Source organism: Archocentrus centrarchus, unplaced genomic scaffold, assembly GCF_007364275.1.
Source record: "Archocentrus centrarchus isolate MPI-CPG fArcCen1 unplaced genomic scaffold, fArcCen1 scaffold_50_ctg1, whole genome shotgun sequence".
Taxonomy (NCBI): domain Eukaryota; kingdom Metazoa; phylum Chordata; class Actinopteri; order Cichliformes; family Cichlidae; genus Archocentrus; species Archocentrus centrarchus.
The window spans coordinates 1,566,411-1,704,004 of NW_022060273.1; the positions used below are offsets into that span (position 1 = coordinate 1,566,411).

General features: G+C 41.2%; 2 protein-coding genes across 2 annotated transcripts; both read right to left on the reverse strand.

Annotated features, from left to right (window-relative positions):
* Window positions 1-9,735: 9,735 nt before the first annotated feature.
* On the reverse strand, window positions 9,736-64,229 carry LOC115777361 (inactive pancreatic lipase-related protein 1-like). The gene is made up of 13 exons (XM_030725254.1): window positions 64,157-64,229; window positions 64,021-64,075; window positions 62,492-62,643; window positions 57,933-58,052; window positions 40,852-40,986; window positions 38,402-38,510; window positions 33,581-33,700; window positions 33,366-33,482; window positions 31,992-32,110; window positions 30,076-30,205; window positions 19,401-19,515; window positions 11,535-11,702; window positions 9,736-9,858 (listed from the first exon to the last, which is right to left on the reverse strand). The coding sequence occupies exons 1-13, from the start codon at window positions 64,169-64,171 to the stop codon at window positions 9,789-9,791; spliced, it is 1,425 nt and encodes a 474-aa protein (XP_030581114.1). The 5' UTR covers window positions 64,172-64,229; the 3' UTR covers window positions 9,736-9,788.
* Window positions 64,230-99,025: 34,796 nt separating this feature from the next.
* On the reverse strand, window positions 99,026-120,434 carry pitx3 (paired-like homeodomain 3). The gene is made up of 4 exons (XM_030725237.1): window positions 120,252-120,434; window positions 112,473-112,590; window positions 108,262-108,467; window positions 99,026-100,417 (listed from the first exon to the last, which is right to left on the reverse strand). Exons 2-4 carry the CDS (start codon window positions 112,579-112,581, stop codon window positions 99,845-99,847), a joined length of 888 nt encoding a protein of 295 aa, XP_030581097.1. The 5' UTR covers window positions 112,582-112,590; window positions 120,252-120,434; the 3' UTR covers window positions 99,026-99,844.
* Between the last annotated feature and the right edge of the window lie 17,160 nt (window positions 120,435-137,594).

The following is a 137,594-nucleotide window of genomic DNA, read 5'->3' on the forward strand; positions in this document are numbered from 1 at the left end:
GGAGTAAAAGTAAAAAGTTGTCAGAAAAATACTCTAGTAAAATACAGATACCTGAAAATTCTACTTAAGTACAGTAATGATTTGTACTTTTTAACTTCCCACCTCTGGATTTAGAAATATGTATCTATAATTCCTCTTTTGATTATTCCTTAAATTATCAAATAATTAACTACTTTAAGTTCTTTTATTTATTAAGACTTTAATGAAGATAATTTGTAAATTAATTTACTAATGCTATTTTATTGCACAATTCATTATTAAATCACAAAATGCTTTATTTTGGTGGTTGTGATTCTCCTGGTCCTCCTTTACTGTTATTTTCTTCAAGATTATTTGAGGGAAGATGAGGTTGAACTGACATTAATTTTTCTAAAATGTAGCTAAATGTAGTTTCAAGTGACTTTTTAAAAACAGCCTGCAGATAGTCTGACTACATTTAACTGAAATACAGTCATTAAATGCCACATTTCAAAAGGTACGGTGTCTGAAAATTCAGATGGTACGTGGATGGCTCTTATATAGTGCTTTTCTACTCTACTCAAGTAAAGTACAGTAAAGCACTCTTTTTTTTTTACACCTACAAGTGCTTTCTTTCTAACATTCTCACTCCGATGAACACATCGGAGAGCAACTTTGGGTTCAGTATCCAGGTTAATTTTGACCCAAAGGCATACAGTGATACAAACTCTGCTGCTGTACCTTAAATTTGTTAAGAACTCCACCAGGAACTCTTAGGCATAAAGAAGCCTTTCCGGCTAATTGTTTTATTACAGACTGGCTGTAGCTCAGTAGGGAGAGCAGGTCACCTACTGATCAGAAGGTCAGCGGTTCGATTCCTGGCTACTCCGGGCTACATGCCAATGTGTTCTTGGGCAAGATACTTAACCCCATGTTGCTCTCCGACCGTCCCGTCGGAGTATGAATGTGTGTGAATGATAGTTAATTAAAAAAAGCACTTAGCTTAGCAAACATGGAAGTGCTTGTATGAATGGGAGTGCATGGGTGAATGTAAACATGTTGTAATAGCGCTTTGAGTGCTCATACTGAGTAGAAAAGCGCTATATAAGAGCTAGTCCAATTACCATTTACAACCTGGACTAATTCAGACACCATTCCATTTTCCCAAGACTCCCATCCTCCACACATCAGCCCTCTGTTTGGCAAACCAGGGATTTTTAATGCCATTTTATACTCAGGCCATCACACTGAGAAGTTCCCATCCACAGTGTGATGGACAGGTGTTCTAGTCCAAGGCAAAACATTCCCCATAAAAAGGCACATTTCCTTATCAGGACACAGTGGAGGGCAGTTACTGGTATCTCTGAAAACTAGTCCAGTTGTATTGTATTGATTTTTCCCACTGTCTTTAGTTTGAAAAATTGAGTCTTGAACTGCAGGCCTTTGGAGTCAACATATAAATTTGAATAGAACCTGTGGTCTAACAAGTCTAACTATTCAACATGATTTTATTAATTAATTTTACCCACTAAATATAACACCCTGATTCAAAGACTATCAACTTAAAATCTACACACTACAATTTGGCAAGAGACATATTTCATTCACACTTTTAGTTGCAACTTTTACTAACAATTTCATGCCAATTTCTTAGTCTCTATTTTATTCACACAACGCTTTTGTTACAATTTTTACTTCCTGCCAATGTATACATGAAAGATCACCTGAAATATTAGTTAATTCTATAAAATACAGCCATGAGTCTATCAAACAAGCAAGTCATTGTTCCAAAGTCTTTAATCCGGAATCATGCTCTTGGTCAAGCCCAACATATAGATTAGCTTTATTATGTGTTTTGAATGGTTTCAGCACGCCACCACTTACGGCGCAACTATAGCTGCTAGTCTTTAATCCGGCATCATGCTCCCAGTCAAGCTCGACATAAAGATTTAGCTCTATTATGTCTGCAATGGTTTCAGCACGCCACCGCTTACGGGGCGACTCTAGAATAGACAAAACTCTTTAGACTTTGCTGCACAAACGTCACTACTCGTCATCTTTCATGGTATAAAAGCCAATTCTCACACACCATTCCTCATGCTGTGGATATTAGGAGTTATCTCTATTCAATAGAACATTTTCCAACCACACACACTTCTTGGTTTCAATAAATAAATAAATTTAATCGATAGCCTAATGCTATAGGGCAGTTTAACGTTCCCAGTATCTCTCACAATCCTTTTTCACTCACATCAACTCTTATCTCTTTACTTGTTTTGTTTCTTTTACCCATTGTTTTTAATTCTTAATGTCAATCCCCCCTCCCGTGTTTTTTTTTGTTTTTTTTGATGCTTCAATATGTGGAAACTTCAAACAGTTTGTTTAACAGATTCTCTATAAATTTGTTCTCTCGAGACCTTACCTCTTCCTCACTCACAAAAAATTTCAACATCCAATTCTGCAGAATTCGGTTATTTAAAAACAACAGGTTTCTGCTTACCTTAATTATGAGGCGCCCCCTGTGAGTGTTTTGAGGAGTTAAAGTCCCAAGGTGAGTCCTGGAGAAAATATTCCCCTTCGTCCTCTTTTGCCAATCATCCTCTTTCACAAATCACCTGTTATCACCTCTTATCAGTCCTTATCATGTCGGGGTCACCATCTGTCAGGTAAACAGGTTTTTTGTGAAGGAAGACACCTGAAACACTTTAATTAAAAAAGTAAAACATTTAATATATTAAAGAATCAGAAAGAATACACACATGCATGCGGGGAACTCAGAGGAAGAGATAGGCCTGTGTGTGCTCTCTCTCTTTCTGAGCCCGTGTTTATACAGTCTGTTATCTAAGCATAAACAATCTCTGGGCGCTACGAGTTGACCTTCGTCATTCAGTCTTTGTCAAGCTGGTTTTTTCATGACCCAGATTCCTCTCAGTCATAGGCACGTCTTCTTCCTAATGTTCTAATTTAATCAATACAGAGAAATCTTGTCCAGATTAATGACAGAACATGGTGACGTTGGAGATGTTCTACTTGTACATCGCCAACGGTCCTCAAGATAAGATGCACTGAAACAGAAAAGTTAGTCTACTACTTTCTGATCAGTTTATCTCTGTCTAATGTATTATTTAATTGTTTATTATTTGGTTGATTCACTTAAGTAATTCACTTAATTTACTTGAGTTTACCGTCCTTTATTCACTGAGTAAAAAATAATCCCTAACATTACCCAAGGATACGTTGGCATGCAGACTGGAGCAGGGATCAAACCACCAACCTTCCAATTTGTAGGTGACCTGTTCTACCTCCTGAGCTACAACCACCCACAAAAAGGCTGGATGTTGAAATCACCTAATCAGTTGCAATGGGTATAAATAATATCATTTGATCCATGGTTTTGTCTTTATTTTTGTCATTTGCTTTTTATCTCTGTGAAGTTTCTGCTGAATAACTAGATTTAAAAAGTTAAATGTAACTTTTAATTCCAGCTTTATCCCTTTCAAGTTGGATAAATGATGACTTAAATAAATGATGCTAAATACTCATGTCTCCTTCATTGCTTTTTAAGATAAATGTCACGGTCCATATAGAAATATTTGTATTCCTCCATCAACTGAATTAAAATGTTCATTATTGACCCATTGTCATGGAGAATCCTGTTATTGGATTTCCGCTGATGAGGGCTTTCCTTCATTAACATGCTTAACTCGGGGTGAACATACTCAGAATTGATTGAAGTAACTCTGATAAGCTGTTCTGGTACTGAAAACTCAGCTGTCCATCTCAGAGGACCTGCTTTCAGGACCAGGACCCTGATTACTTTCTCCACCACTGTAATGTGTTTTCATAGTCATTTGTCAGTGGAACTTCTTAAAATATGTTTTGTATGGAAGAAAATGAAATTAGAGTTGTTTTATAATGACTTTTAAGTACTTACAAATACCTGTGTCTTCAAATGTTACACATCTCTTCTTTTACTGGCACTGAATAATTCTATTAACTAACTACTAACAAAAATATTGACTTAACTAGTACTAATTTAAAAAAATAATTTCCCTAACACTGTTTCTTCTAGCCACACCATAATAATCACATGCATTTAACAAGTATTGCCAACCACTAGCTATCACAAATAGGCATGTTAATACTACACTGTAAACCCAGATTTTGATTCCACTTAAAAATATTGATTTCATATTACTTAAAATTGCCTAGAATGTGAACATTACTTGTTAATGCTGAGTAGACTGTACGTTTTGATGGTCTATCTTATTGTAATCATGTGTTTGAGTTCAAACAACTTAATATCATCAAGTTTTGCACCTGCTAAAAATCTAGTTGATACCAGTTTTAACAGACTGGATTAAAGCACACCTACATGGTGGCATGATGGTTAGCAGTGCTACCTCACAGCTAGAATGCCATCTAGAAGGTCTGGGTTCAATTCCGGCTTGGCCCAGGCCTCTCACAGTTTGGAATAGAAGACATGTTTGGTTTTTGTTCACAACGCTCTCTCGTATAGTTTTTTATTGTTCCATGGACAAATGTTATTGGTAAATGTTAATGTACCAGTGTTCAGCAGGGCTGAGTTTTGTCATGTTTATTTACCAAATTTAAACAGACACAGTTCAACACTGTAAAAAATATCTGTGTTACTGGGCAGTATGGTGGTGTGGGGGTTAGCACTGCTGCCTCACAGCTAGAATAGCTATCTGATAGTCTGGGTTCAATTCCACCTTAGCCTGGGACTCTTCCTGTGTGGACTCATGTATGTTCTCCCTGTGTCTGTGTGGGTTTCCTCCCACAATCTGAAGACATACAGTTGCTGGGGTTAAGTTAATCTAAATTGCCCACAGGTGTGAATGGTTGTCTGTGTCAGCCCTGCAACAGGCTGGTGACCTGCACGGGGTGTACCCTGCATCTTACTGCCTTGTCAGCTGGGATAGGCTCCAGCCCCCACCACCACCACACAACCATGAAAAGGATAGGGGGAATTGATTGATCAAAAGACATTTTATTTTTTCATGAACTATAAAATTTAAGTTTGGTCAATTAGAACATACAATTTAGTTCAATTGGATATGGAGTAGTGCTTACTTAACAGGCTGAGTTAAATGAACTGTTTCATTACTTAAAAAAATTTAAGGCAACGAGTTACTTTGGTTTTTTAAGTAGATTCAACTTATCCGGGTTTACAGTTTGCTTGAAAATGTGTTTTCTGTTTCAGGTTGTGAGTGCACACAAGGCTGTAGCAAGGAAACACCCTCAATATGGAAGACTGCAGATATTTTGAATGGCTGTAGCTCAGTAGGTAGAGCAGGTCACCTACTGATCAGAAGGTCAGCGGTTCGATTCCTGGCTACTCCAGGCTACATGCCAATGTATCCTTGGGCAAGATACTTAACCCCGAGTTGCTCTCCGACCGTCCCGTCGGAGTATGAATGTGTGTGAATGACAGTTAATTAAAAAAGCACTTAGCTTAGCAAACATGGAAGTGCTTGTATGAATGGGAGTGCATGGGTGAATGTAAACATGTTGTAATAGCGCTTTGAGTGCTCATACTGAGTAGAAAAGCGCTATATAAGAGCTAGTCCATTTACCATGTCCCTGCATGCCTGCTGAGCAGTGAGGAGACAAATGATGAAGACAGGCAACCCTGGAGGGCTAGCCTGCTGATAGGGCTCCGGTGGCCCTAGTGGAGGTCCCTAAAGAAACATGAATAGGGGAAACAAAGGCAGGCAACACATTACAACCACTCACACTGCTCTTGACCTCTCCCAGAACTCACATCTGGACAGAAAGTGTAGATTACCACAGAGAGAATGGCCAGTTCAGTTGTTAGATCGGTCAACACGCCAAAATCATATGCTGTAGGGACTGACAGGCCTTCAAGAAGAAATACAAGTCACTTTCAGCCCACAGGGACTGTCACTGGCAGTGGCCGAGTTCCTAATCCACCAGACAGATCGGACTGTGAACACGGAGTAAATGTAACAAAGGTTCATGAAGTGTGTTTGAAAAAATGTGACTAGCTAAAAGGAGGAGGTGTAGTATGACGACTATTCCCAGAGTGCTTTGCTACACTCACAAAGATTGCAAGTACTGTGCTACATAATGTCAGTTAAGTGTTCCTTACCTACAACCTACAGCCTAAATCTTCTTCTCACACATACTGTATGATTTGTATCAATCAACAACACTAAAAAATGATCCAATTAGAATTTCAGTGAAATAAAGGTCAGCAATTTTTTTTTTTGGTCAATTTTTCACTACAAAATCATATACATTAGTTTAACTCCATATTTTGTCCCCTAGTTATCCTTGTGCTATTGGCCACCACTGGGCGATCCACACAATTTGAGGGGGGAAAATACTCAAGAACACTTTCAGCTTATAAACCTTATTTTAAAAAAGAGAAAACCTTAAGAATTTGTAGAATTACACACTATCATGCAAATGCATTGCAAAAACACAGCAGGAGTTGTTCTCTCAAGCTGTCAAGTATCAGCGCAAAATAAGTTGAGCATAATGTCAGCAACTGCTTTAAAAAGCCTGCACTGACCCCTGTGCGAAACAGCCATTTTTATTTAGCCTCCGTCCTGCTCACTAGAGTACATTTCTTTGTGTACTCTAATATTACTACTGAAACCATTTATTATGAAGGTCAAAACACATTGTGGCATTCAAAATAGTTTTACTGTAAGGGTCATGTAGACCTAACCTTTCTTCATGTGAATTCTTTGAGGAGACGCTCAACAGCTGAAATACTTAAAACCTTTTGCAGTTTAGTGTGTTCTCCTTTCAGCTTTGGATGTGAACATAATGTAACATCTTGAGTTATGCTTTTGTTCTACATTTTTTATTGCTTTTGCCTCAACTTTGCAGGAGCATTCTTGTGATTTCTTTACCTCTCTGTCAATGCTGAATTATTGTTGATGCAATAGAAACTAACGGCCAGGGCTTAAGTTTGTTGTGCAAGCATTCCACAGGGGAGCAATTTTTCATTTTGCCACCTACATCTATACCTCACTAATTCATGACCTGTCTATAAAAGCTTTGTTAGTAACAATGCCACCCCTGTAGCGACTGGCTTAAAGATCAGAAAAAGAAGCACTGTCATTCCAAAATTTCCTCTGACAAACACACATAATTACAGGAATTAGCCTGCTATTTTGTCATTAGCCTTCACTTTCAATGAGCCAATAATGAAAAGAGAAACAAGAGTCAGAGACAAAGACAGATGTCTTTAGAGGATTTCAAGACATTTTCTCCCCCCACCTCTGAGCCCACACATTCAATTTGCTGTTTTATTAATATTATTAATGTAGTCAAGCTTCAAGCTTTGAAGCTCAGAGTTTTTTCTTCTGATTGGCATTGTGTGAGCACTGATGGCTCAGTTCTGGGGAAGTCAGAGTGATTTCAAATGCACTTTGTTAGTGGCATGATGAAAATGGCAGCTCGCCTTTTTAAAGCTGTATATTTGCAAGCGTGATTATGGGGTGTGTGTTCAAATAAATGAAGCCAAAACAATGACACACAATCAGCACTTCATAAGCTGGGAAAAGGCCACGGACAGATTAATAAGTGCTTTGCAGACACACGCACATACGCACATGTACATGCAAAGGACTTTTCGGAATTACAGATATATGTGACACATTAGACAAGATTTTGTCTGGGTCCATTCTGTATCCAAATGAGCAGGAGAAAGCAGAGATCCCACCATATAATTTACTGTTGATTTGTGTTTGCACAAATGGTGCCTGATGTCTCAACATTAATAAGGGTAATATTTGCCCTCTCTTTGTCCCGACAGGCATCAACTGTGAGGAATGGTTAGCTTTGTAAAGCAAGAGAAAGACAAGATGTTGGACATGTGAAGTACGTCTTGTGCATTGCTCTTGTTGAGCTGGTTAAAGTGACAGTAATAACACTGCAGTAATGGCACTATAAATAGAAATGAAGTTGTCAGAGAATTCGTGAATTCTCAGTTTACAACCAAGACTGATAAATAATGACTAATCTAAGCTCGCACTTAAAGGCCATCCTCTTTTACCAACAGGATTTTTTTCCCCACACATTGATGAGCAATGTTTTCAGATTTTGAGGCTTATACATCCACAATTTTTCTTCATATAGCAACAAGAAATATCTGGGTCATATGACATCTACGGCTGTGATCATATTTATGAAAGGCTTCCCATCTCTCCCACATAGGAGGGAGACCACAAAATTGCAGGTGGCACAAAACAACAATTGCAGTTCTTGTGTTGTGCCTCTGTATATTCATGTGAATATTTTGTATCACTTTGCAGTTGTTTTGTATTTCCTTGTCTTGGTTTTCTGTGTGTCATTGTTTTTTTCTTTGCATTTTTGTAGTTGTTTTTGGTATTTTTATGTTTGTTTTGTATCCTTTTGTGTTGTGATTTTCCAGTTATTTTTGTCATTTTGTAGTTGTAGTGTAAGTCTGTCATTTTATGTCTTGTGGTAGATACTTTGTGTCCCTGTTGTTTTTCTCTTTTTGCACTTTGTGTTACTTTGTTCAGTCATTTTTCTGTTTGTCTTTACATTCTTTGCACTTGCTTTTGTCTCTTTGTATTTGACATGTACTGCTTTGAAGTTGTTTTGTGTTACTCTGTAGTTGTTTTGTTTTTCTTCTTTTGTAGCAGTTTTTTTATTTCTCTGTGTTTTCTTGGGGCGGGGGGGGGTCCCTTTTTTCCCCTTTGTCTGCATGGTGTTGCTTTGTAACATCAGTACTTAGTGGAGCTTTCCGAGAGTTGGTCTAATTAAAGAGAGTAGACTCGTTGTGTATTTCTGTGTAGCTGCAAAAGTATACAATAATCCCTCACTTATCGCGGGTGTTACGTTCCAGGACCACCTGCGATAAGTGAAATCCGCGAAGTACGGACGCTATATTTATTTTAATACTTATACATTATTTTAGTAGTTATACACTATTTTAAGTTTTTATAAATCCTCCCCACACACTTATACACCAAATATATACATTACTGTACAACATGTACTACGCATGTGAAGAACGAGTACCGCAAAAACCCGCGAAACAGCGAAAATACCACAATAAATATTTTACACTAATACTGATTGAAAACCCACGAAACAGCGAGTCCGCGAAAAGCGAAGTAGCGAGGGATTACTGTATTCCACTGTTGTTAAGAACAGTGACCAAAAATTCAGTGAAGTGCAACATGTGTCCAACTCTGGTTGTAATATATTGTCACTAAAAATTTGAAACAATAGTTTTATATGTTAGACCAAGTCTGGGTTTAGGTTTGGATTGTTGATTGGCTACATAGACCTTAAAAAGCCACAGAATAGGAAGTGAAATAGGAAGTTATGAGCTAGATTCAGTCATGATAATTATTGAAAAATTTGATCTTCTTATAAAGGCAGGGGACTGCTAAAGAGCAAATTTAACAGCTTTTTGGTGATTGCCAGTTAACGTTTGTCCTTTTAGTACTGCTTATCAAGATTTTGATTATTTTTTATTGCACATAAACACCGAAGACAAAAGCAGCTGCTTTAAATTTTCCTTATTTCATGATGCCCAACCTATGGGCTGACCATGCTTTAAGGGAGCTAGTTGAAGTTTGGTTTTGCATCAGTTCATCATCGTTCCTTTTTTCTCTCTTCCCTTCCTTTCTAAGTTGTTTCTTTGTTGACTGATTTTGCATTTGATTATTGTGCTTTCACTGCACCCTATTGTCATTGTCTAATAACTGTATAAAAAACAGCACAGAGGATAAAACTCAAGGGAGCCGAACATGTTTAAATGCAAAATCTTTACTGACTAAATTGGTGGTTGTGGTTGGTTAAGCACGGCAGGGAAGCACAGACTGGATTGCATTCTCCACCACAGTTCCTGTTCCACAGAAGCTGACACTGTGGAGAAAGAAAAGGAGGTAAAAACAGAGACTGAATAAGACTTTGTACATAGAATGTGAATAAAGGTTTTAATTCACCTATCACTGTTAATTTACAACTGTATAATAGTAACGGAATCTAATTTTATGAGGAATAAATCCCATGATGCAGTATGTTTAAATATGTGTTGATAATCTGAGTTGTATTAACTCTGATAAGTCCAAAAATAAATACATATTTAGTTGAAATGGGTCAGTTTAAGCAACATCCTTTCCCAGCATTTTTTCTTTAATTGATAGCACACTATGAGCCTAACACTATGAAGGAAAGAGCATGACCTGTCACATTAAACCATGAAGAGAAATCTACCATCCCATCACTATTCTCATTCCCCGGCTCCACTCACCACTAGAGGGCATTAGAGACAGTCCCATGCTTCCCTCTAGTGGCCAAAGATCATGTGTTTGATACTTTAACAGAAGATCTGCTGCAGTTTAACAACAGAATTAGTCAAGCTGTGGTCATCAGCCCCAGTACATGTCAGAACTTCTCCTTCAACATAATGTGGCATTTGCAGATGACACTTTCTCTTTACCCATCCCGAAAATACACCTTGGTTTTTCACCAGCTTGATAATGCATGACTTCTCTTGATTTTGTGTATGTTCATTACTTCCTTCAGGAGTATTGGTGTTGGATGTTTTATGGAACAGCACCCTTAGCAAATTCCAAATAAGTTAATAAGTATTGTTATCTGATAAAGCTAACAGGGTGCTAAGCTTCTTTATAGTCCAGGTGACCAACATTAGGATACTGTGTATTGTCTGACTTTTTTGGGCCAAAAGCTTTCATATATCTGTTCATGCAGGGCACATGAAACAAACAAAATCATAACATATAAAACAAATAATCTGTTAGAAATTTTATATGTTCCTTTTGTCTTTGTTGTCTTCTTGCAGCTTTGTTGATTTTTTACTTATTTATTCATTTGCTTGTTTATATCTGACTATTGCTGTGCTTGCTTATGTGTCTATAAAGTAAAAAGTGCTATTGGAACTTTAATTTCCCTGATGGAATCCTTCCAAAGGGATTAATAAAGTCCAATCGAATCTCTAATCTAAACAAGTCATTATTTGATGGGATAACCACTTAAATCCCTTTTAAATCAAACCCAGGTTCAAGTATATCCTCATTCTGAAATTACTCCTGACACCACTAGGAGGCGCATTTTCAACATTATCTGGATGATCAGGACACGGCTGACAGGTATACAGATGAATATATGGAGAAGGCCAAGAAAATAAAGCAGAGACAAAATTATTGTTGAGTCACTAATTTTAAATTTTTGAGCAGTTGCAGTATTCTTTTGCCAAAACTTGTATAACAGTAGTTTGTTATTGATTTATTACTATCCATTTTAATATTTTCTAAATATTTGGAAACATTTGCTCTTTTGTTTTTAGGCTGTTATGTAGAGGTTTTTTTCTGGGGATCAGTGGGCCATGAACAGGATATCGGTTTAGTTAATGAAAATTTTTACTCAAAGTGGACCACTGGTTAATTCTATATACAGCCTACACCTGTAAAATGTATTCTAACATCCACAAATATTCATGGAGGGAATGGCTTAAATCTTACTCCGTGGGCTTGTTTGATTTTTATTCTTTGTGACATTAAGAGAAAAGACAAACTCACATCTTGCTGTCTTTTCCTCTCTGCAGCTCCACCTTGGAAGCACCGTACTTGGGTTTCAAGGGATTAATTATGTGGTTGTTCCACCGAAACTTCACCTCTGTCACTTCACCCACGTCCACCTCAGCATCAATCAGCATATCATAGTTCCTTCCAGGCGTCATTGTGCCCCTGGTGAAAATGTCACAGCACCATTGTAATGTTTTGGTTATTTGTTACATGCACCTTTTCAACATGTTGTACTAGGTATCTCTCATATCTTATACACACACACGCGTGCACACACACACACACACACACAAAATAATATAAATATATTTTATATATTTATATATAAATATATAAAAACCACCTTTCTACTGAAATGGTTCAAAATCAGAGTTGGAATTTGATCTATATTTACATACATAGCAATATCTGTTGCTAAAGGGCACATGTTTAGTAACGAAACATTCACTTCAAATAACCTTCCTCTCCCAAAATTTCCAAAAACCTACCAGAACATGGAATTCATTTAAGAAAAATAAATTTTGATTAATTAAAAAAATTAATTTACTGTTGCAACTGTACTGCAGCACGGTGGCGCAGTGGTTAGCACTGCTGCCTCACAGTTAGAATAACGTCTGGGTTTGATTCCACCTTGGCCCAGGCCGCGCCCTCTCTCTGTGTGGAGTTTGCATGTTCTCCCCGTGCTTGCGTGGGTTTCCTCCGGGTACTCTGGTTTCCTCCCACATTCCAAAGACATGCAGTTACTGGGGTTAGGTTAATTGGCTACACTAAATTGCCCATAGGTGTGAACGTGAGTTTATAAGGTTGTTTGTCTCTCTGTGTTGGCCCTGCGACAGGCTGGTGACCTGTACAGGGTGTACCCTGCCTCTCACCCTGTAACAGCTGGGATAGGCTCCAGCCCCCTCGCGACCATGAACAGGATGTGTTAGAATAGATAAACGCTTAACTGTTTTTCTATGTATCACAATGTGTTTATCATAAACATGCACATGGAAAGCAGGTAACGCCTGTTTCCTGAGGACACACACACACACACCCACAACCACATACATGATTACGTCATGTGACGTGAGTGATGTTGTTACCTGAGCTTTGTGTAAACTCACATGATGCTAAAATAAAAGAGCCAAGCAGGAAGTAGGTTCAGACTCTCCCTCAGACATACACACACGCGTGTTGGCTGACTGAGACTCTCCCTGCAGGTTAAAAGATCAACTACGGGTTTCTGTGTCTTTCTTTATTTAACGGTGGTCCGAACCTAACAGGATGAGCGGAAGCGAATGGATGGATGTTGAATTTTTAAGATTCATTGAAATCTCATATCTTTCTTTGTAAAATGTATAAATTTGATAACATTGTCATCAGAATTTTTGAGAGTTGAGATTAGACATACACCTAAACAATTATTATCAGAAAATGTTGGTTGACAACAAGATATTTTTGTATTTTTGACAAAATAACCCATGTTTCAGTTATGACTACATTACTTTGGTAGTGGCTGTCATGATCCTGGGTCTGTTGACCCAGTGTTTAGGTTTTGAGCCTTGGCTTCTATCCATGTTAAGTTGTTGTTGTTGTGGTTTTGCAAGTTTGGGTTTTGTTTTCCATTAAGAGATTCCTTTATTATGTTTTCTGGGTTGCAGAAAACATAATAAAGGAACTCTTCTAGACATAAACCTCTTATCTTGTCCCTGGAATCTGCTCTAGCCACTCTCCCAGTTTCAAGGTTACGGCTCCTAATGCTCCTATTACCACTGGGATCACCTTCCACATCTGCTCCAGCTGTTCCTTCAGCCCCTGGTGTTTCTTTATTTTCTTATGCTCCTTCTACAGTTGCTATCCACTGGGATTGCCAAATCTATCACAACTGCAGTCTTCAGCTCCTTGTCAACCACCACTATGTCTAGTTGGTTGGCCAAAAACTGGTTGTCTGTCTGGTACTTAGCTCTGCTGTTTTCAACCAGCTTTGGTGGGATCTCCCATTGGGACTTGGGGATTTCTAGTCCACAGGCACAGATGTTTCTGCATACCATCACTTGGTTGTTTCTCTAGGTGTACACTGTCACAGCTTGCATCTTACGTGCACAGTCTGCAATCTGGGTCCTGTCAGCTGTAGTAGGATCTGGTGATTTTGGGCTTGTTTTTGTGCTGCCATAATCAGAGCCTCTGTGATTGTGCTTGACAGGTAGGATGTCTGCCACTTCCTTTATCTGTCGATGGTACCTCCCATCTAGAGGTTTGGTCATCCATGATGGCTGCCCTTCCTGTTCTTCATCACCGTCTGTCTTCAGGCTGCCTGAGGCACTCTTGGAGCAGCTCATCTCGTATTTGTGGATGCTCCGTGTTCCATCCTGGTTCTGACTCTCACTAATCCTTGCCCTTCCTCTTTCTGTTGTTCATAGAGCCTCACAGGTGGAGACCTCTGTGCATTGTGAGCAGGTTTTGTGTCTTGACATCGGTGGCATCTATCTCCTCCTGTGGCCAGCTTATTGTTCTACCTGAGTATCTGATGACTAGCAGGGTGCATGTACAGTATACAGTACTGTATTAATGGGTTATTCCTGGAGTGGCTGTACCTCAGGAGGTAGAACAGGTCATCTACCAATCGAAAGGTTGGTAGTTTGATCCCTGGCTGCTCCATTCTGCATGCCAAAGTATCCTTGGGCAAGATACTGAACTCTGTGTTGCTCCTGATGTGTTTATCAGAGTGTGAATGTGAGTGTGACTGTTAAATAGAAAACACTTAGACATAGAAAAAAGTGCTGGTGGATGGGTGAATGAGACATGCCGTATAAATTCTCAAGTAGAGTAGAAAAATGCTATATAAGAAACAGTCCATTTACCATTTTACTGTTGAGCTTCCTTCTCAAGACGCTCTTTGACACTGTCTACCCTGACCTTTTTGCATCTTTATCATAGTTCCCATTGGCCTGTGGGATAGTTAGGTACTTGTAGCTCAGGAGCGTCAAACTCAATCATATGAAGGGCCAATATTGAAGACACAGTCTGAGTTGCGGGCCGAACAGAATTAAAAATCATTTTAATCAGCAACATGATTTGAATGGTCAAAATACAGCTACTTTTTCCTCAACACATTAAATAAAATATTTTTCTTCAAAAATGACATCAGGAAAAATGAGAATATTTCAAGCTGATGAAAATTTGCTAATTTTTCAGGTAAAAATTGCGATATGAATTTTTGAGCTTCATTTGCAGAAAAATGCTGCATAAAGCGCAGCTGCAAACACAGCGGTGGAGACCTGCTCTGATTTCCATCCCTGCAGGGACAAAGGTGCCAATCGAAACTTTGGCACCTTTGTAAACCATTTGCAGACTTTTACTGTAATAAACACTATATTGGATGTGAAGCACAATTTCTCACCTTTCAGAAACTGTTTGAATTTTTCCGATAGGACAAACGGTCGCAGAATTACGGTAATTCAAATTTCCTTTAATCAGCGGTGATACACTCATTGTTAAACAGCTATTCACGCATGGTAAGGGCACATAACGGGTGCCTCAGTGACGATCACCGGCACTGTGTTACGGTGCTTATAACGCGTTGTGTCTTCGGGACTTTGCTGCGCAGCTTTTCCTGCTGTGTCAGCTCACCTGTGCGGTCTCCCTCTGCATCTTCTCCCTTAACTGTCTCACCAATCCGCTCTTTTCCCCGCACATTGCAGGCGGGGAAAACAGAGACACGGTTTTCCTCCAATGTCAGTGATTAGGTCCTCTGCCTCCCACCTGTTTTCCACTTTTCATTTGGCCATTTTTGGGGGTCAGGCTAGCTTACACATCACTGTAAAAAGTGCTGTCTGCTGCTGATCAATGGGTCATTGGCAACACAAATGGGTTAGTGCACAGGTTTCGGCATTGTGGGATTTGTTGTATAAGTGGTGGGAGCACTGTTTACCGTTTGCCATTAATAATAGCTTTATGAAATCCTCTCACGGGCCATATAAAATTACATCAGACTCGAGTCTGACACATGTGTTGTAGCTGTTCTGTATATCTGATCTGCATATCACTGATGAGTATCACCTTCCCACTTGTTGCAATCATGCAACCTCACTTATCCAGTTTAAATGACATCCCAATCTCTGCTCTGAGTTGATATCTCACTCACTCTTGGCTTACAGTTTGATATCATCTGTGTACAGGAGGTGGATGATGGTCACTCCACTCCTGACGTGCGTCCTGACGTATCTCATCTGGGTGCATACACATTAACAAATGACACTTCTATACCATCAATTGTTCCATTAACTAATATGTATCTCCCCTCTGTATCTCTATGAAGCAACGTTTGTGTGAAGTTTATCTGCTTGTGCATGAGTATGGCGACTCCCTTCTTTTTCCCTGACTGGTGGGATGAGTAAAAAACTTTATCTGCCCAAGATTTTTTTAATTTTTCATGTTCTGTGTCAGATAAATGGGTTTCTTGCAGAAATGCTATGTGACAATTAATTTGCCTTAATTGATTCAATATTTTCTTCTTTTTGACTGGATTGTGGAGCCCTTTTACATTATAAGTTACATTTTTCAGTGGATCACCCATTATCTCTATATGAGTTAACGTTTTGACATCTCAGAATATATCATGGATGATAGTAGGCCCCTTGCACATGACGCTGGGTTATCTGTGTGGTGTTGAGGAAGTATGACTATATAATATAAACAGAACCAACCAGAGAGGAGTAAAACAAGATTTCGCTGACTGTAACAAACATTTTTAGTCTCAACAGGATCAATATAAACAAGTAATGGTACAAAATAATAATAACAGAAAGACAAGAACCTTGTAAACATGGTTCTCGTAGGATCTCCGGGGGACAGTGGGATCAAAACCAAGAGAACACAGAACATGTGAATACTAAGCTTAAGTAGTTGGGACATGGTCCCTAGCTGCTAAAGTAAGCAGTTAAAGTGCACAGCCAAGATGGAGTGGGACTGCGCAGAAGGTGCGCTTAGATATGTGTAGAAGAACAAAGGAAAAAGAAACAATAAGTAAGATGTAATGTAAGCAATGTAAGTAGACTTCAAAATGTACTGTTCGGACTCCTGCAAACTCCCCATAAAAGGGAAGAGAAAATCTAAAATAAAACAGCATATTTGCACATATTGTTCCAGGCTATAGGTTTATCTTAACAGAAAACTTGCAAGGAGAGCTGTGGGGTACTTAGCTAAAACAGTGGAATAATTCCTAATATTATTATCTTAATATTAGCAGTCAGTACCTTTATTCGGCCGTTTCTCTTGGTACAATAATGTTCTGGACATATTCCATGGCCTTTTTGGGGTCGAGGAACTCTTTTTCTTCATCCTGGTATGTAATTCGCAGTCTGGCCGGGTATAGGAGGCCGTAGCGGATCCCTTTATGGCCCCGTAGCATCTTACGTGCCTCCGTGAAAGTGGCTCTTGCTTTGGCCACGCTAGCCGTGTAGTCGGGAAAGAAGGCGACACGGTGCCCGTTGTAAGTCAGCGGAGCTCTCTCTCGGGCCCTGCTCAGGATTTCCACCACGTCCCCGTCATAGTGTAATTTAGCGACTATAACTCGTGGTGTCTCCCGGTCCCTCGGCCTTCTCATGATGAGTGTACAGTGTGAATGATCCACTTTTATGTCTCGGTCCATCTGTAGGACTTCTCTGATGACTTTTGCAACAGCTTGTGGTGAACTTGAACCCGGGCGCTCTTCAATGCCCACGATGCGGATATTGGACCTTCTCATTCTCCCCTCCATGTCTTCACATTTGTCTTTGAGCGCTGACATTTCTTTTTGCAGGCTTATTACAGTAGACTGTAGTGAGGTGACCTCGTCTGACCACAATGATAGACCACCCTTTATGTCTAGGATGTCCGCTTTTATAGTATCCACCTCAGCCCGCATAGCCTTTGTACTATTAGTAATTTCGGAGCGTACCGCCTGTAGCTCAGATCTGAGAGCTTGAAAGTCTTCCGCTAGTGCACCTTTGAGTTCGTCTCTTATCACTTTGGCAATTTCTCCTCTCAGTGAAGATAAAATGTCTGCTTTAATTTCTTCAATACTCATGTTTGGCGCTTCAGTCCCAGCAGACATCGGTGGATCCGTGTCGCCTGTTGCACGCTGTCTCGTACTCCTAGCCGGCCGCGCAGCATTAGCATCGCTTCCGTACTTATACTTTTGTAGTTTTTCTGCCATTCGAGTTGGTTTTGTACAATTTGTCCGGTTGTTTGTATCCTTATGGTGTTTTCTTCAGTTTATCGCCTGATTTTGATTTGGTTAATGCTGTTTTTTATATAAATATTGCGGGTTTTGCAGGAGCCCTAGAAAAAACATCTTGAACCATATCTTGCTCACCAGCCCCCCCCAGTATGACTTTTTGAACCAACAACAAATATTCCCATCTTGTCTTTGTTCAGTTCTAAAAAGTTTCTCAACATCCACCAGTTAATGTCATCAATGCAGCTTATTAGTTTGTGAACAAGGGTTAGATTCATGAGAGGAAAATAAGCACAACTGTGTATCATTTGCATAAGAATGATATATTGTGAATCTTTATGGAAGTACCAAGTGGAACCATATAAAGGTTAAATAAATAACCATATAAAATAAAGTGAATTGAATTGAAGTAACAGTCTGAATCACTGTTGATCTTCAGTTCATTGATGATTTATTAAAAGCTGATTCTCTACCATGATTGGTTTGAAACTTAACTGGGACTTAAAGACTGTGAGATGAAAGGTATTCAATTCAGCTTATTTATATAGCACCAAATCACAATAAACAGTTGCCTTAAAACACTTATATACTTAAAGACCATATAGTAATTACAGAGAAAATACAACAATCAAAACGACCCCCCTGAGCAAGCACTTGGCGACAGTGGGAAGGAAAAGCTCCCTTTTAACAGGAAGAACCAGCAGAACCAGGCTGGCTGGTTGGGGGTGAGGGGAAGTGACAGGACAAAAGACACACTGTGGAAGAAAGTCAATGATAAATATAGAGAGGGTGTCTACAAGCTGGGAGCTGGTTCCACAGAAGAGGGGCCTGAAAGCTGAAGGCTCTGCCTCCCATTCTTCTCATAAGTATCCTAGGAGCCACAAGTAAGCCAGCAGTCTAAGAGTCAAGCGCTCTGTTGAGGTGATATGGTACTATGAGGTCTTAAGGTAAGGTGGGGCCTGATTATTCAAGGACTTGTATGTAAGAAAAGGGATTTTAAATTCTGTTCTGGATTTAACAGAGAGCCAATAAAAAGAAGCAAATATGGGAGTATGCTCTCTCCTTTTAGTCCCTACTCTACCTGCAGCATTCTGAAGGTGGGCAGAGGTCTAAGCTTGCACACTGCTGTTTTTCTCCAATTGGCAGCTGTTCACCACTTCCTGCTTGCTCTCACCAACACTCTTCATGTCTGTCCTGACTGCTCCCACTGCAGAATGTCCCATATGTCTGCTATGACCCATGTCTCCCGTGGCGTAGGACTCTCCGTACTCTCACTGCAGTGTTCATTCAGTTGTTTGTAAACAATTTTTTTCAAATATTTTGCTGAGGAAAGAAAAATTAGCAACAGGTCTATGATTATTAATTACCAGTGGATCCAAGTAATTTTTCTTTAGTAGTGGTTTACTTACAGCACATACGTAGGGCTATAATTAGGTGTTAGTTCATGTCAGTTGAAATAAGTGCTGTCAAAAAGTATCTAAAACTGACCAGATCTGCGATTAAGTTGAGGAAGTCACTGAACCTGACAAGCTTTCAGGCCTGATCAAAGACAAGCACAACATCCAAAGTAACAATGGAAGGTCTTTCAACAATTTTACCAGAGTCATTGATGTTAAATGGACTTTAGTTTTTAGATGTGTTCCACAAAACAATGTTCTTACACATGAAGCTGGAATTCTTTGGTGCTGTCACTGGTTCCATCAAGTGCCACATACATGGAACCTAGGTTCGGCCACATGGGACCATCTAGGGTCACGGTCACTTTCCATCTGTAACCTAGAAATTGAAAGAAATTTAGTAATTTAGCAAGGCAATATTACAAAGTCTTTCGACTACCTGAATGACAGAAAAAAAAAGAAAAAACAAATAAAGAAAAAAAATGAACAAACAAATATTTCCTATGATGACTCACTCACAGTCATTCATAGAGAGATTCTATAAGATCAGTAACTTTTCCTTGTTATAAATGCTCATCTTAGGAAGTATTATTAGGAAACCCTACATAAATTTCCATTGCTATTACATTCTATTCTTTTACTTTGGCCTTTATTAATTAAAAAAACAAACAAACTTGGAAACATTTTGTAATCACACATTAAACAAATCTTTTTTTTTCTTTTTTGTCAGGATGTGGCTGTGTGGCAAGCAGGGTTGGACCCATAGTGAGAACAGAGCTGAACTTAAAGGAGCTTTAATGCTGAGTCTTAAACAAAGTCCAAAAACACAAAATACAAAATCCCAAGGCAGGTATGAAGCTCGAAACACAAAACCTTGGATCTCAAAAAGGAAACACAACACAAGAATGGACACAGCTTACAGGCACCATGGACAACGACGGCAACAAAGAACTGAACAAAACACAGACAATATATACACAGGAGGTAACGAGAGGAGAGTGGAAACATCTAGGGAGAACGGGTGGACAGAATTACACTAATGACAAAAAGGAAGCAAAACTAAACTCTTTTGTCCCGTCTCTCTCCCCTCAGCCCCAACCAATCGCAGCAGATGACTGCCCCTCCCTGAGCCTGGCTCTGTGGAAAGTTTTTCCTTCCCACTGTCGCCAAGTGCTTGCTCACAAGGAGTCGTTTTGATTGTTGGGTTTTCTCTGTAATTATTGTAGGGTCTTTACCTTACAATATAAAGCAAGGCGCTTTAGGGTAAGGCTTTAGGGTAATGTAAATACCTTGAGGCAACTGTTTGTTGTGATTTGACGCTATATAAATAAAACTAAATTGAATTGAACTGGATTAAACACAATACACCGTGGACAGCACGGTGGCGCAATGGTTAGCACTGCTGCCTCATCTGAAAGGTCTGGGTTCGATTTTACCTTGGCCCAGGCCTCTCCCTCTCTCTGTGTGGAGTGCGTGGGTTTCCTCCGGGTACTCCGGTTTCCTCCCACATTCCAAAGACATGCACTTACTGGGGTTAGGTTAATTGGCTACTCTAAATTGCCCATAGGTGTGAATGAGAGCGTGAATGTGAGTGTGAAAGGTTGTTTGCCTCTTTGTGTTGGCCCTGCAACAGGCCTGTTCAGGGTGTACCCTGCCTCTCGCACTATGACAACTGGGATAGGCTCCAGCCCCCCCGGGACCCTGAACAGGATGAGCAGAAGCGAATGGATGGATGGATAAACACAACACACAGAGAACAGGAGAAAATAAAACAATGTGTAAAAATGAGGAAACAGAAGCAGATTTAGCACCACACACAGGGAAGTATGAGGAACACAGACTGAAAACAGACACTCAGACAGAAACAAGGGAACATGAGGCCGGAAAGGAAAACTAAATGCAGAAGAACATAGAAAGATAATACATAAAGAAATACAAAGGTGAAGAATGAAACCATAAACAGCCTAAGAAATAAACTGAAGAAGTCTAATACCAAAACTCAAAAGTACAAAACACAAAATGCGGGGTAAAACCCTAGGATCATGACATTTTTCCATTTTCTGATTTGTTTGTTTTACTTACTTTTTCTTACTACACTTGCAGGAAATAAATACTACTTAGTTAGGTCTATGAAACATTGTGATTTGGGCTAAAATATTCACCTTTATAACTGTAGCCCTACTCCCTAATAAATGATGAGTTGGGAGTGATAGATCCCTCTCACTAATGCAACAACCAAGTACTTCAGATGCTAAAAGACACCTTATGTGTGGATGGATCAAGATTAAGATTAAGATAGTGTTTATTTGTCACATGCACAGTTATACACAGTACAATGCACAGTGAAATGTATTTTGTACCTGCAACCATATATACACACACATATAAATAAGAAGAATAAAAATAAAAAAAGTAATTCACACTATACACTATACTCTATATACTATACACTATACACACTTTTATAAATTATAATATTTACATTGTGCAATAATGGTCCAGTTAGGGCTCATCAAAAATGGATCAAATCAAGTTTGTTAGACAGCCCACAGTTAGACCTAGAACAAGTACTTTGTGGAAAAAAATATCTCCAATATGCTCCAGTATTAAGCATCAATTGCTTCAAAAGCCTTGACATAAACACCTCTCTGAGAGCTTGGAGGCAATTTTTGAAAATCTTCACTTATCCCCTGTAAACTAACATCCATTTGGAACAATCCACATATATGTCAGGGAAAAAAGGACTGGATTTTCTCTCGTGACATTATAAGAGTATGAAAAATCCAGAGTATGGAGATGGAAAGATGGAAGCTTTATTTCATTCTAAGAACTTATATCAAAATATGGAATCAGCAACAGTAAATTTCTGAAAAATCAGTAATTGAAGTCCATCATACAAGAAAGATTTAATCTCTAAAATCTAAATTTAATCTCAACTAAATTTACATGGACATGGACAGCAGAATTTTTTAAATCTCCTAAATTGTTATCAAAACTGTAAAAGTTATTATTAAATACTGATGGTTTAGTTTCTCTCCCAAATGCAAAATGGGAGTGTGATCTCTCCACCAATCCAGATCAAAACTTCAAGACACAAATTTGTTTAAACACTTTTAAAAAGACAAAAAGTCCAAATTTACAACTTACAATATACAATATAAAATATAAAACTCTACATAGACCACACTATACATGACAAAGGATGTTGGGCCTTACACACTCAAACATACAGGGGTTGGACAATGAAACTGAAACACCTGGTTTTAGACCACAGTAATTTATTAGTATGGTGTAGGGCCTCCTTTTGCGGCCGATACAGCGTCAATTTGTCTTGGGAATGACATATACAAGTCCTGCACAGTGGTCAGTGGGATTTTAAGCCATTCTTCTTGCAGGATAGTGGCCAGGTCACGACGTGATGCTGGTGGAGGAAAACGTTTCCTGACTCGCTCCTCCAAAACACCCCAAAGTGGCTCAATAATATTTAGATCTGGTGACTGTGCAGGCCATGGGAGATGTTCAACTTCACTTTCATGTTCATCAAACCAATCTTTCACCAGTCTTGCTTTGTGTATTGGTGCATTGTCATCCTGATACATGGCACCGCCTTCAGGATACAATGTTTGAACCACTGGATGCATATGGTCCTCCAGAATTGTTCGGTAGTCCTTGGCAGTGACGCGCCCATCTAGCACAAGTATTGGGCCAAGGGAATGCCATGATATGGCAGCCCAAACCATTACTGATCCACCCCCATGCTTCACTCTGGGCATGCAACAGTCTGGGTGGTACGCTTCTTTGGGGCTTCTCCACACCGTAACTCTCTCGGATGTGGGGAAAACAGTAAAGGTGGACTCATCAGAGAATAATACATGTTTCACATTGTCCACAGCCCAAGATTTGCGCTCCTTGCACCATTGAAACCAACGTTTGGCATTGGCACGAGTGACCAAAGTTTTGGCTATAGCAGCCCGGCCGTGTATATTGATCCTGTGGAGCTCCCGATGGACAGTTTTGGTGGAAACAGGAGAGCTGAGGTGCACATTTAATTCTGCCGTGATTTGAGCAGCCGTGGTTTTATGTTTTTTGGACTAAAAATGTGCAACTAAAAAAAAAAAATGTGCAACTAATGAAGATTGGCCACCAGGCTGGTCCAATTTAGCCATGAAACCTCCCACACTAAAATGACAGGTGTTTCAGTTTCATTGTCCAACCCCTGTATGTACCCACTGTGCAGGCAACTCTGCAGAGTTCTACATGCATGCTATATGGTCTTGTATGCCTGTTCAGAGGTTCTGGCAGAGGATATATGAAGACCTATCCACATGCTTTAATTGCTGTATCCCAACCTCACCCACACTGTGCATTTTAGGTGATATAAGTGAATTAGATATAGAATCAAATATATCACACATATTTCTTATCCATCGCTAAGAAAACTATCCTCATGAAATCAAAAAATGATTTATGTGTTACACAATATAGAAATTTACTTCGAGATCACATTAGTCTGAAAAGAGTGTCTGCCTCCTCAAAAAAACAATTAGACGAATTTGATTCTCTCTGGTTCCCACTGATCAGTTCCATTACATAGTGGGGGTGGTCAGCTGTGGTCTCGTCTTTCTGTACGCCTTAGAGGTGGCTGTTGGTGGACTTTGGGCTCTGAGTGCCCGTGGCCTTCATGGTGCTGGAGGGCTCTGGCTGCTGTTTTGTAGCATCTGTGGGTCTGCCCTGGTTGGTGGTGATGGGGAGCTTGGATGGGTGTTGTCTTGCAATCTTGGGGTGTGGGACCTGGGTTGCTTGTGGTGGCGGGTGCTGGCTCTGAGCCAGGTGGCTGGCCTCTTCTGCACTTGCCCCATTGAGGGGTCTTGGGCCTTGGTGCCCGGGGTCACCAGTCTTCAGCCATGCCCCCTCAGCCATGCCCCCAAATGGTGTGGATTTGTCCAATTCAGGACATCCAGTATGTGCTTCAGAGATTTCGGAGGGCTCACTGGTCCCTTGGGGGGGCAGGGCGGTCAGGTGAGGGAGCAGCTTTCCCCAGTTATGGGGTGGCATAGGAGGGTTGGGAGCACCTTATCTCGAACTCAGGCCAGTTTGTCTTGTCACCTTTTTCATGTGAGTATGTGTGTATCTATGGTTGACTGGTGTTGGGGCTTGGTGTTCAGATGGGGATATCTGCACACACTACACTGCCTTCCGCGCTGAGGGCGGTGGGTACTGGCCCCGGATCTGGCATTGTTCTGGGGTATCACCGTAGGACCTAGGGCTGCTCTCCCCTACCCTGCGGTGGGTTGTGGGGAATCGGGGTACTTACTGAGCCAGTTAGTTAGCTGGCTCTCTCTCTCTCCTTCTGGGGGTAGTCTTCTACCTCCTGGTCTTATGTCTCCTGCCCCCAACACACACACACACACTAGTGTTGTAGTCAAGACCACCTAACCCGAGACCGAGACAAGACCAAGACCAGAGGGTATCGAGACCGAGACAAGACCAAGACTTTTAGGGTCCGAGACCAGTCGAGACCAAGACCGAGGGGGGGCGAGACCGAGACAAGACCAAGACCAGTGCCTGACACTATATGACACAATAAAATGTGAAAAATGATCAAAATCACTTCTCAAATTCATCTGAAAGATCCGCATTCCCATAAAATTACCCTGATATTAAAAACTCACAGCTCAAATAAATATAACCATCTTTATTTAATACTCCTGGGTATTAAATAAAGATCATTTATCACAGAATGTAAAACAATTATTCATAGTTCATCACAATAGTCTTAACTATTCTCTGCCTTTCATAAACTATGCATAAAGTTGTGTTGTTTTTAAACCAACAACCTTTGTAAAAATGGGTGCTTTTTCAAAACCACATAGCTAAATGTGTAAAACTGAAAAAAATGGCAAACACTCATCGACAGTAAGAACTAAAGCCTTTAATCTTATACAGATTAAAGCTACAGGATGTAACTTTTATAAAAAATCTGGTTTTTACATATTTGTTAAAACTGTCACCATGTCAGACAGTATGAGACCGATAATCTGCGAAAAAAATGGAGCTCCTCCACCTCCTCCCTGAACCGCTCCCAGTCAAAAACAACCAGTCAGAGCCAGGAGGAGGGTCTTAGCACTGTCAATCACTCCTGGTGTATGCTGCTCAATGTAGTTGTGTGCAACACTTCATAATTTGGTATCGATCCTATGCCACAGGGCCATTATCACCGATACTGATACCAATACTTTTTAATAATTATGAAGAATTTCCATGAAGTTTAACTGGTTTGAGATTTTTTTCCTTTGGATCATTAATTAGTTAAAACCCAGGATAGAATTGGGCAAAGTTTATATGTAAGTAGAAAATACTTTATCAAAATAAAAGTTATTGTTCTGAAACAATAGAATAAAACAATTTTCCCCATACATTGATGTCTGGAATTTTTTTTCATAAATTAAGTGTACAAAATCATCACTCAAGAACAAATGCAAACTTTTTTCCAGGTAGATTTTTCAGAAAGTATAATAAAAAAATTTTATAAAAAATGTTCCTTCATTCACTAATTTTCTACAAATTTACATTTAAATTTGATTTAAATGTTTCATAGCAAAATCCTTTTTTTTCCCAAATAAAATATGTTATGCATCACATGACAGTATAACAAAACACTGTGGGGAGGGGAGGAGCAAAGTGCTCTGTGCTGTGACAGGAGCGACACTTAGACAGTCAGCTCGCATCTTTGATGAAACCTCAGCACTGCATACAGGAGAGAAACTGAAGCCAAAGTATCGATCTCATCACACTGATATTGATCAATACCAATACAACGTTGGCATCCATATTATCGATATCAGGATCAATCTGCCCACCACTTGCTCAATGTACTGATGGCGGAGAAACAACTTACTTACTTCTCTGCTGTTACCATTGGTGGTGGCCATGGTAACTTCCGGGTTCTAGCAAGAAATATTTCTCACCCCAGCACTAATGCTAATGCTAATTAGTAAGCTAATACTAACCACTAAATGCCGCTCCCACTTGTTAATTGAGTGATGGGGCCTAAGACATAACCAGAAAGCAGTAATCAGTTTTTTTGGACGTGTAGTTACATTTCTCGAGGTGCATGTCAGGTTTGCTTCAGAGAGGATTTTCAGTTATACACAAAGGATCAATGCAGAACTCTAAATCAGGCCTTATTAGATTGATAGAATGATCATTTTTACATATAATCCAGAAAAGTTACATTTATACATCACGCATTTAATGTGTCCCAGAGTGCCGTTTCCTTCCACTGTGTTTGCAGAAATCACATAAAAAAATACACAACAAAAACATAATCCAGATTCCTCGGCTGCTAATAGCATTTCCTACATTTGAATATCAGCCACCATATTGTGAGCATAAACTATCAATTATTTTAGTAATTAAGTATTTAATTGATTACTCCGTCAATTAATCAAGTAATTGGATAAGAAATAATTTTTCATTTTAACAACTCATCAGCATATTTTAACTTCCGTACTGCAGATGTTTCTCTGTGTGAAACAAACAGGGTGGATGGAGCAGCTACAAAGTTCTCTGTTCTTCATGTTGCTGATCAGGTGGTTGATAAAAACATTTTGAAGGGGCCCCTCTGTACTGAAGGGGGTGGAGGGGGCACCGAACGATTGCTAGTGCTAATGGCAGCCCCCCTTTCCCCAGTACACTGTGGTTATAGATCTGTTCTGGTGGCTACAGCTGACGTAAAGAAAAAGTAACACCTGACATCCTCTGCACAACACATGCGGGCACATTCAAACATGCGCACTCACAGCACAGAGAAGTAGGGGCGTGAAAAAACATCTCAGCGATCCACTCGCGTTAAAGGGTCGTTTTTGTTTTTTTTGGAAATGCTCCGCTTACACGGAGACACCTGAGCTGCAGAGCTGAAACCAAACATCAAAGCAACAAATTTGTGTCGAGGATTTTTAATAATCGAATTGCGTTATTCCAAGAATCGTTGCAGCCCTAAAACTTGCATTAAATTTTTAGTTTGTGTATCAAAATACATGAAGGTTGGTATTTACCTTTCATGCTGGGATTTTTTTGTTGAATCGGAAGCCTGAAATTTTCCTTTGATCTTCATTTTCCCTCTTACTTCTCTTCGTGTTCATGCGGTTATTTCGATTTATGCAGCACACGCGTGACCATAGTGAGATCAAACATACACATTGTGAATGAAACTGTCCGTGCTCTGTGGTAGATTGCAAACTGCGGTGAAATGATACAGGCGTAAGCAGCGATAATAGCAGCAACCTAGCCGGGGCGGAGTCTGTGAGGTGCGCTCCTTTGAGAGGCAGAGGAGCGCAATATTTGTGGGATTTGAATCAGTACGTTTTGCATCCAATAAAAGCAAAGATGTTAACAAATAAATTGGACAGTATTCTGGCAATTTAGTGATATTTCCACAGCTGTGGTCTTGACTGGTCTTGAAATAAAATCCCGAGTCCGCAAGGTCCGAGTCCATGACAAGACCGAGACCAAATGCGGTCGAGTCCATGACAAGACCGAGACCATCAAAAAGCGGTCTCGAGACCGGTCTCGAGACCAAGACCGATCTCGAGTACTACAACACTAACACACACACACACGCACACACACACTCCCCATACAACACACTCCCTCACACATGTAGAGCCTCAAGGGGGGCATGTGATACTGGTTGCACGACTTCAGATTTTTCAAGGTTGAAGTCAACATGATAAAAGTCGAGTCGACAGCGACTAGTCGCTATGACGTCATACGAACTCGAGACATGATGCTTTGCAGTAACTTACAAGCCTTATTACCCATATTCACAGATAAAATATTTGTTGTGCGAAATTCTGTTCCTCCGTGAGAATCTGTTCCACCTGTGTCGGCTGTGCCCACACGAGGCTGGGTGTCTTGGCGTGGTCATTGGCCCGGTCCCTTGGGGGTTGTAGTTCCGGTTGGCTCGGGCCAGTTCTGCTCAGTGTCAGGCAGTTCTCAGGTGCCTGGGGCCCTCCCTTGGCTCCTGCAGGGATGACCGGCCTCTGGTGGGGTCTGCTGCCCATCGTCACTGGTTCTCTGGGGCTCTTGCCCTTTGGTTGTGGGAACCCCAGCTAGGACCTCCCTCCTCTTTCTCCAAGGTTGGACTCACGGTCGTCATCAGAATGTGTGGTTTCGGGACTTCAGTGCTCTTGGGGGACTGTGGGCAGCCTGGGATTCCTGAGTCTTACTCTGCCTGTCTCTGGCTCCAGGGGCCGTTGTTGTGGCTTCCCACCCTCATTATCAAGGATGTTTCATGACAAACACACATGCACACACAGAGGCATGCACCCACACAAACAACAGAACAAGAGTATGGGTTTGTTATTTGTTGTATTATCTTTCAGGTGCTGTTTGTTGTGTTTTTGGTTTTTGTTTGTTTTTCTTTTTGTTTTGTGTTTTGCATTTTGCGCCATTGTGATATATTGGAACGGAAATGAATTTGGCTGTAGATCAACCATCATTGAGGTGATACTTTTTTCTTTTTCTTTTTCAAATTTGTAAAAAAAAAAAATAATAATAATAATAATAAAAAAGTAATAAATTGAAAATCAGTCTACAACATTCTCTAGATCTTTGCCCAATGAATATTCATATCTGTAAAACCTCAATGTACAGTATTTCTTGAAAATTTTGTTAAAAAAAAAGTAAAAAATTTTAAATCTGTTTGGTACATTCTGTAGACCTTTGCCTAATAAATACTCATACTAAAATTTCAGAAGAATTAACCAACAAAATAGGGGAAGAGTAGGAATTTCAGTTAAACATCAATCTACAGTATTTCTTTTAAAATTTGAAAAGTTGTACAAAATATTTTAAAAAAGTCAAAAATCTGAAATTCATCTGCAGCATTTTGTATAGATTTGCCAAATGAATACTTGTAGCAAGTTAAACCAAATGTACTGCTGATCTTCAAAATTTGTAAAAAATTGAAGATAAAAAATGTTATGCATTTTGTATAGCTTTGCACACTGGAATAAGATCGGCCTAAGAATAAGGGAGGAGTAGGGATTCAAGGTAAATATCAATGTAAAGTATTTCTTGAAAATTTCAACAATTCTTAAAAAAATAAAAATCAAAAATCCATCTCCCCTATTTTGTAGAGCCTTATCCAGTGTATTTGTGCAAAGTTTGAGAAGATTTCAAATATAAATGGCGAGAAGGAGTAGCAAATTTAGAAAAATGTTTACAGATAACAGATGGATGACAGATGGGTGCCGGATGGCTCAGTATCAGCTCTGTATCAGATCAGCTCCGCTGACTGTCATCGACAGCGAAGCTAAAAAAATTAAAGGAACAGAATATAGCATCAAGTCAATTAAACTTTTGGGATATTGATCCAGTCAGTTAAGCAGAAGAGGAGGTTGTTATCAGTTTCAGCTGCTTTGGTGCTACTGAAATTAACAACAGGCGCACTAGAGAGGCAACAATGAGACAACCCCCAGAACAGGAATTGTTTAACAGGTAGAGGTTACTGATATTTTTTTTTTACCCTCCTCATCTTTTCTGATTGTTTTCCACTAGTTTTGCATTTGGCTAGCGTCTGTGTCACTACTGATGATACATGAGGTGATACTTGGACCTTACAGAGATTACACAGTTACTTCATTCCTTTGCTGGTCTACGTTGCAATCTCCAGCGGTTGTTTTCCCTGCCATTGCTGGAGTCCCTATTTTGGTTGCTGCTAGTCTTTTCCTGTCTGTACACTGTTTAGGGTCTTGGCCTTACTATGCAAAGTCCCATAGGGTGACTAAATTGACTTAAATGGAATTAAAGTTTATCACTCAATTAAGGTTAAAGAATAGAAAACAATGCAAGCACGTCTTCATTTTTTTTCATTGTGAAATCTAAACAGTGAGTTCTTAGATTTTTATTGGGACAGGAAGGACAGTGTACTTACGGCCAAATGGCTTTGAACTGCCTGTGTTGAGGAAGTACGTCATCCTTGAAATGCCATCAGTCACATTAAAGCTGTCAGCATAATGGCCCATCAGAAGGCAATTGCTGTCTGTGCATGGGAAACACTTTCCCTTTGAAGACAAGGACATAGTGAGGTGTCAAGAGTGAGCTCACCTTGTGAATAAGTGTAGAAATCTTCTCCTGTCAATGAACAGTCAGGAAAAAAGTGACAAACCTAAAACACTTTTCCCCTTTTACTTCTTTAAAATGTTGCAGATTGCCACCTCATAAATATGAAGGTGGGGAACTGTAATGGTTTTGCATTAAGTTATTCTGTAGGAAAAGATTGACTGTGCGGCTGTCATCTTGGCCTGCTGGAATAACACCAGAGAGCATTTACGAGATAAACAAGGAGATGCTGGCATCTTTCAACAGAGACATAGTCATATGAGGTAATTCTTGGCTCTCTCTGAGCCTTCTTTGATCAGGACATGTGTTCAAAGCAGGGATAAACTGTCATTAACATGAGCAGCTGCAGATACAAGCCCTCCGTGGGGGATGCCCAGTTACATCGATCCATACACCACACACAAAAATTTTATCTTTCCAAATCAATTTCTAAAACCAAAGAAATGCATTACAACCATGCGAGGGTCATACAGCATCAACAGGTGCTAGCCCCATGCACACGCTCGGACAGAGAAAATGTGGACCCCTTCATTTTCCTTGTTTCACTTGGCCTATCTGATAGCTGTAAGTCACTTGTTACATTACAAATATAGGATCTCTCCCAGACCTCTATTAGGAGACATTTTACTGGGATCTTAAAGCTTTTCAGACACTGTATAAATACAGTTTCACTGGCTGTCGGGATCAGTTTAAACTTTATTTAAATTTATCCTGACAAATCCAAATAACAAAGGACTCCAGGCAGAGAAGACAGAAGGAGCAAAAATAGATGCTGTGACAAGGACTGAGGGGAATTAGGGGAAGTGAGCACAGTTGGTGGAAAAGAGGCGCAGGTGGATAGAATCTAGGTTGTGACACAAACAGGAAATAAAACTAAATACAAAGCACAAAAGACAGAGTACCAAAATAAAACAGGAAGTAAATGTAAATGGGGAAGTAAGTGGGGAAGTAAATGGGGAAGAGAGATAAAAACTTAAGAAACAAAAAGATACTGACACTGAGCAATTTTCTCTTGATTAGAGGTCCAAAATGTCTAAATGGTACAACAATGTACCATTTAGACACTTTGGAAGCTAAAATTTTGTTTAATTTGGCTCAAAAGTGAAAGTTACGTGGACACCTACATCACACCTAGCTGTTGTTTCAAAAATCCAGACACTTTAATTTTAATTGGTTGTGAAATGGTTGTGATCAGACAACCACATAACATTTACTCTAGGAACTAGAGTAAATGTTGCTTACAGATAATTTCCAGATAATAATATAAAAAATGTTATGCCATTTATATATGTCTTCATGTATTCATGCAGTGGTTATCAGTGCTTCCTTGCAGCATGAATTTTCTGAGGTGAAAAATACAGATTTTTGAGGTGTTTGCAGATGTGCAAATGCCTCAGAAAACTTATTATTATTACTCAACCCAATATCAACATTGTTTAGAGAGCTAGTAAAGTCGTCTTCTATCTCTTTTCAGCAAGTTTTTACTGGGTGGGTTCTCATTTATTTCTACTATCAAAGAAATATTTTGTATCTAAAGAGGGTAGAAAGGGATCGAATCTCTGTTCCTTGGCATTTAGTATTATTTAAACTCAAGGTGTTTGAATGCAACCCAAAAATAACTTTTAATGAGCAATTTAAGATGCATCTTTATGTGAGTTCTGTAAAAACTCCCACTTTGGCAGTATCACCTAGTAATGGCTAATTCTCTCAGCTGAAGCAAAAACTTACAAAAGCAAAGCTGTCCTTGTCAGAGCAGGGGTATCCTACAAAACCTTTGGATTGAATAATGCTCTCGCTGTAGTACTCATAGGCTCGAGCATGGTTACAGGCATCAAACTTTTTGGTACCTGGAAAAAGATTGAATCAGATGTCATGGAGATGATGGCAAGGATGAGAAGAGATGGATATGGTATTAGATATGGAAGAATAATTGAAAAGATATCAATACATATTAATAAAACATATTAGAGTATTGAAATTAGCCAAGTATAAGCTCACGAGTTACACACCAGAATTGAATTAGGAAGTAGTGAGCACTGAGAAGCACTCATTTTTGATGACTCAAATCCGCCTGCTATGAGTTTGATTTGCACAGAAAATATTATCAGCAAGAATTACATAAAAAAATAATAATGAGAATCTTAGACTAAGAATGTGAGACAGTAGAGTGGAGAGACAGACATAGAAAGAGGTCAGCTTCTATTTTCTGTTCCAGTACAGGGCAAGCACCAGGCACTCTAAGACCTCTAAATATGCAGTCCTGGCTCCCACTCACCCTCTCTTATCCATAGGATCAAAAGTGGCAGATTCAGCTGTGACAACACCCATCTCCTCCAATCCATACCTAGGAATGGCAACAATGTTGCCACTTGAGCCTCTCTGCTCAGCAGCATATTTCAAAAGAAGGCCGTCGCCATCCCTTATCAAAAATATCCGCTCAGAATGGTCCAGCTGGAATAACTTGGCCTGGGATTTCTTTACAATTTTTCCATTGAGTCATTGTGTTATGTATGGTAGGAAATAGCATCATATATGGTCATATGATTTTTGTTGTTTTGAATTCTTTGAAGATATTTGAGCTTGGGCTTTAATTAAAAGTTTGAAGTTTTGATTCTTTGATTCTCTTATATACATGCGCTTTAAGCCTACTTCCTTAAGGAGGAGGACATATAAGGCAAATAACTTGTACTTATGTACAATTGTTTGAACTGATGTTCTTGGAATCTGCAGTTGTTTAAAAATGGCTTCGATTTGTATAAATCTACAGTTTTTCTTTGTAGATCCTCACTGAGTTCCTTACTGAGTCACTGAGACTTGTACAACAAATTCTTGTTTTTTAAAGTCATTAAATGTGGAGGCTGTTCAATTATTCAAAGAAATCATTAAAGGCCTCAAATTACCGAGATGAGTACATGTCAATTTTTGACCACAACTGTATTTAACCAGCATTAAAAACTAGACAGAAAGAAAGCCAAATACAACAGGTGACCCAACTGGGCTTGGGGGACTGTAGACTCAGAAAAAGTGAAATTATATCAAAATTAGGACTGTGATCAAAGTATATGACTAAAATGTCATTGAGAGTATTGTGATTTATCTCACCCTCCCAAATGGCATCAAGATCAGTGGCACTGCCTTTGTTGGCAGAGCAGCCAGGCATGAGTTCTCCTCCATTGGGGTAAAAGTCAACGTGACCCACAGACTCTGACATACCCAGACCTGACAGGAGGGAAATGAAACTCATATTGGTGCAAAGATAAGATTTTAGAAAGTACAGTCAAGACTTTAAGCAAACATTTGTTTTCAGTGATATTGACCAAGTTTTGAGTTGAATGGAAGTCCATCAGTGTGAATGACATCCACAAAAGTGGCATCACTGGTCTCTAGATGGACAGATGGATCAGTGCCTTGGAAGTAAGGTTCAGTTGGGTCCAGTCCTGGACAGAAAAAACAATATTATATCAGAGGGATCAATGGTAGACCCTGGAGTCTGATTACTACCTGCTATCTGTAGCTTAGAATTTTCATTGATTATTTTGCATTTATTAGACAGTGTCAATACAGGGAAGAGAAATCGAGAATTGTGGGGAAAGATGGGAACAAACCAGAGACTCATTGCATTCATGTAGTTTACATGCTAACCCTTCAGCTAATGGGTCACTTCTGCAAACTGTTTGCTAAAATTGTAATGCATTTGTGATATGATTTATACTTCATAAAAAAAGGGGCAATGGCATAAGGACAAACCCACCCAGAACTAACCCATCAAATACTGGAAGAACATGTAGAAAAGTGTGTCACAACACCAATGACAAGTAGCTTTTGAGCCTAAAAGCAGGTCATAGCAACCTGCCAGAACAAGAGCCAGTAAACATCACAAAGGTAAACATCCAACAAAGAGTCTCAGGCATGAAAAGCTGGATGGCAGGACCTCACATGATCCACATCTAATGCTTAATTTATGTTACCATGGATGCATCTATTTGCAGAGACATTTGCCTACAGAGAGCCTATAGTGAGGGGTTTTCAAATGTGCTCCCATGCAGTCCTCTAAAATTCCAGTTTAATGTTGCTCAACATGGATGATGGTGTGCGTTGGTTGAATGCTGACTGGTTGACAAGTGGGCCAGAACGGGGAAGGAATCAGCAGCAGAGTTCACCAGGAATGGGAGAAGCATGAAAAAAAAAAAAAAACAAAGATTAAAAAAATATAATATAAAAGGTACAGGCATTGGCTACAGTAGACAGTGTTCTTAACACTCATTTTCATTTCAGCTCATTGTTATAACTCTGCTCTTCTTTACAGCTGGCTGATGGCCCAACAGTATAAGCAAGAGTAGCCCACATTCTAGTTGTACCACATACTTTTGACTGCCCCAATCTGACAACAGATGCTTTCTGTAAGTAAATGGGCAGTCTAAAGCTGCACACTGACTGCCAAAGGACGGCCAATGTGCGAGCATCACTGAACTATAATTTCCCCAGCATGGCTGAAGAAATAAGAGGGCTGTTAACAACAGATACCCATCCAGATTGGTTAACAGAGGGCAAGACATAAAGGACCTCCACAAGAGTACAATACACTCGAACAACTGAAACTATTACCATTTCTTTCAACATGGAGGCTCCTAGTGGATATTTTAAACAGCCAAGTTCTATATGCACAAGAATCAACACATGAGCACCAAACACTGGTTACAGAACACTAAACCAAGTCCGTAAGACCAACCTGAGCAAAGCCACTACTGAGTACAAGAAAGCCTATGACTCACTGCCCTACATAGAGCTACAGGAGTACTTGGCACTGTACAAGGCTTGGTGTACTGATAACCTTCATCAGGAACTCAGACTGTGAAAGACAACACTGAAGGCCAACTCCAAGGCATTTGCCCAAGTTACCATCAAGTACGGGACATACCAAAGTGATGTGCTGTCCCTGCTACAATTGTGATAGGCCACAAAAACTTCAGCCAGCTCATCGCAAAGAGAGATTCAGGAGTGGAGTGACCATCTGCCAGGTCCCGTAAATGGACGTGAAACTGCAAGCCAGGAATGGCACACTGATTCACCTCACCAAGATCTACAGCAAAGACACTGGGATGTTTGTACTGAATAGATGTATCTGAATGATGACAAAAAAGAGGCAAAGGGATCCAGACTGAAGAGGTGGAGTTGCTAGATGGCAGTACTGGGTACTTGGTAACCATAATGAAAATGCAAGAATGTTAGCCACAACTCCTCACAATGCACAGAGGGCTTCACCCAAAATATGAGACTTTATAGGTAATGAAAATGATGATGGTGAGGATTCATGAGCATCAGATCCAAGAGGAAATAAGCCACATACACAAATACATAAGGAAGATGGCCTTATGTATTGACCGGGTGTCGGTGCCAGTGTTTGAATCGTTCAGCGTTTTTTCCACTGCGAACGTACTTGGTGCTTGGCCAAAAAACGGGTTCAACTCCAGCACCGCAAGCTAGCTAGTCTGGAACCAAGAACATGTGATGCAAGCAGCAGAAGGGCATGACTCTGCCACCTCAATGTAAAGGTTTCCGCCGCTACTTCACTGCATGGTGTGTATTACATGAGAAAAGCGATGCGATTCTCATGGCTATGACTTAGGTTGGGCCCTAAGGCTGAACTTGCTGCTTTGTATCAGTTCATGTCACAGATAAAAGGACGCAAAGTGCGTACTTGTCATCTTGCTAATAATCACTGTCTGTGTTTACCTCTGTGCTGCACACAGATTCTGCAGTAGTTTAGTTTGGACTGTAAAATATGTTCACAGCACAAGAAAGGGGAGCGTGTTCTCCTACGTCTGTGCCCTTCGGCTTCCGTTTCCAGACGAGGACCCGCCCACACTCACACGTAAAGGATCAGCTTGCAAAGCACAGTGGAAATGCAGGCCTGTTCTTAAGTGGTTTGTCAGTTCATTGAAACCAGCACCAGCACTGGCACGAGCACCAGCACCTCGGCGGTGGAAACGTAGTATGAGTTAACTGAAAATAGATGGTGATGATATCTATAGAGATGGGAGTTTACCACTGATGATAGTGTTGCAGATTACACTATGCTCCTGATATTCTCATTATAATTTGCTTTGTATTCTATGGAACTTTGTTTATAGATGATTAATATTCTGATACTTGTTTGTTTGTCTTTTGTTATTAGGTTTGTTTGTGTGTGGGAATGTGCATATATGTGGGTATGTGAGTATGTGAGTCTGTTTGTGTTTTGCTGATCAGTTTAATCTGTGTTTTATTGTTTTCTACATTCCCAGGCACAACAGATCGAAATTAGCTGATTGCTAAATCTGGTACAGTGCATCTTTTCCTTTTATGTGATTAATGTATTTTGTGTAGGGTCCCTGAAAGAAATAAACATCAAATGTCACTTGGATAAGTGATGAAATGTTTCTCCCATTAAAAATCACTGTGTTCAAGGGAATTTAATCACTTTTTTATGCTAAAGCTGAAGAAAGATTCTTGCAATATGTGAAACTGACCACTTTCATAAGTTTTAGTTGTATAACTTTTACAGATTATCCTCCTAAGTCCTAAACTCTTATTTTGTTTTTTGCATTTTTATTTCTCTTAGCCATTTGGGATTAATTGAACTTGATAAGTAAAAAAAAGCTAAATACCACTTTTGACCAGAAAGTAATTTTTAAAAAGTGTTCTTAAAAGTGATCCCCTCCTTGTTGAAGCGATGTCTGGGCGATGCCAGGCTTTATATACACAAAACAGGGCGTTGGTGGAAGATTTCAGCTTTGTGGGGGTCTGAAAAGTCACTAAATCTAGTGACAAAGTTGCTAAGTTGACAACACTGTCAGAGAGCTCCTACATTATACAGAATGGCTATTTTGTATTGCTTTTTCTCCAAGGAACAAACTGCATCTTCAAATGCTCTGTGGAAAAGATAATCCAGTAACTAATCCAATAATTTAATCAATAGTTAATCCAGCACCTAACATGAAAAAAAAGAAATGGAACTAAAAATGTGTGGAATTACCATTTTAAAATTTCAAGGAGAAAAAAAATCAGTTTTACTAATTTGATTTTTGAATCCATTTACTTATTTCTCTTTTTAAATTACATTTTAAAAAGATTTTTAAAATCTTTTTTTATTCTGAACTTGAAATGTTTTTATTGATGTTTTATTGAGTTTACTTTTTTCTGTAAATCCCTTTTCTATTTCAAATATTATTGTATACAATATTTCATTTAGAAGAAGAAGAAGAAGAAGAAACAGCCTTTATTGTCCCACAGAGGGGAAATTTGGGTGTAACAGCAGCCGCAGATATTATAAATATAAATAAAGATAATTCACACTATTAAGAAAAGAATATATATAAAATCAACAAACAAGATTAACCTTAATACTACTAATAATAACACTATATACAATGTACATGATGTGCCTGTGTGTTGAACCTTAACAGGCCGGACTATTTACAGTATATTATATATTATCCTACATTGTGTAGGCTATTGTGGTTTTTGTTGGGAGCAGTGATGGTTATAAAGTCTTACAGCTGCTGGGAGGAAGGATCTGCGGTAACGCTCCTTTGTGCATTTAGGATGCAGCAGTCTGTCACTGAAGGAGCTCTCCAGCTCAGCAACAGTTTCATGCATTTAGAAATATTTTATAATTGTTTTAGTTTATAATTATCAAATAATGAGTTACTTTGTTAATGTCTAAAAACAAATAAAGAAGTAATTTGCAAATACACTTACTAATGTATATTTTATTGCACAATCACTATCAAACTCTGAAATCCTTTATTTCGATGTCCGTGGATCTCTTCGTCCTCTATAGCTAAAATCTAAAGTTGTGCTTGTGATGGATAATGATGGAATTTAGAAAGAAATAGATTTATGCATACAATATGTATCTCCATGTATCAACACACAACTATATGTTTACAGGGTTTAATGTATGGTTTTACAGTTTAATTTCACAATATAAAATATAAAAAATAAAATCGTTTTTCATGTTTATAGAGCTCCCAAAACTAAAATTGATCTATTTTTAATTTTTAAAAATCCTTTATGTAGTGAACATACAAAACATTTTAGAAATCTGCAGTTATGTCTTTAGTTACCAGTTGATAATAAAGTGTGAGCAGATTTACCTGTGATTCGTGCCAGGCCAGGAATTTTACTACCGGCCTCTCCTGCAGCATGAGCTCCCAGGCTGTGTCCGATAATGCGGAATTTATCAGCTCTCTGTTTGTAGTGCTCCTGTATCAATTAGCATGTATGTTAAAGAGAAATACACTGTATCTAGACGTAACAGTAAATCCACTATATTGCCAAAAGTATTCCCTCGCTGCCTTCACATGCATATGAACTTGAGTGACATTCCTAATGAATAGGGTTTAATATGTCAGCCCACCCTTGCAGCTTCAGCTGTTCTGAGAATGCTTTCCACAAAGTTTAGGAGTGTGCTTATGTGAATTTTTGACTATTCTTTCAGAAGTGCATGTGTGAGGTCAGACACTGATGCTGGACAAGAAGGCCTTGCTTGCAGTCTCTGCTGTAATTCATCCCAAAGGTGTTCTATTGAGTTGAGATCAGGACTCAGTTTTGTCCAGTTTATGGACCTTACTTTGTGCACTGGTGTTGGATTCATGTTGGAAACGGAAGGGGTCAACCCCAAACTGTTCCCACAAAGTTGGCATGAAATAGTCCAAAATGTCTTGGTATACTAAAATGTCAGTTCAATTCAATTCAATTCAATTCAATTCAATTCACATAGCCCCAACCCACAACAAACAGTCACCTCAAGGTGCTTTATATTGTAAGGTAAAGACCCTACACTAATCACAGAGAAAACCCAAAAGTTAACACACACACACACACACACACACACACACACACACACACACACACACACACACACACACCCCCACACACACACACACTTGGCGACAGTGGGAAGGAAAAACTCCCCTTTAACAGGAAGAAACCTCCAGCAGAACCAGGCTCAGGGAGGGACAGTCATCTGCTGTGACTGGTTGGGGCTGAGGGGAGAGAGACAGGACAAATGACACAATGTGGAAGAGAGCCAGAGATTAATAATAAATAGTGATTAAATGCTGAGTGTGGTACAAACAGAGTAAAAAGAGGTGAATGAAAAGAAACACTCATGGGAACCCCTTACACATAGGGCATAACTAAGGGATGACACACATCAATTAGTTAAACTGCAGGAATGTCTTAAAGACATAAAGACCTGGATGACCTCTAATTTCCTACTTCTAAATTCAGATATTTCAGATCATTCAGATAAGCATTTTGGAAGCTGAAGGCTCTTCAGAGAGCTTTTTGGACAGCCTGATAATAATGAATTACAATAGTCCAGCCTAGAAGTAATAAATGCATGAATTAGCTTTTCAGCATCACTCTGAGAAAGGATGTTTCTAATTTTAGAAATATTGTGCAAATGCAAAAAAGCAGTCCTACATATTTGTTTAATGTGTGTTGAAAGACATATCCTGGTCAAAAATGACTTCACACAGTGTTACTGGACTCCAAGATAATGCCATCCAGAGTAAGTATCTGGTTAGACACCATGTTTCTAAGGTTTGTGGGGCCAAGTACAAGAACTTCAGTTTTATATGAATTTAGAAGCAGGAAATTAGAGGTCATTCAGGCCTTTATGTCTGTAAGACATTCTTGCAGTTTAACTAATTGATGTGTGACATCTGGCTTCATGGATAGATAAAGTTGGGTATCATCTGCGTAACAATATGCAATGTTTTCTAATAATACTGCCTGAGGGAAGCGTGTATACTTTAAATAAAATTGGCCCTAGTACAGAACCCTGTGGAACTCCGTAATTAACTTTAGTGTGTGATGAAGACTCCCCATTTATATGAATAAATGGGAGGCTCTTAGATAAATTCAAACCACTGCAGCGCAGTACCATTAATGCCTATGGCATGCTCTAATCTCTGTAATAAAATGTTACATTAAGAGTTCCTTTTACTGGAACTAAGAGTCCCCCCAGACTTCTTACTTGGCACAGTGCAGTCAGACAAATACATTCTCCTGGCACTGCCAAACCCAGACTTGTCCATTGGATTGCGAGATGGAGAACGTGATTTGTCACTGCGCCTCAGCCTTTCTGAATCATGCTCTGTGATTTTACGTGGCCTACCACTTCATGGTTGAGTTGCTGTCATTCCCAATTGCTTCCACTTTGTTATAATACCACTAACAGCTGACTGTGGAATATTTAGTAGCAAAGAAATTTCACAACTGGAATTGCACATGTGGCATCCTATCGTGGTACCACGCTGGAATTCACTCAGTTCCTGAGAGTGACTCATTCTTTCACAACTGTAAAAGCAGTCTGCATGCCTAGGTGCTTGCTTCTATATACTTGTGGCCATGGAAGTGTTTCAGAACACTTGAATTCAATGATTTGGACAGGTGAGTGGATAGTTTTGGCAATATAGTGTACAACATGCACTATGTGCTGGAGTCAAAGAAAATGCCCTTATAGTATTACTATAGCGTGCAGTTATAGTTTACACAATATCCCACTGTCTGACAGATAATGAAGTGCCATATTCACCATGAGGAATGTGATCATGGACGCCACCTGGGCAGCCACCACTCTGGCATTGTTGGCAGCCTGAACATACCGAGTCTTAACGCCTTTCTTCCATTCCACCACAATGCAGTTCACATTCCCCCGTTTCAGCATAACCTACAGCAAAACCATTAACAAGTTAGCCAACACACATTTTACATAGTGTTTAGTTGAAGGATCAGTTCACACAAATTTTCAAAAACATACAAGTGAAAATAAAGTTTTCATGGGACTTCAGTAGCTTGTAGAAGCACCTTTAGTAGCATTAACTTGAAGTAATCTATTGGAGTGTGAGTGGACCCAAAATGTAGACTCAGAGGATAAAGTTGAATAAACAAAGAAATACTCTTTATTTTGGTGCAGCAGAAAGTCCAGACTGCAGGGGAAACAAAACCTGAAAATTCAAACAGGAAGACCATGGAGCAAACCATCCAAACTGCCTGATATGATGGACGATGATATGATGATATGATGGACTGAGAGGAGACAAAGGCTATAAATACACATAAGATCATAGGGAAAAACACCAGGGGAACACTGCTGAAACTAATCACAGAAGACAAGACAAGAGAAGCAAAACTAAACACAGCATGCATAAGACAAGACTAGCAAAACTGGAAGTAACTGAACACAGGAACATCTAACAGAAACATGGACTTAACACGGGAGGGCAGAAAAACTGAGGGAATTAACTATAAATGATAACTACAATTACAAATTGTGAAAGAAAACACAACCTAACTGAGAATGACAATGTGGGGGGAAAAAAACGGCCAAGGCCAAACTAAGTAGAAAACATTATAAACAAAACTGCAATATGGAACTTAAAACTCAGGGTCAAACTGTCATGGCCGGGGAGGAAACGGGTGAGGAAGGGCAAAAACGAAGGACTCCAGAGGTAAACATAACTTAAAGGAGGTTTATTAAGGCTCGGAGGAGAATGAACACCAAAATCCAACGGAGGGGTGACGAAGGGAAAACACAAGGAACACTGGAACATGCGGGCACAAAACATCAACAACGCGACAGAGAACAAATGAAAACTGAGGGCTAAAATACACAAAGGGTAATCAGGGCAAGAGGAAACAGCAGGGAACAACAGGTGAGGCAAATGAAACTAATTACACAGGGAAAGCAAAGCTAGACACAAAGCACAGGGAAAACACACTGGCAAAATAATACAGGAAGTGATAAACCAAGGAACACGCAGACGAGTCACAACACTGGGAACAAGACAACACACTGGGAGGACAAGCACAGGAAATAAACTATAAACACAAAACGCTGGGCAAACGGCCCAGGACATGACACAAACACTCAGGATTATAACATTATGAGTCTGTCACATTATTGTGGTGGAATTTTGGCCCACTTGCCTTTATTGTTTTAGTTCACTGATGTTTGCTGGCATTTGTTTATACATAAATTTCTTAAAGTCCCTCCACAGCATTTCAGTCAGGTTGAGGTCCGGACTTTGACTGTTGTGCTGAAACGCGGCTTAAGTGTGGGTTAGCTGGTACCAGCACAGAGCCAGCAGCATCCTGGGGAACAGCCAACCCAGCCCTGAACCACGAGCCAGTCCCTACCCCAGGCAGGGTGCATGAAACCGGGGTGTGGTAAGACCCGCCCACCCCCTCCTCCCACCCATTGTGATTGGGGTGATGTAAGTGTATGTAGTTGGAAGAATGTGTATGGCTGTGTGAAAGCTACAGTGCTATTAAAATTGGAGGGACAGATGTAGTATGAGCACTGAGTAACAGATCCATCTTGAAATATAATGTAATCTACTGGCTGAGAAATAGTGATAAAAAATTTGGGAATTCTAGACCACTATTGTATTTTAGCTTTTGTAAAGTCTTCAAACATATTCTTCATGTTTTATTTTTCCATAAAAATTTTGAAATGTTTGAGTCTAATGACTTAAACCAGGCAACAGAAGGTTTGTTTGGGATCAGTGAAAACAGATAATTGATTTAAGGCAGAATCATCATTTTTACTGTGGCAGCATAGGTGTAGGAACTGGGGCGGGGGGGACGTGCGGCAGGAGTCAGAAACTCTTTGAATGAGGTAAAAAGGTCTGTGGGGAATGTTACCATGAATATGGCTTGTTTGTCAGTTTACTTTCATACATAGGATAAAGTTTACTTACTGGACAATTTACTTGCAATTAATTTCAAATCAGAGGCGAAAAAATCATTTTGGCTCTTCTGCTTAGGCCAGTGTTTTTAACCTTTTGTGTACCTGTTTGGCTAAATGCAGGGTTGTCAAGAGGCACACAGCTTGTCTATTAAATGTGAGAGGTATCACTTTTATTTATTTCTTTTGGTTATTATTATTTTTATTGATATTTATTTTTATTTATTAGATTAGAGTTTCAAAATGAATTGGCATATTTTAATAGCTGTTTTTTTAACTTAAGGTTGATATTAAAAAGTGAATAATTTGTTCGTTACATTATCTGTGAGGATTCTTTCATGTTAGAACGTTGTTTAATTAAACAACCAGTTCTGTTGCCAGTCAGCCTACATAAATGCATTTTTGACCATTATTAAATGTTTTTGACCAATAAAACATATCAAACTTTGCACTTCTGTGCGTTACTAAATTATTTTAGTGCTACTGAAATATTTAGCTTGCTAGTATATGAAGGAGTGTGAGGGCCACATTGAGAGAAAAATAAATCATTTTGAGCATTTTGAGAATAAAGTCAAAATTGTCAAAGTTGTCATTTCAAGTCAAATAATGGCCACAGCTGCTATAGCTGCTACAAAATACCTTGGGTAGAAACAACTTGATTAGCTGTGTTATTGTGTGTTGTGGTTCTACATGTCCCCTCTGTACTGTATGAATGTGCAGCCATCCTTGCATCTAACCACTGCCAGTTTGTGTGGGTTTTCCTTCTGAGCAGATGCAGCTTTCTGCACTCTCTCTTTAACGTCCTCATACTTATCACTACATCGTGATTATGTACTAAAAGAGAAATAATTTCCTTGTTACTAAAACCAGTTCCAACGTGTGAGATCATCCTCTATTGTTTTTAGTATAGGAATATGATTCAATCATACCAGGTCTGACAGCATCGCAGAAAAATTTATACCTAAATATCTAATGTTGCCTGACTGTAGTGAGGTGGTCGTGGTGTTCTGAAAATTACAATTTAGAGGCAAAAATGTTGATTTACTCCAGTTGATGGAGTAATCTGATTTAGATGAGAACTTATCAATAAGAGTTATTGTCTTCAGAAGAGAGGTTTGTGAGTTCCCAAGGAAAAGTAATACATCATCAGCATAAAGGCTTATCTTATGGTCTGTATTTTTTGTTTGAATTCCTTCAATATCTACATTTTGTCTAATTGCTGCTGCCAGTTGCTCAATGAAAACGACAAAAAGTGGGGGGAGAGAGTGGGCAGGCCTCCCTGGTGCCCCTCTGCAGACTGAAGCTTTGGGAAATTAGATCATTTGTTCTAACATGTGCATTTGGAGAGCTGTGTAGTGTTCTGATCTAGTTTATGAAGAACCAAATGCAAATTTGTGCAGAACTGCTAACAGAAATTTCCAATTTACCCAGTTGAACGCTTTCTCTGCATCTAAAGAATAACTGTGGTTTCTAATTTGTTAGTGGAACAGTAATCTATTACATTTATTATTCTGCGTGTATTATTGGCTGAGTGCTGACCCTTGATAAAACCTGTTTGGTCTGGATGTATAATAGATGGAGTGATTTTTTTTCTAATCTTCTGGCAAGGATTTTGCAAATTATTTTAAGGTCTACATTAATGAGTGAGATTGGGCGGTAGCTGGATGGGAGTGTGGGGTCTTTGCCTGGTTTAAGAAGTAGACTAATGTTAGCAGAGTTCATGTTTGGGGAGATCGTATGATTGTTCTGAATTTGAGCCACCATTCTGAGAAAAAAGGATTTTAGCACAGACCAAAATTATTTATAAAACTCTGCTGGAAAACCATCTGGACCTGGGGATTTATTATTTGGGAGATGCTGTACTGCTTCATAAAATTCCAATGATGAAAGAGACAAATCAAGAGCCACAGCCTGTTCATCATTTAGCTTTGGTAGACATATGTTATTAAGAAATTCTTCAATTTCAGTATCAGATGGATTAATCTGTGGTGAGTATAAGGCTTCATAAAAGTCTTTAAAAGAGTTATTTATTTGTTGTGGGTCATGAGTAATATTACCAGTTGAGACTTTAATAGAATAAAAGCTGTTTTTTCTTCATTTAGTTTTACTTGGTTAGCAAGGAATTTTCCAAATTTACTTCCATGTTCAAAGTTTTCCAAACACAACCGCTGTAACAGAAATTGTGTCTTCTTATCAATTTTCATTTAATTCCAGTTTTAGTTTCCTCAGGTTGTTAATTATATGTTCTTGTGGTGAGACAGCATAGGCAGTTTCCATCCATCCATCCATTCTCTTCCGCTTATCCAGGGCCGGGTCGCGGGGGCAGAAGCCTAAGCAAAGAAGCCCAGGCTTCCCTCTCCCCAGCCACCTCCTCCAGCTCATCTGGAGGGACCCCAAGGCGTTCCCAGGCCAGCCGAGAGTTATAATCCCTCCAGCGTGTCCTGGGTCTACCACGGGGCCTCTTCCCGGTGGGACATGCCCGGAACACCTCACCTAAGAGGCGGCCAGGAGGCATCCTAATCAGATGCCCGAGCCACCTCAACTGGCTCCTTTCGATGTGGAGGAGCAGCGGCTCTACTCTGAGCCCCTCCCGGATGGCCGCATTCCTCACCTTATCTCTAAGGGAGAGGCCAGCCACCCTTCGAAGGAAACTCATTTCTGCCGCTTGTATTCGCGATCTTATTCTTATTCACTACCCAAAGCTCGTGGCCATAGGTGAGGGTAGGAACGTAGATCGACCAGTAAATCGAGAGCTTCGCTTTTACACTAAGCTCTCTCTTCACCACGACAGACCGGTGCAGCGTCCGCATCACTGCAGAGGCAGCCCCGATCCGTCTGTCGATCTCCCGCTCCCTTCTCCCATCACTCGTGAACAAGTATTTATAATACTTGAACTCCTCCACATGGGGTAAGAACTCGTTCCTGAGCCGGAGAGAGCACTCCACCTTTTTCCGGCTGAGGACCATGGCCTCAGACTTAGAGGTGCTGATTCTCATACCGGCCGCTTCACACTCGGCTGCGAACCGTTCCACTGCGAGCTGGAGGCCACCCCCTGATGAAGCCAACAGAACCGCATCATCCGCAAAAAGCAGAGATGAGACTCTGAGGCCACCAAGGAAGAAGCCTTCCGCCACCTGGCTACGCCTAGAAATTCTGTCCATAAAAATTATGAACAGAATCGGTGACAAATGGCAGCCCTGACGGAGTCCAACACCCACAGGAAACGAATCCGACTTATTACCGGCTATACAGACCAAGCTCTCACTGTGGTTGTACAAAGACTGAATGGCCCACAACAACGGGCCAGACACCCCATACTCCCGCAGGACCTCCCAAAGGACACCCCGAGGGACACGGTCGAATGCCTTCTCCAAGTCCACAAAGCACATGTAGACTGGTTGGGCAAACTCCCACGCACACTCGAATATCCTTGAGAGGATAAAGAGCTGGTCCAGCGTTCCGCGACCAGGTCGAGAACCGCATTGTTCCTCCTGGATCCGAGGTTGGACTAACGGACGGACCCTCCTTTCCAGCATCCTGGCATAGACCTTACCGGGGAGGCTGAGGAGTGTGATCCCCCAAAAGTTGGAGCACACCCTCCGGTCTCCCTTCTTAAAGATGGGGACCACCACCCCGGTCTGCCAATCCAATGGCACTGCCCCAGATCTCCACGCGATGTTGCAGAGGCGTGTCAACCAAGACAGCCCTACAACATCCAGAGCCTTCAGGAACTCAGGGCGAATCTCGTCCACCCCAGGGGCCCTGCCACCAAGGAGTTGTTTAACTACCTCAGTGACCTCACCCCCAGTGATGGTCAAGTCATCCCCCTCATCCCCAGACTCTGCTTCCACTACAGAAGGCGTGTCAGTGGGATTCAGGAGGTCCTCGAAGTATTCCTTCCACCGTCCGACTATAGCCTCAGTTGAAGTCAGCAGCACCCCACCCGCACTATAAACCGTGTGAGTGGAGCACTGCTTTCCCCTCCTGAGTCGCCTGACGGTTTGCCAGAATTGCTTCGATGCCGTCTGAAAGTCTTTTTCCATAGCCTCACCGAACTCCTCCCACACCCGAATTTTTGCTTCAGCCACTGCCCGAGCTGCATTCCGCTTGGCCTGCCGATACCTGTCAGCTGCCTCCGGAGTCCCACAGGCTAACCAAGCCCGATAGGACTCTTTCTTCAGCTTGATGGCTCCCTTCACCTCCGGTGACCACCATCTGGTTCGGGGGTTACCACCACGACAGGCACCAACCACCTTGCAGCCACAGCTCTGAGCAGCAGCCTCAACAATGGAGGTGCGGAACATGGTCCATTCGGACTCAATGTCCTCAGCCTCCCTCGGAATGCTGTCGAAGTTCTGCCGGAGGTGGGAGTTGAAGATCTCTCGGACTGGGGCTTCTGCCAGGCGTTCCCAGCGCACCCTCACAATACCTTTAGGTGTGCCAGGTCTGTCCAGCATCTTCCCCCGCCACCTGATCCAACTCACCACCAGGTGATGATCAGTTGACAGCTCAGCTCCTCTCTTCACCCGAGTGTCCAGAACATACGCCGCAGATCTGATGATACGATTACAAAATCGATCATCGACCTGCGACCTAGGGTGTCCTGGTGCCATGTGCACTTATGGACATCCTTATGTTCGAACATGGTGTTCGTTATGGACAAACTGTGGTTTGCGCAGAAGTCCAATAACAAAACACCATTCGGGTTCAGATCAGGCAGGCCGTTCCTCCCAATCACGCCCCTCCAGGTCTCACTGTCATTGCCCACGTGAGCGTTGAAATCTCCCAGCAAGACTATGGACTCCCCAGATGGAGCACCCTCCAGCACCCCACCCAGCGACTCCAAAAAGGGTGGGTACTCTGAACTGTCATTCGGCGCATAAGCGCAAACAACAGTCAGGACCCGTTCCCCAGCTCGAAGGCGCAGGGAAACTACCCTCTTGTCCACCGGTGTAAACTCCGACGTACAGGCAGCAAGCCGGGGGGATACAAGAATACCCACCCCAGCTCACCGCCTCTCACCGAGGGCAACTCCAGACTTGAACAGAGTCCAGCCCTTCTCCAGGAGACTGGTTCCAGAGCCCAGGCCATGCGTTGAGGTGAGCCCAACTATATCTAGCTGGTATCTCTCAACCTCACGCACTAGCTCAGGCTCCTTCCCCACCAGAGAGGTGACATTCCATGTCCCAATAGCCAGTTTCGATAGCCGGGGATCGGTCCGCCAGGGCCTCCGCCCTCGGCCACCGCCCGACACACACTGCACCTGACCCCTACGTCACCTCCTGCAGGTGGTGGGCCTACAGGAGGGCGGGCCCATGTAACCTCTTCGGGCTGCGCCTGGCCGAGCACCACGGGCTAATGCCGGGCCACCAGACACTCTCCCTCGAGCTCCCTCCCCAGGCCTGGCTCCAGGGTGGGGCCCCGGTAACCCTATCCCGGGCAGGGTAAACTGTTCCCTCGTTGTTGCAAACATAGGGGTCTTCTGAACCGCTCTTTGTCTGGACCCTCACCCAGGACCAGTTTGCCATGGGAGACCCTACCAGGGGGACAAGCCCCCGGACAACATAGCTCCTGGGATCACTGGGGCACACAAGCCCCTCCACCACGATAAGGTGGCGATTCACGGAGGAATCACCATAGGCAGTTTCTAAAGATTTAATTTTCTGTTCTAATTCTGACACGTGTTTTTTCTTTATTTTTCTTTATACGAGCAGTAAGATATTATTCTGCCCCGCATTACTGCCTTTCCTGCTTCCCAAAGAACACATGGTGATACTCCTGGTAGATCATTATGTTCCAAATATGTTGCCCACTCCTTTTTGAAAAAATTAATAAAGTCTTGTTCTTTAAGTAATGACAATGAATCTCCAGTTCCTGATTGGTGGTGTGACTCTTTTCTGTGTCAGAGTGATAGACACCAGTGTGTAACAGTCGTAATTGTGATGTCTCTTTACGACAGTCTGGTCTTTTTGTGTTGATGATGTCACCAGTGTGCGCCCACCGCTCCTCAGTAGAGAGCGCGGGAGATGTGTTTTGCAGACGGACATTTTTGGCTTGAGGCGGACCTTTTCCTTTTCCTTATTTTTTGTACCGTCCTAGGTTGTATGAACACTGCTCGTTTTCATGTGTGTTTATGTAGCAGCCATTCAACCGGGCTTCATAAGGTTGTGAAGATTACATTTATTAAAAGGGCAATACTGAAATTCTCAGTGCCAGTGTGCTTGTGCGTTTTTTTTTGCTGCCCGCCGCCTCCTCTTCACCACCGAACACAACCCAGACGTTACAAGTGCATGATCACTGATAATGATAGGATGAATCTGAGTGGCTGTGATGTCCATCATTATGGAGTTGCTAACTAAAAAGTAATCTAAGCGGGAGTGAGAGTGGTGTACTGGTGAGAAAAAAGAATAATCGTGCAGACTGGGGTGATGTGAACGCCAAGCATCACAAAGACCAAAATCCTTCATATATTGTTTAGGAATGTCTGCAGACTGCCAGTTCCTCTGACTCACTGCTGTACTGGGCCTGTCAATATCTGAATTAAACACCAGGTTGAAGTCTCCTCCTATTACAAGTGTGGTGTCAGAGTGATCAGACAGTAAAGTGAAGAAGGTATGAAATTGATAAATTAAGTATTATAAATCTGCCTTTTGGATCTATTGTAGTGTTTGTAATTTTAAAGTTTATCTTCCTGTTAATCAATATCGCTACACCTCTTTGTTTGGACTTGTAGCAGGCTGAGTATGTGTGAGGGAACTGTGAAGAGGAGAGAGTGTGTGATGTTTTGGACACATGTGTCTCCTGTAGAAGCACAACATCTGCTTTTAAGTCTTTAAACCGATTAAAATTTTTTAGCCTCTTTTCCCTCGAACCAGCTCTGTGTACATTCCATGAAACAAACCTCAGTGTGCTCATGTTTCAACTAACTGGTGAAGTGTTGTGTGCTCATTAGAGGTGTGTGTATGTGTGTGTGTATCAGTGTGTGTGTGTGTGTGTGCGCGCGTGTGCATATATGCGCTGAATGTTGGTCTGTGTGTATATGTGTTGAGTGTTGGTCTGTGTGCGTCTGTGGTGTATGTTAGCATGGTAAGTGAAATAAACATAGTGCTGAGTGCGGAAAGAGAAAAGACGTGAAAAAAGGCATCCAAGTGAAATAAAATGGTGCAAACACCAAAACAACATTTTTAAAACTACAACAGGAAGAGGGGAAAGAAAGAAAAAAAAACAGCAACAACAGAAGATCACGGCACTATGCTGATCATACTGGCATTAACGATCATATTTAGACAAACTGTATACATTTCGAGCGTGGACACAGATCACCTGTTAGATTAGTAGAGCCATGGCGTGGTATTCTAGTCTTGACAAAGCTGTCCGTTAACATGACAGCGATGACAGCGCGAGAGCCTTCTTGCATGAATTTTTTCCATATTAGTAACAGGACCTTGCGTCGCTCCAAGATCTCCTTTGGAAACTGATGACCAAATATTTCTAGTCTGGAAAACGTTTCAGTAGTCTTCTGTTTTGATCATCTTCTTTTTTTTCAGATGCAATTTTGGAGACCTAAGCCATGCTGCCATGTTCTTTTTATAGAGAAAAGGCTTTCTCCTGGCAACCTTTCCAGGCACTTTTTAATTGTACTGTCAATTGAACTTTTAACATGCTAAATGAGGGCTGTAGAGTCTGAAATTTAGCTCTTGTGATTTTTTATTTTTTTGGTAATTTCTATGACCATTGCATGGTCTAATCGTTGGGGTGAATGTGCTGGAAAGTCTATTCCTGCAAATCTTGTGCTCTTGTGTTAATATGCATGTGACTGCTCGAGAAATCTAAATTTAAAAAAATCCCTGGAGAACTGATGATGAAAACAAGGAGTCTTTACATTAAACCCAATTTATACTGAGTAAAACAAAGTAAAACTTATGCTTCTGAGTGAACAAAAATTACCTTCTTGGTAGAACTGCTGCAGGGATGAGTGTTAAGATGGGCTCAAGTGGTGTTAAAAACTAACCCAAATCTCTTTTTTGTGGACTTTATCACCAAATTCAAGAATGTCTTTGTCACAATTTAGACAACACTTCAACATGACAAACTTCTCTGTCTATAGTCCCGTATGTGATAACCATGTTTTCCTGCCATCCATGTTAGACTCTGTCTTTGCCCAATGGCAGAGAGCAGGCTTAAGTAAATTTAGTGACCTTTATATAGATGGTACTTTTGCTACCTTTGATGCTATTTCCTCTAAATTTAGTTTACAACGCTCCTCCCTATTTTGATATCTCCAGATTCGGGACTTTGTTCACAACATCAGTCCTTGCTTTCCCAACTTACCCCCAAAGGGAGGAATGGACATAATTTTGCAAATCCCTACACATTGTAAAGGTCTCATCTCCAAAATCTATAATAGCATCTCATCACTCAATGCAGTAAAGCTCAATGTGATCAGAGCAGAATGGTCAGAAGAACTTGGGATACACATCTCTGATGAGACCTGGAACCACGCATTACGTAGAGTAAGTGGGTCAACATCATGCGCTCGACTTGGACTAATTCAGTTCAAGGTCCTCCATAGGATTCATTACAGCAGGGCCAAACTCTCGAGGATTTATCCTACAGTCAGTGAAACCTGTGTTCGTTGCCATATAGCTCACGCAAATCTAACTCACATGTTCTGGTCCTGTAACAAACTGCGCAGCTTCTGGTCTACAATGTTTCAGATCCTATCTGAGGCTTTCGAAATAGGTATCCAACCCAGCGCTGAATTGGCAATATTTGGAGTTCCAGGGAAGGGCACATCATTAACACATGACTTTAAAAATGTACTGGCTTTTTCAACTCTCCTCGCCCGAAGAAGAATACTATTAGTGTGGAGATCAGAACACCCACCCAGGGCTTCTCTTTGGTTGAAAGATCTGACCCTGTTCCTTAAGTTAGAGAAGTTTTGTGTTAGAGGTTTGATCCAAAAATTTTATAAAACTTGGGCCCCTCTATTATTTTATTTTGAGAGACTGGATGTCCTCCCTCAAGCCTGAAGTTCGCGCAGGAGCTGGTTCTGCTGCGTGTGTTTGGTTCCCTGTGGTTCCGGCTTTTGACAGTGACTGACAACCTGTGCAGTTTTAAACATCCATGCCCTGACTTGGTTTCTGTACCAATGCTTGTGTGGATGCCTGTTCGTAAGTTGTCCACGTTTTTTGTGTTGTTTCCTGGGTTTTCATGCTCGTGGTCTTTTAGCTGTATTTTTTTTTTCTTTTTTTTCCTCTCTCCATTATATCATTTTATTTTGTTGTTTCATTGTTGCAGCAGGGTGGGGATAGATGGGGAGGGGTAGGGGGAACAAGGGGAAGGGAAGGGAAAGGAAAGGGAAGGAAAAAAAAAAAAACATACGCCATGTTTGCTCTGTCCCTCTGGTCAACGACCTGTTGTTGATGGATGTTTAAATAAAATTTTTAAAAAAAGAAAAAAAAAAGAATGTCTTTGATAAAGTGCCTTGAGGTGACTGTTGTGATTTGGCACTATATAAATAAAACTGAATTGAATTGAACTGGGATGGATGACCACATGTGGGAGCACTAGAGAACAATAATCTGCAACTGCCATGGGACATCCTTCTGTGCAGTTTGCCATAGTGTGTGGCAGCCTTTCCAGTAGCACCTTATTGCAGTTTCTTTATTTCTTTATTTATTCTTTGTTTCTTTTTTCTGACAGTATGAGGATCATCACAGGATGTAAGTAGAGGAGCAGCAGTGCAATTGACGCAAATTCAAGCTCTGCTATAACCAGTTTGATTGCCCTGTCTCTGCTACAACTGCTGCAACCCCCGCCCCCGCACTGTAACAGCCACAATGAACACATCTACCCTCCTCCCACCACTGCTGCTCTGCCCACCCCCCCCTTCCTCAGCACAGATAACACTGGTCAACAAAAACAAACCTTTTTGTCTGCTACCTGAGGAAAAACAACTGATTTTTACTAATTTGGGTACACTGATTGCAAATATCTGGAAGACCCTTATGAGTGAAAAAAACAAGGGAACAGTTTACCCTGCCCGGGATAGAGTTACCGGGGCCCCACCCTGGAGCCAGGCCTGGGGAGGGAGCTCGAGGGAGAGCATCTGGTGGCCAGGCATTAGCCCGTGGTGCTTGGCCGGGCGCAGCCCGAAGAGGTTACATGGGCCCGCCCTCCTGCAGGCCCACCACCCGCAGGAGGTGTCGTAGGGGTCGGGTGCAGACTGGTGACTCCATAGTCTTGCTGGGAGACTTCAAGGTTCACGTGGGCAATGACAGTGAGACCTGGAGGGGCGTGATTGGGAGGAACGGCCTGCCCGATCTGAACCCGAATGGTGTTTTGTTATTGGACTTCTGTGCAAACCACAGTTTGTCCATAACAAACACCGTGTTCGAACACAAGGATGTCCATAAGTGCACATGGCACCAGGACACCCTAGGTCGCAGGTCGATGATCGATTTTGTAATCGTATCATCAGATCTGCGGCCGTATGTTCTGGACACTCGGGTGAAGAGAGGAGCTGAGCTGTCAACTGATCACCACCTGGTGGTGAGTTGGATCAGGTGGCGGGGGAAGATGCTGGACAGACCTGGCACACCTAAAGGTATTGTGAGGGTGCGCTGGGAACGCCTGGCAGAAGCCCCAGTCCGGGAGATCTTCAACTCCCACCTCCGGCAGAACTTCGACAGCATTCCGAGGGAGGCTGAGGACATTGAGTCCGAATGGACCATGTTCCGCACCTCCATTGTTGAGGCTTCTGCTCAGAGCTGTGGCTGCAAGGTGGTTGGTGCCTGTCGTGGTGGTAACCCCCGAACCAGATGGTGGTCACCGGAGGTGAAGGGAGCCATCAAGCTGAAGAAAGAGTCCTATCGGGCTTGGTTAGCCTGTGGGACTCCGGAGGCAGCTGACAGGTATCGACAGGCCAAGCGGAATGCAGCTCGGGCAGTGGCCGAAGCAAAAACTCGGGTGTGGGAGGAGTTCGGTGAGGCTATGGAAAAAGACTTTCGGACGGCATCGAAGCGATTCTGGCAAACCGTCAGGCGACTCAGGAGGGGAAAGCAGTGCTTCACTCACACTGTTTATAGTGCGGGGGGGGTGCTGCTGACTTCAACTGAGGCTATAGTCGGACGGTGGAAGGAATACTTCGAGGACCTTCTGAATCCCACTGACACGCCTTCTGTAGTGGAAGCAGAGTCTGGGGATGAGGGGGATGACTTGACCATCACTGGGGGTGAGGTCACTGAGGTAGTTAAACAACTCCTTGGTGGCAGAGCCCCTGGGGTGGACGAGATTCGCCCTAAGTTCCTGAAGGCTCTGGATGTTGTAGGGCTGTCTTGGTTGACACGCCTCTGCAACATCGCGTGGAGATCTGGGGCAGTGCCATTGGATTGGCAGACCGGGGTGGTGGTCCCCATCTTTAAGAAGGGAGACCGGAGGGTGTGCTCCAACTTTCGGGGGATCACACTCCTCAGCCTCCCCGGTAAGGTCTATGCCAGGGTGCTGGAAAGGAGGGTGCGTCCGTTAGTCGAACCTCGGATTCAGGAGGAACAATGCGGTTTTCGTCCTGGTCGCGGAATGCTGGACCAGCTCTTTATCCTCTCAAGGATATTCGAGTGTGCGTGGGAGTTTGCCCAACCAGTCTACATGTGCTTTGTGGACTTGGAGAAGGCATTTGACCGTGTCCCTCGGGGTGTCCTTTGGGAGGTTCTGCGGGAGTATGGGGTGTCTGGCCCATTGTTGTGGGCCTTTCAGTCCTTGTACAACCACAGTGAGAGCTTGGTCCGTATAGCCGGTAATAAGTCGGATTCGTTTCCTGTGGGTGTTGGACTCCGTCAGGGCTGCCCTTTGTCACCGATTCTGTTCATAATTTTTATGGACAGAATTTCTAGGCGTAGCCAGGTGGCGGAAGGCTTCTTCCTTGGTGGCCTCAGAGTCTCATCTCTGCTTTTTGCAGATGATGCGGTTCTGTTGGCTTCATCAGGGGGGGGCCTCCAGCTCGCAGTGGAAGGGTTCGCAACCGAGTGTGAAGCGGCTGGCATGAGAATCAGCACCTCTAAGTCTGAGGCCATGGTCCTCAGCCGGAAAAGGGTGGAGTGCCCTCTTTGGCTCAGGAACGAGTTCTTGCCTCAAGTGGAGGAGTTCAAGTATCTTGGGGTCTTGTTCACAAGTGATGGGAGAAGGGAACGGGAGATCAACAGGCGGATCGGGGCTGCTTCTGCAGTGATGCGGACGCTGCACCGGTCCGTCGTGGTGAAGAGGGAGCTTAGCGTAAAAGCGAAGCTCTTGATTTACCGGTCGATCTACGTTCCTACCCTCACCTATGGCCACGAGCTTTGGGTAGTGACCGAAAGAATAAGATCGTGAATACAAGCGGCAGAAATGAGTTTCCTTCGAAGGGTGGCTGGCCTCTCCCTTAGAGATAAGGTGAGGAGTGCGGCCATCCAGGAGGGGCTCAGAGTAGAGCCGCTGCTCCTCCACATCGAAAGGAGCCAGTTGAGGTGGCTCGGGCATCTGATTAGGATGCCTCCTGGCCGCCTCCTGGGTGAGGTGTTCCGGGCATGTCCCACCGGGAAGAGGCCCCGTGGTAGACCCAGGACACGCTGGAGAGATTATGTATCTCGGCTGGCCTGGGAACGCCTTGGGGTCCCTCCAGATGAGCTGGAGGAGGTGGCTGGGGAGAGGGAAGCCTGGGCTTCTCTGCTTCGGCTTCTGCCCCCGCGACCCGGCCCCGGATAAGCGGAAGAAAATGGATGGATGGATGGATGGATGATTGCAAATATGCAAACAGAATTTCTCTAGCACATCAGGATCTTGAGTTACATAACTATGTGAATAAATGCCAATCGCCAAACTCGATGTAAATTATTTTATTAGAAAAGTACACCATAAACATACAACTGCAGAAAAAAGACACAGATGGGGCACCAGGATAGCTCAGGGCCAAGCTTATTTATTGGGAACAATCTTAAAAGCAGTTGTTCTAAGGAATCTTGAGATCTCCTCCCAGGTGCCTCAACCCTGACTCACACCTTACTTCAGTTGACCTGAAACAATCACATGATAGGGTGGGGCAAGGTCTCAGAAGGTATGATGGTAATGACCCACTCCTTTTTTCACACCTTCGCTCATGTGATGACCCACATGATCAACAGTGGGTCAATGACCACCTCCAAATGGGACAGCCACCACTAGGGTTTTAATACCTGGGATTCTCAACCTTTTGGTTTTAGAACTGAACAAGGTAAAATGTCTTCAAAGAAACTGAATGAAGTCTTTTCTTTTCTTTCTTTTTTAATAATATAATCAGTCTTTGGTATAATTTGGTTTGTGACAACAGCTGCTTTAGGCTCTTTATAGATTATCCTTACACAAGTAACAAATGAATCACCAAAACCTAATACAGATAAGGACATTCAGATTGATCTAAAGTCTTCTTGGCGTTGAGGGAGACCACAACTGAATCCTCCCTGCTGCATTGGGGAAATAGATTAGATTAAGGAGTTGATATATATGTTTATTGGATGTGAATTCTGTCTGATCCGGATGTATGATTTTAGCAATATTAGATGGTCATTTTTCCCTTGTTCCTGGTCACGTCGCTGTCATTAGTTTTCCTCTGTGTGCGCTGAATCTTCAAGTGTGAAGTTTCTAGTTCATGTCGAGGATTAAGTTTCTAAGTTTATCTCAAGTGTCAAGTTTCAGTCCGCCGTTGGGGTCCAATGCTGCCTGCCACACAGCAGTGACAAATATGCGTTTTAAGACAGCTACACAGCTAGACAACATCTTGGTTAGTAATTTGGCTTCCACTGGAAGAATTCATACCGTTCTATATGATGAGAAAAGTGACAAAAGGAAGGTCATAGTCCTTTTTCAAAATCAGAGCTCTTGCCAAGATAAAGTGAACCTGATACCCACATCCCATGTAGAGTGATTTAATATTTGAATGATCGGGGGGTGCCAATAATGTGCTCTGTGCTTTATAAAATTCTGCACCAGCTTTATTGTTTGGAAACTGCCTTTACAACAGTATGGCCAATGTAAAATATGCTTCCAAATCTACCTCTGCCACATCATCCAGTTTAGTAAATTTACTCTTCTCTAAAAAAAATTGTCTAAGGTAACCTGACAGAGGTGTTTGTGCTGTAAAAGTCTTCAATACACTTATTTATTGCTTGGGGGTCAATGACCAATTGACCAGTACTGTTCCTGATCACAAGTATGAGGCCTGTGACTTTATTAATATTCTCGTAAGCTGTTTGTGTGTGGTATATTTTCTTTTTGCAGCTGATGAACCAAGAACACACTTGCTTTGCACACAATGGTAAATGGACTAGTTCTTATATAACGCTTTTCTACACAGATATGAGCACTCAAAGTGCTTACACAACACGTTTTACATTTACCCATGCACACCCATTCATACAAGCACTTCCATGATTAATTAATTAAGCTAAGTGCTTTAATTATGTAACATTCACTCACATTCATACTCCGACGGAACGGTCAGAGAGCAACTTGGGGTTAAGTATCTTGCCCAAGGATACATTGGCATGCAGCCAGCAGTAGCCAGGAATTGAACCACTGACCTTCCGATCAGTAGGTGACCTGCTCTACCTACTGAGCTACAGCCACCCATCAAGAAGTACAATGAATCATAATTGTACTTCAATTTTAATTCAAAATTCATTTCTCATTCCTCAGGCATATCATGTTTTGTTCTTCTAAAAAAATCAAATATGTCACTGTAATTGACCGGTTCCATGTAAATAAACTGACTGCCAAAAACTGCAAAGAACAGAAAACTCCCAATTGTAAACAATGGGTGAACAGAGTGTAATGCATGTTTAACTCAGGTGTTTCTCAGTATGGGTTCCTTGCATTTAACATTTTCATTAATGACTTTTAAATGTGTGCTCTCTTACCTTACACATTTCCTGTGGCCAGTCCTCATCTCCTTTCACCAGATAACCAGGAATGATGAATTGAGTAGCTCTCTTACTGCCGTAGTTGGATGCCTCAATGGTTTGGTCAGCTTTGATCTCCTGATGGTTTGTTGGGAAAACACTAAATACAAAGATCTTAAAAGACATTCACAAGCCTAACTGAAGGCAATGCAGTGCTTACTCACTTAGTATTATTATGGTTTTAAGTAAATGAGTAAATAAAATCTCAAAAATATATATATTAGAAAATGATTTTGATACAGAAGAAATCATGGCTAGAAGTTGAGCCTGAGACAAAAATGTAAGTAGAAAAGCCCTTTCATATGATTTAATGTTAATGACCAGTGCCATTATATGGCTAGTTTCTGTACTTATGTTTTGAAGGCTCAGAAGTGCTAAAATTAATAAGATGACTTCAAAACTGCCAAATTTAAAATAAATGTATTAATGATTTTGTACCAAAACCAATCACCCATTTCCCAGGCGGTCAGATGGGAGCTTTTCTCAGATTTGACTGATTTCATATGGAATGACTCTACAGAATATACAGCTCTAAAGCTCTAAAAGGAACCTGCCTGATTTATCTAACTCAGTTCTTTTGAGTCAGCGGTATTGAGAAAGGTGATACTGTAGCAAAACAGCTTGTCATTCTAAAAAAATATAATTTTGAGGGTGTGAAAAGTAGTAGCTTAAAACCATAAATAAACTTCACAAAAAATGGTAAATTAGAAATAAATAATAATAATTAGAAATAATTTATTTTAAATTCAAAATAGCTAAACAGTTCAAATTTGCAGGGTGTGACTTTTGGCTCAGCTGCAGGGGAGGAGAAGAGCAGTGGGCTCAATGAGCCGGCTATCATATAATTGTGTCTTTCCTGTTTCAGTGCTGTGCTGGGACTGAAGAGGCAAATGAGTGCAACTGGCATCAGGGAAGCTGCTACAACAAGCTGAAGTTTGCTAGGCAGTATTGTGGGAAGCAGTACAGTGTAAACTCTGTATTTGAGCAATAAAGAATTGTGTAGTGCTCTGACAATGCTTTGTCAACTGTGTTTATGTTGGGGTTCCTGTAGTGGGTGGCATGCTACACTGGCACCCAACTGTCTCCAAAACTAGGATGTCAGAACCCCAGCCCATGCAACCAGTGCAAGCACTGATGCAGATGGTGATGGAGCTGGCCCAAATGCAACTGGAGAAGGCCGTGGTGCAGCGTCAGCAGATCCAGGCTGAGCAGCAAACACAGGTATTGGAAAACTTGGGCATTTAGTCTGGGTCAGTGCCTCAACTACCACCACTCCCCCAGATACCAGTCATCACACTGCATAAGATGAGGGAGGCGGATGACCCAGAGTACTTCCTGGATATGTTTTTCAGGCCACAGTAGGGGCATGTAGCTGGCTGGAGACTGACTGGGCAGGGTAACTGCCCCTGTTGTCTGGAGAGGCTCAGACGGTGGCACTGAGCTCACCACCAGCAATGCAGGGCAGCTTTGGGCACATCCACCATGTGGTGTTAAATCACCTAGGCTTCTCCCCAGTGGACCATCACTATGCTTCCACAACTCCTATATGGGGACAGGAGATCAGCCATTTGCCTATGCCTAGAGGCTCAAGGACACCACGGACAGATGGTTGCAGCTGGGGCCAGAACTGGTGGTCCTAGAGCAGTTTGTGGCTCCTGGTATGGAGGTTTTTGGAGGGGCTCCTGGCAAGAACATCAGAGTTGGTTTGCTGCCACCAGCCAGCAAGCCTAGAGGCAGCAGTCATGTTGGTGGAGGAGCATCTGGCAGCTCAGCCAAAGGATCTGTTCAATCCTGTTGCAAAAGGAAACTCTTTGCGTCTCTTGGAGTCCCACCATCAGCCATGGAGTGACCACCAAACCCTGGTTTGGCTTGGGGCATTGTTGGAGGCAGAGTGAGTAGATATTGGATGCGTAAATGGTGACATTCACAAATATGCCATGGTGCCTGTTGAAATTTAAAATAAGGGGTTCAATAGGGTGGGGCAATATTTGGAGGTGCACTCACGACATTTAGGGTCATTTGTGCTGTGCTCAGTGGTGATGCAAGACTGTACAACACTGCTACCAGGGAGGAGGAACCTGCTGGGTCTTCTCAGGAGACCCCATCAGTTTCTGTAATTTGTCCCACAAAATATTTTCCATTGGACCACTTTTGTGATGACACTATGTTCAACCTTTGACCAAGTGATAAAAATTAATGGTTACATGGTGCACTCTGACACCGCACAGTCAGGGACAGATTGTACGGCGTGAATTGTGACACTCACACTGGAGAGGAACACACTCAGCTGTTGTCTAAAAGCCATCAGTAATTAATTTTTCAGGTGGCTCATTATAATCTGATGGCTGATCAAATGCGAAATGAGAAAACTCAAGATCGAATTCAAAAGGCTGGATGTTTGGCGGTATGTGTGCCAGTGGTGCACGTCCTGTATGGAATACCAGTTAGTAAACCAGCTGGCCACTCCAAAACCACCTTTCTATCTGTTATCATTAAAGGAGGTGTGGTTTGAATGCATTGGCATGGACATCATCCTGCCATTTCACTGGAGAGCACAGGGATATATTGTTTTGGTTCTAGTGAATTATCCAACACAATATCCCAAAGCAGTGCTGCTGTGCAGCATTTCTGTAAAAAGTGTGGTGCAGGCACTGTTTCAGGTCATCTCCGGAGTCTGCGTCCTGAATGACATGATCACCAGGGTACTTTATTCCTGTCTCACACTTTAAAAGAGCTGGACACCTTACTGGGCTTAAGTCTCCACTGAATACAGCAGAGGGTCAAGACTTTACACCAGGAGATAAAGTCTTGTATTAGGTGCCAATTTCAATCATTTCTGCTTTACTCTATTGTGATAACCATCTAAACACTGGCCCAGAGAATGGATGTTGTTACATTACACTGTGGATGTGTACTCCCCCTGCCCAGTCGCACCAGTCAACAGCACCACTTGGAAACTTCCCCAGGTGTGATGTGCATTCACAACGCTATAGTTTACCTGAACACAAAAGGCAAATAGTTCAGGAGGAATTAGCTGCCATGCTGGAGCTGGGAGTACTAGAAAGGTTTCACAGTGCATGGTGTAGTTCCATAGTTCTTGTGCTGAACAAAGATGGGTCTATTGTCTATTATAGGTGATTGAGTTATTGCATCGCCTGGGTCAGCAAACTCCTGAGCTGGATGGGCACTGCTTGCTTTTTTATGACACTGGCTTTGATCAAGGGCTACTGGCAGATTCCCTTGAGTTGAAGGAAAGGACTGTTTGCCCCTCTGTATGGCAGTAATTAATCCATTACTTACAAAGTCATCAGATGTCTTAGCTAATTACAGGCCAATCTCTAACCTTCCTTTTATTTATAAAATTATTTTATTTCTATATAAAATTCTAGAAAGAGTAGATGTAAAACCGCTTAATGATCATTTGCAGAGGACTAGTTCATTTGGAGTTTCAGTCAGGTTTCAGAATTCATCACAGTACAGAAACCACATTAGTGAAGGTTACAAATTATCTTATTATGACCTCTGACAGTATGCTCATCTCTGTGCTTGTTCTGTTAGACCTCAGTGCAGCTTTTGAAAATGTTGAACATATTTTATTACAGACACTGGAACACACTATAGGTATTAAAGGTACTGCGCTGCACATATTAAACAAACATGGAGGACTGCTAACTTCCATTTGCACAATATTGGAAATGTCCTGTCTCAGAGTGATGCCGAAAAACTAGCTCATGCATTTATTACTTCTAGGCTGGACTATTGTAAGTCATTATTGTCAGGCTGACCTAAAAACTCCCTGAAAAGCCTTCAGTTGTTCTGAAATGCTGCAGCTAGAGTACTGACAGGGACTAGAAAGAGAGAGCATGTTTCTCCCATATTGGCTGCTCTTCATTGGCTCCCTGTTAAATCCAGAATAGAATTTAAAATTCTTCTCTTCACATACAAGGTCTTAAATAATCAGGCCCTGTTTTATTTTAAAGACTTCATTGTATCATATCGTCACAATAGAGCACTTTGCTCTCTGACCACAGGCTCACTTGTGGTTCCTAGGGTATTTTTCCTTTCCTTTTTGTTAAAGCTTTTAGTTAGGGCTGGATCAGGTGACCCTGAACCCTCCCTCAGTTATGTTGCAACAGTCTAGGCTGCTGGAGATTTCTTCTTCATTCAGCTCTTTTCACTCTCTCTGATTGTACACCACTTTGCATTTAATTATTAGTTATTATTAATCTCTGGTTTTCTTCTAGAGTGTGTCTTCTATTCTGTCTCCCTCCCTGAGCCTGGTTCTGCTGGAGGTTTCTTCCTATTAAAAGGGAGTTTTTCCTTCCCACTGTTGCCAAGTGCTGCTCATAAGGGGACATCTGATTGTTGGGTTTTCTCTGTATTTTTGTAGGGGTTATTAACCTTACAATATAAAGCACCTTGAGGTGAATGTTATTGTGATTTGGAGTTATATAAATAAATTAATTAAATTGAATTGATACTTTGCTAAGCAAAAGACAAGCAAAATTTCTCTTTGCCTGGTAGTATTGGTTCTGTTGGGTGAAAAGGAGGAACCGAGTGCCAATTTCCTCTGGGTGCCAGGGCAAGGCAGAAGCTGGTCTCTGGGTTGTGCCCCCCCAAGGAGGAAGATCATCAAAGCAGCCCAGCTCATCATAGCAAACCTTAAGTGCTGTGAAAATGAACATAACACTGAAATAAAACCTGAAAAATCAGGCAGAACATCGCATCCTTTTAATTCATGATGTTTAGAAACTTTGTATCTTAAAAACTTTAATTTAAATTTAAGGACGAAATGACAGCAGAAGCAGCAAATAATTGTAGAAGGTCACAAAGTTTCTGAGAACCTAAAAATATAAGTTTAGGTGACAAAAAATCCAATTAATTATTTACCAAAATCATTAAATTACAATAGATTTACCAGTAAACTGAGCTGCACGTGCTCACCAGTAAATATATGCTCACAAATCAAAACACATGACTTTTTTTCTCTTGTAAAAATTAGGAAGCCACTTAAAGAAGAAGTAAAGAAAGTCATTCTGAACCATACTGGGTGGCAGTGGTGCAGTGGGTAGGTGCTCACCTCGCAACCGTCTGAGCACATGCTGTTGTTGTGTCACTGGGCAAGACACTTAACCCACATTGCCTAAGTGTGAATGTGGTTGTGTGTTTGGTGGTGGTCAGAGGGGCCGTAGGTACGAGTTGGCAGCTACACTTCTGTCAGACTGCCAGCTGTGACTACATTAGTAGCTTATCACCACCAAGTATGATTGACGTGTGCATGAAAAGTGTCTTTGAGTACCTTGAGAAGCGCTATATAAGTCTAAGGCATTACTATTTTTATCATATTGTCAGGTTTAACAGGGTTTTGCCATAATCCCTTACAAAAGGGCACTTTTTACTTGACTTTATATAAGTTCCATCACATTTGCATTTCATCTGACCTATATTGACCTGTATTATATTTACAGTGTCATGTATCATATTAGGCCAGGGTTGTACTGATAAAGGTTGTATTGTATTCCTGAAGATAATCACAAACTGAATCAAAGGGATTCCTGAAGAGTGGAACCATACTGAGCTTCTACAGAGCTTCATCTGTCAACTGTGCTCATACATGAGTAATGTGAGTGACTGGCCTTTTACAATGATGTGGTATTAAGTGGTATTAGAACTGGATTAAATAAACACATTAGCTGTTCATATCAAAGAAATGCAAAAGTTATTGTATAAGAACATAATAGCCCACAAAAAAATCTCCAACATGACCTTTCTGGTGATAATATGTTACAAAGTCTAATAAGATGATTTTGATGAAACTAAAGCTAATTAATCCCTTAAGTCCAAGGTCATTTTATTTAATTTATTTAATGACATGATTGAATCTGTCCTAAGAATTGTTGACTGCCACTTTACCAAAAGAAATGAAGCACAAGAATACAGAACCCAGCTTTAGTCTACGAAGGATCAAGCAGCTTCTTCTTTGAGTGTGCAATGCTGAGTAACCTTCAAAAAAATTGCAGCCAACCAACAAAATAAAGTTACTTACCATATGACGCGCCAGTAAGTAGGAAAACCAGACCCAAATTCCAAATCAGCAACATCTGTTGGACATAAATTCCTCTAAGAAATTGTTTGCAGAGAAACAAAGCAAAAATATGAATGGGATTATGCTGTGTGCTCACCCTGACTCCAGACATAAAAAGTTTAAAACTAGATCTGACTCAGCTTTAAATGCTCCTGCCAGCTGCATTTTTACCCACATAGGAGCAGGGAAACACACAGGTGGCACAAAGACTGATATGTCAAGAGCGGCAGGTCAGAAGAGGTCAGACATCAGTCACATGAGCTCTTTATACATACCTCTGCCAGCAGTTCAGATTGTGAACAGATGTGTTGCTCATGTTATAACTGTTTGTCCAAAGTGTATCCACAGCTAGCATGAGCAGTCAGCAGTAGTACTACATGCCAGAGTTGTCATATTTACAAAGTCTAAAGTTGGTCTCGTTTAGACAGTTTGGACATTTCAGACACTTTTTTTTCTTTTTTTTTTTTTTCTTTTTTTTTTACTTTTCTGTCAGTTCATAAAGTACTCTTCTTGGTTAGGTTTAGGAATAGGTTAGGTTCAAGTTATAAATTATTATGGATCTTTTTGTCCAGTTATGGCAAAAGCATACTGTCACGTGTTCAGTTAGACTGAGATTTGGGATCTCTGGAGACCAAATCTTGTATGTGTTGAATTGTTTCACAAACCATTCCAGAACAATGTTTGGAGTATGACAGGGCATATTATAGATGCTATTTCTGCCATTAGGGAATACCAATGAGATAAATAGGTGAATGTGGTCAGTCAAAGCAGCATCTATATAAATCCCAGGACTTAGTGTGTCTTACTAAAACATTGACATCACATGTGCTCCACCTTTTTTTTTTATCCCATTCCACTGCTGTCTGTTCCCAAGATAAACAACACACACACACACACACACACACACACACACACACACACACACACACACACACACACACACACACACACACACACACACACACAGTGTGTGTTGTTTACCTTGGGAACAGAGAGTGTGTTGGTTCAGTTCTGATACTCACATCTGTTGTGCTGCAGTAGCTATTCTGTAGTACCGGACATCACAGACCAATCTTCACCCCCAACCTTGGAATTTATTATCTGGTCGCTGTTTGTCTTTCCTTTCACCACTTTAGCTGGGTACTAAGTGAATACTTTGGAGATGCACTGACCAACTTGTCTATCTTTTGTCAGAGTCACTTAGGTCCTCCTGTGGCCCATTTTCCCAGCTTCAACAACCCATGTGCCTTACTGAGCTTTGGTCACCCATGACCCTCTCGCCAGTTCACCCCTGTTCCTTCTTTCACTGTTCCATACCACTTTTGATAGATACTGACCACTGCAGACTGGCAACATCCCACAAGAGCTGCAGTTTTGGAGATGCTCTAACCCAGTCATCTAACCATCACAATTTGGCCCTCGTCAGTCTCGCTCAAACCTTATGCTTGTCAATTTTTCCTGCTTCTAAAACATCAACTTTGAGGACAAAATGTTCACTTTCTCCATAATATATACCACCTACTCAGTATTACCATTGTAAAGTCTATTTATTTCCCCATAAATGGAGCCACATTCTTAAGGAAAATGCATTAGTGGGCTGAGCATCAAAGTTGTGGGGGTTGCACCCATGAAAAACTTGCCAAATCTTCTCTGCCAATGGCAAAAGTGTGTGTGGTACTGGCTCTTGTTTGGTGGTGTTTATTGGACTGGATGATTGAGGTCTGAAGGAACAACGGCAATTTAACAATTTTTTAATTTAACAAACAGGGGCCTCAGTAGCATATGGAAGAACCATACCATACACAGCCACAACAGCTTGGCATCTGATCCTCATGTTGGCCACCAGCTTGGTCACACAGTGTAAGATGGAATCACATTCTTCAACCAGCAGTGACAAGTCAGCCAGTGTAGTTGTGTTGGCACAAAATGTTCAATGGGGTTGAGGTCAGGACTGCAGGCAGGCCATTCCATCCTTACCACTCCCAAATTCCCAAATTGCCACTGGTTAAAGAATCTCATCTTGATAACTCTCTACATTGGAACTGCCTCCAATGATGACGTCTTGTTTTTCCAGTGAGGGAGATGCCACCCCACATCATCATTTCCTCCACCAAAAGATATTACTCTATGATGCAGCAATCAGCACAGCGTTCTCCTCATCTTCTCCACACTTTGACCCAACTGCCATAGAATCTGGACTCATGGCTGAACATGGCATACCTTGGTGCCAGTCAGACACCTGATTGTCAGTACCTGGGGTACCAGCAACTCACAAGAGCAATAGCAGAATAAGCTGTTTGGCATTGGCGGAGAAGATTTAACAAGTTTTTCACGTGGGCACAACCCACATACTCAGCTCTGTTGCTCAACCCATAAATGCATTTTCTTTGCAAATGTGACTCCACTTAAAGGGAGTTAAACAGGCTTTCAAACAGTAAAAGATTTATTGCCAAGAAGCATTGTTACAACAAATAAATAATCAACCAAACACAAATTTCCTTACTTTTTGTGCTTAGTTTAATATTTTTTGAATTATAGCTCATGCATTTCCTTCTGTGTGTTATCTTAAAAGAAAATACATGTTTATGACAATACTATAAAGCACTTTTGTAAACAGTATATGATATGTTTACAAAACAAATGAAATGATGCATCATTATATTTGGTACCTTCAGAAACCCTAGGGTTTTGAATAGAAAGAGTATTTATGCACACAACATGAGTTTGTAATGGTCATAGGAAAATGGTTGGCTGTGCCTCTGGGATCCTGTAAATTACATTATTGATGGTGGGTCCATAATATTTGTGCTTCCTTAATTTTTGAACAGTTTCTGTTTCTCCAATAGATGGCAATAGAGAGCAAGTGAATGTAGCCTCTTCTCCCTCCCTCGCCCATGTTCTATCAGACCTCAGCAGATCCCAGCTACCAGTCATGTCACTTAATTTGATTCACAATGGCCATCCAGACAGTATTTAATACAAGCAGTGCTTCTAACAACCTGAAAACTTCTATCATATGTTTAAATCTTTTGCTATGTTCTCCTGATTATAGTGAACAAAAAAAAAAACATGTATATATTACTGCAAGATGTTACAATTACTGTTTAAAAAAACAATAGGGCAATGAATATTTGACCCAAAACAATCATCATGGTGTCATTGTTTCCTAACACGGCAACTACAGCTCCTATGTCCATTGAAGAGCAAGACTGTCCCAACCAAATTGAACTATGTTTGGAATGTGCTGTGCTAAATCAATTCAGTCTTGAATGTTAGTTAATGGACTTTCACACTACACATCTATATACCCAGATATTGATCTTGATTGAATGTAATTATTCAGGGATTTCATTGGTCAAAAATACAGTCTCTACATACATTTTTGTATAAATTCATGTCTTTTAGTGCTTTTAAACTTATCACCTACCAGTAGACCTGCAGCTCAAAAACACTAAGAGTGGTCAGATCTGGTAAACAGACTGGTTGGGGCCAATCTTTGCCAGATGATGCAGTGTTGGGGTTTTTCTCTGTGAAGAGTGTTTGGATTTCGACCTGGGTTAATCCCATGTGAAAACAGCCCTGCATGCTCTGCTCTCCTGGGCTCCTGGATAAATATCGGCCAATTAGAGGTGTCTGGGATTGGTTTTAGACAAGGGCTGCAGCTACAGTGTGTGTGTGTGTGTGTGTGTGTGTGTACGGGTGCGCATGTGGGTGTGTATGAAAGGCTTCTGTTCTATTATTTTTTGAGCTGATTATATATAAAATCACATGAAGGGGTGAAGATGGAGCTGGGTTCATAAACTATCTGCAATGAAACATTAAAGGTTTAAATGTTGGGAATATTTTTCTTCTTGTCAAGAAATTTAGCATGTAGAGCTAAACCAACAAGCTCTAACAGTTACTGTATGTCAGAGTCAGATGTATTCTTTTCCTTTGAGTTCAAACTATGTCCAGAAAAAATAGCCAGTGATCCATACATTTCCACTGGGTCACAGGATGGGTATTCAAGGCCTGTAACTGCTTGTTTTTGTTTTGTTTTTTGTATTTTATTTGTAATTATTATTATATTATATTAAGAGAGAGTACGCAAAGATGAGACGATGAAAACATTTGGCAACAGTGAATACGGCACTGAAGAAGTATAAATTCCAGGAGAAAAAACTTTTTAATTCGGGGGCAGAAATTAGCAAACAGAATAACCACCAAGGATTTTTTTTTAAAGATAATACATTGTAAAAGAATAATTTAGTCAACTTTAGTACAAACTATATTATATAAATTATATAATTAATCACACCAAAACTGAAAAGAAACCATAAAAATTACATTCAGATGACAACAGCACATATATATATATTATGTACTTCTTAATGATTGCCAAACATTATTGTTTTTGTGTGAGTAGGTTCTCATTCTCAGACATTTTTCTAATCCAGGTTTTCCAATCATTTTTGCGCATGGTTAATGTTGTGAACTGGTTTATTTTTAAACCCAAACCATGCTCTTTTCCTACAACTAACCCAGCAGTTTTTAGCGCATGAACCTAACCAGTGAATGTAAATATTCAGTAACGCAGGATGTAAACATAAGGGATCTCTAAAGCAAGTATCACAGACAAATTTAAATATCATTATGATCAAGTGTTATCAGTGACTCTATTGATGCATTTTTTCTGTGCCGGTGATCTCTGAAGTTGATGTTCCTTTAGAGAGTTAAAAATATCTCAGTTCAATTTTATTTATATAGCAAGAATCACCTCTAAGGTAAAGACCCTACAATAATACAGAGAAAACTCCCAAAAATCAGATGCTCCACTATGAGCAAGCACTTGGTGACAGTGGGAAGGAAAAACTCCTTTTTACATGAAGAAACCTCTGGCAGAACCAGGCTCAGGGAGGGGCAGTCATCTGCTGTGACTGGTGAGGGGAAGAAGACAGGATAAAAGATGCATTGTGGAAGAGAGCCAGAAATTAATAATAACTTATAATTAAATGCAAAATGGTATACAATCAGAGTGAGTGAAAAGAGGTGAGTGAAAAAGAAACACTCATGGGAACCCTCCAGCAGCCTAGGCCTATGGCACTTACTATGTTTCCACCGCCGAGATGCCTGTGTTCATGCCAGTGCTGGTGTCAGTTTCAATGAACCGGCAAAACGCTTAAGAACCACGCTTTGTGAACTGATCCTTTACATTTAAGTGTGGGTGGGTCCTCGTCTGGAAACAGAAGCCGAAAGGCACAAACGTGGGAGAACACGCTCCCCTTTCGTGTGCTGCAAATGTATTTTATGGTCCAAACAAAACTACTGCAGCATCTGTGTGCAGCACAGAGGTAAAAACAGACAGCGATTAGAGCAAGACGACAAGTACGTACTTTGCATCCTTTTATAAGGGCCACTGTAACTAAGGGAGGGTTCAGGGTCACCAGATCCAGCTTTATCAAAAAAATAAAGTTTTAAGTTTAATCTTAAAAATAGAGAGGGTGCCTGTCTCCTGAATCCAAACTGGGAGCTGGTTCCACAGAAGAGGGGCCTGAAAGCTGAAGGCTCTACTTCCCATTCTACTTTTAAATTCTGAGAACCACAAGTAAGCCAGCAATCTGAGAGCAAAGTGCTCTTTTGTGTTGATATGGTAAGAGGAGGTCTTTAAGATAAGATGGGGCCTGATTATTCAAGACCTTGTATGTGAGGAGAAGAATTTTTAATTCAATACTGGATTTAACAGGGAGCCAATGAAGAGAAGCTAATATGGAAGAAATATGCTCTCTCTTTCTAGTCCCTGTCAGTACTCTAGCTGCAGCATTTTGGATCAGCTGAAGGCGTTTCAGGGAGCTTTTAGGACAGCCTGATAATAATAAATTGCAATAGTCCAGCATAGAAGTGATAAATGCATGAATCAGCTTTTCAGCATCACTCTGAGAAAGGATGTTTCTAATTTTAGAAATAATCTGCAAATGCAAAAATGCAGCACTACATATTTGCTTAATATGCACATTGAAGGACATATCCTGGTCAAAAATCACTTCAAGATTCCTCACAGTGTTACTGGAGGCCAAGGTAATGCCATCCAAGGTAAGTATCTGGTTAGATACCATGTTTCTAAGGTTTGTGGGGCAGAGTACAATAACTTCAGTTTGATCTGACTTTAGAAGCATTTAGAAGACTTTATGTCTTGAAGACATTCCTGGCTCCATGGATAGATAAAGCTGGGCATCATCTACATAGCAATGAAACTGTATGCAATGCTTTATAATAATACCGCCTAAGGGAGCCATCTAGCCGCTTCACACTCGGCTGCGAACCGTTCCACTGCGAGCTGGAGGCCACCACCTGACGAAGCCAACAGGACCACATTATCCGCAAAAAGCAGAGATGAGATTCTGAGGCCACCAAGGAAGAAGCCTTCCGCCACTTGGCTACACCTAGAAAATCTGTCCATAAAAATTATGAACACAATTAGTGACAAAGGGCTTATTGCCAGCTATACGGACCATGCTCTCACTGCGGTTGTACAGGGACTGAATGGCCCGCAACAACAAGCCAGACACCCCATACTCCCGCAGGACCTCCTACAGGATACCCCGGGGGACATGGTGGAATGCCTTCTCCAAGTCCATAAAGCACATGTAGACTGGTTGGGAAAACTCCCACGCACACTCAAATATCCTCGAGAGGATAAAGAGTTGGTCCAGCGTTCCACAACCAGGACAAAAACCGCATTGTTCCTCTTGGATCTGAGGTTCAACTAACAGGCAGACCCTCCTTTCCAGCACCCTGGCATAGACCTTACCAGGGAGGCTGAGGAGTTTGATCCCTCAAAAGTTGGAGCACACCCTCCGGTCTCCCTTCTTAAAGATGGGGACTGCCAATCCAGTGGCACTGCCCAAGATCTCCACGCGATGTTGCAGAGGTGTGTCAACCAAGATAACCCTACAACATCCAGAGCCTTCAGGAACTCTCCTTACACTACAGAAGGTGTGTCAGTGGGATTCAGGAGGTCTTCGAAGTATTCCTTCCACCGTCAGTTGAAGTCAGCAGCACCCCACCCGCACTATAGACCGTGTGAGTGGAACACGGCTTTCCCCTCCTGAGCTGCCTGACGGTTTGCCAGAATCATTCAATGCCATCCGAAAGTCTTTTCCATAGCCTCACCGAACTCCGAGTTTTTGCTTCAGCCACTGCCCGAGCCGCGTTCTGCTTGGCCTGCCGATACCTGTCAGCTGCCTCCGGAGTCCCACAGGCTAGCCAAGCCCGATAAGACTCCTTCAGCTTGATGACTCCCTTCACCTCCGGTGACCACCATCTGGTGGCGGAAGCAGCTGGCACGAGAATCAGCACCTCTAAGTCTGAGGCCATGGTCCTCAGCCGGAAAAGGGTGGCTGGCCTCTCTCTTACAGATAGGGTGAGGAATGCGACTATTCAGAAGTGGCTCAGAGTAGAGCCACTTCTCCTCCACATTGAGAGGAGCCAGCTAAGGTGGCTCGGGCATCTGATTAGAATGCCTCCTGGGTGCCTCTTGGGTGAGGTGTTCCGGACATGTCCCACCGGGCAGACCCAGGACACGCTGAAGAGATTATATCTCTCGGCTGGCCTGGTAATGCCTTGGGTTCCCTGGATGAGCTGGTGGACGTGGCTGGGGTGAGGGAAGTCGGGGCTTCTCTGCTTAGGCTGCTGCCCCCGCAACCTGGCCCCGGATAAGCGGAAGACAATGTATGGATGCATGGATGGGAACCATTTATAATGTGAATAAAACTGCTCTAGCACAGAACCCTGTGGAACTCCATAATTAACCTTAGTGTGTGAAGAAGACTCCCCAACTTAACGAACAAACTGGAGTCTATTAGATAAATATGATTCAAACCACTGCAGTGCAGTACCTTTAATACTTATGGCATGCTCTAATCTCTGTAATAAAATGTTATGGTCAACAGTATTGAGTGCTGCATTGAGGTCCAACAGGACAAGCACAGAGATGAGTCCACTGTCAGAGGCTGTAAGAAGATCATTGGTAACCTTCACTAATGCTGTTTCTGTACTGTGATGAATTCTGAAACCTGACTGAAACTCTTCAAATAAACCGTTCCTCTGCAGATGATCAGTTAGCTGTTTTACAACTACTCTTTCAAGAGTCTTTGAGAGAAAAGGAAGGTTGGAGATTGACCTATAATTAGCTAAAACAGAATCATGGGTCAAGCGATGACTTTTTTGTTTAATGGTTCATTACTGCCATCTTGAAAGCCTGTGGTATGTAGCCAACTAATAAAGACAGATTGATCATATTTCAGATTGAAGCATCTATTATTGGTCGGACTTCTTTTAGCAGTCTAGTAAAAATGGGGTGTAACAGACATGTTGATGATTTGGCAGAATATATATTGAAGAAAGAAAGATCAGTCGGACAGAAATATTTTAGTTACCTCCAATTGATATACTAGGGTGTCGTTGCTGCTGACATGAATTATTATTTTACAAAATCTAGGTCATCTCAATACTCATGCATGCTAGTTCATACTTCGCAAATTTACTCAGGAGTCTGAACTTCCCAAGGACTGGAGGAAGCAGGGCATTAATTCTACAATTGGAACCGCAGCATACTTAATAACATCACAGCTCAGGTCCAGTGTGTTTTTACTGTCTTTCCCCCTTAGTTTCACTGATTAATATTTACAGTGGGAATTGTCCACAATACACCTAATTACTAGTTCTTTTAAAAAATAGTTTAAAAAGTGTTTTTAAGCACTTTGGCAAAATGCTCAGCTATAAAAAAATAAAAGACCATCAATGTAAAATTATTTTGTATGCCACTATAAAAAAATACAGAATGAAACACAGAATAATCCACAGATCTGACATTTTAGTAACATACATGTGCCATATAAACTATAATTTTATAAATCTAGAGGTGCTGACCATTATTATATTAATCTCGCCTTTAGCTCTAAAGAACACCTCCCTGCCTTAGTCATCTTCATTACATTATTAGTAATCTTCTGACAGCCACAGATTTATATGATCTGTTTCCGCATGTCTAACATGCTTCATGCAGTTAAGGAACAACAGTCACTATAGGACTGAAGCCCAAACTTCATCTTTTTTCCATAAAAACAATATACATGCATACACAACAAAAAAAAAAAAAAATCAGATGCTAAAATTATTTTATTTTTATTCTAGCAGACTCCCAACATTTACAACAGACTGCTGATGTTTAGAATAGAGTTGAATAAATATTAAAAACATATAATTTGATCATTTCTGGACATGACATTAGTTTGCAGAATCTGTTTGAATGGCATCAACATGCTCCTCCGGATGTCTCTGTTCTCAGTGAAAAGGCTGTCATATTTCTTTCTGGATTCAGTTTTTTTGTGTTGTCATTTTAATTCAAAATAAGCTGTTAGAAAAAGAATAACACATTTTTAAGTCAAGGAATAAAGATGAGCAACTGATTCATTTCCAAATACACCGACAGCGCTCCACTAAGACATTAAAGTTAAACAAAAACTATTCAAGGTTAGCTTTAATCTCAGCCAAACTGATTTACTCAGGAACAACTGAATCACTAAAATAAACCAAACATAAACCGTTAGATATCATTTGAGTGAATTATATCTGTGTTTAACTTCCACTCAGCGGCGAAAGCCAGCAGGGATTTGAAAAGGATGTGCCGGGAGTCATGCGCTCTCTCCCGATATAGTGAGCCTCGTCAGCCCAGTCAGCTGACAGCTAGCGAGGCGAGATGGTAAAGCAGTGGCAACGGACATCTCTGAAAACGTTGGAGCACTTTTGCAAATGAGCAATATCTTGATAAATTGAGCAGATATTTGAGGTTTACACATTTACATTCTCACCTGAAAACATCGTAAAAGTTTATTTTGTGTCACAGAAACAGTCATATTTCAAACATTTTGGCCCCTCTCCTCTGCCATTGCCACATTTGGGTTTTGATGTGCAATGAATGATGAGATATGGAAGGCTAGACCGGACCCATCCTTCAAATCCAGGGACCACATTTGGAGGAGCCTTCGAATTTGGACAACCTCCGTTGCCTCACTGTGACGTGATCGGCCTACAAATGCAGCCTTCGAAGAATGCAGCCCCTGAATTTGGACACAGCTTACGATCTGGGTTAATGGAGGCCTCAGATTCGTGATTCATGATTCAGTAGGAAGATTCAACTCATTAACCCAGGCGATTCAAGTACTGGCCAGTACTTACTTTGAATTGGAACAATACTTGGACTGAGACTGATGACATTTCAAGTCCACACAAGTACACATATTGAGAAAGCCCCCAACATTTATTCTTACCCAGCAGTTTCAGGGACCCTGGAAGGCAATCAACAATGGTCACTGGTGTCTTGTTTCATACTTCTCAATACAGAGTCGCCAATAACCAGAGCGTTTTCCGCAGAGGGTGTGTTGCCAGATGGGAAAATACAATTAGAAATGTGAATGGAAATTTGGATTCGGTTCATCCTTTATAAACTGGATCAGAACACTACACAGCTCTCCGAATGCGCGTGTTAGGACAAATGATCTCATTTCACAAAGTTTCAGTCTGCAGAGGGGCACTAGGCAGGGCTGCCCACTCTCTGCCTCTCTTTTTGTAATTTTCATTGAGCCGCTAGCAGCAGCAATCCGTCAAAATGTAAATATTAAAGGGATTCAAACTGAAAATATGGACCATAAACTTAGCCTTTATGCTGATGATGTATTACTTTTCCTTGGGAATTCACAAGGCTCTCTTTTGAAGACTATCACACTGATAGATAAGTTCTCATCTATATCTGATTACTCTATCAATTGGAGTAAATCAACAGTTTTGCCTCTGAATTGTAATTTCCAGAGAACCTCTAGGACCCCACTAAAGTCAGGAAATATTAGATATTTAGGCATAAATTTTTCCGCCAGGCTCTCAGACTTGGTACGATTAAATCATATCCCCTTATTAAAAACAATAGAGGATGATCTCACACGTTGGAACAGTTTACCTATATCACTCATGGGAAGAGTTGCTGCCATTAAAATGATGGTTTTACCAAAAATTAATTATCTATTTTCATTGATCCCTAATAAACCTACTCTTCCTTGGTTTAAGTCACTAGATTCAAACATCTCAAAATTTTTATGGAAAAACAAACCGTCAAGAATAAGCTTAAAAACTTTACAAAAGCCAAAACACAGTGGAGGTCTAGAATTACCAAACTTTTATTACTATTTCTTAAGCAGTAGATTGCAGTATATTTCAAAGTGGATCAAATCCAATTCATTAGACAACCCATGGCTGGATCTAGAACAGGCGTTTTGTGGAAAAATAAAAATCTCAGATTTACCTTTCATTAGTTCCAGTATTAAACATCATAACTGCTATAAAGTCCTTAGTATAAATACCTCTCTGACAGCCTGGTGGGAATTTTTAAAAATAACTACCGTATTTTCCGGAGTATAAGTCGCACTTTTTTTCATAGTTTGGCTGGGGGTGCGACCTATACTCCGGAAATTACGGTATTCAGAAAAAGACTGGAATAATTGGAACTGCAGCTGACGACGAGTCTGACTAACGCGACACAGAAGAGGAAGCGGCGCTTCGTCTACGGAGTGTACGGAATTGTTTAGAAGTGACACCGAGGATGAAGAATTCAATGGATTGATGGTTTGGTTAACTTGTTAGTATGTTCTTTATGCTATGGTTATCTGAATAACTTAATGTTACGTTAACATACTGTAGCGATTCTCTTAGTTAGAGAGCGTGTTGATGTTGTGGGATTTCGGACTGTTCGGGAGGTTCGTGAAGGCAGCATGGAGAGAGAGAAAAGACCGAGAGCTTGCCTGTGTGTGTGTGTTGCTGTTCCGCTGTTGTAGTTGTGGTTGGCGTGGCTGTGGCCTACAGCAGCCGTTTTTCTGTTAATAAAGACGACCTTTGTTGTGAATATCGCCGACTTTGGAAGTGTGTTTACAACGTTACAATACCGAACACGTGTTCGTTGTGCGTCATGTAGTTGAATGTGCTACGTTAGCATAACGTAGGCGTAACCGTGTTCGTCCTGTTCTTTAATCCATTATTATTTTAAATTGCCGTTCAAGATGGAATTTGTGCTCTGGGTCTCGGATTCTATCACCCCCCCCCCCCCCCCCCCCCACAAAAAAAAGTGCGACTTATAGTCCAGTGCGACCTATATATGTTTTTTTCTTCTTTATTATGCATTTTTTGGCTGGTGCGACCTATACTCCGGAGCGACGTATAGTCCGAAAAATACGGTAAGTCTTCACTCATCCCCTGTAAACTAACACCCATTTGGAACAATCCAGATATTTGTCAGAAAAAGAAAATGCTGAATTTTCCATTATGGCGTGATAAGGGTATAAATAACTTAGAACATATTATCCAAGATGGAAATTTTATCACGTTCCAAGAACTTATATCAAAATATAGAATTGGCAACGGTAGATTTCTGGAATATCAACAAGTTAAGTCCATCCTACAGGGAAGATTTAACCTTAATCAATTGAATCTAGAAATGCCTACTTGGGTAACAGAATTTCTTAACCTCTGTACCCCAAAATTGTTATCAAAATTATATAAATTATTAATAAAAACTGATGATTCAGTTTCCCTCCCAATTACAAAATGGGAGCGTGATCTTTCTGTCAACCTGGATCAAAATTTATGGACAGAAATATGTTTAAATATCTTCAAAATGACTAAAAGACCCCAAATACAACTTGTACAATATAAGATTCTCCATAGAACATACTACACTGGACAAAGGATGTTCCAAATGGGCCTTACACACTCAAACATATGCACCCACTGTACAAGCAATTCAGAGGATAATCATTTTCACGCTCTGTGGTCTTGTGTACCAGTTCAGAGATTTTGGCAGAGGATTTGTGAAGATCTATCCACATGGTTTAGCTGTCGTATCCCAACTTCCCCCAGACTATGCATCTTAGGTGATGTCAGTGAATTAATTATGGAGTTAAATATATCACACATAGTTCTTACTGCCTTGTGCATCGCTAAGAAGATGATCCTCATGAACTGGAAGACAAAAAATAAACTATGTATTACTCAGTACAGAAATTTATTAGTAGATCATGTTAGTTTAGAGAGAATGTCTGCTTCTTCTAAAAACAAATTGGAGGAATTTGACTCTCTTTGGTTCCCACTGCTCAGCTCCATTACTTAGTGGGGGTGGTGGGCTGCGGGCTCTGCTCCTGATGTGCTTTGTGGGGGGGTGGGTGGGGACTCCGGAGGCCTAGGGAGCTGGTAGCCTCCTGAGACTGGAGTCCTGGGGCGACCTTCTGGTGATGTCTGTGTGCCTGTCCTGGTTGATGGTGGTGGGGGCTTGGATGGTGCTGCCTTCGGTCCTGGGGTGTGGGCGGGGTGCTTGGGGGGGTGGTGCCGGCCCTCGGTCGGTTGGCTGGTCTTCCCTGTATGGCTTGGGGGCTGGGGTCTGGGGCCCCGTCACTGGGGCCGCGCCGGCTCCCGGTGGGCCCCCCCTGGCGCGGGGGGGGCCTCTGCTGTCCCGGCCGCGCCGCCGGGTGGGGTGGGTTGGCCTGACGTCGGGATGTCCGGTCTACGCTTTTGGGGCCCTGGGGTGCCTGCATTGCAGGGGGGTGGGGTGGGGGATGGGGCCGCGGTGGGGTGGTTGGGGGGGAATGGGAACTGCATTTCCATGCCCAGGCCAGTATGTCCTGTCGCCTGTTTGTGTCTATTGTTGAGTGAATGGGCATCTAGGGGGAGCGGGCCGCCCTCTGCGGTGGGGGCGAGGGCGCCAACCTCGGGTGCTGCAGTGCTCCGGGATGCTGTCACCGCGGCCCCGGGCTCACCTCCCCCTGCCCTGTGCTGGGGTGTGGGAGGTCGGGGTGCCTATTGAGCCAGCGGACAGCTGGCTCTCTTCTTCCAGGATTCTTCCTGGTCATATGCCCCCCCCCCCCCCCCCTCCCCCTCCCCATACACAAACACACACACACACAGAATACACATCACTCACAGATGTAGGATGGAGAGGCCACGTGGAGAGCTGCACCACCACTTGCCTCTCCGTTTTAATTGCACTTTAGTCATTATAACTCACAACACATACACACTTACAACCTGATACACATAGGACCTTTGGGGCAGGCATGTTACTCAGAGGTTGATGAGATGGGCCGCTGAGGTGGCCCCACTCGGATCCTCGTCACTGTCTGTCTCCAAATTTTATTTGCACTTTAGACATGGAGGGTTTTGGGGGGGCAGTGTGGGCAAGCACTGACGACCAACAGTTGGCGCTTGTGGCATAACTGTCCCCTCAATTTTAACTGCACCCTATACACCTCATTCACTCACAAACATTAACACATAGACCTACAAGTTGGGGAGGAGGAGGGGTGGATGGGTCATCTTACACCCCGATTTCTTGCGTCTCGCCCGGGGTAGGGGTCGGGTGGTTCCTTGGGGACCGGGCTGGTGGCGTCCTGGGGTCGCTGTTGGCCCTGGGGTGGTTTCCACTTGCCCCGCCTTCAGAGGGTGGGTAGCTATGGATGAATGTGTGTCTTTGTGTATTTGTCACCGTCTCCGTGAGTATGGGTGGGTGAGTGAATGTGTATGTATGGCATATCTGTGTGTGGGTAAGTATGTATGGGCATGTATGAGTATCTGTGTATAAATGTGTACACGGGTGTCTGGACCTGGGTCTGGGCCTTGTGCCTTGCCTCCTGGCCGCTCCTTGCTGGTTGCCTCCTCCCCCCTACCCCCCTGGGATGGGGGTGCCTTGGGGTTCCTGGGTGGGGCTGGGTGTTCTGGCGTGGGTGCTGGCCTGCCCCCCTTGGGGGTGCGGTGCGGGGCTGCGTTGGCTTCTTCGGCGTGGGGGGGGGCTCTGTGGAGGGTCGGGCGGTCCTTGGGTGCCGTGGGCCCGGGGGCCCTGCCGCCGGCCAGTGCAGGGGGCTGGCCGCTGGGGGGGGGCTGGCTCCCCATCGCCTTGGGTTCCCTGGAGCCCTCGCTCCTCGACTGGGGGGGCTCCGTCTGAGACCACCCTCTCCCGTCTGCTGGGGTAGGTGTGCGGTTGTCTTTGGACTGAGTGGCCGGGGGTCTTCCTGGCTCTTGGTGGGCTGCTGGTGGCCTGGGGTTCCGGGGGCTTTCCGTACCTGCCTCTGGCTTCTGATGGGTGGAGCTGCAGCGTTTTGCCCTCATTGGTAAGTACGTTCCATGACACAGACACAAACATGACACAGACACAAACGCCCACTCAATCACAACTCAACAAAATTGTTGGTGTGCGTAACATGCTTTGTTAGTTTTGTTTTTCACACACAAATTTATTTTTGCAAGTATTGATAGTATTTTTTTATATGTTAAAGTGATGAACTATGTAAATAATAGACTTGTGCTCTTTCCCCTTTTTTTTTGCTCCCTTTCTCTCTCCCCTTTTCTTCTCTTTATTTTCCTCTTCTTCAGCCTGTCAGCTCTGGCTGTTACATAGTATGTGGAAAAATAACTCAGATAAATAAAATAAAGGGTTAAAACATCAACAAGAAGAGCCTATTGAGAACCTATAGAGCTCATCTTGAAATAGCAAATATGTTTGGCACAACAACGCATTCAGATCACAGTTCTGCTTGCAAGATCTACCAGACATGACAGGCTTAAAAAAAAAAAAAAAAAAAAGAAATGTGAATGGGTTGGTGGTATACTGGGGGCTTCTCTTTAGGGCTATGTTTCCTCTTCACAGTCACCAAGCTGGCCTTATTTCCCGACTGCTCAGAACAAGCTGCCAGGGGTGAGCTAACAGTGGCCAAGTTACCTCTGCCCACACCAACTACAGAGGCCTGGCTAGGTACAGGTCTTTCAAGGGAATGGAGCCAGGTCTCCAATGCACTGAGTCTGGACTCCAAAGCTATAAACAGGCTACATTTATTACAAGTATTGTTATTACTAAAGGAAGCCGAGGAGAAGCAAAACATTTGACACAGTGTGCAGGGAAGTGTGGGAGGGACAGGTGAAGAAGCCATGCTGCTAGTGACTTGGCTGAGAACTAAACTAGTACCTACACTAAGCTAGTGAATCCCTAAAGACACAATGAGTAAATACTATGAATATAATTTGCAGGTGATTCAGCAGAGTGTGCACTTTGGATAAAGCATAAAAATAAAATGAAATAAATAATATGAAATAAGTTGTTATTTAAAGGTTTGTAATTAAACAAGCTACACGAAACAACACTGTGCATTGGAACAGGAAGTGATACAATACCGCAGTAAGAGCCAACACCAAGTGAACACCACCTAACTGCCCAAATAAGTGCCTGGAGGTATTTCAGGTTCTAAAAGGGCTTATATCTCATTTATTTATTGTTTAGCATATTAATCCTCTGCTGAAAACAGTCTTCAACAAATGCATTTTTTTCACAGATAAAAGCTAAAATACCAAATTGTTTTAATAGAAACCAGTGTGCTTAAAGCTAAGCGCTACAGCCTTTGAAGATAAGCTGGAAAATATTGTTTTTCTCATTAAATTAACTATTGGACAAATGCAGAATAGCATCATCCTTAAATCTGTGTTCTTATTTCTGGTTGTTATGACAGTATTTTGAAATAAAAAGTGACTCCAGTGATACCAACCTAATGGTTTGGTATCACAATAATGAAAAGAATAATTATGTTTTAGGAATGGATTACATGGAGGTTTAGAGAATGAAAGTGACAATGTTATACAAGAATAAGCTGAAACCAAGGAGAGCCCATGCCATATGATGATTGTGTCTAGAGAAGAAATTCACAAATACATCTTCAAACTGTGTGCATGGCATGCATATTGGAGTCCTTTATCAGGATGGTGGGGGAGTTCTAAGGCAAACGGGAAATTACATGCAGGACAGCACAAGCTGGAGGGACTGGGAAAGAGGACAGAAAAGCTTGGTAGGCTGGGTTGGCACTGCAGAGGCTTACTGTAGGAATGTTAATCCTCCTAATGTATTACAGTTGGAGCAAGAGCAGGACCACAGGCTGAACTGGGCCTTCAGGGCACAAGAGGTGGGGATGGGGGGGAGCAGGAGGTGAAACAGAAGAGGAGATAATACAAGGTGAGAGGAGAGAAAAAACTATAGGCAGGGGCAGATGTGATGAAAGATAAAAGAAAGTGCAGTAACTGATTGTATGCTTTGCGTGTGTGCATGTGTGTGTGTGTGTGTGTGTGTGTGTGTGTGTGTGTGTGTGTGTGTGTGTGTGTGTGTGTGTTCCACCACCTGGCATACAGTATGAACAATAAGCTTGCTGAAAGCCCTAAATCATCCCTGTGCTGTTAAGAACAGATTTGCCAGCTCCTACTTCACAGGAGTCTAAATTTTAAAAAAATTATTGAGTTCTTCTCCACATTCAACTCCAACCCCAGGTACACACCCATTTTTGTTTCCATTATGACACTACATTAGTTTCAAAGTGATACCTTTGTTGTGAAAAGTGACATGAATCATTCAAAGTAGCTTTTGTTCCAAGTGTGAGACTAGTGGCAAAATATATAAATCAATCTGTCTCACTGACCTAAAGAATAGCTTTGTACAAAGACCGGTGGAAACACTTAGCTTTACTCTGTGTACAGATCAAAGCTATTCTTGGCAACAGTTCTAAAGATTACCAACCAAGATGACCTGGTAACTGTCAAAGGTGTGCCCTATACCATCTGACACAATTTCATGAATCACAATTTCTTAGACAACTGCACAACTAAAGTACAGCATCATTCATTATTGGTCCTCCATTATCCAAACACAGTTTATGCTGTGTTTGTAATGTTTGTAATGTATTATGTGTTTGTTTTCTGTCAAGCACACAGAAAATCCAGATTAAATAGAATAGGCAACATAACTGCAAACAACAGCTGTTCCTAAAGTGGCAACTTGAGGTTGTCTCTAAATCCCCATAAATTCCCATATTAAATCGTCCAACTTAACAGCATTAAAAAGTATCTTTGTTGCCTGGTACAAAAATAGATTTGTTCTCTATGGATAGTTTCACTTCATCAAAGCTGTATATAACTGTACATAACATAACTGTACATAAGTTTTTCATAACTCATCTGTTTGGATACTTTTAAGTAGTCAATGAACTGGACTGTTCAAGCAGGTTTGTGGTGCTGGTTTCTTTGAGTCATTATCTGATGAATAATATGGTTTCCTGTGTGGTTATTATTCACTTGAATATTATTATTTAAGTGTCAGGACTATCCTAGCTGGCATAAGATAAAATGCATATTGGACATCATAGGGCTACAATTGTTAATTTTCTTTGGTTTAATAAATTAAGTCATTTTTCAGTTATATAGTTTGTTGGTTTCTGGCTACCTTGGAAAAGAATAAAACTGCCCTGATTGAGATTGAGAGCCATAAGGAGCCAAAGAACAAATTCTTGCCAACCCAGCTTATGACCCCTAATAAAGAATGACTGACATTGCTAACATGTTCTTATCAGCAATAAAACTTAAATAAATTTTAAAATACTCATTCACATTTTGTGGGGCAGTATGTTGGAACTCATTTGTGGTGACACGCAGCAGGAAGCAGACACAGTGATCAGAAGTGTGTGGGGTGGCCAGGTTTAGTACTGTAGTATCATATATGTAGAGAGGCTCAGACCTGAACTTCCAGACATATCTCACAACTAAACTAACTAAAGCCACAGATGCTACACAGAAATACTAAGTGGACAGATAACCTGTTGTTCATTTATTAGAAGTATCTACTTTTCTAAGTGAATATTCATGCTTTAGAAATGCCCAATGTAAGTTTAAAGTATTTTAAAGCATGTAGTTGTATTGGAGGTAGCAGTACTCAGGAATAAAATTTCTACAACACATTTCATTATATGTAACCTTAATGTATTTTACTTTGAGAAATAAAATATCAGAAAACATGAGAAAGATGACAAACTAGGCAATACAGACATATAAATTTAAGGAAAGAAGGTGCAGAAACACATTCAGTAATAGTAGTATTATGGTCAGATTTTATTGATGCCTTTGGGAAGATAAACATGGTGAAATTTTGGAATATGTTTACAATCCTGCACTGGTTACCCTTATTTATTTTATTTTTTTTAATTTTACATTCTTCTTTCCAAGAAGGATTGGCTTGGTCTCCTAGGCTCTGCACAGGGGGCTGATCTCCTGGTTCCTGCTCTTCAGCCTGGTGATGAAGCTCTTTCGCATCAACTTTATCACCTGCAGTAAGGACCAAGTCCAACACTCAGTATTTGCCAGATTGTTGTCAGCTACTGAGTGGTAAACAGACTCCCCTATGGCTCTAAGCTTGTTCTGTTTCCCCTGTGTTACTTTCTGCATGTCTTTCTCTTCTAGTGACTGAAGAGTAGCATTGTTTCTAGTACCTGTGTTCTCTGGGTTGGTCCACTTTCACTGGAAGTCCTCTCGACTCAGTGCAGGTGGTGGGAGACAGAAGGACTCTGACCAAAATAACATCACTGATGGACAAGGTCTCCCATCCCATGCATGAAACTGTTGCTGAGCTGGAGAGCTCCTTCAGTGACAGACTGCTGCATCCTAAATGCACAAAGGAGCGTTACCGCAGATCCTTCCTCCCAGCAGCTGTAAGACTTTATAACCATCACTGCTCCCAACAAAAACCACAATAACCTACACATTGTAGGATAATATATAATATACTGTAAATAGTCCGGCCTGTTAAGGTTCAACACACAGGCACATCATGTACATTGTATATAGTGTTAGTATTAGTAGTATTAAGGTTAATCTTGTTTGTTGATTTTATATATATATATATTCTTTTCTTAATAGTGTAAATTATCATATTTTTATTTATATTTATAATAACTGCGGCTGCTGTTACACCCAAATTTCCCCTCTGTGGGACAATAAAGGCTGTTTCTTCTTCTTCAGACTTACCTGTCTGCTCACCCTCCTCCGGATCCAATTCTCATCTGAAATATGACCAGTGGCTCCTCCAGCAGTATTCCTCCAGGTTTTCCCAAGTAAGGAAATTTTGTGACTCTGAATCAGCCAGTAACCTCTTCAAGCATCCACATAGCCACAGTAACTCATGCTTCTAACTCTGCTTCCTGTCACCTCTTCTTCAGAGCTGTGGTTCCAAGTTGCCAGTCAAACCCTGCTGAATCCTCCTTATTGCACATTTCACTTGAGAAATTAGCTTTTGTGTCAGTAGAAACTGTGGACTGTGAGTCAGTCTCCTGGGTCCTGCTTCAGAGTCTTCTTAATGGCTTCTCCTTTTAAGTTCATTACAGCTTTAGCTTTAGCCTGAGAGTCTTCAGTCCAGAAATATCACTAACATCAGTCTTCAGAAACTCTTTTTGTTGACCACAAATCTTCTATTCTGTTGACTATTAAAAAAGAGGCTTTGTTCTAGAGCAAACCCCAAACAGGTTTTGCTCCCTACATCCAAACAGGTGTCATCACTGGCTGTCAGCAACAGGGAATATTTTATGTTTCAGCTGCTTGCACCTGCTGTTAGGTGAAGACTATTGTGTAAGTTAGGGTCAGACTAATACACTAATTGGCTTTTGTTAAATCAATCTTTCAGTAAGGATCTGATAAGTCTGGTGCAGTTCCTGCATTTAGAAGTGGTACCTTTTTTTAGATTAGACTGGTGATTCTGTGCATCTACCTTTTTTATATCTTGGCTATTAATGTCATGGTCCTGTGTCATTAACCCAGCATTTCTGTGTTTGTACCTTTTAAATACATGTCTGTTTGTCATTCTGAGTCTGAGATATTAGTTCCAGTTTTTGGTTTTCATCATAGTTGCAAAGCCTTAGTGTTTAGACTTTTGTTCTTGATATTTTTGTTGTTTGGTTGTCTCTCTGTGTTTAGTGTTTATATTCTCGGGCCTCCTTAGTTTTAGTTATCAGGGTTCTGTTCTTGGTTTGTTTGTATTCAATTCCTTGTTTCACTTATCATACCTTCCTGTCAAGTCTTTGTCTGTTAGTGATTCCATGTTAAGGTACTTCCTGTTTTATTTTGGTAGTCTTTCATTTCCTGTGCTCTGTGTTTTGTTTTAATTAATTTCACAGTTTATTATTATTTTTTAATTTTTTTTTTTTTTGTCATGGTCCTAGCCTGTTCTCGATTCCCTAGCATGTTCCCCTGGTGTTTCCTGTTCCTCCCATGTATAACAGTTGCCTGTACCTTAGTTTCTGTTTGGTCTTTCTGTTTGGTCATAGTTCCCCATTACCACTTTGGATTTGTGTTTTGCTTAATGGATATTTTACAAGCCTTAATAAACAGCTCACCTTCTGTTTAATCCTGCTTGCCTTGCATTCTGCATTCCGGGTCCTCACACTCCACATGGTCTACTCAGTCAGTAAACTCTGACAGTTAATTTAGACAGTGTTTTGCAATGATTACCCAAATATCTATAATCCATCCATCCATTTTCTTCCACTTATCCTTTTCAGGGTACCTGGAGCCATTATCAAGATAATTATCGAGTAGTTAGACTTGCGGCTAGTTTTTCTCTGATCAATTTTTCTGTCACGCTCAGTAGGATATACAGACCATGAGGAGAAGAGCACCCAAGGTGCAGCCAGTGGATGCTGGCAGGAATTAACAAAATTATTTTTGCTGTTGTAAAAGTCCAGTAGCACAAAAACATGAAATACAAAGAGTAACATGAAACAAAATAAAAAAGGGAATTGTAAACTAAATCTGTCATGAGGTGTGAGCTGTACTCAGGAAGCTGCAAGGGACTTTAGAAGAGGTTAGTTGTGTGAGAGGTGCAGCTATCTGACTGTAATTCCAGATGAAATGATGAACAAACCCAAGAAACTGCTGGAGTTGTTTTCTTGAAGTGAGTGTTTGCCATTCTGCCATAGCCTTGACTTTATCCAGCTCGGTCCTCACCTGCCCTCCTCCAAACACATAACCCAGAAATTTCACTGAGGAAAAGTGAAACTCACATTTTTCAGCTTTTACATATAGCCTCTGCAGCCGCTCAAGTACACTCCACACATGCACCCGATGCTCCTTGAGTGTTTCGGAAAATATCAGGATATAGTCAAGATGTGCAAATACAAACATATCATTGATCAGAGCCTGAAAAAAACTGCAGAGCTGTTGGTGAGACCAAAGGGCATAACTAAGTACTCAAAATGGCCCAGTGGAGTACTAATGGAGAATGGAGAGTTGTTTTCCATTTGTCTCCTTCCCTGATCAGGGGCGGTTCTAGGGGCGGGGCCACAGGGGCATTGGCCCCATCTGAAATCTGATTGGCCCCCTGATGTGCCCCTGTCCTGTCACTCATCTGTCCTTTGTCCGAGAGCAAGGATCAAATTATAGGTGGATACAATTCCATGCTGAAACACCAGTCAAGTCAAGTCAAGTTTATTTATAAAGCACATTTAAAACAACGACGTTAACCAAAGTGCTGTACAAGATCTGTAACCCCAAGGACTATACTAAATAAAAATAAAAATATATAAATAAATAAATAAAATAATAAAATAAAAATAAATAAATAAAAACATTAAGAACAATAAATAACATAAGAAAATTAAAAATTAAAACGTTTAAAACAAGTACCATAAAATACTATAAAACAATCATCTAAAAGGAGGTAGCACTGCAGCCAAATGCCAAGGAAAAGAAATGTGTTTTTAATAGAGATTTAATAGACCAGTAGCGCTAATGAGCCAAATAGGAATGTCCTGTGTGAATAAAGCTTACAGAAGAAAAAGAAGATTTGAACGATCTCGCGGAGAAAGTTTTTTAACCGATAATCAATGCCAGGAGATTGCTGGTAATGATAAGTCATAAATCCCATTGTACTCACAGCTGTCACATAGCGTAAGTCTGACAAACATTAATTTAAGAAGCAAAGGTAGTTAACAGTAATGTTAACTGAGGCCATTCTTGTGTTTGGACATGGACGTTAGCATTTCACTAATTCATGTAACCCGAATTCATGTACTTCTTTGTAATTTGCATTTGTGTGTTAACATTAACTATAATGTTTGGCAGTGATAGAGAAGAATATGAAAAGAAAGGGTCAGTCTCAGGTGGGAATTCAGCAGTTTTTGAGCAGAGTGAGTCTGCCAGCTGAAAATGAGCAGGGTGAGAGGAGGGAGAGAGCAGCAGGACACAGTAGACCAGAGGCTGGTCAAGAGCAGGACACCTCCAGTCCCTTTTCATCAGGTCAGAAATCATTTAGGGAGCGCAACAACAGTTAATGCTGTAAAGTATGAAATGTCTGATATTGTTATTTAGTGTAATGGCACATAAGTTCACTGAATTCTTACACCTCATGGTGATAAGTTTTACCATAACTTTAATGTAATGGCTTTAATTTTTCATTGGTCCGTATATCACCATATCTACCACAAATACTTGGCCCCTCTATGAATACTGTGGCCCCTTGATGGCCCCTTACTCAGAAAAATCCTAGATCCGCCACTGTCCCTGATCCAAGCTAAGTGAAAGCAGAACAAATGAGAGGTAGGGGGTATTTATTTTGTGACAGTGATCTGATTCAGCCCTCTGTAATCTATTCATGGTCACAAAGTGATACTGCTTTGAGCTTACTGAAAACTAGCTATAGGTCATGGAACCCCAGAGGTAGGGATATGAGTCGAAATGAGGAGGTGAGTTGTTACCTGCAGCTCAGCAGATTTCAAACACAGACTCCAACTCTCCACACACTAATAAATGTGTGGATTGTGTCTTTCCAGCCATGGGTACCCTAAAATAACAGGTGTGGTGGGGGCTGAGAAAACCAAAAAAGTCAAACTCTTACAGTGGTTACGAGAAACTACTAAGTGAACGGATTCTGTTTGCTGTGTGATTGTGGCAAAAACATGTCCACTGAGAGCTGTAATGGGAATTGGGAAGGACAGCAGGTCCAAGGGAACTTCTAACTGTTTGACTAGTTCACTGTCACTGAGAATCTGTTCAGCCCCTGAATCAACCAGGGCTTGAAGCTGCTTAGAGCAGTAAGCAATAAATTACCCCAGCTGACCTCAATATAAACACATGCAAGTCTCAAATTGGTGTTGCTGTTCCTCCAGAGTAAAACTTGCAGGACCAATCTGCATGAATTCAGGGGTTAGCTTTCCTGTAGCATGCAGTGAACTGGAATAGGGAGAAGGGGAAACTGGATGCAGCAGGAACCAAGCTGACCCCGGAACTACTGCTACTGAGACCTAAGGGGATTTTTAGTCCTTCTCCTGGTTTCTTTCTTAGCCTATTATCAATCTTAAGGGCTAGCAAGACCAAATTTTCAAAAGAGGTAGGTTCATCTTGGGACACTAACTGATCTGTCATGCTGTCATTCAGGTCTGATAGAAAATTCCTTGCAAAGTATTTTGTGGCCTAACTGTTGCAGCAGCCACAGTGCGGAATTCTACAGCGAATTCCGCCACACTCTTGTTCCCTTGCTTCAGCCTTAGTAATTTCCTCACCACATTTCCCTCAGACATTGGATGATCAAAGGTCCTTCTCAGTTCGCTCAGGAAGTTATCATAAGGATAAGTCTTCACTGAGCTGAATGCAAAAAAGGCCTCTGCCCAAGCCATAGCTTTATCCCACAGATGACTAATTACATAGAAGAGTTTAGTACCACCATTGGGGAAAAGAGCAAGGTGAGTGAGCAATAGCGAGAGAACAGTGTAATTGGAACCCCCCCCCCCCCCCCACACACACAGTGTTCCAGCTCTCCTCCAAGGGGGGGGAGCCGCAGCATCCCAAAAAGCTGGGGTGGGAGCTGGGGAAGTCTTGGCAGAAATGACAGAGAATGTCATGACCCTGGGCCATGTGCCCAATATTTTGTGTTTAGTTCTTTTGGTTTCTGTTTTCATTGAGCTCCTGTTATGTTTTCCAGTTTGTATTGGGTTTTGTTCCTTCATGTAAGTTCCTGTCTTATTTTGGTACTGTCTGATTTAATGTGTAGTGTGTTTAGTTTTCCTTCCTGTGTCTCCCTCCCAGGTGTTCCTAATCCCCTCGTTACGTAGTGTGTTTATATTGTCTGTGTTCTAGTCAGTCTTTGTCGCGTCATTGTCATCAGTGCTCGTCCTGCGGTCTTCAGTCAGTTTTTCAGTCTGTCAGTCAGTTAAAGTTTGCTCCCTTTGTGTTTCTGCAACCCTGTCTCCAGCATTAAAGCTGTGGTTTGAGTTTACCCCCGTGTCTCTGGTGTCTGCTTGACAGAGAAAGCCATCTCCTCCAAAACCACCCCTTGGGTGGAAGCGAAGGGAATCACTGGTAATCATTCCTGAGTCTCTCAAAACATTTCCTCAAATCGCTGACACGAAGCTTGGAATTGCTCACCTAAGACTCTCAGTGCTCACTCATGCTCACCTAAAGCAGCTCCCTGCTTAACTAGGGCTGCTCATACTGGGCCTGCTGAGTCCATACAGCTGGCCAGAGAGTACTGTTAAGAGGTGTGAGCCATACTCAGGAGAAGGACTCAACTGCAGACGTGGAGGAGACAGCTTACTTAAATAATAAAGAAACTTTATTTCCAAAGCACAAATAACCAATTTACTAGTGAAACGTAAGCGGGGGGGGGGGTTTGAACAGAAAACTCAAATGGATTCTGTTCAACCCCCCCACTGAAGAATAGAGGGGATGTTAACAGACACTCTTCTGGACGTTGTGGGTACAGTCCAAGTTTTTGGGTTGGCTTTATAGAGAGGGAGAGGATTTGGAAATCCAAGTAGTGACAGAAAGGGGAAGAATGGTTTCTTGGCAAAGCATGGGGAATAAATTCAGGTGCACCAGGCTGCTGCATGGGAGCCAGCCTCCTCCTCAAAGGGCGGAGAACTAACCCAACCCTCCCAAATCCAGAGAATTCCCACACACCAGCATGACCCATGACAAAATCTAAGGCACTGGGAACTAAGGAGCAAATGGGGAATAGAAAGCAATGCTCAGAAAAAGACTAAAGGAGAGATGGTATGCCTGGGAGACACTGAACTAACAAACACTGAACTAAATCAACGCAATAAGATAGGGGGAAGTACAACTAAACCATGGCACCAGAGACATGAATCAGAACAAAAGAAAAAGAAACACACACACACATATACACAAAATGACTAACATGACAGTCCAAAAAAACAAAGAAAAGTTCTGGGGATGGGCCAGGCCATGGGGTAGACAGAGAAGATGTAGCAGTTCTGGGGTACTGTGCAGGGCACACAGCTGACTCTGGAGGTTGAAGTTGAGGGTGTGGCCTGGCCATCGTCATCCTTGGAGCTGGGACAGATACAGGGTGTTCAGTCTCTGGGGGAGCATCAGTCTCTGGGGGAACATGCTCCAGTCCAGGAACACAAAAACTGAGACCAATAAAGGGGCTGTTGGCTCAGGTTCAAAAAACAAAGACTTGGGGGCTGTCTAAGCAGCACAAACAAAGTCCTTTTATCCACAGGCTCAGAAACATCACTTAAACTGAATGGCTCTGAAACACCATCTATCCATTCATTTCCGTTTATCCTGTTCAGGGTCGCGGGTGGCCTGGAGCCTATCCCAGCTGTCATGGGGTGCAAGGCAGGGTACACCTGTACTGTTGCAGAGCTAACACAGAGAGACAGACAACCATTCACACCTGTGGGCAATTTAGAATCACCAATTAACCTAACCCCTGTAACTGCATATCTTTGGACTGTGGGAAAAAAAAAAAAAGTACCTGGAGGAAGCCCACACAGACACAAGGAGAACATACAAGCTTCACACAGAAAGGCCTGGGACAAGGTGGATTGGAACCCAGACCTTATATTTGCTCTTCTGGCTGTGAGACAGCAGTGCTAATCACCACACCACCGTGCTGCCCCTGCTGTGCTGAAACACAAAGTGTAGTAATCTCACTTGTGGGTACAGAAGACCTGAAGTCAATCTTCATGTTCATCTTCACTCAAAGACAACAGAAATTCTGTCAATGGAAAGATTCTGCCACAGTTGACCCAGTCTTTATATTTCCCAGCACAGGAAGAGAAAACTCAGTTTTATTCTCAATTGACTTTAACAAGAAAAGATTCAGTTTCAACATCAGAATGTACAGGAACCCAAAATACATCTGTATTATCAGCTGTGACAGAAACAGCTAAAATATAATTATCTGCTGACTCAGAGACAGAACACTCCACTTTACTACAGGATGGCTCAGACACAGAAAATACAGTTTGAATATATATTGACTCACAAACAAATAGTTGTTTTTATTTCTTCTGGCTTTTCAGTCTTAGGAGTAGCCAGCTTGCCTTTATATACACTGCTCAAAAAAATAAAGGGAACACTTAAACAACACAACATAACTCCAAGTAAATCAAACTTCTGTCAAATCAAACTGTCCACTTAGGAAGCAACACTGATTGACAATCAATTTCACATGCTGTTGTGCAAATGGAATAGACAACAGGTGGAAATTATTGGCAATTAGCAAGACACACTCAATAAAGGAGTGGTTCTGCAGGTGGGGACCACAGACCACTTCTCAGTACCTATGCTTTCTGGCTGATGTTTTGGTCACTTTTGAATGTTGGTGGTGCTTTCACACTCGTGGTAGCATGAGACGGACTCCACAACCCACACAAGTGTCTCAGGTAGTGCAGCTCATCCAGGATGGCACATCAATGCGAGCTGTGGCAAGAAGGTTTGCTGTGTCTGTCAGCGTAGTGTCCAGAGGCTGGAGGCGCTACCAGGAGACAGGCCAGTACACCAGGAGACGTGGAGGAGGCCGTAGGAGGGCAACAACCCGGCAGCAGGACTGCTACCTCCGCCTTTGTGCAAGGAGGAACAGGAGGAGCACTGCCAGAGCCCTGCAAAATGACCTCCAGCAGGCCACAAATGTGCATGTGTCTGCACAAACAGTTAGAAACCGACTCCATGAGGATGGTATGAGGGCCCGACATCCACAGATGGGGGTTGTGCTTACAGCCCAACACCGTGCAGGACGCTTGGCATTTGCCAGACAACACCAGGATTGGCAAATTCGCCACTGGCGCCCTGTGCTCTTCACAGATGAAAGCAGGTTCACACTGAGCACATGTGACAGACGTGACAGAGTCTGGAGACGCCGTGTAGAGAGATCTGCTGCCTGCAACATCCTTCAGCATGACCAGTTTGGCAGTGGGTCAGTAATGGTGTGGGGTGGCATTTCTTTGGAGGGCCGCACAGCCCTCCATGTGCTCGCCAGAGGTAGCATGACTGCGATTAGGTACCGAGATGAGATCCTCAGACCCCTTGTGAGACCATATGCTGGTGCGGTTGACCCTGGGTTCCTCCTAATGCAGGACAATGCTAGACCTCATGTGGCTGGAGTGTTAGCAGTTCCTGCAAGATGAAGGCATTGAAGCTATGGACTGGCCCGCCCGTTCCCAAGACCTGAATCCGATTGAGCACATCTGGGACATCATGTCTCGCTCCATCCACCAACGTCACGTTGCACCACAGACTGTCCAGGAGTTGGTGGATGCTTTAGTCCAGGTCTGGGAGGCGATGCCTCAGGAGACCATCCGCCAGCTCATCAGGAGCATGCCCAGGTGTTGTAGGGAGGTCATACAGTACAGGCACGTGGAGGCCACACACAATACTGAGCCTCATTTTGACTTGTTTTAAGGACATTACCTCAAAGTTGGATCAGCCTGTAGTGTGTTTTTCCACTTTAATTTTGTGTGTGACTCCAAATCCAGGCCTCCATTGGTTAATAAATTTGATTATCATTGATGATTTTTGTGTGATTTTGTTGTCAGCACATTCAACTTTGTACAGAACAAAGTATTCAATGAGAATATTTCATTCATTCAGATCTAGGATGTGTTATTTGAGTGTTCCGTTTATTTTTTCGAGCAGTGTAGTTCAAAATGAAAAACAGTCTGTGTGAGGGACTGTCTTGCCACATGCAAAACATCAGGAGTTAAATGATCTTTACTTACCCAGCAGGTGAGGACCTGAATTTGGTTGACGTGGCTGGAGCTGCAAGCTCAGGCGGGTGCCCAGTGTTGACAGATCTAGGCTGGGAAACAGTCAGGAACCCTGCTTCCTCTGGAACTACATCACCAAGGTCTGTAGTTGAAGTTGACCAAATTTTAAGCTGATCCCATTAAATTCCTAGGAGTTTGAAAAAGTTCAATACCAGGAAATGACAAAAATTACATATTAAAATCAAAATGGCAGACTTTCTATTGGCCTTGGGTCATAGGTCCCATAGATTTTTTTTGTACATCTTCAAATGTTACACATATATCAAATTTCATATGTGTAGAACAATCTATGTGCTTGGAATATTTCCATAAATTACATAAAATTTTCAACCGATTTTGGCTTTTCAGAATTTGGCTCTCAAAAAGGCAATTCCTGTGCGTGAATAATATAAATGGAGCAGATACAACAGGGATTTTGCACTGCTGGTGCTCAGACCCTAATAAATGGAGCAGTTACAACAAGGTCTTTGTGCTGTCAGTGCTCGGGCCCTAATGAATATCCATCATGTGACGCAGTTATTCATCTTCACATATACCTATTTCTAAATCACTGCTGGCAGTTAACTACTGTGATTTATTCCACTTTAAAAAGGTTGAGCAAAGAGCTCATAAAAATATCACCAAAAGTCAATTTGTGTAGCTAACAATTTTGAAAACCTTGCACCAGGCAGTTCAGTTTTTTTTTTCTAATCCGCTATCAGGAACAAGACTCTGCTGATTTACTTTGTATTTTCAAGAGTAATTCTTGTGAAGGTGTTTTATTCTTGAATCCTAACTATATTTATACATTCCTTGATTTTATTTAGTCTACCTTCTCCGAGACAAAGGGTGGCAAGCGTGGCAGTTCCCTGTAGAAGTGGGGTGTAGAGGGTTCCCAGCACAACAAGAAGGACAGGCCACAAGTGGGCAGCAGATACTGCAGTAAGGCTGAACCTGAGAGACATCGTTGGGAATATTTGCACTGGGCTTGGAACTTTCCATTTCCATCAATGCAGGAGGATGAGATGCTGAAGGGAAGGACTGTTAACTTAGCAACCCAGGGAATATGGACAAAATGGGATCTCCCAAAAAGAATAGTCTCGTGGACCAAACTCTGGAGGCTGAAACCTTTTCGCATAAGCTTTCTCTTGAGGTCAGTATACAACACACTCCCTTTTTCAGCAAACCAGGTAAGGTGGGGCATGAAGGAACATCCATCTTGCAAATTCTGTGGGAAGAAGGGCATGCTAGCCCATATTTTGACTGGGTGCCATATAGCCCTTACCCAGGGTAGGTACAGGTGCCAGGTGCTTATGGAGCTTCCAGATATCTTGGAGCAGGCCAGAAGAAGGCTACAACACCGCACAAACTGCAAGTGGGCAGGAGAACAGCTACTACTACAAGAAGAACCACAACCAGCATTTTTCAGAAGGCACAAACACGGGAGATGCGAGTTGACCTGGGAAGGAAGCTGAATTTCCCACCTACTGTCCAGACAACTTTGAGGCCTGACATAGTTATTTAGTCAGAGCAAGCTAAGAAGGTCATCCTTATAGAATTTAATATAATACAAAACCTTACAGAATAATATTTCGGGCCACAGCTGCCATTCTTCAGGCTGATTGGGGAATCAGCAGAAAGAGCTTCTTGCTGGCTCTGGTCTAAAAGGAAGAGGAGAGCTGGGAGCCTGGAGCTGGTGAGCAGTGATTTGGCCACCACTGCAGACCCACCAAGGGTGTTAAGGGTTGAAACACCCAGTGAAGGTTGGGCACCGTCTGACGATATCAGTGGTACATGTCAGTACATGTGCATCATTGTACTGACCCACTGAGGCAAAGAAACTTTCATGTTAGATCTAGCAGCTATAATTAGTCTTTCAGTTAAATCCCTTAAAATCCAAATCATTACTGATCACTGTATGTGCAGAAATTTCTATTGTAATTTTATGAACAAAACCACTCTAAAAACTAATTAAAGCAAACTAATTTGGGGGGGTACAAATGAAATAAAACTAAACTATAATGTAAAATACAAAACTATTACAACACTGGTCTGAATCCACCATCTGGGTGAGGCCTTTCGGTGTGGAGTTTGCATGTTCTCCCGTGTCTGTGTGGGTTCTCTCCAGGTACTCCAGCTTCATCCCACAGTCCAAACATATGCAATTACTGGGGTTACGTTAATCAGTGCCCATATGTGTGAATTTTGGTATAACTCAAAGCAGATAACCCATAAGCTAGAGAGGAAATGGTGGAATTAGATGTTTGTTGCTCCATTTAAAAAAAAGGCCCTTCATAAAACTAGGACATCTTACTATTCATCACTGATTGAAGAAAATAAGAACAACCCCAGGTTCCTTTTCAGTACTGTAGCCAGGCTGAAAAGAGTCAGAGCTCTGTTGAGCTGAGTATTCCTGTAAACTTAACTACTAATGACTTCATGATGTTGAAGTGAACAAAACCGTGGGTCTTGGCATATGTGTTGGTGCTCACATAGCAGCAGCTGCGTTACAGGACCATATTACACAGCTCCATTGCTGACTTGGGTGCAGAGCTGGTTAGTGCTTGCTATGGTAGTAATTCCTATCGGGCTTGGTTGGCTTGTGTTATTCCAGAGGCAACTGACAGGTACCAGCAGGCCAACCACAATGTGAATCAGACAGTAGATCAAGTGTAGCGTGGGGATAGGATGCTGCGGACTGCAACTGAGGATATAGTTGGACAGTGAAAGGAATATTTCTAGGATTTCCTAAATCCCATTAACAAACCTTCCACAAATAAAAGAGTCTTAGGATGGGGGTGGAGGGTGGGGGTGGAGGGTGTACTTCAATTAATGGGAATCACACACCTTAGCCTCCCTTGAAAGGTCCATGCCAGGGTACTAGAGAGGAGAGTCAGTTTATTAGTTAAACCTCAGATTAAGGCTTTTGCCCTGGTTGGAAAACATGTGAACAGCTCTTAAGGATGGATGGATGCATGGATGGATCGCAAAGATCCATACAAGGTGGATTTTTTTGTTTTATTTTGTTTTTTAAGAACAATCCCATAATGCACGAGACCCAGCAATAATGAGCTAGATCATCTTAATATGTCCCGTTTTTCCCCTAAACCGAGTAGGTTTGGCATCTAAAATCTCCAGGTTCACAGACTTGTGATTTATGTCATGTCATGCCATATGCCACTTCCTTGGACCACTGACCACTGCAGACCAGGGACACAAGAGCCACAGTTTTGAAATTGCTCTGACCCAGTCATATAGCCATCACAGTTGTCAAACTCACTGAAATCCTTACGCTTGCCCATTTTTTCTGCTTCTAACACATCATCTTTTAGAACAAACTGTCCACGTCCCTAAACTTTTCTGCCGCCGATGTTTTGCCCCTTTTGATGTATACCGTCCTGTTTTTACCTCCTATGAGTTTCTCCAGATGTCAGCTATTGATTTTTAATTTTTATTGTATGTATATATATATATATTTGTTTTTTTAAATATATCCCACCAGTGTTATCGTGTATAAATTACAATGATTATAATGATATAATAATATATAGATTATGTGTTCATCAGTGTTACACATATATTTCTATATTGTTCTTTTTTAAACTTAACTTCACGTGATTTAATTATGTAAAGTTCATATGTAAAAACTAATTTATATATAACATTTAACTTCCTATAAGAAGTTAAGAGGAGAAAGAAAGATATTAAGTCAAAACAAAACTAGAAAACTAGTTTCACAGAGCTGGTGTCCTATAAAAACATGAATGTTCCCTAACTATTTCTACCTCTAATCCCTCCCTCTGTTCTTTTTTCTCCTATTCTCTGAGGTAATTGTTAGAACTTCCTTAGTTTCTGTATTTTTTCCAGACCATGGTCTGTGCTCTATCCTCTCTTGCTGCAGTTCTGCAATGTGAGTAAACATCAGGGACCAACAAACATCTCCCCTCCGGTGGAATATTGATTCTTTATTGTGGTGTGGCAGTGAAGAGCACATACCGTGACCGTCTCACTTCACTCCACAAAATAGGTCTGTGAGGAGGCCACTAGGAGACTAGCTGCAGCTGGATCAGCAGGTTAATTTGGAAGCTCCTTGCTGCCTGTTTTAGAGTCTGAAAGTATCTCTCCTCTGAGGGTTTGTTTGATACAGCAAGACATGGTTTCTCTGTGTCGAATGAAAATGTAAATCTACAGGTCAAAAATTTAGGGTGATATAGCAATTTCCTGTTCTGTATATGAAGTTGACTTGTCCCATTTTGATTATTCACATACACAGAATAATGTGTCCTCAGCGTTCTCAACAAGAAATGTCTGATCAACTCCTCCACTCTAGGTTTTCTGGACTGCTATTTGAGTTAAAAAAAAAAAAAAAAGTGGGCTATTTTGGCCTTATTTGACAGTGAAGGTAGACAGGAAAGCGGGAAGGAGAAATGGGGGAAGACACGCAGCAAATGGCAACAGGTCAGGACTCAAACCTGCACCAGCTGCACAGCACAGCCAATGGTCACCGAGGTTGCTGTTTTTATAACATATATATAAAATATAAATGTACGGTTAACAAGCAGAAAGAAATAGTGAAGTTGTTTTTTTTTGTTTGCTTCTTTTGTTTTTATTAAGATGTCAAATTACAGTTATTTACTTGCATCCCTGAACAGAAAAATTAGTCTTAGGGGTTTTTGACATATTTGAAGTTTGTCTAAAATATTTGTATTTTCTTGTTTTTAATGACAGATGGTCTAATAAGTACTTTAACTATTTAATTTTCCACTACAGTGTGCAGTATAACCTTTTGCACTGGTTTGATAGCTTTAATATGCAATGTGTTGCCTTAATAATCTTTTATATTTGCTACATTCTTCAGGTGACTGCAGTGGTGTCACTTTGCATTGAAAACTGATGGGGACAACAGTGGCATTTTTCAGTATCAGGACTACGGTGCAGCTGCAGCACAGTGACAACAGAACAATGCCAATATTGCATGTACAGCAAAACAACACCAGTGTAGCAGTGCAGGAGGGCATAAAAATATCTAGTGTCACTGCCCTAAACTATGACAAATGGTTTATGATTTATGGTTGCTAAAATTAATAAATCACCTTTACTTTTAACTGTTAAGTTAAACTGCCTTCTTGATTTTATTAATTTCATATCATAGAGAACCAGAGTTCACAAGAGCATTAAGTTCAGCCTCCAGTAATTCAATGCAAGTGTACAATTTAAATATCAATATGAAAAAATATTGTAATCTCTTACATCTTTTTTTTCTACACTGGTTTCTGTGGGCTTATTTAGCTTAGCTGGTTTGGTAATTATGTATTTAAGATGCTCTGCTAATAAAAAAAAAAAATGGTAGCAAAAAGTTGTAGTGGGGTTCACATTACATTGTTACATTACATGCCTCAGTGCCTCAGTTAAGTTTGCTTAATGCAGAAACCATTCCACTGATCTGGCAAGATAAAGAAGCTATGTGATTTAAAACTGTGAATGTATGCATAGGCAAAATTAAGGGAAAGAAACAGTAGTGGAAATGTCAGAGCAATAAACAATTGCAGGAGTTGATGGGGATTGATGGGCTGCTAACGCCTTGTTTTTGGCTTCGCTGGGACACCTTGCTCCTTGAGGCCCTTATGTAATCCTGGCACTGCTTCAGCCCCTGCCTCTGTGAATTCCTGCTGTGTTACTGCATAGCCCATGGTTACCACTCAGAGTGTAGGTCAAACATATCAGTGTGCAGCCACTGGGAACATCTATATCCCCTGAATTCTCTCCCCTCCAGTCTATTACTAGCTGTCATGCTCTCTAAGTGTTGCCGTGGAATTGAATCTGGGTCTCCATCATACACATTGTTATGAGAACATCATGTTTTGGCCTACGTCACATCACTAATGTCATATGTTTTAAATCAAAGATATGGATGGATAGGTGCTATTCGTGGTTAATAGAAACAGATCCTTTAATGGGTTCTTTAATGAGACAAAGCAGGCTACACCAAGAATAAAGCTTGTGTTTTTTGTTTGTTTTGTTTTGTTTTTTGTTTTTTGTTTGTTTTTTGTTATAACAACTGCACACTTACATACATTTTTACAGTCATGGACTCCTTTTGTATAACACCACACAAATCTATATACTCAATGGCTTTTTAGAGTTTTACTTGAAAAATCTTATTCTGTATATGTGAGTGTGTAAATTACTGGGAGGGGGGAGGGGGGCGGGGGCCTTGAGGTTCTGTTCACTTTCCAGGACTACCCTTCTCTCACCCCTCCAAGTCAACCTTTGACCTATGACCTTTCAAAGGAAGAGGAATTCACAACAAAGTTTAAAGTTCCTAAATGATGTTCTCATAGTACATCGACATAGGGCCTTTGCTTTTGTAGAACATGCTTTTCTCATCTTTAAAGTACTACATTTTTTATGGGGTTTTTTCACATACAAAACAAAAAAAAAAAAGTCAATTATATACATCTTCCAGTTCCCTCGCATCACAGTCTTTCCAATAGTAGCAATGATCGCATTTGATGGAGTTTTTCGGGCCAAGATGTTGACCTCCAGTTCAGTTAAACCATCTGTTTTCTTTATCCTTGGTTTCTATATTTATTCTAATCATGCAGTTCAAAAGAAGGAAAAAAATGATAATGAACAATAATATTTAGAAATCCTTTGAAGCAATTGGTCAGTTCAGCGTCAAAGCACAGTGGTCCATCTGAGCATGTCTCTTTGTTGTGTCAGTTTTGGAGATAATTCTCATTGTGTACCATGAACACACAATCTGGCAGTTTACAGATGGAACTGAGGGGATGTGAAGTGGGGTAGCAGTGGGGTAGCAGTGGGTTTACAGCTGGTTGATTGAGTCAGGGATCACAGTTTGAATTTCTTCTTCATACTGGCCGGTCCACAGCATATTGACAGGGGCTCAAGTTGGACACAGGGTTCTGCACTGTTGGATAAGCGAAGTTGGTGTGCTGCTTGGCCTTGAGCCGCAGGCTGGCCAGGCTGGAGTTACAGGTGTCTCTGTACATGTAGGGACTGGCTGTGGTGGCGTAGGGGCAGGTGGCTGCAGTTACTGCGACTGAGTTGAGTGCTGAGGGGCTGTTGAGGTTGTTGAGGTTGCCCAGATTGTTGAGCCCTGTAGTGGGAACTCCAGCTACCGCCGAGGGCACCATGCTAGAAGCCATGTTCATGGAGGGGATGGAACTGGGTGGGGAGAACATGGGCTGAGATGACAGGGGGCTTACATTCATTGAGTTAAAGAATGGGAAGCTCTTGGCAGAGAGTGGGCTGCTTGCTGCTAGGCTCTTGGTGGCCCAGTTGTTGTAGGAGTAGCCCGTATACATGTCATCATAGGGCTGCATGAGTCCATTGAACTGGGCACCAAAGCCATTTTTGCACAACTCTGCCTGCTGGTTCCTCTCCCGCTTTCTCCACTTGGCACGTCGGTTCTTGAACCATACCTAGGGAAGACAAAAATAGAGCATAATTTTATGCTGCACTATGGGTTGTACTTTCTTGCACCTCAGAAATTCACTGAATACAATGTCACCATTGCACACAAGTACTCTCTGTTTGTCTATTCTGTTTACATTCAGCGCAAAAAAGAAGGCCAATTCCTTGTATGTGTACCAATAAAGCTGATTCTGATTCTGAATCCAAAATTGTATTTATATGGCAGTTCTCTCACCTTGAGCGTGTATGAATAGGTGATTAGAGGTAAAAAAAAATAAATAAATTGTTTTGTCAACTAAATCAAGACAGTACAATATAACACATAAAATCTTAAACAACAAATGTTTTGAAAGATTGTGAAAAAATTAAAACAGGCCAAAAAGTTCTAACTTTTTTCACAGAGATAGCTCAACATGTTCTTGAATTTTCCTTTTTTTTACCTTCCATTACTGGTGTTGTTTAAACAAGTGGTTCTTGAAAAAAGCTGCAACCCACAATCTACCCGTTCTCAATTAGTGAGTAGTAGCCATCTAAACAACCATTTCATTCTTTCATCATTAATAAACCAAAATAATTCTGGACAGACATTTCATTAAATATAGATATTCTTGACTCATAATTAGGACATACAGAGGTATGTAATTAATTCTCAGCTTTTCCTGTTTCACGTAACTCAACCTGTTGTTATTCTGGATGCTTGTAAATCTGAAGTTTCAAAGGGAACAGAATTTATTCCTGTTCAAACATAGGTCTTTGACTTCCTGACAAGAGCCCAGTAAAATCAGGTTTGGGGCTATAGTTCTGTATGATCTGAATATAATAAGAATTTTGTCTAAGAAATATTTTTCAAGCATTTTTCTTCAAATCCAACATGTAGCTGTTTTCTCAGTGGTTTGTGTTGCACAGCATATTATTCATGTGCATATAATGTATTATTGCTTCACCATTAAAGGCTGCTGACAGACCACAGATAGCAAAATTTAATTTGTTTGAATGTTGACTAATGTCTAACAGCTTCACCTATAATTTCAAGAGCACAGAAAAAAATCAGAAAGGCCAAGAAAGTTATTTTCAAATGACTTTTTCCTTCAAAAACTATCAAGAATCAATAACATCTAAATCTAAGACACATTCTGTCAGAGTATCTTAACCCCTCTCAAATACTTTCCGTAATATTGTGTGCATATGTATCCACAATTTTTGAAACATAGTGATCCCAGAAAGTAAGTTGAAGTGTATTGTCAAACAGTCATATTAGGCAAGGCTTATTAAAACTCATAATTCGCTTATTTGAATTGTGAGATCTCAATGAAAGAAATGTCAGGGAAAGGCAATCTTCATATTTGTCATTTTATGGTCCTATATTTGGAAGAGATAAATCGGATTAAAGTTTTAGTGGAAAATCCAAATTGAGGGTTTTTAGAAATGAAAACTGTGCCAAGTTCCTCTCCAGCTACAGTTCTGGACAAACTTTTATTCAGGGCAGAATGATGGTGTTTGACATAACACTGTCTAAATACTTGCTGTAATATTTGATTCCACCCTGGGCTTTGATTGACATGTAAAATCTATTTCACGTTCCTGTTTCTTTCATTTAAGGAACACTAAATTGCGAGCTACAGTTTTCTCAGCTGAACTGCAGAAAATTGCTCATGTATTTGTGCCATCATGCCTAAATTACTGTAATGCCCAATTTACCAACTGAGATTCTCTTTATCATGCCTTCAAGCTACACAAAATGCCACTGCCAGACTACCAATGTGTACTAAGCACCTTGGCATTGCTCTTATTTTATAGTCTTTACACTGGGTTCCAGTGGATGTTAGAATTTGTTTTAAAATTTTTGTACTTACATATAAAGCTCCAGACTATTTGTTTGAGCTTCTTATTAAACACACTGTTGCTCCTATTTGGGGGGGGGGCACCAGGACTTTCGATCAGTCTCTTGCTCAAACTTTGTTTAGCTGAAAAACAAATCCGTAGGGACTCCTTTAAAAATCAGTTAAAACATTTTTGTTTAACATGGCTTTCTGTTGAGACTGTTGAAAATAACCATTTTTCTAATTATCTGTTTTCTTTTATTCTATTTTGTTCCATGTTTTAGCTTGGTGTTGTAAGCGGATGTTAGATTCAACTCATTGTGCGCACAAGGCATACAACGAAATGATCGTTCCAGATCACTCATCCAGTGATCACTCATCTCTGCAGCCAGAGACCAGCGCTACCGCTACCGTGGTTTAAGTGTCTTGTCCAAGGACACAACGCAGCGCAGGCTGCAAGGCAAACGCCTACCCACTGCGCCACTGCCACAGCTCTCAACTGTACAAGTTTCTATGATATTTTATTGTAATTATTGCTAGCTTTTGATTGCACAGTGCTTTGTGACTACATGTCTGTGCAAAGTGCTTTATAAATAAACTTTACCTACTTTCTAGAAGCTTCCTGGTCATCTGTTAACAATCATGTATTTGTTTTACAAATCCAATGTTTTATTGCTTTAATCTTCATAAAAATTTTATAGGCTTGTCTTGTGTTGGCACTGAGCTGCCTCTTTGTCCCCTTGGCATACATGCTGGGTATCACCCAATCCTCTGTTATTATAGTAACAGAGATCTGTTGACCATTAGTATGAGTATAAAGCGCATGACTCTGAGTTTTTCATGTCACTCAGTGACAGCAGGGGAAACCCCGCTCCAAAGGGCAGAAGCAGCCATTCTTGAAGGTTTCTGGAAGAGGCCGAATGTCAAGTTTATTCAAAAGCTTTTCTGCAACCACTTTTCTACAGATTCTGTGAAACTGTCAAATAACTACAACAAAATAAAATCCAAATGCTTCCTCCAAAAATGCAGTGAAATACATTTGATGTGAAGTTGAATCAAACAGACTGATGACAGTATTGAGCCCAGAGTGTATTGCTTGCCTGTGGCTGAAAGAGTACTAAGTCTCCTGTGTTTGACATATTCATCTACCATGACCTACTCAGTGCAGGGACTTGGTATCTCTTTAGTATATCACCTAACTGACTAAAGCCTTTCTGCCAGAAAGCCTTTCTCCCCTGAAGGCAAACATTTTGAAAGAATAACCAAAGGTCGAATGGTAAAGACTGTGTCTTGACCATTAGTTCAACTGCTAGATTACTACAAAGTTTAGACCAGACATACAAAGTTCCCAGAGCATTCCTAAGAATCGGAAGCTGTTTTTTCTACTTGGTGATTGCCTTGTCTTCAAAGAGAGAAAGTGTAGACTTAGGTGACCTCTTGACTTTCTATCAAGCACCACCAGTACGTTAAAAGTTTCACTTATCCAGTAAGTGCACACGATTTGTTGCAGACACTGCTCATTCCCAGGTTATGTACTGTACTTTGGTCATTTTTTTTCTTCCACTATCATTATGTCTAAATCTTTTGGATCAAAAGATCCTGACCAAATCCTCTCCCATCCACTGAAATACACTGAATTGTAATAACTCTTCTCATCTAGCACCATCATTGGGTCTAAATCAGGTTTTATGACAATGTTCCTGTCATCTTCAGCACTTATAAGGTGCTCCTGATCATTAATTTGCCATGAGCCCCTATAGAATTCCTACATACTGGACACTGAATATATATACCTCACAACCAATGGGTTTCTATTAGGTTTGTGCCGAAACAAACCCTGAATTTGCTCTAGTCAATGAAGATTTGATTGTACACTTTTTAGTTATATATAGTTATATATTTAGTTATATATTTTTAGAATATTCTCTTCTCAAGTAGTGAGTGTAAATTATAAAGATCTGACACTGAACAATTCCACAAGAAGAAAAAAAATGTTCTTCAGGGGCACCCCTTTAGTGGGCTCTCACTAATAAATGGCAAATTATAGCTGCTATACATCATGATGTTAACATTTTAAATATGAGTGTATTGGCATGCTGATGTTAGCATTTCGCTTAAAGCACCATTATGCCTGGGTATAATAGTTAGGTCCATAAGGTTTTGGTCAGTGATAGATTTTTTTTTTAATTTTGCCCCTCTATACCACCAAAGTAAATTTTAAATGAAATAATGATTGAAGTGAAGACTTTTAGCTATAATTCAATGTTTTAATAAAAAAGCAAATTTTATACAGTCTCCAATTTTCAGAGGTTCAATCTTTACTGGACATTTGACTGACATAGAGTTTCATGGCCGTGTGGGGCCTGTTTTTCATGACAAATTAACCAGATAAAAGATCTGGATTTGATTTGAAGTACTGAACATGTATTGATCTGTTTGTTTGATCTGTTTGTTTTGGATTCATCTGTTTGGACCTTATATTGATAAGGTCCAAACAGATGTCAACTTACCATATCATTTGTGGTATGCTTTACTTTTTCTTGGTAGAAGCATGCCAAAGGCATATATGGCTGCCAGTGGAACCAGGCCTCTGTTGTTTATTGATGATGTGACTGCTGGCAGAAGTAGCAAGATGAACTCTGAAGTGTACAGGGCATTTTCAGTTTGCAAGCTACTAGCAAAGCTAGCGTGGTTAAATGCGCATGCATAGGGTGGTAACGAAACAGATGGATAATAGTTTATCATCCATCTTCTACTTCTTTTAATGCCGTGCGATCTACCAGTAGGTCGCGATCGACCAGTAGATCGCAATCAACGTATTGGGCACTGCTCTATGCTCAGATTCAGGCAACTGCAACTGTTGCAAAATTGCTTGGGTGACAGTCCACAGTGCAAATGAATAATGCATACTGCAAAAGAAACCCAAGAGATTCTCAAGGTAAAGAAATGGGATATTCTTCAATGGACAACTCAGTTGCTCTCGAAGGAAGAAATGCAGAATTTGGTGATGTCCATGGGTTCTAGACTTAGGCAGTCATTGAGTACAAATGATTTTCATTCAAGAACTAAAACAATCCGTATATTTAAAATAGTGACAGTTTGTCCAATAAATGGAGTGATTCTCACATAACATTTTTCTACTCCAGTTTGACTACTCTACCCAAGCACTGAAAGCACTCAGGTTAAGTTGTCAGAGTCAAAATTAGTTTTAAGCCTCTCAAAATGGGAGACTGCATAAACAAACAGCTGTTTTTCCTAACAGCTAATAAAATAATTAAATGAAAATTGATGAAAGTCTACGCTTCAGTCTCTGGAGCTTGAAAAAAGGGGACCGGACTCCTTTTTGTTTCTTGAAGATATTTCACCTCTTATCTGAAAGGCTTTCTTCAAGCCTTTCAAGCCTAACCTTTTTTCACACTCCAGAGACTACTATGACCTGGATGACTGAGAACCTACAGAGACATCTGCACTTCATTCATACCTTGATTTATTTAAAATCCACAAAATTGCATCCATCCATCCATCCATCCATTCACTTCCGCTTATCCTGGTCAGGGTCGCGGGGGGGCTGGAGCCTATCCCAGCTGTCATAGGGCGAGAGGCAGGGTATACCCTGAACAGGTCGCCAGCCTGTCACAGGGCCAACACAGAGAGACGAACAACCTTTCACACTCACATTCACACCTATGGGCAATTTAGATTAGCCAATTAACCTAACCCCAGTAAGTGCATGTCTTTGGAATGTGGGAGGAAACCGGAGTACCCGGAGGAAACCCACGCAAGCACGGGGAGAACATGCAAACTCCACACAGAGAGAGGGAGAGGCCTGGGCCAAGGTGGAATCGAACCCAGGCCTTCCAGATGGTATTCTATCTGTGAGGCAACAGTGCTAACCACTGCGCCACCGTGCCGCTCCACAAAATTGCAAAAAATAAATAAATAAATAAAAAGTGTCATTGTCCAAATACTAGAGTTAGGTAGGAGTTACAGCTACACTAAAGACCAAATACTTATGGTCCTAACTGTAGCTAGTAGTGATGGAATAGAGCAAAACATGTAAAGCATAAAAACTTTTTTTGTGACATATAGTGAATGTATATTATACTGATACAAAATCAAACGTAATGCAAATAATGCAATTACTTAAAATGTCAGTCCACTTTTTACCCTCAGAGCCTTGCTAAAATATTATCAATACTGTATGTTCCATCAGGTTGCAGTTTTGATGATTGACAATAGCTCCCAGACAAATCACATGACTCAATTTGACAGGTAAAGTATTTGGGAGCTGCAGGAATCTGCCTTCATGTAGGGGTTTAAAAGGCCACTGGTGGATGTTAAGAAGGAGACAATGTGCAGTCTATTGTCCTTTCAAAATAACAACCAAGAGTGTGTGCTATGTGACCTTTCATTCAGCCAACATTAATTTGAGCCATTACTTGTCAGGAAGGCCAGCGATTGTATTGTCATCCATGAGAATGTGTGTCCTCCTGCTCCATATAGCTTACAATAACCAAACCACTGGGTGTGGCCACGTTCTGTTGCACCTTTGACATTAAGTTTAGTGTCCAAACTCCTGCTTTGGTGGAGGGGAATGAAACATTTTACCTAGCTAATTGAATAATAGGTTTCCGTCTACATTTCCCTGTAGTTACATCTATGAGAACAGATTTATATAAGAGCTTTGTCAATTACTAAAAAAAAACATTTCTGAAATATTAAAAATTTTACAGATGTAATCACTGGAAAATGTGATGTTTCTATGTTATAATATTTTTATACATTTTTAATGTGTAAGCAAGTGCAACCATTCTGGCTACGAATAAGCCAAGATCATCATTAAAACACCTCAAAGGCATTTAAACTACAGATATTTGGGCCACCTGCAGATGGTATAAACACAAGTCTCTCACATCACCTTCTAGTTGGTTTCTGGAGGGATACTTATATCTAGCAGAAATTGTTAATTCTATACCAGCTTTACAAATGATTATAAATTAAAAACATTATAAATAGTATTCTAACAGAAAAAAAGGGTCTCATCTCACAGTTTTCCTAAGCAGATGGAGGAATGAGATGAGATATGGTTAAACTCTCCAGATTGCCCAGAGAGTTTTTCTGCTTTGGGATTTTTTGAGAAGTATGATGTCAAAGAGATGGGATATTCCTGATTTGGTCCTTTCAGGCACACAGCTCTTGCTGTGTGCACAGAAGCTCCTCTCACCTGCAGCCAATCAGAAGAAAGTTGGTTTTAAATTCTAAAAGGACAAAAAGGCTAAAAAGGCTCGTTTCAGACAGTGGATGAAGGATCTGTGCCATACACAATAAAGAACAGTATTGTGAAATTAGTATAATTGTAAGTAAGAACATGACATTCCATCCAGAAAGTGAAACTGGAATATTAAACTCAACCAAAATACTGCAAAAACCCTCTACCCCCACCCCCCCCCCCCCCCCCCCCCCAACAAAAAAAAAACAAAAACAGACAGTACAATATGATTTTGTCACAATTATTGTGACATGAATAGCAGCACATTACACAAGAATGCAGGCAGGCATATATGTGATTGGCCCACAGTCTTGCTGGATGCCAAATTGTGACAGAACTTGTGCAACTTATTTGCCTGAGCGCTGAGCTTTGGCCTCCTGCTGTGTAGACAGACTCCATTCAAATAAAGGAGGTCACAAGTTAGAGTCATTGTGCATGCACACTTAAAAGTACCAGGTTTAAATTTGTGAAGCTTGGCTATGACACTAAAGTTCTGGTGTCCTTTGAAACCTTTATTTAGGTCGTACTGGTCAGAGTCATTTGATGAGTTTGTACAAATGGAACACAGGATCATTATAAACAAAGGCAACCTGATGTCACTGCAAGGAAAATATTGGGATGATCAGCTCTGCATGTAACAGTGTTCAGTTGTTATACAGCCTTTTATTCTAACTAAATACTTCACCTAACCGATTAGCCATGACTTAAAAACTGCTGGAACAAAACACTGTCAGGGCTTTCTGATCAGCACTTATGTACCCACCCTGACCCGAGCCTCAGTGAGGTTGGTCCAAACAGCAATCTCCTCTCTGGTGCTCATATCAGGGTAGCGGTTCCTCTGGAAGGTGGCTTCCAGTTCCTGCAGCTGCTGACTGGTGAAGTGAGTTCTCTGCCGCCGCTGTTTCTTCTTCAGAGAGCCATCATCAGCGTTTGCCTCGTCCAGCTGGTTCTGGTGGGATTTTTCTGTGTCTGTAGACACAGAGGAGGATAACAGTTTACATGAGGGCACTGGGAGGAATATCAGTGAGAGAAAGACTGGATAGACTAACAGGAACAAAACAGCTGAGAATGAAGGTTCGTGCTTCACTGTCAAAATGTTTGTTTGGTTTTTAAACTAATGATTATAGTTTTCACACCAAGGTGACATCTTAAATGGCATCTTCTAATCAAGATCATAATGGTATATAAAAACTCTGAAAACTGCTACTTAGAGTGTCATAATATTATGTGTATTTTATTTTTTTTTACCCTAATATGAAGTTAAATCTGATATCGTGACAGCCCTCTAATAATTTAACCTTGAGTTTGGACTTTTTTGGTTTTCCTTTTTTGTCAGTGATAGCAAACAAAATCCTATATTACAGTGTTAGTTTGGGTGTGTTACAGTTTGTATGACAGTAAATTTAAAAGGGTTAGGTTGGTTAAAATAAATAAGAATACAATTTAGTTTGTGAGCATTTACTCCTGAAAGACAGCAAAAGTTGGCTGGAATATTTCCCACAGGATGTACACAATGATTGTGTTCATAAACAACTCTAGGGGTAATACAGTTTCTGTCTTTAGGAAAGAAGTTTAACCTGTTTCAGTGCATCCCTGGATAATTTAAATACCGCCTGAAATGCACAGTATTTATAAGTATTTTGAGAATTTATTTCATCAACATGAACTACTACAAAAATGAGCAAGAGGTTTATCATCACTGGATTTTATATGTACTTGGTTTTATTAAAACCAGTATGTCCATACATACTGGTGTGGCTGACAATGCAAATCAGTTCACTGTCATAACTACACCACACTCAGGATCACATTATCCCATTAGGGACCAAAGGCAGCTGTGGTGAATGCAACATGAATAACATTTTGGTTCTTTTCTAGGAAATCATGTGAAATTTTCATCAGAAAATCAGAATTCGACTGTGGCATCTAAATGGCTTTAGACAGAAACAGAGCTGTGAACACTGAAAAAGTATCCCTTTGTGAAACACCACATTTTTCTGGCATCTTTCATCCTAGATTGCTCTGGCAATATCCAGTCCCAGCTGAAACTGACTGGATAATAATATGAGATCAATCATCATCACCTCCATCCCCGAGTGTGACATCATGTTGCCTGGAGGGAATGTCTGCAAACAGTGCATTACGGTCAGAGATGTGCAGGAGAAGAGAGTGATTGCATTTGGCCCCCAGTGCAGTGTTTAAGGGACCACACATCCATGTTATGTCTGCCAGGGCTCCTCTCTGCCAGATCTGACTCCTGCAATTTGAGGACCTCACAGAAAGAAGTGAAATTAGTTGGCCAGCTAATCCTGTGGATCAGGCTTTTGTGACTGGGGCAGGTTGGGCTCTGTTTGGTGAGGGCTTAGCTCTCTGGGAGCAGTTCGAAATGATCAGCGGGATTTAAAAGGAAGCTCCACAGGGCCACCCGGCAAAACCAATAAGGGCCAGGCTGGGGCTGCTATCCGGCAGTAAACTGACACTGGGTAAGCTGTCACTTAAGGCCAAAGTCTATAACACAATACAGAGGAAAGGGCAGCCCTTTTTAGAGTAACGCACTGACCAACAATAGGAGCAATCGGACTGATAATGTGCCAACATGACAGAGTCATTCCAGGTCAGCTTCTCAGAGGATTTAATCTGGAAAACAACTTTAAGAGGCTTTTAACCAAATCACTTTTCAACAGCTGGAAAACTGCAACGAGCAGGATATATCCACAAAAACAAACATTTAAAAAGCAATGAAGACTGCATACACTACTGAATATAGATTTTATCAAGGTCAGAGTTTTCAAAAGCAGTCTGCCACAGTCAAAGTCGGGTTTTACAGGAGTGGTGCCTTTATTCAGGGAGAAAGATTTCTATAATGGAACACATTCATTCAGCCGTGGATCTGTGCCTGCAGCATAGGCGTCAGCTCTGTGTGGTAAGGTGTGGCAACCTTTTCTTCAGAATAATAGAGTCCAGATTTAAGGCTGTATTTTGTATTCATTATGAAGGAACACAAAAGTGAACATTAAACTTGGAGCAAAATGCATCAATAGTGTTCCCTTAACTATTGTACTGTAAGAGATAGTGGAGAAACATTTTCATAAAAGGTATGTCCCAAATCAGAGAAGTAATTTTGCAATCATATTATTCTTAGAGTCACACCAGAATATGACTGTTTGCTGAAATCTGTTAAGTAAGAACTGATCAAGAAGGGTGATGGTCAGAATTGTTCACCACCCAAATTTTTCAGTGTCAGCAATAACATTTTATGAAAATTGGGGAGCCTTATAATTAATTCCAATTTTCCTGGCCTGACGGTAGACAGCTTTAGACATATAAATATTATACATTAACAATATAATATAGTAATGTTATTGATAATATTAGGAATGGCAGAGGGCAATATTTGATCAATTTTGTATTGGTTAAATGTTTAAAAGTAGCAAAATAAGGAGCTGACAAATTTTACATGGAAGCGTTGTCATATTTTATTACAAAGGATGAGATTTTCTTTAAGTCAAACTTTTAATTTTATTTATTGTTCATAGTTATTTTAGATTTATCTTGTGGAAAATACAATGTCATTAATAAATTGTGTAAAGTAGATTTTGGTTTCCAAATGAATAAAAAATACTGTATTCCTTGGATTTCGGATGGTTTTACGTACAAAATAAAAGAGTTCTTTAATTCGGTAATAGCAATCATAATAATAATACATGTAACTGGTTCAAATGTTTAGGTATAAAAACAGAGCAGGAGAACAAAAAGGGTTTCCATGCAGACAACAACTGCGTCTACCCCCCCCCATCTTTTTTTTTCTTTTAAGTCTGAAGACAACAGGTGCATCCGCAGGAGACACACGAACGCATTCTTACACCATATTTCTCTTTAAAATAGCTTGTGTTTGACAGTTTGTTAGTACTAGAGTTCTCATCACAGAGTTTAGCCATTAGATTGGGTTTCGCACACATAAACACACACTGATACGGACTGGCAGATGGATGGCTGGGTAAAGATGGAGAAGTTAGAGACAGTTCGAAAAATCCGCCAAGATTCTTTGTAATTTACTCATGTGACATAATAACAGTTCGTGTCACAGAAAAACGGATATGATCGTAGTCTGATTCTCACGCCGTATAAACAGCCGGCGCTCGAGATCGGTGGACTGATGTGCGTATATAACAGTCACGTGACTCAAGTATAAGAAACGTGTGACACCTTCAGCAATTTAATCAAAGCGAAATCTGTTCCCAGATCACAGCGAGGCCTCCTTACTTTGTAAACTGAATTTCCGTTCTCTCGGTGTCGGCTCCAGCATTTGCTCTGTTTGCGGAACGCTTCACTGTGAGTCGTTATTCGTTAGTTTCGATTTTTGCTCATTAAATGCGAATATCTGCGACAAACGGGATGGTCGGAACTTGGACTTTTTTCGCTTTTAAAGTGCGCTCAATCATCAGCGCCGCCGCGTTTACACTGATGAGGAATATTTCGTTGTTTGGCAGTTCATTTTCATATTCAAAGTCGGATTGGGTTGTATTTGATTAGAGGCCATCATCAGCCTGTGTCCAGGCCCGTAGAGGCTGCCGCGACACAAATCACCCGCAAATTAAAAAGGCTTTCCGGATCAGAGAGTCTCTCCGTGTAATTTCTCTCACAGCGAAATACTGGGGGCCTTCTTTTTTTAATTAATTGGCTGTGATTAGATTGTGCTTGAGGTAAATAGTGAGGACACAGCAAGCTGCCCAGGACTTTAAAGCAGATAACGCCTGGTTTATTCTGCATCCATAATTGAAGCCTTTACAGGAATATGTAGGCTTCTTGATATTATCATCAGTAGTAGCAGCAGCAGTAGGCTATAAAAGATTTGTCGCAAATTTATGCACGCCTGCAAGTTATCCAGTGGTGCATCGCGCAGTCTGTGACACCCATATATCCATATATCACAGGCAGACAAATAATTCATGGTGTTTCTCGGCGTTCACTGACCGCTGTGGTCCTGGCCTTTACATCCCTGGTCGTGCTGCGGGGTCCCAGAGTCGGAGAGCGACAGCGCCGGGCTGCGGGCATCACTGTCCGTCAGAAGGTTAAAATCCATAACCAGGCTCTGCGCACAAACACACACACACACACACACACACACACACACACACACACACACACACACACACACACACACACACACACACACGTGTCAGAACACTTATGAACGCTTGCAGTCAGTATAAAGAATAAAATAGCGGCCTAAAGGTCAATGAGCACAATTCATTCATCTGATAAATCTACAATTTTGCTTGTAGAATATAGTATATAAATATTTTTTTAAATATTTTATTTACATGATCATTTTGAGTCGTGTAATCAAGAATACTATAATAATGATATTACAGTATTTTTGTAATCAAGAATACTGTAATATCATTACTTGCTTTGCTGATTTCAGAGGACTACTGTGCTGTAATATTCTGCAGGAACAGTGGGTGAATCAGTTTAAACAATGGGCTGCAAAAAAAGATTTATCAATATCCAACACAGCCAGGCATTTTTACAGAACAAGTCTCCATCTATTCATTTCCCAGTATAATTTTTGCTTGCTGACAATATGTTGTGTCTTACTAAAGAGCTCACGTCCAGCTGCTATAATCCACTTCAGGAGTTCATAAATATGTTGATGCTTTTTATATATATATATATATATATATATATATATATATATATATATATATATATATATATATATATATATATATATATATATATATATATAGAGTGAGAGAGAGAGAGACCCTTAGGTATTACAACTAATTTTAAATAAATTAATAAAAATCTAAAAGGAAAAGGACAGACAGAAAATATGAGACATTTTTTATTATACTGCAAAATACAAAAAAATCATTATCCAGCAAATTCATTTTAGGTGCATCAAATCAACTTCACGGTAATTTCTTACACAAAAGCATTTTTGTGTCTGATGATCATCTGACCTTTCTGTGTCACCCTTTGCCTCCTGAGCCTTCTTACTGATTTCCTTTTCTGTCTGGGGAAAGTATCTGTTTATCTAAATCAATAAAAACACTATTTGATATGGGTTTGTATGTATTTGTTTAATTTGTCAGCACATGCTCTTTCTATTTTCTCTTTGCAGGGTGGCTGTGCGTAGCTCAGGTGGTAGAGCAGGTCACCTACTAATTGGAAGGTTGGAGGTTGGAGGAGTCTGCATGCCAAAGTATCCTTGGGCAAGATACTCTGAGTTGCTCTCTGTTTGGATATAGAAAGGACTTAAGTGGAGAAAGAAGTGAATGAGGCAGGTTGTGGTTACAATTTTAATCTCTTATATAGGAGTCAGACCTGCCTTGAATTGGCTCTATTTTGGGACACAGGGACAGCAATAGCAGTCTAGCTATAAAATACACGATGACATTTCCAAGACAAACTCAAGCCAATGAGGTCAAAGTGCTGGTCAAAGGAACCCCAAAATAGCCCCTTGTTCATTTATCTGAGAGCAGTTAAAACTGAAAATGTCTGGGAAAGCAAATGCATTCATGCTGAGAGACCTACAGGATGATTTATGGCAGCTTTGAGGTGAAAATCTAACAGGATTTTGTTTGATCACAAAATGCTGATTCAAGGATGAAGCCTGAAAAAACAAAGCCCCCAAAAACAAAAAAACAAAAAGACAAAAAAACAACTGTCCTTCAGTGGTTAAATCAGTACAGGCTTAATGTCATGTTAATGTCAGCTGCAAAGTGCTAAACTCAATAAAATCAAAGATACAAAAGGGGAATTCAATTCAAAAGCCCACCCTAAACTCAACATGCTGCTACTGTTTGCTTGTCCTTTTGATTTACTTTCCATTTTCCAGTACATCAGTGAGTAACACTCTAACTTTTCAGGTCCAAGGCAAGTCTGCTGTCAGCTACAATGAATCCATGTCATCAAAGGTTTAAGAAGATGATATGCCTGCTCCCCGTTTGATGTTGCCAGTGTCTGTGTGTAGTCAGCGTTGTGGTTACAAGCTTTATACTTAGAAGCAGCACATTTAGATTTCCATGGGAAGGGGTATTTGTCACCCCCCAGCTCTCCTCACCACCTCCAGCATGAATGTGTTTCCCTGTGCTCTGTTTGCCACCATGCCAGGCCTTTGAGTGCCAGTCACATGTGATTTCTGCTGGACTTAAATCTGAGGCCTCAGGACTGAGGAATGGCATCAAACACCTCCCATACACACACTCCCACTACTCCCACCACATTGTGTGACGTAGACCACACTCACTACCACCATATGAAGTTGGTGAAATGAGATTGTTTCCCCCAATGTTATCTGAACATCAACATACTTTTATAATCTGCCGCTCTGCAGAAAGGTGACAAGTTAAAGGGAAAAGTTGAATCCTGGACCTCTGCAATGAAGTGATGTGCAGGTTCTGTTATGCTGTGGTGGTGGTGGTGGGTGGGGGGGGGGGGCATTCACTGGCATGGTTTGGTTCCATTTGACCCCTTAAAGCAGTGGTTCTCAAACTGTGGGGGTAGGGTCCACTGAGTAACACTAAGTTACATGAATATAGTTACTCCTCGTTTGGGTTGAAGAAAAAAAAAAAAAGGTTCATTACAAGTCAATATAAAGTTCTTCTGACTGATCGCCAGTGCTGTCCTGATTGAAGCAGTCTCTTCCAGGGTGACCGTGCTTCCATCTATAGAGCATGAGGGCTCACCTAATGCTTGATGCAGATGAAAAATGATCTGAACGTTATGGTCATTACAGTCGCCTATGAGCGATTTTAGACCACCGTGGAAGACAATGCTCTCTACTGTACCATTATCACAACGAGGGAAAATTTCAACAATTCCCAATTGTTGAATCAATACCAAGGAGCACTGAAGCAATGTGAGTGTATGTGGTGGCACAACACCTAATAATGATTTTCTTTTAATTTGTCATCAATCTATACTTCCACAGCGCCTCTCTCTAGTCTTGAAATATGGGCAGTAGCCCCCATGATCACATGTATTTTATTGTTTGTTTGTTTGCTTTTGTTTTAATTCTATTGTTATAATCTATTTCCCTTGGCAGAAGTACCCTCACGAGTGTATGCAAATACAGAACTCTTTGTAGCTGCATGCAAAATACGAAAGACTCAGACAAAGAGGAAATAAAGTCAGAAGATTTAGAAGGTCAACTTAATAAAAAAAAATATATTTTAAAAGAATAATTTTAGAATCACAGAAGGAACAGATTTTTAAAGAATCACACAATGCTAAAATCAATGTAACAACTGCATCCACTAAAGATAAAATTCATCCAAGAAATGCTGCTCAGCACAACAAAACACAGAAAAATGAACAACTGCATCCCATTAGAGTTTTCCTTTAAACTCTTCCTGACCCTCACTTAACATTGTGTCAGCTGATGTGACAAAGTAACATAATGCTGCACAGAGGCTAACCTGCATATTCTGATTAAAGGTTTAGCACCTTATTATAGCTGAATATCTGTGACATCTGATAGCTGAATCAACATTTCTTCCATCAAATACAACTGCCATTCAATTCTGTTTTTCTACCTAACAATTCCTCAGCCTTTAAAAAGCACATTAATGTCATCACCAACAACATTTTGGAGACTTGAAGAAAAAAGACTTGCATCTGTTTTTTTTATTGAGCATCCATGAGAATGATTTTAGCATTTCACAAAAGATTAGAGGACGAGAAAATGGGTATTGCACAGAGGCTATCGATGAATCAAAGATCCAACAGTGGGGATAAGGTCAAGTCTCCCAGTGGAGAGACTTGACCTCAGTAAGCACCCTAGTGCTATATTGTGGCTTTGGATTTATAAGATCATGATACAGATTGTTGGTTAAAGTTGACTTGTGGGTCAGAAAGATTAGCTTCCTTCCTTTTCATAACCACACAAATATTGTTACATTTCTCCCCACCTTTTGGTTTAGTAGAATTACTTAGTAACAGTAAACATCCACTTTTGGGTTCAAGGAACGTGTGACCACCACACACACACACACACACACACACACACACACACACACACACACACACACACACACACACACACACACACACACACACACACACACACACACACACCAGCCCCATCTGTAAGCTTTACTGTAAAAGTTAGAACAAAGAGACTTGATCTTCTATCGATCTTGCTCTGTGTCTGAGCATTTCAAACACCCCCGATGTAACATGTCAGGAAGCCTTACCTAACCAAGATGTGATCTGTGCAGGCTGGTCTGCTAACATAACCAGCCATCACATTATTACCTTTGATATTGTTTTTTTAGTAAGGCTGTTTCCTTTTGAATGAGCTAAAACTGGTTCTCCTTGTAAACCAAGCAACAGATCACAAATGTCCAACAAAAAAAGCAACAAGAGATGAATTCAACACATAATCAGCTTATGTGATAATTAACTCTTTCAGTTTGAAAAGCAGACCATCAAATGGATGTTTACCTTTGCGCTGGATGGTTGTTGAGCCGCTTCTCTGTTTAAAAATGAATAACCCTTTACAAATGGCCGTTCAATCGACAGAGCAGCAGCTGCCCTTTTGTGAGGGCACAGCCCAGGTTTAGAATCAGCAAGGTCCAGTATTTTTGGTCAGAAATGACTGTGAACAAGTTCTGGGCACTACATCCACCGTGGCAGTGATGGATGGACAGAGGGCCTGGTGTCAATGTGGTGCTGAGAGGCCTGAGAAGCGGCTGGCTTGGCATTGAGGGGTGAGGGTGAGTGCGGGTGATGCAAGCCAGTCATTTTGTCCAAAATAAGGTGTCATAACCCCACCCACCAGCACACACAAACACACACACACACACACACACTTTCTCATGAAGGGCTCAACATGATTATATTTCTAAAAGAAGGCCCCTTCTCCCCCCGTGCTTAGTTTGGCCAACAAACTATCACTGAGCTAACAAGCAGACTGGGGCCTCAGGGCTGACAGCGTGACTGATCACTGGCTGTCTGGATGCTGAATTATACCCCCTATGACTGAACTACTGAGTGAAACTTAAGAATATCAGAAATGAGCCTGAGCCCATTTCACAGCACCCTGATTCTTCACTTGAGGCTGGCACTGCTATCTCTGCTTTGAAATAAAGTCTAAAGCACCAGGGTAACTTTTGATTTATTTTATTTTTATTTTGGCGGGGGAGGGGGGGGGGGGGTCCTGTTAGGAAATGAACGCAAATCAACAGCAGCATAAGAGTTTGCATAAGCAGAAGCACTTTGCATGAGCAGTGGCCTGGTGACATCGAGCTCATTAACATATATATATATCTGGTGATGATCATACTAAAAAAGAAAAAACAAAATGGAGGCAGAAATCCTCTCATTTTTCGGGAGATCTGGCGGTCCATCTGGCGGTGCGCGCGGCAGCGAGCTTGTATTTCCACGGACAGCAGGCATTAGCCCGGGAATTATTCATAAACGCGTTGAGAATTAATTCCCGGGATTAAGAGTTGATTAAGATGTGTGTCACTTTGCTGTCTGAGAACTTATTAAGGGCCTCCTCCTCCTAAGAGGCGGCAGATGGAATTTCGGTCCAATGTTTGTAGATGTTAATTTCTGCCCTCCTATAACAGCCATTTGCATATGATTGAGGGAGTGAGGCCGAGGCAGTCCTGCAGCAGAATCACTGAGAAATAATTGGCTGGGTGAATCAACAGAAGTCCTCAACAGTGATTAGTACAGAGCGTTTCCACATCAAGAATTTATTAGGCTTGATCAAAAATGCATTTCACTGATTCACTCAGTCTATGAAGCAACTTTTGTCATTTAGAGAAAATCGCTTAATTGCCATAAATTAGCACACCCAAAGGGGATATTCTGAGAATAATATCGATGATTTTATTGACAAACACACCTTTACATCTGGGCGATGATCTTGTAAAAGTATGAATCAATTTTAATGAAAGTTTGCCTTTTGTAACCAGTGGTTTGGAAAGTATACATATACATGGCTGAATAAATCTCACAGTTCTGTGAGGGACGTAAAAGAATAATTTTATGTTCGGTCTGCTTGATCACCATCTCATCGCACAACTATGCGAATTAAAGTCAAATCAAAGCTCCCGGTCACTGCCACAGTCAGTAAATTAATTTAAGTTTTTGACATGTTTTGCAATAAAAATGTTGTTGTATTAATTGCTAAATGAATTGCAATGTGCTGCAGTGTTACAATCCTGGCCTCTCAGCGCAGCAGCCCGGCCCTCGGTTGGGTGTAAAATATTTACATTGCGCCCTGAGGCCAAACGTGAACTTCGATTAAACAAATTTAGGCATATTTTCATATGTCCTGACGTGAAAACAGATGCAAAAGAGGCTATAAAGTTCATGCCTGCAGGGGCAAATCAAATTTGGTCAGATAAAAGAACGTCTGCCTCGTTATTCATGTTCATTTATTATTATTATTATTATTATTATTATTATTATTATTATTATTATTATTATTATTATTATTATTATTATTATTATTATAACAAAAAATGAGCAGTGCAAGCTTAAAAATCGAATTCCAATTTGAATTCATATATATATATATATATATATATATATATATATATATATATATATATATATATATATATATATATATATATATATGATGTCCCAGATATAAGGTAAACGCACCCCTTACAACTCCGACAGGGATTTTCTCTATTTACTCTATTTTTGTTTTTCTGTTTTCTTCTTTTAGTTAGAAGGTTTCATGGGAAACGATCTAAAAAAAATAATACTGAGCTAAATAACAATTATTATTATTAAGATTATTATTATTATTATTATTATTATTATTATTATTATTATTATTATTATAGTTTAGATTTCCTTGGAGCTTGTCTCTCGGGTGTCTGCTCATATGGTTGTAGCAATAATAAAGAGTGAGGCTGGACTCGTATGTGATTGTGCGCGCGCATGTATGTGTGACCAGCTCTCTTTTCTGTCCGTGGTTTCCTGTGGTTCCCTCAGCCACCTGCCGCCTATCAATTTCCTTCACATTCCCAAATATTTTCACCTCTCAAATATTTTCACAGTGTCATCGCTTGAAAATGTTTCAGAAACCACATCAGTTCGTGATGGTCATTCGGTCTTCCACAGGAGAGGGAAAAAATAGGCCCGCTCCACTGCAGTGCTTGGACTGTCTCAACCAGCAGGCCTCGTACGGACGGAGAACATCGCGCCACGGGACGGCTTGGATAAGTGCTGCTAAGACCAGTACACTATAACACAGGTTAATTGATTAAGAATTGTTGGATTTACCCGAACGACCGTTGCACCGGTCGTGTAATGCGCTTAAATATAAGAAAAAAATTATACACAAATATATATATATTTGTCTGCCTGTATTAAGTTGGTCCATCTAAAACTTTCGATATTTTTATTTTTTTAATCACCTTGTTCTAATGGGAACATATCAAATACTTTTAATTAGGATCATAATCTGCTCATAAGGAGTGCAAACTCCTTATTAATGCTTTCTTCTTTGCGTTCGAAGCGATATCCAGAGTTTATTCTTGCTACTTTGTCCAAGAACAAGCGCTGTGGGTTACCGTGGGAAATTGCAAATCGTACTATACAAGACAATTAACGAAGCATCTCCTTAACACTTTGATTATCTTGCCAACTTTTATGCACAGAAAAAAAAAAAATCCATTTAGATTCCAAAAAGCAGCAAGAAAAGCAGATAATTAAAAAGACACGAGAAAATTACAGAAAGGGGAGCGGGGGAAGTTTGGCAGTTTCACTTACATGGAATCCCGGTCTAGTTAAATTAATCCGTGCAAAGAGCTTTGATGCAGGCTAATGGGTGTCCTGGCCTCAGGTTTGCTGGTGACATGGGAAAAAAAACTTCCCCTGCTGCGTCAAAACCTCAAAAAAGGCGTCTGGCGGTCACTTTCTGTCTTCCTCCTCCTCTTCTTCTTTCCTCTGTACTGTCAGACATGAAGACTGGAGGAGTGAGGCTTGATCCCCACACAGAGTATAGGGAAGGAGGGGAGGGGTTGATCTGGTGCTAAATATTGTGTGCGACAGGTTTACTGTAGAGACACCCCCCCCACACACACACACAGACACACACACAAATACATACCCCCCTCCCCCTCTCTTTGCGAGCACACGGACCCACACACGCATTCATGCACACACTGATGTGCATAGACACACAAACGCACACCCCACCACCTCTCACCCATCAGCTCTCTGTCTACAAACACTCTCCAGTCTCTTTCTGACTGCCGACCGCACAGTTCTGCTTTTTATTTACCTGCACGGTTGTTGGTTAGGATAGCCAAGTAGGGACTTCCTATATGGAAGCTTGTAGTTGCAAATTTCGTTTTTTTTATTACTGTGAATTTGTTTAGCTATAAAGTTCAATTTTAAAAAAGATCAATAACTTACTTTAAAGCAAACACAGTCAAGTTTCTCTGTGACGATTTCAACCCTTGTGTGGGAAACACAGATGACCTAACAGCTCCCAAAAGTGAAGCCAAAACGTCTTTATTCGCTCCCCTGGTGTGTGGCTGCAGTAGATGTCATAAACCTGGTCCCCTCCACATTAAGGATGCGACTGGTGTTAAGCTAAATCAAAGACGTTCCACTCTTTTAAATTTTTCCCAAAGATGCTTTCTACCATTGTTACTAGTTACCATCATGCTGATTTGGGTTCAAGGGGCCATCTTTCTCAGTTTGATTTTAATTACTAACGTGATGCTGTAAAATTTGGGTGCAACTTCATGATGATAGCTTTGATTGGCAGCTGCAGTCACAGAGAAACTTGCTTGTCTCTGTTCAGGAACTGCAGATAGACTGACTGAGAGAAGGTCCAGTGTTTATTTTCCTTAACCCCTACTGTCTGTTTCAAACTGACAGTGTGAGGTATTCTGCAGTAAACTGTTCTAACCAACATAAGGGACCTAAAGCATCGTTGCACTTTCTCGCATGTTAAATGAGTGATTTCAAGGCTAATCAGTAGTTAACATCCCTAGCTAGCTAGCTAAGATGGGTAGTGAACTAGTAAAGCCAGTGTTGTGCCAAAAAGTGATGGTGTTCGTTAGCTAATCTGTGTACATGAATGAATTTACCCTGACTAAAGAAATCATCGTTGTGCTTGAATGTTAATTAAAAGTCAGTGCTGTAGTTCAGACATCAGCTCTGCTGCTCTGACCTTAAGATGTGCAGCAAGTAGTTGAAGATGAGGCACTGCCCAGTACTATACTTAAATTATGACTCATTATGAGTCATAATTGTAGAGTTGTTGAGGGTGGTACAAGGAACAATTGAATACAAGTTGGTGGTCATGCAGAATTTTGTAAAATGTGCAATAGGGACAATATTCATATACAGTACTAGGCAAATGTTTGGACACACTCACCCGGTGTGTGTGTCCAAACATTTGACTGGTACTGTGTTTGCATCTAACCTTACAAGGATAAGTCAGAATCCTCTAAAAAGAATTAGGGTGCAACATAAACATAAGGTCTGTCATATAGCAAAATTTGTTCATGATCAAATCGGGGGTTTTGGATCTAATGATCCAGAATGCTGAAAATTATTATCATCAGTATCATGTAGTATCGCCAAAGAAAATTTGGCGTGTGCGGGGTATGAGTGACTGAGTGCCCTTGTAGTTTCTGCAAATAAATCACCTTTGAGGATCTGAACATGCTTGAAAGCTCATGAAATTTTGCACACATCAGGTCTGGTGAAAATTTAGGTATTTTATTTTATTTGTCACAGATACGGCAATACAAAATATAGTGCCACCTACAATAAATGTAATGAAGTACAACAGAAACATAGTTTGAGGTACATGAATGAAAATTGGTACCAACATGCAAGACATATTTTTTTAAAAGTCTGTTGGCACCATGACCCAAATAAAAAGTTTTACCATTTTTAGACATTATACATTTTCAAACTCGTCTTAGGGATTTTATGGGATCAGCTTTGTATTTGGTCAGTCTAAAATACAGACCTTGGTGATGCTAAATGCCAAAGCTTTTGAGTTGTATTGAAGGGTGTGACTGTGGTCCCATGGTGAATTTTGATTATTTGCCATGAAAATTTAATTTGTCATCATTCACATACACTCCTGATCAAAATCTTAAGACCAGTTAAAAAATTGCAAGAATTTGCATTTTGCACTATTGGAGCTTAAGAAGGTTCTAAGTAGAGCTTCACAATGGAAGAAGGAATTGGCGCAAGAGACAAAAACTTTTGAGCAGGGAATCTTTTAAAAACTGCATTTACACTCAAACAGGATTTTTTCAGCTGATCAAAAGTTTAAGACCATAGCCTTTAAAAGCCAAAAGCTGTGCAAAAATTTGGATTCCATGTCATTTTCTGTCAAGTCTTTACACAAGTGGTAGACCCAAAAAAATTTCACCAGCACTGAGCCACAATATTCGATTGGCTGTCCGTCAAGACACGGGACAATCCACTACCCAAATTAAGGCCATTACTGTTGCTGACTGCAGCCCAATAACCATCAGACGGCATCTGCGAGGGAAGGGCTTCAGAAACAAAAAACGTCTTCAAAGGCCACGTCTTTTTCAACGCCACAAAATTGCCTGCTTGGACTTTGCAAGGGTGCACCAAACAGGGGACATTGAAAGGTGGAAGAAAGTTGTCTTCTCTAATGAGAAAAAATTTAACCTTGATGGTCCTGATGGCTTCCAATGTTGCTGGCATGACAAGGAGATCCCACCTGAGATGTTTTCTACACAGCACAGTGGGGTGCATTTGGGGTGCGTTTTCCTTCAATGGAACAATGGAGCTTCAGGTTGTGCAGAGGCGTCAAACAGCAGCTGGCAATGTGGAGATGTTGCAGCGGGCATCCCTCATGACTGAGGGCCCTCGTCTGTCTGGTAATGACTGGGTTTTTCAACAGGACAATGCTGCAGTTCACAATGCTCCCCTGTCAAAGGACTTCTTCCAGGAGAATAACATCACTCTTTTGGACCATCCTGCATGCTCCCCTGATCTAAATCCAATTGAGAACATTTGGGGATGGATGGCAAGGGAAGTTTACAAAAATGGACATCGGTTCCAGACAGTGGATGCCCTTCGTGAAGCCATCTTCAACACTTGGAGCAACGTTCCCATTAGCCTCCTGGAAACACTGGCATCAAGCATGCCTAAATGATTGTTTGAAGTGATCAACAAGAATGGTGGAGTTACTCATTACTGAGTCCTTTTTTTGACACTTTGATTTCTGTTTTGAGGGGGTTTTCGGGGTTTTTTGAGCTATGGTCTTAAACTTTTGATCAGCTGAATAAATTCAATTTCAATTTCAATAAATTTCAATAAATTCCCTGCTCAGAAGTTTTTGTCTCTTGCGCTGAGTTCTTCTTTTAGCATTGTGAAGCTCTACTTAGAACCTTCTTAAGATCCAATAGTGCAAAATGCAAATTCTTGCAATTTTTTAACTGGTCTTAAGATTTTGATCAGGAGTGTATACTTTATCCAGTCTGGCCCAAACTTCTCAAGTAACGGTAAATGGACTGGTTCACAAACAGCACTTTTCTACTATTACTTTGTGCACTCAAAGCGCTTTATACAACATGCCTCATTCACCTATTCACACACATTCATACTCCAGTGGTTGCATCGAAGAGCAACTTGGGGTTCAGTATCTTGCCCAAGGATGTGGCATTCAGACTGGAGCAACCATGTATCGATACACCTTCCGATTAGTAGGTGGCCTGCTCTACCTCCTGAGCCACAGCTACCACTCACCAAGTGTGATAAGGGTCTGCCCCTGAACAAATCGCTATGGCAATATGTAATAATAGTTATAGCTTCACCTAGTGGCAACAGAAAATGACATATTTTAGACTTTGAGGTACAGCTTCAAGATATTTTCGGAGTGTCATCTAAAATTTGGTCAGGAGAGGAGTTGCAGCTTTATTTTGAAAACAATGAGTTTTCATCCAAAGATATGACCCCGTTATCATGGCAAATTTCAGTGTTTCACCATGAAACACAGTATTATGGGCATAAGAGAGGTGTTCCATAGCTAAATTACACAACACCCAGTTAGAATCCATCCATCCATCCATCCATCCATCTCTTCTGCATCCGAAGCATTAATATATGTCATCCATTGCTAAGGCACCTGATCAAAACACTGGTAAGAATACTTCCATGTTTTTTGCTCTGTTTTCCTGCAAGTGACCATGAGGCAGCACAACTGAACCAGGACTGGAAACTTGCGCCATCATGGCATCTTTGCAGCTCTACATTTAAAAAGCATCGAGAGTCCCAGGTATTTTTTCACACCTTGGCTCATGTGATAATGCACATGATCAATAGTGGGTCACTGACCACTTCCAAAGGGGACAGCCCCCAACAGGATTTAATTATGGGGACTCTCAACCTTTTGGTTTTAGGACTGAATAAGTCTCTTGGATAAGAAATGTAATGTCTTCACAAAAATTAAAGAAGTCCAGTCACCTTTTTTCAAGCTCTTGGAACTAAAGGATGCCAAATTGTTTGATTGAGATCAAAGTACCTACTGAAGAATCTCCAGAATCAGAATCAGAATCAGAATCTTTATTGTCATTGTACACAGAAGTTGCACAACGAAATTTAAAATGCATTCCTTTCTAGGTGCCTCAGACAATAAATAATAAAATAATAAAAATATGAGTGATAAAAATGATTACTAAAATACAGTGCACAATAGTAAATTAAGACGAATCTAGCCCCAATACACACACCAACGCACGCACACAGTCAGCACCACCCCACATCACTGTCCAAACCACACAGAGTTCAGTTCAATGATAGCCCTGGCATAAAAGCTGTTCCTCAGTCTGTTTGTTCTGGCCTTCATTGTCCTGAAACGTCTGCCTGATGGCAGTAGCTGAAACAAGGAGTGTCCAGGGTGTGAGGGGTCCTGGAGGATGTTCTGTGCCCTCCTCTGGCAGCGGGCATTGAACAGTTCCTGGAGGGAGGGCAGGGGACAGCCTATGATCTTTTGAGCCGTGTTGATGATTCGCTGGAGTGTTTTCCTGTCTGCTGCTGTGCAGCTGTTGAACCACACGCACAGACAGTAGGTCAGGATGCTCTCTACACAGCAACGGTAGAAGGACACCAGCAGATTCTGGGTCAGATAGTTGCTCCTAAGAACCCTCAGGAAATGCAGTCTCTGTTGGGCCTTCCTGACAATGCTGGTCGTATTGATACTCCAGGTCAAATCATCCTGCAGATGTACTCCCAGGAACCTAAAATCTGAAACCAGCTCCACTTCCTCCCCCTCGATGAACAGAGGTTGAATGACATGTGTTGTCCTCCTAAAGTCTACTACCATCTCCTTTGTCTTAGTGGTGTTCAGGATCAAGTTATTCTCACTGCACCACCTTGACAGCCGCTGCACCTCGTCCCGGTATGCTGACTCATCCCCGCCTGATATGAGCCCCACCACAGTGGTGTCATCCGCAAACTTAATGATGCAGTTACTGGCATGTATGGAGGTGCAGTCATGTGTGTAGAGGGTGAAGAGTAGGGGACTCAGCACACAGCCCTGTGGAGAGCCGGTGCTGAGGCTGATGGCTGAAGAGAGGTGGGGACCTACTCTTACCCTCTGGGAACGGTCTGTCAGGAAGTCCTTGATCCAAAGACAGGTGGAGCGTGGTATCCCCAGATCTGACAGTTTAGTCACCAGTCTGCCAGGAAGGATGGTGTTAAACGCCGAGCTGAAGTCCACAAAGAGCAGCCGAGCGTAGTTCCCCCCCTGCTCCAGGTGAGAGAAGGCAGAGTGGAGGGCCGTGGCAATGGCGTCCTCTGTGGACCGGTTGGCTCTGTAGGCAAACTGGTGGGGGTCTAGTCTGGGAGAGAGACTGGAGATGACGTGAGCCCGGACAAGCTTTTCAAAGCACTTCATAACAATTGGTGTGAGTGCTACTGGCCTGTAGTCATTCAAACCTCTGATAGTGTTCTTCTTGGGGATGGGGACGATAATGGAGGACTTCAGGCAGGAAGGGACAGCAGCCTGGCTCAGGAACTGGTTAAAAATGCTGGTAAAAATACCAGCCAGCTGAGCCGCACAGACCTTCAGTATCCGTCCAGAGACACCATCGGGCCCCACAGCTTTCCTGGGGTTCACAGTTTCCAGCATACGCCTCACCTCTTGCTCTTGCAGCCTGAGGATGCTGCTGCTGCCTGCTGAGGGATGTTGGATGGCTGTCTCTGATTGCTGTACCTCAAAGCGTGCAAAGAAGCTGTTCAGCTCCTCTGCCAGATTGATGTTACGCTGATCAACTAACAGGCTGGGTTTGTAGTTCAAAATATGCCGAACCCCTTGCCACACCTGCCTGAAGTCGTGGCTCTGGAAACAGTCCTCAATCCTCCTCTTATACACAGCCTTGGCCTCCCTGATGCCCGTCTTCAGGTTGGCTCTGGCAGCGCTGTAAAGCGCCCCATCACCAGCTCTGAAGGCGATGTTCCTTTCTCTGAGTAAGCTCTGCACCTTTCCATTCATCCATGGCTTTCTATTTGGAAAAACCCGGATATTCTTCTGGAAAAACCCGGATATTCTTGTCCGGGTTTTTCACTCAAAGTGAAAAAATGATGTGGCAGGCTAGTCCATTTTGCTGAAATTCACAGCAATTCAAAATTGCCACTGCATGCTTATATGTGTGCCTAACAACATCAGGGCATACTCCTAATGGATGGATAGTGTCTTTGGGGTTCTCCTCCCAGATCTGAACCAGGGCATCACTGAGCTCCTGCACAGTCTGAGGTGCAACCTGGTGGCAATGGATGGACCAAAACACAATGTCCCAGAGGTATTCTATTGGATTTAGGTCAGACAAGCGTGGGGGCAGTCAATGGTATTAATTCCTTCATCCTAGAGCAGTGTTTCTCAATTATTTTCTGTTACATTACATTACATTACACATTACACACATTACACAAACCAAAGCTTGAAATAACACTGTTCATAAAGTGCTGGGTTTTATCCATCTTCTGGGGCTGGCCTATGGTGGTGGTCTGAAGAAAATTTCCCTCTGAGGGAGCTGCTGCTGTAGACTGTGAGTCCTGACTGATCTCAGCAATGAGCTTCAGTCCTCCTGATGTTTTTTCATGATGTCTGCCTCCTTGGATCAGCAGAATATCTTGCACAAGACATGTGATGAAAGAAAGGAAGGAAGACCCAGCTTGGTCTTAATGGTCTTCCTCACTTCTTTTTCCCTAGGGTGAAAGTAGCTGGTCTTTCGGCCAGAGAACAGGTCCTGACTGTTCTTTGGGCTTACACGCCAAATGACAGTTCAGAGTACCCAGCCTCCGGTGACTCCGTCGTCCTACTTGGAGACGTCAATGCTGACGTGAGCAACGACAATGAGACCTGGAGGGGCACAATTGGGAGGAACAACCTGCCTGATTTGAATTCGAGTGGCGTTTTGTTATTGGACTTATGTGCAAACGACAGGTTGTCCATAACAAACACCATGTTCAAATATAAGGATGTCCATAAGTGCAGTGGCATCAGGACAACCTAGAGCTCAGGTCAGTAATCGATTTTTGTAATTGTAATCAGATCTCTGGCCATGTGTTCTGGACACTCAGGTGAAGAGAGGAGCTGAACTGTCAACTGATCACCACCTGGTAGTGAATTGGATCAGGTGGTGGGGGAGGATGCTGGACAAATCTGGCGCACCTAAATGTACAGTATAGTGAGGATGCACTGGGAACACTTAGCAGAGACCCCAGTCTGCGAAATCTTCAACTCTCACCTCCAGCAGAACTTTGACAGCATTCAAAGCACCTTGAGGTGATTGTTTGTTGTGATTTGGCACTATATAAAGAAAACTGAATTGAATAGAATTAAATTCCAAGAAAGGTTGTGAACACTGAGTCTGAATGGACCATGTTCCGCACATGTTACGTACATTGTTGAAGCTGCTGCACAGAGCAGCCTGTCTTTTTATTTTTCTCAAGCCAGAAACCGGAAATACGTGTTTTGTGGCATCAGAGAAACTCTCATCGATCACTGTGAAGTTACTGCAAGATCAAGCAGTACGTTGTTTTTCGGAACAGCAAACGCTTATCTCTTAGACTTTGGACACCTCCACCTGCAGATGTACCTGAGAGGGTCCACTTAAACAATTTTCTGTGCAAAATCTGTGGATGCTCCTCGAGAAGAACCCCCTTTCTTCCCCATAGCAAGGCGCAATAACCACAGGGATTGTTGTAGAAGACAGTCACCTTCTTGCCATGTCTACAGTTGCCTCAGAATGTGGTTCTAAAGCTAACCTAACAGCTCTGAAAACAGTAAACTCACAAGAGCAAGTGTCAAATATGCTCCTTGAGTTTCTGTGAAGATGGTGTTAAACTTCCAGTTTGAGAAAAATAAAAAGAGGGGCCATTTATCCATTTCCTATGCTTTGTGAATTTATGTTTTAATTTCAAATGGAATAAAAGACATATAATCCATTTTGCATTGTATGGATTTGAATTATAAAATGAAAATTAAAAAACCACCCAGTTTTCAAAATGGAAAGATGAATGACCAAAAAGTACACAGACCGCATTGCCAGCAATATGTTGGACTGGTTTCCAGTTTGGACTGGTTTGGTCATTGGACTCTGCCAGGGCTGCTCTTTCCCACTGATTCTGTTCATTATTTTTTTATTTTTTTATTTTTTGAACTTTATTGCCAACCAAACAAAGGCAATTTACAAACATTTTTATCTTGAGACTGAAATTGGGGCTTCACATCATTACTGTTCATTATTTTTATGGACAGAATTTCTAGTTATAGCCAAGTGCCAGAAAGCTTCCACCTTGGTGGCCTCAGAATCTCATCTGTGTCTCTTGTGGATGATGTGGTCCAGTTGGCTTCATTAGGCATTGTTGTCTCCAGCTTCCACTGGAGGGGTTCGCAGCCAAGTGTGAAGCAGCAGGTATAAGAATCAGCACCTCTAAGTTTGAGGCCATGGTCCTCAGCCAGAAAAGGGTGGAGTGCCCACTCCAGTTCAGGGATTAGTTTAAGTGTCTCAGGTTCTTGTTCATGAGTGAAGAAAGAGGAGTGCTGTAGATTAACAGACAGATTGTGACTGCAACTACAGTTATACAAACACTGCACTGGTCCATTGTGAAGAAGAGAGACCTGAGAGGAAAAGCAAAGCTGTTGATTTACATCTCTACCTTCACCTATGGCCACGAGTAGTGACCAAAAAAACGAGATCATGGCTACAAGCAGTGGAAATGAGCTTCCTTCGAAGGGTGGCTAGGCTCTCCCTTAGAGATAGAGTGAAGAGTGCTGTCTTTTGAGACAAGCACAAAGTAGAGCTCAACATCAAAAAGAGCCAGTTGCAGTGGTTTGGGCATCTGGCTAGGATGCTTCTTGGGTGAGGTGTTCTGGGCATGTTCTACCAGTAGGAGGCCCCGGGGCAGTACCAGGACACTCTGGAGAAATTGTATCTCTAGGCTGTATGATTGATTTATTAAGCTGGCTAAATTATAGCGATGCTACAATCATAAGGTGGTCTGTTACCAGTGTTTAATATTTATATACAAAGACCCAGTCAGTTCACTTCAGTAATTAGTATTAGTATTCTATGAAGAGCAGGGCAAATTAGCAGCTCCAAAACAAGCAGATGAAGGAGCTTGAATGAGAAAGTGATGTAGGCTTACCAACCAAAATAATATACTCATGTTTTATACATTTCTTTCTGGAAACAGTGTGGCAATTCAGATCAATGAGCAGAGGCTGAAGGAGAATCAATATGTTTATCAGGGATAACACTTCTGAACAAAATTGCTGGGGATGTGTGTGAGGTCCTGAGGTTTGGGACTCAGGTGGAGCTCAGGATTTAACCAGAGGAGAGCTGCATTATCACAAACTATTCCACCCTGTGAACCTGAAATCTGTGTGGAACAGCTGACATTATTTACCATCAGATTACGAGCCATCCCTGTGTTAATAAAGGTGCATTTACTGTGCCACGTGTGTAAATCCACACATCTATTTTTTGTTTTGTTTTGCTTTGTTTTTCCCAGCAGTAGCATATTGTATCATTGAGACATTAATCTAAAAATACAGCTGAGTCCATTTCTGCTCAGTTTCAGAAAAATCCCAGTATCACCAAAGAACAGAAATAAGTGGAGCGCAGCTCTAAACCTCAACGTGAGAACTAAGTGAATAGTTTTAGGACAGAGCCAAAGTTTTGGCTTTGAGCCATGAGCCCACAGTGTCAGTTACACACTGTTCTGATAACATCTTCCCCTTTCATTACAAATAAATTGACTGGAAGCAACATCACAACCACATCAAGCATAACATTTGCTTTTTTTTTTTTTCAGCACAACTTGGTGTAAATTGCATGCTACAAAAATTGCTAATTACAACCCCAATGAAGTTGGGACGTTGCATAAAACAAAAACAGAATGCGATGATTTGCAAATCCTTTTCAACCTATATTCAGTTGAATACACTACAACGACAAGATATTTAATGTTCAAACAGATAAACTTTATTGGTTTTTTTGGTTCTTTTGCAAATATTCACTCATTTTGAATTTGAGGCCTGCAACACGGTCCAAAAGAGTCGGGACAGAGGGAACAAAAGACTGGGAAAGTTGAGGAATACTCAAAAAAAACCAAAAAAAAACCTGTTTGGAACATTCCACAGGTGAACAGGTTAATTGGAAATAGGTGAGTGTCATGATTGGGTATAAAGGGAGCATCCCCGAAGGGTTGAGTCATTCACAAGCAAGGATGGGGCGAGGTTCACCACTTTGTGAACAACTGCGTGAGCAAATCATCCAAAATTTTAAGAACAACATTTCTAAACATACGTACAATTGCAAGGAATTTAGGGATTTCATCATCTACAGTCCATAATATCATCAAAAGATTCAGAGAATCTGGAGAAATCCCCTCAAGTAAGCGGCAAGGCCAAAAACCAAAGTTGAATGCCTGTGACCTTCGATCCCTCAGGCGGCAATGCATTAAAAGACACCATTCTCTAACAGATATTACCACATGGGCTCAGGAACACTTCAGACAACCACAGTGAATACAGTTCGTTGCTCCTTCTACAAGTGGAAGTTAAAACTCTACCATGCAAAGGGAAAGCCATATATCAACAACACCCAGAAAACGCCACCAGCTTCTCTGGGCCTGAGCTCATCTGAGATGGACTGACGAAAAGTGGAAAAGGGTCCTGTGGTCTGACAAGTCCACATTTCAAATTGTTTTTGGAAATCATGGACGTCATGTCCTCCAGGCCCAAAAAAAGGACTGTCCAGATTGTTATCAGACATCTCTGATGATATGGGAATGTGTTAGTGCCCATGGCATGGGTAACTTGCATGTGCCATGAGACGAGCAGCAAAAATATCCCATCTATGACACACAAAACTGACGCTGCACCTTTGTAAAAAATCTAGTTGGTTTTTAACATTAAAAGAAGGTTTCGCATTGCTACAGACCCTCAGTAAATCTGGCTCTATATTTTTCTTCTTTTTAAAATTTCAGTCTTTGTAATGAAGTGATATTTTTCACAGGTTGTTCTCATTTGACCTGCATAAATCAACAGGGTACAAACACATTGTGGTGAAGTAAGATGTGCATTTTGTAGTCCATCTTCTGCACATTACCAACTCAACAATCTGGTACATTCTAAAAAAAAGTAGCAATTCACTGGCCAGCTCAGCAACACCAAAAGGAAGCCCATCGATGACAGCAAAGTGGATGACTGGATAAATTTCTTGGGGAAAAAAAACCTTCACAACATCTAGCCAAATCAAGAACATTTTCAAGGAGGAAGGCATATCAGTGTCAAATCAAGAGGTGCCTTTATAAATGTAAATACAGAGGGTTTACAACAAGGTACAAACCACTGGTTACAGTCAAGCAGGAAAATCAGATTAGACTTTGCCATCTCAAAGAGCCTCTCATCTCTGAAAAAATTATCTTTGGACAGATGAAATGAAGATGACCTCGTACCCAAATAATGGGAAGAGTGAAAAGTGTGGAGAAGGAAAGGAACAGCTTATGATTTGAAGTATACCACATCTTTTGTCAGACATGGTGGAGACAATTTTATGGTATGGGCATGCATAGGTGCTAGTGGAACTGGGTTACTAGTGTTTACTGATGATGTGACTACTGATAGAAGTAGCAGAATTCTAAAGTGTCCAGGGTTATACCGTCTGCTCAGATTCAGGCAACTGCTGCCAAACTGATTGGAAAGTGCTTCACAGTGCAAATGGATAATATAACCCAAGGCATATTGCAAACGCAACCCAAGAGTTTCTCAAGGTAAATAAATAAATACTTCTTCAATGGCTAAGTCAGTTTCCTGACCTCAACCCAATAGAGCTAAATAAAACTGAACGAAGACACAAGCAGTGGTCGCAGTAAAGGCCTAACAAAGCACCAAGGGAGGAAATGCAGGAAATGCAGCATTCGGTGTTGCCCATGGATTCTAAATTTCAGGTAGTCATTGACTGCAAAGGAGTTTCATCCAAGTATTAAAAACAATACTTTTTGGGGGTGCTTAATCCAAAAAAGCACTTGAGTGAATGGATAATGAGTCTTTGTAGTAAGAAAGTGCTCCAAGTGATCAAATAGAGTAGAAAAGTGCCGTATAAGTCCCAGTCCAGTTGTCCAGTTGCCTATGAGCCTCTGAAAATGGGGCACTTCAAATAAAAATGGCCATAATTCCTAAGCTGTCTGCGGGTGGACTCAAAGGCAAGACTCAGGATAAAAGTTTACAGAGTTACAGGAGACACAAACAAGAGAGCGAGAGACACAGGAGGACCAAGGGTCATGACATAAGCACTGATGAAATACTTTAGTAAAAATCACTTGAATTAAAGCAGAATGTGTGCTTTTCAGTCACACTGATTGATTCTATGGGCCTAACTGTATGTTTTTCAAAAGCTCACAGTGTGTTAGTTTTTTGTTTGTTTTTATGTGATTATTTCTTTATTCCATTATGTTTTATGTGATATTTTTACTGACCTTTGTTTTCATTCACAGTGAAGAGCCGGTAATTTGTCATATTACTTTTACATACTATTACTTTGGCTTTCAGTTGCTTTACAATTTAATTTCCTCTGAGTTTTAGGGACCAAGACAGAGTGCCAGAGTGATGATGCCAGAATACTACCAAAATCACATAAGTATGTCACAATTTTGCAGCTTTTGTTGTAAAACTGATAATGTGTTGGTTGCTGTGGATCTCTGTAGCAGTTCCACAACTTTGATGTGAGACTGGCTTAAACTGCACACAGCTAAATTAGTTTGTGGAAATCTCAACCCAATCACTTTGTCCTCTGTGTCCTTGAACAACACATCAATTGTCAAATAATGAATATCTAGAAGGATGGGGAAGTATGGAAAAACAACAGGCAAGCTGTAATATGGCTTCATATAGTGACTCCAAATTTCATAACAAAAAAACCCCTCATACGGGCACTGGGGTGGCTCAGTGGGTGAGCAGGCGATCATATTTGTGGCATGGCTGTGGTGCAGCTGGCCCAGGTTTGTGTTTGACCCATGGGCCTTTGTTGCATGTCTTCCCCTCTCTCGCCCCATTTTCCTGTCTATCTTCACAGTTTGCTATCCAATAAAGGCAAAAAAAAAAAAAACCAATAAAAAAAACATCAAACATGATACCAAATTTTTGCTTTTACCATGCTTTGGAATAGGAAGTATGGAAATATGGGGAGAGAACAATGATTCCATACTGATTCAGAGAAACCCATGATTTGCACTTATCTGTCACTCATTTGTCTCGGCTAGTGTTAACACATTCTAAACACAGCTGTGGCCTTTGAGATATGATATTACATAAATACACAATACCAATGTTTGTCATCTTTCAGTAACATTTGCTGCTGATGTGAGAGCTAGAGTTTGCAAAATTGACCACTAGTTGGGCTGGGCATGAAAATGACCGACACTCGAGCGCAGGTGTATTTGTCTTTCTGTTACACCTGGCATGTGAAAAGCCCACGCTGAATGCCAGTACTGATAAACTGCTTTTGCATGTTCTACAGGTCAGATGATACAGAAAGTCATTGGCAAGGAGAGTGAATAGCAAACAGGAGATAGTTTTTTTGATTTTAATAAAGCAGACTGTTGCAATCAACTCAAAGACTTTTGACTGTGCAGCTAGCAGAGCACGTAGGTCAATATAGAGACAAGCTGTGGGCCAGGCCACATACCCCACATAAAATCTCCATCAAAAACCCAGTTTGATTCCCACAACATTACTGCTGTAATTCTGACTTGTCTGGAATTAGTGGAGAGCATTCAGGACCATAGCTCTGTTTACTGTGTGTCCTTTAAACCTTTTGAGAATGTATTAAGTTTAGCAACCTGAGGTGTGTTTATGTTTGATATTTCAGAATGTTATGTTTATATGTTTCTTGGTTTATTTTTCAGATAAGATCAATATCAGTTATCTTGGCCACTGGCAATGTGAAAAATACACCTAACACCCACTTCAAAGCTTGACAATGAGCACACTTTTGCTGTCATGCTTCCATGCAATACTGATTCATTTTGCAAAACTAGAGCCCGGGCATGCAGGCTCATAAAGAACAATCACCAGCCACAAAAAGAACAGTAAGTTCTGCAACAGATGTTGTGAACCCCATAGAGCCCTACATCATAGGGTGAGTGTGGGATTACAGGAAGTGACAGAAGACACCAAGACATTCTAAATCCACACTGTGGCAAGTTTTCCAGAGCACTTGGAACAACCTTCCTTTATAATACCCTGTAAAACTGTGTGTAAGTGTACCCAGGGGAACTGGGTGTTTTTTAAAGGCAAAGGGTGTACACGCCAAATACCGATATTTATTCTTTACTGCGTTTTGTGCATTGCATTTTTTAAAATCAACCTATGTTTACTTTTGGTACCTCATACTTCTGATCAGAATGTAAAAATGGTAGTTTGTGGTTTTAGCTGGAGTTCTGTACTGCTTATTTAATAGCAATATGCCTGCACAGAGACTGAACACTTCTCCTTATTTGTGTTGCAGATTGTGGTATAGTTGTAGTCATCAGAAGGCTCTTTATATTATAAGATGCTGACCCTGTTATTAAAGAGAACAATCCAATGATCTGATCTTCCCATTTGAGCAAACACTTGGCAACAGTTGGGAAAAAGAGGATCCCAGGCAGAACCAGGCTAAGAGAGTGGCAGCCATCTGACACATTTGGCTGAGATAAGCAAGTTAAGAAAGATTAAAAAAAGAGGAGCAATTAAAATGAACTAGTTCTTAATAGCACTTTTCTGCTCTACTTGAGCACCCAAAATGTTTTATGCAACATGTCTTCATTCACCCATTCTCACACACATTCGTACAAGCACTTTTTTCTACGTCTAAATGCTTTCTGGCTCACATTTGCACACACATTCACACACATTTGCATGCAGACTGGAGCAGCCAGGGATCAAATCACCAACCTCCCAATTATTAGATGACCTGCTCTACCTCCACCCCATAGCCACCCCAATTATAGTGTCTATTTTTCACAAAATATGTAATTCCAAAAACATTCAAAATTTACTGGGAAATATAAGAACAAATAGAGAGCAAAAATGGAAAATAGTGAAATGAGATCATTTTATCACTTTTACATTTTCTTTGCAGCATGATATGGCTGCTTTGGTCTTGCTTTCAGACATTGTCAAAACAGTTTTCATTTTCATCCAAATGTACTTTTTAAGTACAAATACTGTGTTTATCTCATTCAATGACACTCCTGCATCTGTATATTATGGAAGATGGACACACAATCCTTTACTTTTCTGTGTTAGGTACAACTGGAGACATTTTTGACAGAAATACAGAAGAGCGAAGCAACACTTCCAGACCCTTGTTCTTTGAGACTCCATTAGGAATGATAAACTGTGATCATCTTCTTTTCGTAGCTTGGATACACCCTCAGGCTATGAAAGAAGCATTCTGCAGGTCGAGGCATATTAAACTGTTTGGGTTTGTAATTGTATGTTTCTCAAGGCCAATGTGCTGATTCTTTGTCTTCTTACAAGGCAAATTGCCAGATTAAAACCTTAAACTACAAGACAAAGCAGAAATGAAGTGTTCAGAGGAATCACTCACTGAAGCATAAACGTCTCCTTGGGAGCCTGACAAAGTCCTGTAAATGTGTACCTTGGGCATTGTTCTAAAAAGATATTGAATGAAATGCCCTGTAAAATGTAAGGAAGGTCTGTGCTGTTATTCTTGTGTCTGTAATTAATGATAAACAGAATTGAGTCCAAGATTTACATGAACATTTTTAGCTAGATGAAATAAATGTTAATGTAATCAAGAGAACTCCAAGTGGTTCATAAGATGCTGAAAAGGCGTAGATATTCTCGAGTGACAATATGCAACACAAAGTCATTGTTAGTAAAAATTATTTCTTTGTTCTTAGAAGGTTTAAAGGTTAACGCTTTCTTTGATAATTAATTCTGACTGCATGTTTGTTGTCCATTTGATATTTTTTACATTATTTGGGGGCATATTTGTTTTTGAAATTGCAGTTACAAATCTTACAAGTGATTATACAATTTGAAAAGTGCAAACAGAGGTCTGAATACATTTAGATGCTTTAAACATAGAGCAGTACTTTGAGTGTGGGTGTTGAGCAACTGGTGGATTCTGGGTGCACAGAGAGAAACATCATGTTGAATTGTCGCAGTCCTAGAAAACGCTGCACAGCAAAGTCCTGAAGACAGAACGCATCATAAGCACCATAACACAGACAGTGAACTTTATAAGAGGCAAAAGTTTAAATCAGCGGCAGTTTCAGTCTTTTCTGAAGGAAATAGCTTCTGAATTTGGTGACGTGCCTTATCACACAGGTGCGATGAGCTGCCTGATTGGACCAGCCTGGTGGCCAGTCTTCATTAATTGCACATTGCACCAGTAAGAGCAGAGCGTGAAGGTCCAATTAGCAGGGTAAGAGCACAGTTTTGCTCAAAATATTGCAATGCACACAACATTATGGGTGACATACCAGAGTTCAAAAGAGGATGAATTGTTGGTGCACATCTTGCTGGCGCATCTGTGACCAAGACAGCAAGCCTTTGTGATGTATCAAGAGCCGCGGTATCCA

Bases quoted from the DNA above. Each gene is read 5' to 3' on its own strand.
- LOC115777361 (XM_030725254.1), bottom strand. The intron at 33,701-38,401 runs GTAAATCTGCTC...TTTTCTGTCCAG, and splicing joins TGGCCTGGCACGAATCACAG to GACTGGACCCAACTGAACCT. The intron at 30,206-31,991 runs GTAAGTTTTTGC...TTGTCTTCAAAG, and splicing joins ACAAGGACAGCTTTGCTTTT to GGAAAGTGTTTCCCATGCAC.
- pitx3 (XM_030725237.1), bottom strand. From the start codon at position 112,581: ATGGATTTTAACCTTCTGACGGACAGTGATGCCCGCAGCCCGGCGCTG. The intron at 108,468-112,472 runs GTCAGTGAACGC...CTGTGTCTACAG, and splicing joins TAAAGGCCAGGACCACAGCG to ACACAGAAAAATCCCACCAG. The intron at 100,418-108,261 runs GTGGGTACATAA...TGTCTTCCCTAG, and splicing joins TCACTGAGGCTCGGGTCAGG to GTATGGTTCAAGAACCGACG.